Source organism: Oncorhynchus mykiss, chromosome 13 (genome assembly GCF_013265735.2).
Source record: "Oncorhynchus mykiss isolate Arlee chromosome 13, USDA_OmykA_1.1, whole genome shotgun sequence".
In the NCBI taxonomy this organism is placed as follows: Eukaryota; Metazoa; Chordata; class Actinopteri; order Salmoniformes; family Salmonidae; genus Oncorhynchus; species Oncorhynchus mykiss.
This window is the reverse complement of record NC_048577.1, coordinates 35998554-36130698: the sequence shown is the minus strand read 5'-3', so window position 1 is coordinate 36130698 and position 132145 is coordinate 35998554. Positions and strand designations below refer to the sequence as shown.

Genomic DNA, 132145 nt, shown 5'->3' with positions numbered 1-132145 from the left:
GGCTGGCCCTCGTTACATATTTGTCGCCAAACCCACTGGCTCCAGGTCGTCTGTAAGTCTTTGCTAGGTAAAGCCCCGCATTATCTCAGCTCACTGTTCACCATAGCAACACCCACCCGTAGCACGCGCTCCAGTAGGTATATTTCCCTGGTCATCCCCAAAGCCAACACCTCCTTTGGCCGCCTTTCCGTCCAGTTCTCTGCTGCCAGTGACTGGAACTAATTGTAAAAATCACTGAAGCTGGAGAGGTATATCTCCCTCTCTAACTTTAAGCATCAGCTGTCAGAGCAGCTTACCGATCACTGTACCTGTACACAGCTCATCTGTAAATAGCACACCCAACTACCTCATCCCCATATTGTTATAATTTTTTTGTTATTGCTATTTTGCACCCCAGTATCCCTACTTGCACATCATCATCTGCATACCTACAGTTGAAGTCTGAAGTTTACATACACTTTAGCCAAATACATTTAAACTCAATTCTTGACATTTAATCCAAGTAAAAATGTCCTGTTTTAGGTCAGTTAGGATAACCACTTTATTTTAAGAATGTGAAATGTCAGAATAATAGTAGGGAGAATGATTTATTTCAGCTTTTATTTCTTTCATCACATTCCCAGTGGGTCAGAAGTTTACATACACTCAATTTGTATTTGGTAGCATTGCCTTTAAATTGTTTAACTTGGGTCAAATGTTTTGGGAATCCTTCCATAAGCGTCCCACAATAAGGTGGGTGAATTTTGGCCCATTCCGCCTGACAGAGCTGGTGTAACTGAGTCAGGTTTGTAGGCCTCCTTGCTCACACATGCTTTTTCAGTTCTGCCCACAAATTTTCTTTGGGATTGAGGTCAGGGCTTTGTGATAGCCACTCCAATACCTTGACTTTGTTGTCCTTCAGCCATTTTGCCACAACTTTGGAAGTATGCTTGGGGTCATTGTCCATTTGGAAGATCCATTTGCGACCAAGCTTTAACTTCCTGACTGGTGTCTTGAGATGTTGCTTCAATATATAGCCACATAATTCCGTCCTCATGATGCCATCTATTTTGTGAAGTGCACCAGTCCTTCCTGCAGCAAAGTACCCCAACAACATGATGCTGCCACCCCCGTGCTTCACGGTTAGGATGGTGTTCTTCGGCTTGCAAGCGCCCCCCTTTTTCCTCCAAACATAACGATGGCCATTATGGCCAAACAGTTCTATTTTTTGTTTCATCAGACCAGAGGACATTTCTCCAAAAAGTACGATCTTTGTCCCCATGTGCAGTTGCAAACCGTAGTCTGGCTTTTTTATGGTGGTTTTGGAGCAGTGGCTTCTTCCTTGCTTAGCGGCCTTTCAGATTATGTCGATATAGGACTCGTTTTACTGTGGATATAGATACTTTTGTACCTGTTTCCTCCAGCATCTTCACAAGGTCCTTTGCTGTTGTTCTGGGATTGATTTGCAATTTTCGCACCATTGTACGTTCATCTCTAGGAGACAGAACGCGTCTTCTCCTTCCTGAGCGGTATGACGGTTGCGTGGTCACATGGTGTTTATGCTTGTGCACTATTGTTTGTACAGATGAACGTGGCACCTTCAGGCATTTGGAAATTGCTCCCAAGGATGAACCAGACTTGTGGAGGTCTACAATTTTTTTCTGAGGTCTTGCCTGATATCTATTGATTTCCCCATGATGTCAAGCAAAGAGGCACTGAGTTTGAAGGTAGGCCTTGAAATACATCTACGGGTACCCCTCCAATTGACTGAAATTATGTCAATTAGCCTATCAGAAGCTTCTAAAGCCATGACATAATTTTATGACATTTTCCTAGCTGTTTAAAGGCACAGTCAACTTAGTGTATGTAAACTTCTGACCCACTGGAATTGTGATACAGTGAAATAATCTGTCTGTAAACTGTCTGTAAACTGTCTGTCTGTAATCTGTCTGTAAACAAATTACTTGTGTCATGCACAAAGTACATGTCCTAACCGACTTGCCAAAACTATAGTTTGTTAACAAGAAATTTGTGGAGTGGTTGAAAAACGCGTTTTAATGACTCCAACCTAAGTGTATGTAAACTTCCGACTTCAACTGTATCACTCCAGTGTTAATGCTAAATTGTAATTATTCCGCCTCTATGGCCTATTTATTGCCTTACCTCCCCAATCTTACTACATTTGCACACACTGTACATATATTTTTCTATTGTGTTATTGACTGTACATTTGTTTATCTCATGTGTAACTTTGTGTTGTTGTTTTTGTCACACTGCTTTGCTTTATCTTGACCAGGTCGCAGTTGTAAATGAGAACTTGTTCTCAACTGGCCTACCTGGTTAAATAAAGGTGAAATAAATAAAGTAGGTAGACTACAACTATGGGTGATGAAGCGTGTATGGTGTGATGGATCATGTCAGGGTGGGGACCGGGGATTTAGTAGATAGCTAGAGGACAGCGAACAAAGCCACTGGTAATAAGTAATAAGGATCAGTTATCACTGTATCTTGAAGCATCATGTTGGGGAAGTTGAAAGTCTTAACCCACTCAACCCAACCCTGTCTTTATGCATATCAATGGATCACTTCCCTATCCAAAACTCAAATTGCCTCATTTGGAAGCTCTTCGATTGATACGTCCATGTTTTTGGTAACGTTGTTGTTTCAAGTGAGATATAAATGCCACCTGAGGCAGACCCGCTTACAATTCAGTGAGGTCACGTACTGGTTGTTACTTACGTTTTTCTACAGGCTTTTACTGCCTCCCTTTGGTGAGGAGTGGTATTTTAATTATAGGAAAATAAACCCACCCTCAGCCACCAGCAGTAGCCCACTGTACCGCCAGCGTGTGCATCTTTCCGAAAGATTACTGGACCAAGAATATACTGTTTTGGGGGGTTTCAAGGCAGCCTAAATTATTCATAAGTAATATATAATATAATTGTATGATACAGACTACCTTTAACAGTCTGTCAGACATGAGGTACAGAGAGTACCTTGACATGGCTGTGTGAGCTCCCCTCCCCTCCTGTCTATGACTAACTCCACTCTCTGATACAGTCTTATATTTTAACCCAGAGTTAAACGCAATGAGCTGTGCAGTGCTTCTTCTGAGCAGGAGGTGGACACAGAGCATGGTCTCTCTCTGGTTCAGTGGTGGCAATGTACGAAAGTAACTTTTTCCAGTGTTCCATAATTCTATGAAATATGACTTATAATTTAAAAAACAATATGAGTGAAATAGCTTTCATTCCCAAAAATTGTAATTAAGTATGTTAAAAAAAAAGCTTTTCTACCCTTGCTTGGACTGGTCACAACAACAGAATGGTGTGAGAATATCCAGGGCCTTCAGAAAGTATTCACATTCTGGACTTTTTTCCATATTTTGTTTTTGTTACAGCCTGAAATTAATATGGATTACATTTAGATTTTGAATCACTGGCCTACACACAGTACCCCATAATGTTAAAGTGGAATTGTGATTTTAGACATTTTTACACATTAATTCAAAATGAAAATCTGAAATGTCTTGAGTCAATAAGTATTCAACTCTTTTGTTATGGCAAGTCTAAATAATTCCAGGAGTAAAAATATGCTTAACAAGTCACATAATACGTTGAATGGACTAATTCTGTGTACAATAATAGTGTTTAACATGATTTTTTGAATGACTACCTCATCTCTGTAGCCCACACTTACAATTATCTGTAAGGTCCCTAAGTTCGGCAGTGAATTTCAAACACAGATTCAACCACAAAGACAAGAGAGGTTATCCAATGCCTCGAAAAGAAGGGCACCTATTGGTAGATGGGTGAACTTTTATAAAAGCAGACATTGAATATCCCTTTGAGCATGGTGAAGATATTATTTACACTTAAAACCAGTCACTACAAAGCAATGGGACGTTCTTTTGATAAGTACTTTTGGGTGTCAGGGAAAATGTACGGAGTAAGAAGTTTATACTTTTCTTTAGGAATGTAGTGAAGTAAAAGTAAAAGTATAAATAAAAAAGCAAAATATATATAATATAATAAAGCAAATATAAATATTAAAGTACAGATACTTAAAAAAAAAAACTTAATTAGTCATTTCAAATATTTTTTACTTACAGTTGGAGTCGGAAGTTTACATACACTTAGGTTGGAGTCATTAAAACTCATTTTTCAACCACTCCACACATTTCTTGTTAATAAACTATAGTTTTGGCAAGTCAGTTAGGACATCTACTTTGTGCATGACACAAGTAACAATTGTTTACACACACATTTTTTCACTTATATTTACATACACTAAGTTGACTTTACCTTTAAACAGCTTGGAAAAATCCAGAAAATTATGTTATGGCTTTAGAAGCTTCTGATGGGCTAATTGACATCATTTGAGTCAATTGGAGGTGTACCTGTGGATGTATTTCAAGGCCTACCTTCAAACTCAGTGCCTCTTTGCTTGACATCATGGGGAAATCAAAAGAAATCAGCCAAGACCTCAGAAAAAAATAGACCTCCACAAGTCTGGTTCATCCTTGGGAGCAATTTCCAAACGTCTGAAGGTGCCACGTTCAACTGTACAAACAATATATATTAAAGCAACATCTCAAGATGTTAAAGCTTGATCGCAAATGGGTCTTCCAAATGGACAATGACCCCAAGCATACTTCCAAAGTTGTGGCAAAATGACTTAAGGACAACAAAGTCAAGTTATTGGAGTGGCCATCACAAAGCCCTGACCTCAATCCTATATAAAATTTGTGGGCAGAACTGAAAAAGCATGTGCTAGCAAGGAGGCCTACAAACCTGACTCAGTTACACCAGCTCTGTCAGGAGGAATGGGCCAAAATTCACCCAACGTATTGTGGGAAGCGTGTGGAAAGCTACCCAAAACATTTGACCCAAGTTAAACAATTTAAAGGCAATGCTACCAAAACTAATTGAGTGTATGTAAACTGCTGACACATTGGGAAAGCTGGAATAAATCATTCTCTCTACTATTATTCTGACATTTCACATTCTTAAAATAAAGTGGTGATCCTAACTGACCTAAAACAAGCAATTTTTACTAGGATTGAATGTCAGGCTTGAATGTCAGGAATTGTGAAAAAAACTGAGTTTAAATGTATTTGGCTAAAGTGGATGTAAACTTCTGACTTCAACTGTAAGTACTTTACACCACTGCTACAAAGATACTGGCATCCTTCCTAATCCAGTTGCCGGAGAGGAAAGAAACAGCTCACTGACTTTGCCATGAGGCCAATGGTTACTTTAAAGGAGGTACAGAGTTTAATGGCTGTGACAGGAGAAAACTGAGGATTGTTGAAACAACATTGTAGTTACTCCACAATACTGTCCTAAATGACAGGGTGAAAATAATTAAAATTAACTTTATTTCCTGAATACAAAACGTTGTGTTTGGGGTAAATTCAGCACAACACAGCACAGCACAACACAACACAACACAACACTGAGTAACCCTCTTTATGTTTTCTAACATGGTAATGGCTGCATCATGTTTTTCACACCCTGATCTGTTTCACCTGTCTTTTTGCTTGTTTCCACCCCCCTCCAGGTGTCACCCATCTTCCTCATTATCCTCAATGTATTTATACCTATGTTCTCTGTTTGTCTGTTGCCAGTTCGTCTTGTCTTGTTAGGTCTTACCAGGGTATTTTACCGTCTCCCTGCTTTCTCAAGTTCTGTTTCCTAGTTTTCCTGGTTCCTGACCATTCTGCTTGCCCTGACCCCGAGCCTGCTGTACTTGCCTGACTCTGACCCGTTCACGAACCTCTGCCTGTCCTGACCGCGAGCCTGCTGTTCTGTACCTTATTGACTCTGCCCTGGATTACGGACCTCTGCCTGCCTTTGACCTGTCTTTTGCCTGCCCCCTATTTGGGTCAATAAACATCTGTGACTCTAGCTGTCTGCATCTGGGTCTTATCCTGAGTTCTGATAGTACAAACTGGCCATGACTGACCGGGCAGACTCAGACCAGCTCCACAATGCTGTCTCCCTGCAAGGAGCCACCATTGGATGACATGAGGAGTTACTGCAATGTCTTATGGAGGGACTCCAAACTCTGGCAGGACACCATGACCAGGAATTCGATACATTGCTGAAGCAATTCCGCGGACTCCCCACTGGGCAGCGGGTCACACCCGTAATCTCTCAGCCTACCCCAGTGTCCCGAGAACCCCGCTTACCTCCTCTGGAGTGCTACGCTGGAGATTCCGGATAGCGTACATCATAACGCTGATGTCCGGGAGGCCCCTCGCCTGGGCCTCGGGGATATGGGAGCAACAGTCCGCCGTCTGCCTCAGTCTGGAGGACTTTGTGGAGGAAGTTCAGAAGGTGTTTGACTCTCCATTGTTCGGGAGAGAGGATACTCGCAAGCTGCTCCAGCTACATCAAGACTCCCATAGTGTGGCAGACTATGCAGTGGATTTTTGCACTGTGTCGGCTAAGAGTGCATGGAACCCGGAAGCATTGTTCGACATTTTCCTTCACGGATTATCGGAAGTGATCAAAGATGAGCTCGCAGCCTGGGAGCTGCCCATAAACCTTAACTCCCTCATAGCCTTGACCATCTGGATCGATGGGAATCTGTGCCCTGTCACCCTCATTCGCCCTCGATTCCCACCTCGCCTCCGAAGAACCCAGAGACCCCCGAAGTCTACATGTCCGAGTGAACCCGACGTCACCTGAGTTCTCTCGGGAATCACCTAGGGCTGCCGACTCGCCTTCGTCGAAGTCCATGCGCCTGGGCAGGGCTAGATTGACTCCAGCTGAGCGCTTACGCCCACTCCACACACAGCGCTGACTATATTGTGGAGCTACAGGACATTTCGTAGCTGCCTGCCCATTAAAACCCAGGCTCATCAGAAGGGGCGAGTACTCTGGTGGGCCATACAGAGAACTTTTCCTCTCCCCTTACTCACACCCCTTTCCATTACCATCCTGCTGTGGTGGATCCAATCGAAATCTCTCCGGGTACTCATCAACTCTGGGGCCGATGAGAGTTTTTTGGACTCTACCCTGGCGTCCGAGCTGGGCATCCCCATTCAGCCTCTCTCCATTTCCATGAATGTTAGAGCTATGGACGGGCGCTCTATAGGCTGGATCACTCACAATACCACTCCCATCAACCTACAAGTGACAGGGAACCAGAGCGAGGCAATCCAATGTACGCTGATTAAGTCTCCTCAGGTTCCCTTGGTATTGGGAACCCTCCAGCGACACAATCCCATCATAGACTGGACTGCTGCCGTTATGGGCTGGAGCCCGTTCTGCCACCCACATTGTCTGTAATCAGTGCAGCTTGCCCCGGGACATCTTCCTGTGGGCTCGGAATTTGCCCCGGCCTTTCCGCCATTCCCGCGGAGTACCAGGACCTCTGGGAGGTTTTCAGTAAATCCCGGGCCACTTCACCTACCCTATGACTGCGGGATTGACCTTCTCCCAGGCACCACACCACGCCAGGGATGACTGTATTCTCTGTTGGGTCCGTAGACCAAGGCTATGTAGACCTAAATTGAGGGTATATCTGTCCTGCAGGGTATATCCGTCCTTCTGCATCCCCCGCCGGTGCAGGGTTCTTCTTTGTGGAGAGCAAGGACAAAACCCTGTGCCTGTGCATCGACTACCGGGCCTCAATGACATCATGGTGAAGAACCTCTACCACTTATCGCCTTGGCCTTCGAGCCGCTCGAGAAGCCACCATTTCCTCCAAGTTTGACCTGCGGAACACCTACCATCTGGTGCGGATAAGAGAAGGGGACAAGTGGAAGACTGCCTTTAACACGGCCAGCGGCCACTATGAATACCTGGTCATGCCATTTGGACTTACCAACGCTCCAGCTGTGTTCCAGGCCCTGGTTAATGACGTTCTCTGTGACGTGTTTTCGTCTACCTTGATGACATCCTAGTTTTCTCCCACTCAGCCCAAGAACATGTGCTCCATTTCCTACAGGTCCTCCAGTGCCTCCCGGAGAACCAGCATTTTGTGAAAGCGGAGAAATGCGAATTCCATCGCTCCACCATCCCCTTCATTGGTTACATCATCGCTGCAGGGAATGTACAGATGGATCCCGGGAAGGTGAGAGAGGTGGTGGATTGGTCCCAGCCTATGTCCAGAGTGCAGCAGCAAAGCACCACTGCTCCCATATTGGTTCATCCTGACTGTCTCGTCAGTTCACGGTGTAGGCTGATGCTTCGGATGTCAGAGTGGGGGCTGTCCTGTTTCAGCATTCTGCCCTGGACCACAAGTTACATTTCTGCGACTTCTTCTCCCATTGCCTCAATGCCACGGAGAGGAACTACGATGTGGGGAATCGTGAGCTTCTCACCGTGAAGATGGCGTTGGAGGAGTGGAGACACTGGTTGGAGGGGGCGGAACATCCGTTCATTGTGTGGACGGACCACAAGAACCTGGAATATCTCCGCACCGCCAACCGTCTCAATTCAAGGCTAGGTGGGCCCTGCTTTTCACCCGGTTTAACTCCTCCCTCTCATACCGACCAGGATCCAAGAACATCAAGCCGGATGTGCTGTCACGGCGCTATAGCCCCGCGGCTACACCCTCGGACCCCGAGACCATCCTTCCCACTTCATGTCTGGCGATGGCACTCAGCTTGGGAATAGGGGAGCAGGTCTGTGAGGCGCGGCATTCCCAGCCGAACCCCGGGGTAGCCCAGATGACCAGATATTTATACCTGACACGGTCCGCTCCTTGGTCCTGGAGTGGGCCCACTCCTCCAGGCTTGCCTGCCACCCAGGCTCCTGTTGGACCCTGGCCTTTGTGCGACAATGCTTTTGGTGGCCTACCATGATCCCGGACGTCTCCACGTTTGTCATCGCCTGCACGTTTGTGCCCAGGACAAGACTCCTTAGCAAGTTCTGGCTGGTCTTCTTCAACCACTGCCTGTCCCTCACCGTCCTGGTCACACATATCCCTGGACTTCGTCACGGGTCTTCCCCAGTCTGATGGCAACACCGCCATCCTGACAGTATTGGACCGGTTTTCCAAAACCGCACACTTCATTCCTCAGCTACAATCTGCCAAAGAGAAGGCCCAGCTCATGGTGCAGCACGTCTTCTGGATCCATGGACTCCCGGTGGACATGGTCTCCGACCGGGGTCCTCAGTTCTTGTCCTGGTTCTGGAAGGCGTTCTGCACGCTCATTGGGTCGTCGGCCAGTCTGTCCGCTGGTTTCCACCCACAGTCCAATGGTCAGTTGGAGCGAGCCAATCAAGACCTGGAGACGACTCTTCACTGCCTTGTCTCCTCCAACCCCACCACCTGGAGCCAGCAAACTGTGTGGGTTGAATACACCTGCAACACCCTCCCCTGCTTTAATACTGGGCTCTCGCCTTTCGAGTGTTCCCTGGGTTATCAGCACACGCTCTTCCCAGAGCAAGAGGAAGAGGTCGGCATACCCTCGGCCCAGAAGTTTGTTCTCCGCTGTCACCGTACCTGAAAGAGAGCCCGGTCGGCTCTTCTCAAGACCCCCTCCAGGTATCGCCGACAAGCGCACCACCACCGTACCCCGGCTCCCTGGTATCGTGGGTATGAGGGTATGGCTGTCCACTCTTTACCTGCCCCTCCGGGCTGAGTCCCACAAACTTTCCCCCTGCTTTATCGGCCCTTTCCACATCTGCAAGATCATTAGCCTGTCTGCTGCTCGTCTTCTGTTGCCCCGTACCCTCCATATTCATCCACTTTTCATGTGTCTAGGATTAAACCTATATTTCAACACCCTTTGTCTCCTGTTTGCCTTTGATCTGTCTTTTGCCTGCCCCCTGTTTGGGTCATCTGTGACTCTAGATCTTATCCTGAGTTCTGATAATGTTATGAGTATGCTTGTCATCGGCAACAACTAGGCAACACATTTATGTATATATATATTATATATAAAAAGAAACAGAATAGCGCTAAGCACAGGCACAATCCTACAGAAAAACCTGGTTCAGTTTCCTTTCCAACAGACACTGGGAGACAAATTCACTTTTCAACAGGACAATAACCTAAAACACAAGGCCAAAAATAACCTGGAGTTGCTAACCAAGATGACATTGAATGTTTCTGAGTGGCCTAGTTACAGTTTTCACTTAAATCGGCTTGAAAGTCTATGGCAAGACTTAAAAATGTCTGTCTAGCAATGATCAACAGTCAACTTGACAGTTTGAAGAATTGAAAAAAGAATAATGGGCAAAGACTGTACAATCTAGATATGCAAAGCTCTTAGAGATTAACCCAGAAAGACTTACAGCTGTAATCAATGCCAAAGGTTTTTCTAACATGTATTGATTTTGGGGTGTGAATACTTATATAAATGAGATATTTCTGTATATAATTTTCAATACACTTAAAAAAAAAAAAAATCGAAACATATTTTCACTTTTTCATTATGGGGTATTGTGTGTAGATGGATGATGGAAAAAAACATATTTAATCCATGTTGAATTCAGGCTGTAACACCACAAAATGTAGAATAAGTCAAGGGGCCTGAATACTTTCTGAAGGCACTGCAGCCTACCAATCATTATAAATATCCATGACAAGTAAACAGTTTATTTTCCAGCTCAGTCACTGAGCCAATGAGACGTCTCGGCCAAAGCTTATGAGGTCACCTCATAGGAAATGGAAAGCATTTTTGAAGACGTCTGTTTCAGACAAGTTTATGAGGGAGAGGCCTATTGCCCAATGTTTTTCTCTAATTTATGAGTTGACCACAAATGCAAGTAAAGGACGAGTCAACAACATCATTTGGGTGGGCCTTTGAGTTGACAGAATATTCGCTTTAGCCTAAACGACAGAGACAGACATGTCGGTGTTTGGTCGGATGATAGCCCTTCTCATGACTCAGTGCTACATTGGGGTCATTCCATGTCCCTTTTGATTAGCTGAGGTGGTTTGATCAAGCGTGGATCGCTCTATCTGGAAACAGAATGATCATTGATTGATGTATGGTTTTAGAAACATTGAACATTCAACTTAAAAAGATTGTGCGAGATTTTGGCAATTAAGTCCTTTTTTCTACTTACCCCGTGTCATATTATGATTTTTTTTAAATCCGTGAGTTCATCTGACTCTGGGTAAGTAGAAAAATCTTACACTATCCATTTAGTTATCCATACAAAAATAACAAAAAAATGGCACTCACTGTTATGCTTAGTGACCGGTTTTGAAGGACATATCCCACTTCCTGGATAGACATGGATAGATGTCCAATTTCGACTTCAATCTTGAACGACCCGGCAGGTATGGTCTTGGGTTCTTGAGAGCTAGTCAGATGCAGGCAATTCAATTACAGTAGGTTTGGTTGGCCACACCCACTAATTGGCCAACCCTGATCTTAATGAGTGCTTGTTTCCTTTGAAATGGGGTCTATTTAAATAAACTAAGACAAAAAGCTTTGTTTAACCTTTCTGGCGCAGGCGTTCCGCTAGCGACCCACCTCGACAACATCTGGTGAAATTGCAGAGTGCCAAATTCAAAATACAGAAATAGTCATAATAAACATTCATAAAAACTCCAAGTGTTACGCATCGGTTTAAAGATTAACTTTTTGTTAATCCAACCGCTTTGTCAGATTTCAAAAAGGCTTTACAGCAAAAGCATACCATGCGATTATCTAAGGACAGCGCCCCTCATACAAAAGCATGAAAAACATTTTCCAACCAAACAGATGCATCACGAAAGTCAGAAATAGCGATGAAATGAATCGCTTACCTTTGAAGATCTTCATCTTTTTGCAAACCCAAAGGTCTCAGTTACACAACGAATGGTCATTTTGTACGATAAAGTGCTTCTTTATATCCCAAAAATGTCTGTTTATTTGGTGCGTTTGATTCAGAAATACACAGGTTCCAAATCGCCCAACATGCCTACAAAGAATCTAATAAGTTACCTGTAAACTTGGTCCAAACATTTCAAACAAAGTTTCTAATCCAACCTCAGGTACCCTAAAATGTAAATAATCGATTACATTTAAGACGGAATAAACTGTTTCTAATACCGGAGAAAAACAACACGGAGCGTCACTCCACCTGAGTGACACTTAGAAAGAATACGACCACTTCTTCATTAAAAAAAAAATAACATTAAAACATTTCTAAAGATTGTTGACATCCATTGGAAGCCATAGGAACTGCAATCTGGGTCCTAATAATTTGGCTTCCCCATAGAAAAGATTTGGAAAATCCAATGACCTCAACACAAAAAATGTCCTGGATGGATTGTCCTCGGAGTTTCTCCTGCCAAATCAGTTCTGTTATACTCACAGACATTATTTTAACAGATTTAGAAACTTTAGAGTGTTTTCTATCCAATACTGTTTTCTATCCATATTGTTTTCTATCCATATGCATATCCTAGCTTCTGGACCTGAGTAACAGGCAGTTTACTTTGGCACCTCAGTCATCCAAACTTCCGAATACTGCCCCCTATCCCTAAATTTAAAAAAAAAACATGGCATGCTAGCTCCATCCTGGTGGCGCAGTGGAATATTTGCTTGGCTAGAGAACAGAAGATGATACAGGGATCTTATAGGATCTTAATTTGAGCCAGTTTGCTACAGCAGGAAAATAATCCAGCAGCAACAGGAAATGTTAATTATTACGTGGATTATAATTTATGTCTAATCCTCCTGTGTGGCTCAGTTGGTAGAGCATGCAGCTTGCAACGCCAGGGTTGTGGGTTCGATTACAAAAAATGTATGCACTCACTACTGTAAATTGCTCTGGATAAGAACATCTGCTAATGTAAAAAATATATATATGTTTTTCAGTAGGCATGGCTGATTGCAGGTCAGATTCAGATCAATTTTATAGGCCACCCATGAGAGCAAATGTAATTCCTGTTAATTGTGTAAAGTTAACATACTGCAAATAAAACTGTTCCTTAAAATGTTTAGCATTTTACACGTTCTTTGAGAATATTAAGATTATTCATTACATATTATAATAAGGTGGTATGTAGCCTAATAATAGAATTTTCATAGACTGTTATGGAACTCATAAACTTCTGTAAGTCTCATTTAAGATACACAAATGTAAATGTTCAACCTTAACATGTGATAACTATGCAACAGAACAAACTAACAGGAATGGCTAAAAATAACTACAAAACTACGCCTCCAGTCTTCTGATCTGACCCACTGGGTCATATCTCAATAACCCAGCACCAAAAGAAAATAACCTAACTAAGTGACCCAATGCCTAAAAACAGGACGAATCTGAGGGGGCCAGTGCCCTTGAGCCCCCTACGGACATGACTCTTCTACTTCCAGAAGTCTGAACCCTGAGCTCCCTGCCTTATCCAGGCCACATTACAGTTCTGCTTTACAGCATAACACATTCAGTAATCACCTACTTAGTCAAAACATGGCATTGAGGAGTACACCACATCTGTCATTGGCTTCATCAATAAATGCGTTGATGACGTCGTCCCCACAGTGACCATACGTATATACCCCAACCAGAAGCCATGGATTACAGGCAGCGTCCACACTGAGCTAGAGCTGCCGCTTTCAAGGAACGGGACTCTAACCCGGAAGCTTATAAGAAATCCCGCTATGACCGCCGATGAACCATCAAACAGGCAAAGCGTCATTACAGGACTAAGATCGTACTACACCGCTCTGACGCTCGTCGGATGTGGCAGGTCCTGCAAATCATTACAGACAACAAAGGGAAACACAGCCAAGAGCTGATCAGTGACACGAGCCTACCGGACGAGCTAAACTACTTCTATGCTCGCTTCGAGGCAAATAACACCGAAACATGCTTGAGAACACCAGCTATACCAGAAGACTGTGTGATCCCACTCTCCGCAGCCAATGTGAGTAATACCTTTAGATAGGTCAACATTCACAAGGCCACAGGGCCAGACGGATTACCAGGATGCGTAGTGCGGGCATGCGCTGACCAACTAGCAAGTGTCTTCACTGACATTTTCAACCTCTCCCTATCTGAGTCTGTAACACCAACATGTTTAAAGCAGACCACCATAGTGCCTGTGCCCAAGAACACTAAGGAAACCTGTCTAAATAACTGCCGACTTGTAGCACTCATGTTTGTAGCCATTCAATTATTTGAAAGGCTGGTCATGGCTCACATCAACACCATCATCCCAGAAACCCTAGACCCACTCTAATTTGCATACCGCCCCAACAGATCCACAGATGATGCCGTCTCTATTGCACTCCACACTGCCCTTTCCCACCTGGACAAAAGGAACACCTAAGTGAGAATACTATTCATTGACAACAGCTCAGTGTTCAACACCATAGTGCCCTCAAAGCTCATCAACTGAATCCTGGACTTCCTGACGGGCCTCCCCCAGGTGGTAATGGTAGGTAACACATCCGCCATGCCGATCCTCAACACAGGGGCCCCTCAGGGGGACGTGGTCAGGCCCCTCCTCTACTCCCTGTTCACTCCTGACTGCACAGCCAGGCACGACTTCAACACCATCATTCAATTTGCCGATGACACAACAGTAGTAGGCCAGATCACAGACAACAACGAGACAGCCTACAGGGAGGAGGTCAGAGACCTGGCCGTGTGGTGCCAGGACAACAACCTCTCCCTCAACGTGATCAAGACAAAGGAGATAATTGTGGGCTACAGGAAAAAGAGGACCGAGCATGTCCCCATTCTCATCAACAGGGCTGCAGTGGAGCAGGTTGAGAGCTTCAAGTTCCTCGGTGTCCACATCACCAACAAACTAACATGGTCCAAACACAACATGACAGTCATGAAGCGGGAACGACAAAACCTATTCCCCCTCAGGAGACTGAAAAGATTTGGCTTGGGTCCTCAGATCCTCAAAAGGTTCTACAGCTGCACCATCAAGAGCATCCTGACTGATTGCATCACCGCCTGGTATGGCAACTGCTCGGCCTCTGACCGCAAGGCACTACAGAGGGTAGTGCCAACGGCCCAGTACATCACTGGGGCCAAGCTTCCTGCCATCCAGGACCTCTATACCAGGCGGTGTCAGAGGAAGGCCCTAAAAATTGTCAAAGACTCCAGCCACCCTATTCATACTGTTCTCTCTGCTTCCACATGGCAAGCGATACCGGAGCCCCAAGTCTAGGTCCAAGATGCTTCTAAAAAGCTTCTACCCCCAATCCATAAGACTCCTGAACATCTACTAAAAGGGCTACCCAGACTTTTTGCATTGCCCCCTCCCTTCTCCACACCACTGCCACTCTCTGTTGTCATCTATGCATAGTCACTTTAATTAACTCTACCTACTACCTCAACTTACCGGTTCCCCAGCACATTGACTCTGTACCGACACCCTAATGAATATATAATATATAATGAATATATAGTTGTTTTTTACTGCTGCTCTTTAATAACATGTTACATTTCTCTCTGTTGGTTCGGGGCTCGTAAGTAAGCATTTCACTGTAAGGCCTGTTGTATGTGGCGCATGTGACTAATCAAATTTTATTTGATTTGAACTCTCAGGGCACCTAGTTGTTCAGGAGCACAGACAACACTTTTTAACATTTGTTCTGCGACTTTGGGCCTTAGTGGTGCTTTTCAAAGACATTAATAATGCAATGCACACTACTTGACTGAAGCATACTGAAAACAATTCATTCTGATTGATGATTCCATAAACGTCAATTGGCCTCATAGGAGTTTTATCCTCAAGATGTAAGCACAGCATAAGAGAGAGAGAGAGACTGCTGATGGTTGATGGCATCCTCATTGTATTCAAGCTGGTTAAGGGGAGGCTTAAGCCTTCTGCATGATTCGGTTCGGCTGGCACCTAGCCGAACTTGGTGTGCTCGCATACTCCCTTCAAAGACCGCTTGAAAAATGAGAAAAAAGCGGCAATAGTACTGTTTGTCCATCTTGAGACACGGCTGACAAGTCACTTAAAAAAAAAAATCTGAATTCATCTAAGATAACTCAAGAAATCTGTCATTCATTTGGACGGTTTTGCATAGAATATCTTATTTACCACTAAGCAATTTTTTAACGATTAGCCTCTCTTTGAACAACAAACATTTAATTGAAGAATCCCTATTGTTTCCAATCACGGTGAAGGGGCGTAGACTTCGGTTACCGACTTCGGCTACCAACTTCGGCTTGCCTCAAGAAAAATGTCTGCACGAACAGCCAGCAAAACCCTTGCTGAAGACCAAAGCGAACAAAAAATGTCTCAAAATGCTATCATAATACATGCATGATTCGTAACTATTTAGGATGGAAAGCCTGCAAGACGCCTTTATGCCCCCAGAGCATTCACACCTGGCTCAGTGGGGAATCAACAAGCAGTCAATATCAATTTGGTTTAATTTAGTATATGGTCCATTTTCATGTAAAATAAAAATATATATATATTTTTTTTACCTTTATTTAGCTAGGCAAGTCAGTTAAAAACAAATTCTTATTTTCAATGACAGCCTAGGAACAGTGAGTTGACTGCCTGTCCAGGGGCAGAATGACAGCTCAAGGATTTGAACTTGCAACTTTCTGGTTACTAGTCTGATGCTCTAACCACTAGGCTACCCTGCCGCCCCAAAAACAGCATTCTTGCTTTTTATTTGTAATACATTTGCAAAAATGTCTAAAAACCTGTTTTCACTTTGTCATTATGGGGTATTGTGTGTAGATTAATGAGAACAATTTAAAAAAATCAATTTTAGAATGCGTCTGAAACGTAACAAAATTTGGAGAAAGTCAAGGGGTCTGAATACTTTCTGAAGGCACTGTATGAAAACTTCCCGAAGGCACTGTATGAATACTTCCCGAAGGCACTGTATGAATACTTCCCGAAGGCACTGTATGAATACTTCCCGAAGGCACTGTATGAATACTTCCCGAAGGCACTGTATGAATACTTCCCGAAGGCACTGTATGAATACTTCCCGAAGGCACTGTATGAATACTTCCCGAAGGCACTGTATGAATACTTCCCGAAGGCACTGTATGAATACTTCCCGAAGGCGCTGTATGAATACTTCCCGAAGGCACTGTATGAATACTTTCTGAAGGCACTGTATGAATACTTCCCGAAGGCACTGTATGAATACTTTCCAAAGGCACTGTATGAATACTTCCCGAAGGCACTGTATGAATACTTCCCGAAGGCACTGTATGAATACTTCCCGAAGGCACTGTATGAATACTTCCCGAAGGCACTGTATGAATACTTCCCGAAGGCACTGTATGAATACTTCCCGAAGGCACTGTATGAATACTTCCCGAAGGCACTGTATGAATACTTCCCGAAGGCACTGTATGAATACTTCCCGAAGGCACTGTATGAATACTTCCCGAAGGCACTGCATATATACAGTGCTTTCAGAAAGTATTCATACCCTTTGACTTATTCTACAGTTTGTTGTGTTACAGCCTGAATTCAAAATGGATTAAATATATTTTTTTCTCACACATCTACACACAATAATGACCTTTGAATCACCTTTGCGAGCAATTACAGCTGTGAGTATTTCTGGGTAAGTCTCTAAGGGCTTTACACACCTGGATTGTACAATATTTGCACAGTAAACTTTTTTCAATTCTTCAAGCTCTGTCATGTTTTTTTTGTTGATCATTGCTAGACAGACATTTTCAAGTCATGCCTTAGATTTTCAAGCAGATTTACATAAAAACTGTAACTAGGCCACTCAGGAGCATTCAATGTTGTCTTGGTAAGTAACTCCAATGTATTTGGCCTTGTGTACACAACTTACGATTTGGGAACTGGCACCTAGACCAATATCAAAGAAAGAAAATGTATGAATACACTTGTAATGTTTGTTATTTTGACAATTGCAACTGTCAACACGGGGGGGGGGGGGGGGGGGGGGGGGCACAATGTAGCACACAGACGTTTATGTAAATGATTAATGAGATACACAGAATGAAACAGGATGGGAATGGCAATTGGGATGGGCGGTGTTAGCAATGCATTCAGCTAGCAAGTGATTGAGCCAGACAAGACTAACCTAGGGGCAGCAGTCTGGATGTAATCATATCATATCAGGAAAGGGTAACATAGAATATCTAGTCAACACACAATCAATCTTTAGTTTATTTTAAAACAGGTTCAATCAAGCAATCACCTTCTTAACTGTTTTTAGTCTATCTTGTGAGGGATTATGTTTGAGCCTATTATGTCATTGTGCCATTTGAAGCATTTGGGTCGGGCAGGATGCTTCACAGCAGTGCATGTCTTTCCCTGTCAATGTGAAGACAGTTGTAGACACAACATGGACCAATAGCTGCAGCCACATCTTCCAGTTCAGCTTGAGTTAGTGGTGTGGCATCCACCAGCTCACTCATGCAAAGGAAAAAAAACAGCCAATCCTTCACGACTGGAATACCGACATAATCTGCCTGAGGATCCCAACAGGCCCCTCAGGCGCGACGTCCCCTGAAGGCCCATTCTGCTAACCGCAGCCTGCTAGCTATCTATAGCATATTGGACTGTTGGCTGATCCACCGGCCAGTGTCTTGGACCACTATACCCATTTTGCCAGTTGGGACTTGGGCCCCTCTGCTACTTGGAACCCTACTAATTCCACGACTGGTCTATCGACGTCACCGCACGAGGAGGCAAAAACAGGCCCTTGTGGTAGCTTTCTAGCCCCAGCCTGCTAACTGCTAGCTTGCTAGCCCCGGCCTGCTAACTGTCTGAATCCCAGCCAGCCCAACCACTCACTGGACCCATACGATCACTTGGCTACGCATGCCTCTCCCTAATATCAATATGCCTTGTTCATTACTGTCCTGGTTAGTGATTACTGTCTTATTTCACTGTAGAGCCTATAGCCCTGCTCAATATGCCTTATCCAACCATGTTGTTCCACCTCCCACATATGCGATGACATCACCTGGTTTAACTGTCTCTAGAGACTATATCTCTCTCTTCATTACTCAATGCCTAGGTTTACCTCTAATGTACCCTCTTCTTACCATACCTTTGTCTCTACATTATGCCTTGAATCTATGCTATTGTGCCCAGAAACCTGCTCCCTTTACTCTCTGTTCCGAACGTGCTAGACGGCCAGTTCTTATAGCCTTTAGCCGTAGCCTTATCCTATTTCTCCTCTGTTCTTCTGGTGATGTAGAGGTTAATCCACGCCTGCAGTGCCTAGCTCCACTCCTACTCCCCAGGTGCTCTCATTTGTTGACTTCTGTAACCATAAAAGCCTTGGTTTCATGCATGTTAACATCAGAAACCTACTCCCTAAGTTTGCTTTATTCACTGCTTTAGTACATTCTGCCAACCCGGATGTCTTGGCCGTGTCTGAATCCTGGCTTAGGAAAACCACCAAAAACCCTGAAATTGACATCCCTAACTATAACATTTCCCGCCAAGTTAGAACTGCTAAAGGGGGCGGTGTTGCAATCTACTGCAGAGATAGCCTGCAGAGTTCTGTCTTACTATCCAGGTCTGTACCAAAACAATTCGAGCTTCTACTTCTAAAAATTCACCTTTCCAGAAACAAGTCTCTCACCGTTGCCGCTTGCTATAGACCACCCTCTGCCCCCAGCTGTGCCCTGGACACCATATGTGAATTAATTGCCCTCCATCTATCTTCTGAGCTCGTGCTGCTAGGTGACCTAAACTGGTACATGCTTATCACCCGGGCCAAGCTTGATGCCCTCAATCTCGGGCGGCAGCGTAGCCTAGTTGTTAGAGTGTTGGACTAGTAACCGGAAGGTTGCAAGTTCAAAACCCCCGAGCTGACACGGTACAAATCTGTCGTTCTGCCCCTGAACATGCAGTTAACCCACCTAGGCCGTCATTGAAAATAAGAATTTGTTCTTAACTGACTTGCCTAGTTAAATAAAGGTAAAATAAATAAAACATCTCAAACACATTATCAATGAACCTACCAGGTACAACCCAAAATCCATAAACACGGGCACCCTCATAGATATGATCCTAACTAACTAACTCACCCTCCAAATACACCTCTGCTGTTTTCAACAAAGATCTCAGCGATCATTGCCTGCATCTGTAATGGGTCTGCGGTCAAACGACCAACCCTCATCACTGTCAAACACTCCCTAAGACACTTCTGCGACCAGGCCTTTCTAATTGACCTGGCCGGGGTATCCTGGAATGACATTGACCTCCTCCCGTCAGTAGAGGGTGCCTGGTTATTCTTTAAAAGTGCCTTCCTCACCATCTTAAATAAGCATGATCCATTAAAAAAATTAGAACTAGAAATAGATATAGCCCTTGGTTCACTCCAGACCTGTCTGCCCTTGACCAGCACAAAAACATCCTGTGGCTTTCTGCATTAGCATCGAATGGCCCCAATGACATGCAACTTTTTAGGGAAGTTAGGAACCAATATACACAGGCAGTTAGGAAAGCTAAGGCTAGCTTTTTCAAACAGAAATTTGCATCCTGTAGTACAAACTCAAAAAAGTTCTGGGACACTGTAAAGTCCATAGAGAATAAGAGCACCTCCTCCCAGCTACCCACTGCACTGAGGCTAGGAAACATTGTCACTACCGATAAATCCACAATAATTGAGAATTTCAATAAGCATTTTTCTACGGCTGGCCATGCTTTCCACCTAGCTACCCCTACCCCGGTCAACAGCCCAGCGCTCCCCACAGCAACTCGCCCAAACCTCCCCCTTCTCCCTCACCCAAATCCAGATAGCTGATGTTCTGAAAGAGCTGCAAAATCAGGACCCCTACAAATCATCTGGGCTATAGAAACTGGACCCTCTCTTTCTAAAATGATCTGCCGAAATTACCCCTATTACTAGCATGTTCAACCTCTCTTTCGTATCGTCTGAGATTCCCATAGATTGGAAAGCTGCCGTGGTCATCCCCCTCTTCAAAGGGGGAGACACTCTAGACCCAAACTGCTACAGACCTATATCTATTCTACCCTGACTTTCTAAGGTCTTTGAAAGCCAAGCAAACAGATTATCGACCATTTCGAATCTCACCGTACCTTCTCTGCTATGCAATCTGGTTTCAGAGCTGGTCATGGGTGCACCTCAGCCACACTCAAGGTCCTAAACAATATCATAACCACCATCGATAAGAGACATTACTGTGCAGCCGTATTCATCGAGAGGCTTTCGACTCTGTCAATCACAACAACATTCTTATTGGCAGACTCAACAGCCTTGGTTTCTCAAATGATTGCCTCGCTTGGTTCACCAACTTCTCAGATAGAGTTCAGTGTGTCAAATCAGAGGGCCTGTTGTCCGAACCTCTGGCAATCTCTATGGGGGTGCCACAGGGTTCAATTCTCGGGCCGACTCTCTTCTCTGTATACATCAATGATGTCGCTCTCGCTGCTGGTGATATTTTGATCCTCTACGCAGACGACACCATTCTGTATACTTCTGGCCCTTCTTTGGACACTGTGTTAACTAACTTCCAGATGAGCTTCAATGCCATACAACTCTCCTTCCCTGGCCTCCAGCTGCTCTTAAATATAAGTAAAACTAAATGCATGCTCTTCAACCTATTGCTGCCCACACCTGCCCGCTCGTCCAGCATCACTACTCTGGACGGTTCTGACCTAGAATATGTGGACAACTACCAATACCTAGGTTTCTGGTTATACTGTAAACTCTCCTTCAGACTCACATTAAGCATCTCCAATTCAAAATTAAATCTAGAATTAGCTTCCTATTTCGCAACAAAGCATCCTTCACTCATGCTGCCAAACATACCCTCGTAAAACTGACCATCCTTGACCGATCCTTGACTTCAGCAATGTCATTTACAAAATAGCCTTCAACAATCTTCTCAACAAATTGGATGCAGTCTATCACAGTGCCATCCGTTTTGTCACCAAAGCCCCATATACTACCCACCACTGCGACATGTATGATCTCGTTGGCTGGCCTTCGCTTCATACTCGTCACCAAACCCACTGGCTCCAGGTCATCTACAAGTCTCTGCTAGGTAAAGCCCTGACTTATCTCAGCTCACTTGTCACCCACCCGTAGCACGTGCTCCAGCAGGTATATCTCACTGGTCACCCCCAAAGCCAATTCTTCCTTTGGCCGCCTCTCTTTCCAGTTCTCTGCTGCCAATGACTGGAACGAACTGCAAAAATCTCTGAAGATGGAGACTCTTACCTCCCTCACTATCTTTAAGAACCATCTGTCAAAGCAGCTCACAAATCACTGCACCTGTACATAGCTTATCTGTAAATAGCCCATACAATCTTCCTCATACCCATACTGTATTTATTTATTTATCTTGCTCCTTTGCACCCCAATATCTCAACTTGCACATTCATCTTCTGCACATCCTACCATTCCAGTGTTTAATTGCTATATTGTAATTACTGTAATTACTCGGCCACAATGGCCTATTTATTGCCTTACCTCTCTTATCCTACCTCATTTGCACATGCTGTATATTGTTCTACTGTATTATTGATTGTATGTTTGTTTATTCCATGTGTAACTCTGTGTTGTTGTATGTGTCAAACTGCTTTTCTTTATCTTGGCCAGGTCCAAAATGAGAACTTGTTATCAACAAGCCTACCTGGTTAAATAAAGGTGAAATAAAAAAATAAATAAAAAAATTATACTTGCTGACACAGACCTGAAATTAATTGACAGGAAAACACCATCAGATTAGTGTATTTTACGGCTTCACGAGTTGTGAAGCCAGGAAGCTTTGCCTCAGTGGACTCCTGGAGAAGCTACTGAACACTTGGTGAACCTGGCCAGACCAGTGTAAGAGGTGTGTGACTGGCTGCAGGGAAGTCAGGCGCAGGAGAGCAGAACTGGGTAATAGCCAGAGCAGTTTAATTAGCAAAACCAAAGGCATCCAGAACAACACAGTATGGGTGCAAAATATCCCGTCGCGAACCAGCCAATGTACACAAGCACTTACAACAAACAATTTCACACACAGACATGGGGGGAACAGAGGGTTAAATACACAACAAGTAATGAGGGAATGTAAACCAGGTGTGTGGGTAAACAAGACAAAACAAATGGAAAATGAAAGGTGGATCGGCAATGGCTAGAAGACCGCTGACGTCGACTGCCGAACAAGGAGAGGAACCGACTTCAGCGGAAGTCGTGATAACCAGTCAATTTACACATTGTTACATCTGCATCAACAAATCATACAAGCATTGCTAATTGCCTTCAATATGCTATACATATGAATGAATACTCTAAGCATCACATTGAATAAATGTATCATTAATATGTGCATTTTGAAAGAAATATTGAATCAGTAGCCTACGAATTATCAATAAAAAAGCCCCACTCATAGTCAAAACTAAACTAGTTTTGATAGTGTGTGGAACACAAACCTACCAAATACAATACCACCAGGGAATTTATATCATACAAGTGCAGCTAATTGCGTTCTGAGGTCAAGTGTTAAAAATATAAAAAAATCCACCATTTTATAATATAACCGGTTGTGCTACAACTACCAGACTGCAATTCACCTCCCAGTATACAGTGCTCTGCCTAAACCTGTTAGTTACCTGGCTAAAATGAGCAATTACCAAGCCCAGCCGAAGTCTAAATATATATGCCATTCCACATTACTTTTGGGTTATAATCATATTGTAATGCTGACATAAATATAATGCTGAATATTTGTTCATACCATTGTGACCAATCAAATGCATTAACACCCAAAATAACTTGAATTCAGATACTAATCTGGCTGACGACAATAGCTAGCCAACCAAACCCATTTTGATGGTTAGCTAGCATGCTAGCTAGCCCAACTGCTACGTGCAAAATAACAGCTGAGTTTAATCTTAGTGAATGTCTTAACCCTCCTGCTGTGTTCCGGTCAAATTGGACCGATTTACAAGTTTCTCTCTGAAATATTAAGTTAATTTAATCTGATTGTCATAAGGTTCCATGACTTTGTCCACACAGGGCATTTGAACACACAAAATACATTTTGATTTGGGTGTTTTATTTCATTTTTGTACACCTGTGGTGTTCTGGTCAAAATTGACCGGTCATTAGAAATGAATGGGTGAGACTACAATTATTGTATAAAATTGAGTTCAGGCACATGCTCATTCATCAGATGGACACACTGCCTCTCCCAGACCCCCACATGCATGTGTGTTTGAGCACACACACACACACACACACACACACACACACACACACACACACACACACACACACACACACACACCTCACTCCCCTTCTTGGCTTCCAATTGCCAAGCCCAGCCGATATCTAAATATATATGCCATTCCACATTACCTTTTGGTTATAATCTTATTGTAATGCTCAAATGACTATAATGCTGAATATTTGTTCATACCATTGTGACCAATCAAATGCATTACACTCAAAATAATTTGAATGGGAACCTTTTCCCCTGTTGGCATTCTCACAAACAATGGCAACATTGATTCAATAATATATAAAACATTCATCACAGCTTTGGTATATAAAGTTTTTTTGAGGCCTTGCTCACAATTTCTTCTGTGGCAGCACAATGACCAAACGATATACTGTATATCATATCTTTGATCATGACACTGGTGAGGAGGAGTGAGTCCGTGTTAAACTTTGACACAAAGTAGTCTGTGATAAATAGCACAATATGTTAATCTGAGTATAGTCAAAATAATACATATTTTTTTACTCAAAAACGAGTTGTATGAGCTCAGGTCAATGAGGCCTACAGGCCATAAATAGCAAATAGAAGTTCAAAACGTATAATGTTCACAAGAACTTAAGTTGATAAAAATATCTAACACAACATTAGGTGATAATATATGTATTATTATGGATTTATAATCAGCTATAATGGCGGTCATTTTGGACCGGGAACACAGAATTAATTAACATGAAACGAACACAACAGGGGGGTTAAACAACAGTCCAAAACAACATATAAACCTGTTAGAACAAAACATGTATTATTAAATGTACAGGCAAAATGGTCATCAATATGGAATCTGTCCAGTTGAGGAGCATCCAGTTGAGCAGTGTCTCTCCCTGACGGAGACGTCCTCACATCTCGTTAAACATCTACGTCTCTCACAGACAAAAGTACCTTTGGCTCTGCCGTCTGTTCAGCTTGTTTCACTTCCGCATCCAGCTTAACATCCACAGGGTTTCCCACTGCTAAGTGTTGCTCTACTGATCTGGGGTCAGTGCCAGGTAGCACTTTTGCAGATCAATAAATTAACCCACTAGGTCTCTCCAGGACACAGGCTTTATTGACCACCAGTATGGATACAAACCTTTCTAAGCCTGCGACGTCTCAGGGGAAGAATATGGTTTTCCTGATTATTAGGTCTGGCAGGTGAGCCAATTTCATAATGCCAGTCAACATACCCACACGATGGAGGGGTGACAGGATCAAAAGACAGGCAGTTTGTTTTCAAGAGGCGCCTGTACTTTACTGGGAAGTAGCAACAATGAGTCCTGAGCATCCTGTGAGTTCCGGCCAATCACACAGTAGAATGGTCGGCATAAACAGACATTTCCTCTGAACTCCTCGTGTTCCACTACTCTCGCTCTGTTCCACAGGCTAAGACGTTAGTGGTGAACCCAGAAGAGAAATGCAGATGAGATGAAGAAAGGGTATGAAGAAAGAGGATAACAGGCGAATAAATGTGTGTGTGTGTGTGTGTGTGTGTGTGTGACAGAGTAACTAAACTGTGGGATTATTATTTTATATATACACTGCTCAAAAAAATAAAGGGAACACTTAAACAACACAATGTAACTCCAAGTCAATCACACTTCCGTGAAATCAAACAGTCCACTTAGGGAGCAACACTGATTGACAATAAATGTCACATGCTGTTGTGAAAATGGAATAGACAACAGGTGGAAATTATAGGCAATTAGCAAGACACCCCAAATAAAAGAGTGGTTCTGCAGGTGGGGACCACAGACCACTTCTCAGTTCCTATGCTTCCTGGCTGATGTTTTGGTCACTTTTGAATGCTGGCGGTGCTTTCACTCTAGTGGTAGCATGAGACGGAGTCTACAACCCACACAAGTGGCTCAGGTAGTGCAGCTCATCCAGGATGGAACATCAATGCGAGCTGTGGCAAGAAGGTTTGCTGTGTCTGTCAGCGTAGTGTCCAGAGCATGGAGGTGCTACCAGGAGACAGGCCAATACATCAGGAGACGTGGAGGAGGCCGTAGGAGAGCAGCAACCCAGCAGCAGGACCGCTACCTCCGCCTTTGTGAAAGGGGGAGCAGCAGGAGGACTGCCAGAGCCCTGCAAAATGACCTCCAGCAGGCCACAAATGTGAATGTATCTGCTCAAACGGTCAGTAACAGACTCCATGAGGGTGGTATGAGGGCCCGACGTCCACAGGTGGGGGTTGTGCTTACAGCCCAACACCGTGCAGGACGTTTGGCATTTGCCAGAGAACACCAAGATTGGCAAATTCGCCACTGGCACCCTGTGCTCTTCACAGATGAAAGCAGGGTCATACTGAGCACATGTGACAGACGTGACAGTCTGGAGACGCCGTGGAGAACGTTCTGCTGCCTGAAACATCCTCCAGCATGACCGGTTTGGCGGTGGGTCAGTCATGGTGTGGGGTGGCATTTCTTTGGGGGGCCGCACAGCCCTCCATGTGCTCACCAGAGGTATTCTGACTGCCATTAGGTACCGAGATGAGATCCTCAGACCCCTTGTGAGACCATATGCTGGTGCGGTTGGCCCTGGGTTCCTCCTAATGCAAGACAATGCTAGACCTCATGTGGCTGGAGTGTGTCAGCAATTCCTGCAAGAGGAAGGCATTGATGCTATGGACTGGCCCACCCATTCCCCAGACCTGAATCTAATTGAGCACATCTGGGACATCATGTCTCGCTCCATCCACCAACGCCACATTGCACCACAGACTGTCCAGGAGTTGGCGGATGCTTTAGTCCAGGTCTGGGAGGAGATCCCTCAGGAGACCATCCGCCACCTCATCAGGAGCATTCCCAGGCATTGTAGGGAGGTCATACAGGCACGTGGAGGCCACACACACTACTGAGCCTCATTTTGACTTGTTTTAAGGACATTACATCAAAGTTGGATCAGCCTGCAGTGTGGTTTTCCACTTTAATTTTGAGTGTGACTCCAAATTCAGACCTCCATGGGGTGATAAATTTGATTTTCATTGATCATTTTTGTGTGATTTTTGTTGTCAGCACATTCAACTATGTAGAGAAAAAAGTATTTAATAAGAATATTTAATTCATTCAGATCTAGGATGTGTTATTTGAGCAGTGTATATACAGTGGGGTTTCTTCAAACCAAGCTGCTTACCTATTGCAGATTCAGTCTTCCCAGCCTGGTGCAGGTCTACAATTTTGTTTCTGGTGTCCTTTGACAAATCTTTGGTCTTGGCAATAGTGGAGTTTGGAGTGTGACTGTTTGAGGTTGTGGACAGGTGTCTTTTAAACTGATAACAAGGTCAAACAGGTGCCATTAATACAGGTAACGAGTGGAGGACAGAGGAGCCTCTTAAAGAAGAAGTTACAGGTCTGTGAGAGCCAGAAATCTTGCTTGTTTGTAGGTGACCAAATACTTATTTTCCACCATAATTTTCAAAAAATTCATAAAAAATCCTACAATGTGATTTTCTGGATTTTTATTTCTAATTTTGTCTGTCATAGTTGAAGTCTACCTATGATGAAAATTACAGGCCTCTCTCATCTTTTTAAGTGGGAGAACTTGCACAATTGGTGGCTGACTAAATACTTTTTTGCCCCACTGTATATATAGAGATGTATAGATTTTTTTTTTCAGGGGGTAGATCAGTTTTAATATTGCAGATGGATTGTAGCTTCCATCAATGTAATTGTCAGCATCATTTCCAATCGCCCAAATATGTTCGGGGTAAAAATATATATTTATACATGTATATACAGCTGAAGTCGGAAGTTTACATACACTTAGGTTGGAGTCATTAAAACGCGTTTTCAACCACTCCACAAATTTCTTGTTATCAAACTATAGTTTGGGCAAGTCGGTTAGGACATGTACTTTGTGCATGACACAAGTCATTTTTCCAACAATTGTTTACAGACAGATTATTTCACTTACAATTCACTGTATCACAATTCCAGTGGGTCAGAAGTTAACATACACTAAGTTGGCTGTGCCTTTAAACAGCTTGGAAAATTCCATAAAATGATGTCATGGGTTTAGATGCTTCTGAAAAGCTAATTGACATCACTTGAGTCTATTGGAGTTGTACCTGTGGATTTATTTCAAGGCCTACCTTCAAACTCAGTGCCTCTTTGCTTGACCTCATGGGAAAATCAATATAAATCAGCCAAGACCACAGAAAATAAATTGTAGACCTCCACAAGTCTGGTTCATCCTTGGGAGCAATTTCCAAACGCCTGAAGGTACCTTGTTCATCTGTATAAACACCATGGGACCACGCAGCAGTCATACCGCTCAGGAAAGACACGCATTCTGTCTCCTAGAGATGAACGTACTTTGGTGCAAAAAGTGCAAATCAATCTCAGAACAACAGTAAAGGACCCTGTGAAGATGCTGGAGGAAACAGGTACAAAAGTTTCTATATCCACAGTAAAACAAGTCCTATATCGACATATCCTGAAAGGCCGCTCAGCAAGGAAGAAGCCACTGCTCCAAAACCGCCATAAAAAAGCCAAAATACGGTTAGCAACTGTACATGGGGACAAAGATCGTACTTTTTGGAGAATTGTCCTCTGATCTGATGAAACGAAAATAGAACTGTTTGGCCATAATGACCATTGTTATGTTTGGAGGATAAAGGGGGAGGTTTGCAAGCCGGAGAACACCATCCAAACCGTGAAGCATGGGGGTGGCAGCATCATGTTGTGGGGTGCTTTGCTGCAGGAGGGAGTGGTGCACTTCACAAAATAGATGGCATCATGAGGAGGAAATTGATGTGGATATACTGAAGCAACATCTCAAGACTTGTCATGCCCTGACCTTAGTTATCTTTGTTTTCTTTATTATTTGGTTAGGTCAGGGTGTGACAAGGGTGGTTTGTTTAGTTTTTGTATTGTCTAGGGTTTTTTGTATGTCTACGTTTTTATCTAGTCTAGGTGTTTATATGTCTATGCTTGCCTAGATTGGTTCTCAATCAGAGGCAGCTGTTTATCGTTGTCTCTGATTTGGGAACCATATTTAGGTAGCCATATTCCTTTGTTATTTTGTGGGTTGTTATTCTATGTTTAGTTGCCTGTTTGCACTAGTCATATAGCATCATGGTTCTTTTTGTATAGTTTGTTCAGTGTTCGTTCTTTTCATTAAAAGGGTTATGTACGCTTATCACGCTGCGCCTTGGTCTCCTCATTATGACAACTCATTAAGACTTGCCAAAACAATAGTTTGTTAACAAGAAATTTGTGGAGTGGTTGAAAAACGAGTTTCAATGACTCCAACCTAAGTGTATGTAAACTTCCAACTTCAATTGTATGTAACATTCTATTGGTTGCAAGAATTTTGTATAATAATTTAAAGTGAAAAATTATTTTGAATCTGCCGTTTAGCATATCATAATGTGCCATGGAATCGGTAGATGGAAAATCTCTTCCCAACTATTTTGCAATCGAAACGTTAAAAAAAGAAAAAAAAGAAATGCCCGTTTTTCAGGACCCTGTCTTTCAAATATAATTCGTAAAAGTCCAAGTAACTTCAAAGATCTTCATTGTAAAGATTTTAAACACTGTTCAATGAACCATAAACAATTAATGAACATGCGGTCATTAAGACACTAACAGCTTACAGACGGTAGGCAATAAAGGTCACAGTTATGAAAACTTAGGACACTAAAGAGGCCTTCTACTGACTCTGAATGTGCCTTAGGCATGCTGTAAGGAGGCATGAGGACTGCAGATGTGACCAGAGCAAGAAATTGCTATGTCCATACTGTGAGACGCCTAAGACAGCGCTACAGGGAGACAGGACGGACAGCTGATCACCCTCGCAGTGGCACACCACGTGTAAAAACACCTGCACAGGATCGGTACATCCGAACATTACAATTGCTGGGCAGGTACAGGATGGCAACAACAACTGCTCGAGTTACACCAGGAACACACAATCCTTCCATCAGTGCTCAGACTGTCCGCAATAGGCTGAGAGAGGCTGGACTGAGGGCTTGTAGGCCTGTTGTAAGGCAGGTCCTCACCAGACATCCCCGCTCACTACGTTGCCTATGGGCACAAACCCACCATCGCTGGACCAGACAGAACTGGCAAAAAGTGCTCTTCCCTGACGAGTTGCGGTTTTGTCTCACATGGGGTGATGGTCGGATATGCGTTTATCGTCGAAGGAATGAGTGTTACACCGAGGCCTGTACTCTGGAGCGAGATCGATATGGAGGTGGAGAGGCCATCATGGTCTGGGGCGGTGTGTCACAGCATCATTGGACTGAGCTTGTTGTCAACGCAGACAATCTCAACGCTGTGCGTTACAGGGAAGACATTCTCCTCCCTCATGTGTCACACTTCCTGCAGGCTCATCCTCCAGCATGACAATGCCACCAGCCATACTACACGTTTTGTGCGTGATTTCCTGCAAGACAGGAATGTCAGTGTTCTGCCATGACCGGCGAAGAGCCCGGATCTCAATCCCATTAAGCACGTCTGGGACCTGTTGGAGCGGAGGGTGAGGGCTAGGGCCAATCCCCCCAGAAATGTCCGGGAACTTGCAGGTGCTTTGGTGGAAGTGTGGGGTAGCATCTCACAGAAAGAACTGGCAAATCTGGTGCAGTCCACGAGGAGGAGATGCACTGCAGTACTTAATGCAGCTGGTGGCCACACCAGATACTGACTGTTGCTTTTGACCCCCCCTTTGTTCAGTGACAGATTATTCAATTTCTGTTAGCCACATATCTGTGGAACTTGTTCAGTTTGTCTCATTTGTTGAATCGTGTTATGTTCATACAAATATTTACACCTTAAGTTTGCTGAAAATAAACGCAGTTGACAGTGAGAGGACATTTATTTTTTTGCTGAGTTTATATGGCATAGCTGTAAATTTTTTGGTCTTTAAATGAAACTGGTATATATTTTTATTTATCACATTTTTCTTTAACCATTTCTGTTCTTTAATACAGGGCCGACATACAAATTCCTTACTTTTTCCCCCTTCTACTTGCCTCTTCCATTTTTGCGGTAATGCTGCAAAGATTGGTTGGTTGCAATTTTGGGAAGAGCAGACATTTCCATATATTTGTGTTTGCTGCATGTGTGACATAACTCCAACAGTCCTATTTAGGATATCATTTACAAAGATTATACCTTTTTTATGTTTTTATCGAAAAACGTTTTTCTTATCAATCAGTATATTTGAGTTTAACCACAATATTTGTATAATTTGTTCTGTCTTTTCTGGTGGATTAAACTGAAATTACAATCAACTTTCTATGGATTGTTTTATATTTTGGAGATGATTTCGTTTTCAAATAACCGGAAGTGAGAGGTTGTAATCTGAATAAAGGGGAAAAGGCCAATCTTGAACATGGGGTGAGATATTCTTACTAATTTGCTAGTGAAGCAGTTCTAAGTATAACTTTTGACTGGCTGACACCTTTAGTGAGAGGTCTAAAATTTCAATATTGAATTATTTCTGGCCTCTGAATTCGTATTCATTATATAAATAGGACCTTTTAATTTTGTCTGGCTTGTCATTCCATTTTTTGCTCATATAATTAAAAAAAAAACAGGTCGCTAGGTGTAGGCAAGACCATAAGCAAATAGGTCAACTGGGATATGACTAAATAGATAATCAGGGTGATTTTCCCACAAATAGACAGGTGATTTCCTTTCCATGGTTGTAAGATTAACTTTCTATAAAATGTATTGGAGTGAGATTGTTTCTTTATTTCGGTATGTGTATATCAAGTATGTCCACATCCCCGTCAGACCATTTTATTGGTAAACTACACGGTAATGTAAAAGTTGTATTTTTAGTGTTCCAATACATAATAAATACACAGATCATAATTTGATTGTAATCCAGAGAGGTTAGCACAAGTATCTAGATCCTCTATGAGGCTGTGGAGGGATCCAAATTGTGGATTTAAAAGAAAACATGAATCATCAGCGTACAAGGACACCTTTGTTTTTAAACCCTGGATTTCTAACCCCTTAATATTATTGTTGGATCTGATTTTAACATCTAACATCTCAATGGCAATAATAAATAGATATGCCGATAGTGGACAACCTTGTTTTACTCCTCTTGACAGTTTAAAACTTTCTGAGAAGTAAACATTATTTACTATTTTACACCTAGGGTTACTATACATAACTTTAACCCATTTTATAAGAGATTCTCCAAAATGTAACTATTCCAGACATTCATAGATAAACTCCAGTCGTGCTTTATCAAAGGCCTTTTCAAAGTCAGCTATGAATACCAGGCCTGGTTTCCCAGATTTGGCATCATGTTCTATTGTTTCCAGTACTTTTCTTAGGCTCCCGAGTGGCACAGCGGTCTAAGGCACTGCATCTCAGTGATAGAGGTGTCACTACAGACCCTGGTTTGAGCCCTGGGAAAATTTATCATTGTAATCTCCAATCGCATAATTGAATTGAGATGTCATTGTCTGTGCTGTTGACCTGAATTGAGAAAAACACACAATTTGTTAAAGGCCCAGAGGAGTAAAAATCTTGATTTTGCAGTATTATACAGTATATACTGTAGGATGGAGTTTTTGAGGTTTTGTGTTTTTACCACCATAGCCAGGCAGTAAATTAGTTAATAGACTAATAAGAAAGAGAGTTCCAAACCAAAAGCAGCTAGTTTTCAGTTTCCCCCTCTCCACTCAGACCATGCCCAGTCTGTCCGAGCAAAATTCTTGCTTGAGAAATTGCTCTTTGCTAATGTAAAAGGGTGCTGCAAATAGCTTAGCTTCCTTCACTGTCTGACTGCTCCACACTGGGCTCGAACCAGTGATCTCTGCTTTACAATGTCATAGTTGAAGTGTACCTATGCTGAAAATTACAGGCCTCTCTCATCTTTTTAAGTGGGAGAACTTGCACAATTGGTGGCTGACTAAATATTTTTTGCCCCACTGTATATATATAGAAACAAAACATTTATGGACACAGCCGGCAACCCATAGGCCTGTTTTTACATTACTTTTGTGATATTTCTCTGTTGTCATAATCATCTATGTTGAGCATTTGGCTGACCAGTGGGCAACAGCTGGCCCGCCTACCAAGATGGTCTCAAGAGCCCTTTTTTTGGTCTCAAACTTTTTTTGCACAACCTTTCCTTTGAATGTCAATACGCACAAAGTCAAACGCACATCATCAAAGAGAGTGAGACCTGCTTTGACTCTCTGTCAGTCACTCAGTCAAAAAAGGTGGTGCCAGAAATGTTTGAGACCAAAAACAATGGCTCTTGAGGCCGCCACTGCTAAATGTTCAAGCATTTTTCTGCACCCGCAAAAACATCTGCTAAATATGTCTATGTGACCAATAAAATGCATTATGATTTGATTTAAATATGTAAAATTTAACCAAGTTATTTGCTAAAAGTTCTGGTTCTGCTGGTCCGAGTGCTGTGTATGTGTCTGTACGAAATGACAGATCAGCTGATGTGGTGCAGGTAGGTAGGAAGGTCGAGGTAGGAAGAAAACAGAGAAAGAAACACTCAGGCACACTGACACAGCTCATGTAACCTAATACTGACAGTTAGGCCAAATACCATTTTGTTTTTTGACTGTAAATTGTATGGAATATATTTCATACCTAGGCTAATTAGAGAATGGGGATTTGGGGGAACATTTAGACAATAGTCTACTTAGAATATAGACTAACAAGTTGTTAGATTGGACTAACAGGTTGTTAGATTGGTTTGGACACACCTACTCATTCAAGGATTTTTCTTTATTTTTTACTATTTTCTACATTGTAGAATGATAGTGAAGATATCAAAACTATGAAATAACACATATGGAATCACGTATATTTTAGATTTTAGATTTTTCAAAGTAGCCACCCTTTTCCTTGATTACTGCTTTGCATACTCTTGGTTTTCCAACAGTCTTGAAGGAGTTCCCACATATGCTGAGCACTTGTTGCTTTTCCTTCACTCTGCGGTCCAACTCTTCCTAAACCATCTCAATTGGGTTGAGGTCAGGTGATTGTGGAGGCCAGGTCATCTGATGCAGCACTCCATCATTCTCCTTCTTGGTCAAATAGCCCTAACACAGCCTGGAGGTGTGTTAGGTCATTGTCCTGTTGAAAAACAAACGATAGTCCCACTATGCGCAAACCAGATAGGATGGCGTATCGCTGCAGAATGCTGTGGAAGCCATGCTGGTTAAATGTGCCTTGAATTCTAAATAAATCAATGACAGTGTCACCAGCAAAGCACCCCCACACCATCACACCTCCTCCTCCATGCATCAATGTGGGAACCACAAATGCGGAGATTATCCATTCACCTACTCTGCATCTTACAAAAACACAGCAGTTGGAACCCAAAATCTCATATTTGGACTCATCAGACCAAAGGACAGATTCCACCGGTCTAATGTCCATTGCTCATGTTTCTTGGCCCAAGCAAGTATCTTCTTCTTATTACTGTCCTTTGCAGCAATTTGACCATGAAGGCCTGATTCATGCAGTCTCCTCTGAACAGTTGATGTTGAGATGTGTCTGTTACTTGAACTCTGTGAAGCCTTTATTTGGGCTGCAATTTCTGAGGCTGGTAACTCTAATGAACTTATCCTCTGCAGCAGAGGTAACTGTGTCTTCCTTTCCTGTGGCGGTCCTGATGAGAGACAGTTTCTTCATAGCGCTTGATGGTTTTTGCGACTTGAAATTTTCCGTATTGACTGACCTTCATGTCTTTAAGGTAATGATGGACTGTCATTTCTCTTTGATTATTTGAGCGGTTCTTGTCATAATATGGACTTGGTATACAGCTATCTGCTGTATATCACCCCTACCTTGTCACAACACAATTGATTGGCTCAAACGCATTAAGAAGGAAAGAAATTCCACAAATTCACTTCTAACAAGGCCCACCTGTTAATTGAAATGCATTCCAGGTGACTACCTCATTCCTAATCCGGGATCCACAAGAGCAGAGAGACGGTCACGTGATCTTCCACCACCTGGGGCAGGAGTGAGTATTCCATCTTCATCACTTTCTGCTAAACTCTTTTTGGTGTCCATCACACTAGTTGACTGTCCCTCGTGTACTGTGTCTGTGTTCGTGGATTCCGGTGCCCCAGGGAACTTTATTGACCAGACCCTTGCCTCCTCTCTTAACATCATCTCATACCCGATAATCGGCCACTAGGATCCGGAACCATCACACACATCACCTAACCACTCACCCTCACCATGGAGTCCATTCATCAAGAGAACATCCCCTTCTTCATCACCAGTGCACCAGTTCACAATATCATCCTCAGCCTCCCTTGGCCTCAATGCCATAATCTCACCATCTCATGGTCGAAGATGAGAATCACAGACTGGTCACCCAATTGCCGGAGGACCTGCATCCCCATCCCCTGTGGGTGGCTGAGACCCAGGCCATGGAGGATTACATCCAAGAGGCGCTCCAACAAGGTTTCATCCGCACGTCCACTTCTCCTGCATCGGCTGGTTTCTTCTTCATGGCCAAGAAGGATGGAGGGTTACGTTCATGTATTGATTACAGAGGACTCAATGAAATCACCACAAAAATCACCACGTTACCCTCTCCCGTTGGTGCCGGTAGCCATCGTACAGCTCCGCGGGCCCAGTTCTTTACCAAACTGGACCTGCGGAGTGCATACAATCTCATCCACATCCGGCAGGGGGATGAATGGAAGATTGCCTTTGGCACGATGTCTGGCCACTACGAGTACTTGGTGATGCCATTTGGCTTAGCCAATGCTCCACCAGTGTTCCAGGCTTTTGTTAATGAGGTGTTCAGGGACATGCTCGGATGCCAGGTGGTTGTGTATATCGATGACATCCTGGTCTACTCGGCTACCCTGGAGGATCACATCGCTCACGTTCAAGCAGTCCTGGAACGCTTCCTGGCTAGCCACCTGTTCGTCAAGGCTGAGAAGTGCCAATTTCATAGGAAGGCTGTCTCCTTCTTAGGCTACCAAATCAGCCCGCAGGGAGTGAGGATGCATGACAAGAAGGTGGATGCGGTCAGGTCATGGCCAGTCCCAACCACCATAAAGGGATTACAAGGATTTTTGGGGTTTGCCAACTTCTACCTCCATTTCATCAGGAACTTCAGCTTTGTCGCCGCCACTCTCACCTCTCTCCTCAAGGGTGGTCCCCATAGGTGGGTGTGGAGCACAGCAGCCGACGATGCCTTCCGGTTAGTCAAGGGATGCTTCAGCTGCGCCCCAGTGCTCAAACACCCAGATCTCATTATCTACTTTGTGGTAGAGGTGGACGCTTCAGAGGTGGGCGTGGGGCAGTTCTGTCTCAACGACAGGGTAATCCACAGAAATTGTATCCGTGCGTACATTACTCTAACACGAAACCCAAACCGGCTGCGTGCGTGCGCCATCGTGCATAAATGTATGTTGTCCCCCTACACCAAATGTGATCACGACACACAAGTTAAAATATCAAAACAAACTCTGAACCAATGACATTAATTTGGGGACAGGTCGAAAAGCATTAAACATTTATGGCAGTTTAGCTTGCACTTGCTAGCTAATTTGTCCTATTTAGCTAGCTTGCTGTTGCTAGCTATTTTGTCCTGGAATATAAACATTAGGTTGTTATTTTACCTGAAATGCAGAAGGTCCTCTACTCCAACAATTAATCCACACATAAAAACGGTCAACCGAATCATTTCTAGTCATCTCTCCTCCTTCCAGGCTTTTTCATTGTTTAACTTATATGGTGATTGGCATTTAAACTTTCATAGTATTACCACGACAGCCGGCAACAGTTTGTCTTTCACCGACGTGGGTATAACCAATGAGGAGATGGCACGTGGGTACCTGCTTCTATAAACCAATGAGGAGATGGGAGAAGCAAGACTTGCAGCGCGATCTGCATCAGAAATAGGATTGATTCTATTTTAGCCCTTGGCAACGCAGACGCTCGTTGACACGCGCGAGCAGTGTCGGTGCAATAATTGAATAACGTAGATTTCTAAATTTATTTTGCAACGCTCACACACCCGACTCGAGCGGTTTGGTCAGCCTATTAGAAGCTGTCCCCTGCAGAGAGGAATTACGATCTCGGTGATTGAGAGCTCCTGGTGGTGAAGTTGGCATTAGAGGAGTGGATATTTAATTTAAAATTTAATTAAATTTATAATTTAAAATTATGGCCTTCCGTGGCCCCTAATTCCCATCACGGGTATGGAGAGCCTTTATGGAGAAGCTATGTATCACGGTCAGCCTCAGTCCAACGGGTAGGTGGAGAGGATGAACCAAGAGCTGGGGAGGTTCCTGAGGAGTCACTGTCAGGACCGGCACAGAGGGTGGGCTTGATTCCTTCCATGGGCAGAGTACGTCCAGAATTTGCTACGTCACTCCTCCACTGGGTTGACCCCTTCCAGTGTTCTAAGTTTTCAGCCGACCCTGGTTCCGTGTACCCATTGCCAGACCGAAGCTCCTGCCGTTGATGAGTGGTTCAGGCGCGCAGAAGAAGTGTGGAGTGATGCTCACGTGAGACTCCAGCGCACCGTCCACCATCAAAAGGAGCAGGCATCCGCCAAAGCAGTGCGACCCCTGTGTACCACCCTTGGGATCGTGTCTGGCTCTCTACCAGGAACCTCCCACTCCGCCTGCCCTACAAGAAGCTGAGCCTCCGGTTTGTGGGGACGTTCAAAGTTCTCTGGAGGGTCAATGAGGTGGCGTATGGTAGTCACTGGGAAACTGTAACCTACGTATATCTCACCGTCTTTTCATGTCTCCCTTCTCAGGCCAGTGCTTCCTGGTCCCATAGCTGTCCCCCACGACACACATCCACCCCCCTGGACATCGAGTGGGGGTCCGGCCTATGGCATCAGATCTCTACTGGACACCCGACGTCATGGGGGTCGGCTCCAGTACCTGATGGACTGGGAGTGGTATGGCCCAGAGAAGCGGTGTTGGGTTCTGATGGAGGACATTCTGGATCCCAATATCATCCGCGATTTCCACCTTCACCGCCCAGACCGGCCCGCTCCTCATCCTAGGGGCCGTCCTTCTGGTCGGGGGCCGTCCCTCTGTTGTCTCGTTCCATCTTTGTTGTTTTATTAAACGTTGCACCTGCTTCTTGACTCTCAGCGTCTCCATTACAGACTCTAGTGTCGGATTACATTACATAGCCACTGCCACTGAAGGCTGGAAAGTTCCACCTATATCCCCCTTATTTCATTTGCTGAAAGGCCTGTCACTTCTTGGCAGAAAAATACGCGCAACGACACTGTCAAACGAAGCCCATCACTGGAAATCTATCCGCATCCACATAAACTAGTCCCGGCATCGTTCTTTGACGAACACACAAGGTTGAATATTGAATTCAATAGAAGAAAACATAGAGAGAAGGAGACTACCCATTCATTAATGTAGCCATTGGCTCTATTATATAATCAAAACATTAAGGAACTGGCAGTCTCTCTCACTCTCTTTCTCTCTCTGTTCTCTTCTATTGAATTAAATGTAGCCTAATATTTAAACACAAAGCTAAGTGAGTAGGGGGAACCCTTGACATGCTCTAATTTGAAATACGTAGTCAGGCTGTTATAAGGTATTATGATTTTCTCTTTGTTTATTCATTCTCATCTATGATGGGTAACACTTTATTTTAAGGGTCCATAATAAACCATTTATTACCATTACCATTCTCACAAGTGATGGGCATGCCATTGGTAGACATTCCACACAACACAGGATGTTAAAGAAAATATATACTGTATACATGTGCGAATAACTACCTTACTAATATGTACAAAGGGGGAAGTCATGGTTAATAAATGGTGAGAAAGCATTTTGTTAATGCCTTATCAATGATTTATTATGGACATAAAGTGTTACCGAGCACAGAACAGACAGCTCAGCAGCTGCTGCAGCAGTCAAGTGTAGTGGACATTGGGAGAAAAGAGAGAGAGAGAGAGAGAGAGAGAGAGAGAGAGAGAGAGAGAGGGAGACATGTACTGCCAGTTTATTGATGTTTTCTCTCTATATTATATACAGTGCATTCGGAAAGTATTCAGACCCCTTGAATTTTTCCACATTTTGTTACGTTACAGCCTTATTCTGATATAGTTTTTTTTTTTACCTTATCAATCCACACACAATATGCCATAATGACAAAGCAAAAACAGGTTTTTAGAAATGTTTGCAAATGTATTCAAATAAAAAATAACTTAAAATATGACATTTACATAAGTATTGAGACCCTTTACTCAGTACTTTGTTGAAGCACCTTTGGCAATGATTACAGCCTCTTCTTGGGTATGACGCTACAAGCTTGGCACACCTGTATTTGGGGTGTTTCCCCCATTCTTCTCTGCAGATCCTCTCAAGTTCTGTCAGGCTGGACGGATGGGGAGCGTTGCTACACAGCTATTTTCAGGTCTCTCCAGAGATGTTCGTTCGGGTTCAAGTCCAGGCTTTGGCTAGGTCACTCAAGGGCATTCAGAGACAACAGCGTTGTCTTGGCTGTGTGCTTAGGGTCGTTGTGCCATTGGAAGGTGAACGTTCCCCCGCCGTCTGAGGTCCTGAGCACCCTGGAGCAGGTTTTCATCAAGAATCTCTCTGTACTTTGCTCCGTTCATCTTTCCCTGACTAGTTTCCAGTCCCTGCCGCTGAAAAACACCCCCACAGCATGATGCTGCCACAACCATGCTTCACTGTAGGGATGGTGCCAGGTTTCCTCCAGAGTTGACGCTTGGCATTCAGGCCAAAGAGTTCAATCTTGATTTCATCAGACCACATAATCTTGTTTATCATGGTCTGAGAGTCCTTTAAGTGCCAACTCCAAGCGAGTTGTCATGTGCCTTTTACTGAAGAGTGGCTTCTGTCTGGCCACTCTACAATAAAGGCCTGATCAGTGGAGTGCTGCAGAGGTGGTTGTCCTTCTGGAAGGTTATCCCATCCCCACAGAGGAACTCTAGAGCTCTGTCAGAGTGACCATTGGGTTTTTGGTCACCTCCCTGACTAATGCCCTTCTCTTCCGATTGCTCAGTCTTGGTGTTTCTCGGACCTTTGATGCTGCAGAAATGTTTTGGTACCCTTCCCCAGATCTGCGGCTCGACACAATCCTGTCTCGGAGCTCTACGGACAATTCCTTCGACCTCATGGATTGTTTTTTTTCTCTGACATACACTGTCAACTGTGGGACCTCATATAGACAGGTTGTGTGCCTTTCCAAATCATGTCCAATCAATTGAATTTACCACCGGTGGACTCCCATCAAGTTGTAGAAACATCTCAAGGATGATCAACGGAAACAGGATGCACCTGAGCCTCAATTTCGAGTCTCATAGCAAAGGGTCTGAATACTTATGTGAATAAGGTATTTAAAAAAATATATATAGACATTTGCAAACATTTATAAAAACGTGTTTGTGCTTCGTCATTATGGGTTATGGTGTGTAGATAAATTAGGAAAACAATGTACACAAGGAGAAGCAAAGACAGACAGAGTGACAACAGAGGAGAACAAGAAGCACATACACAGACAGACAGTCAGGGGGAGGGGGGGGGGGGAATGCCAGTGCTGAATTTATGTCCCAGCCCGTCCCTGGCTATGCCGAATGTGTATAGGCGGACAGTCAGTTTCTCTATAAAATCCACTTCTCGTTCCTCATCCTCAGTTAATCCGCTCTCCGGGTTTTCTAGCTTGCCTCCTTCTCGTCCAACTCACACACACTGTCAGAGCGCGGAGTTGACAACCTCTGTCCACTTTAGCCGTTGCGAGGCAGCCTGCTCTTTCCTCAGCTGAAGCTCTCATTGACTCGGGTCTGTGTCCTCATGCAAGGCTACTGAAGAAGCTCTGAGAATCAGGTTTTTTCTTCTCTCTTTGCTCCTGAATCCCTCAGATCGGACTCATCAACGCTTCATTACAGCAAAGCTCCTAAAGACAAGAGAATACAAAATAAGTGAACGTTTAATTTCAAGACTTGTCACTGCCTACTAATACTCTTCACGATGTCTGGCGATGATGCACCTGCTCAGCAGCAAAACGCCGAGGAAACGAAGCAAGAGAATGAACCCAGCGACGAGCCGAAAGCTGAGTCTAAGCCGGAGTCACCGCCAGTCAGTTCAACCGAGGCGGCAGCCACACCGGCGGCGACCGAGAAGGTCCCCGAGGAAGAGCAGTTTACCTACCGCTCCCTGGTCCTTTCCGGCTACGGGGGCTATGATAAGGTGAAACTGCAGGTGAAGAAGGGGAAGCCGGCACTCAAGGCCGGAGAAGTCATGGTGCGGGTCAAGGCATGCGGGCTGAACTTTGCCGACCTGCTGGCCCGGCAGGGTCTGTACGACCGCCTGCCGTCCCCGCCTGTCACGCCGGGGATGGAATGCTCCGGGGAAATCGAGGCTGTGGGAGAAGAGGTGACGGATAGAAAAGTAAGCGCGCCGCATCCTCTCCGCTCTCTCCTCTCCATCTCTCTCATTTCACCTGCTTCTGAAGCCACTGTCCTAGAAATGATTTAGCCTACTCATATGATTGCCTAGTAAACCTGACCATTTGACAATTTCCATGACCAATAATGTTGTCGGCTACTTTGTTCCAAAGAAAGCACATTTGGTTAACTCATTTCTTGAGATATTTGGGTTCATATCAGGATGCTGTTTGATTTAGGGCGTGTCAGTCTTTGCTGTTTTGAACTGACAATTCCGTCTCACATGTGTTCATGTTAGTCATCTATTACCAGCATCACCATCATCATCACCACATTCAACATTAAAAGCCCAGGCCAATACATTTGAATATTTATGTTATCTGATTTCAAAATAAGACGGTCTATTTGTCCAAAGTCTCAAAACGACCAGAGAGTTGGAACAATGATAGCTCACAAGAATAATGTAGTCTAATTTCCCTCCTAATGCTTTGGACTTTGGAGGGTTATTGCAAGCCCAGTCACTGGTGCGTAAATGGGGAGCACTGGAGTACTCACTCAATCTTCTGAGTGGAAATTTACAAGTCGAGTAGTGCATTTCTTCTTTTTTTTTTTTATTCCAGCAAAGGACGCAATTGTTTAATTGGCAGTGAGTTCAATGAAACCAGCGCCCCTCGTCTACCGACAATAAAAATGAGTTGCACCGGAGATTGACAGCTCCAAATTGGGAGTCGCGCCAGCGGCTAGACAGCTACCCTGCTGAAAGGCATGTAGCACTCGGTTCTGTGGATTTGGAGAGATTACAATGCTATCTCTACGTTTAGGTGATAGAAACATCAGGGGGGTGGACGACGCCACGCAGTAGTGACACGGTTGCCTTTGTTACGGAGAGCGACAGTGGCTCACGCACTAAGCGAACTGAAAGGGCGAGGCGCAAGACCATGAGAAGACGAAAATTGAAATGATTTCTCGCGATCTTCGTCAACAGACATTTCTTTGGGAAAGTCACAAATCACCAACCATTAAATCTTGTGATTTTTTTTTATCGATTTGAAATTAATATTGATATATTCTGCATACAACGCTCATCTGTTTTTAGGGTATACACGGAGCATACCAAACATTAGGAACACCTACCTAATATTGAGTTGCACCCCCCTTTGCCCTCAGCACAGCCTCAATTCGTGGAGGCATAGATAATGCAAGGTGTGGAATGGGTTCCACAGGGATGCTGGTCCATGTTGACTCCAATGCTTTCCACAGTTATGTCGAGGTGGCTGGATGTACTTTGGGTGGTGGTCCATTCTTGATACACACGGGAAACGTTTGAGCATGAAATACACTGGAGAGTTGCAGTTCTTGACATAAACCAGTGCGCCTGGCACAGACTATCATACCGGTTCATAGGCACTTAAATCTTTTGTCTTGCCCATTCACCCTCTGAATGTCACACATACACAATCCATGTCTCAATTGTCTCAAGGCTTAACAAACCTTCTTCAACCTGTCTCCTCCCCTTTCATCTACACTGATTGAAGTGGATTTAACAGGTGACATCAATGAGGGATCATATAGCTTTCACCTGGATTCCCCTGGTCAGTCTGTGTCATGGAAAGAGCAGGTGTTCTTAATGTTTTGTACAGTCAGTGTGTTTCCATACTAGGAATATGTTGAAAGGACTGTATTATTTTTCTTACCTGCTTATCTATCGTATGGCTTCACATAAATCCATTGTCATATAATCAGCATTACCTGTATGATAATGACATCGCCTATGCATGGATCATGCCAGGCTACCTCTCCTTGTTTGAATAGTGTGATGAGTCATGTTTTACTGCCAGTTACATTACTGCCGGCATGGCAACGCCAAACACATCCGTTCAATGGCGCTCATAGCAACGTATTGTGCCTAACGACCCTTTAAACCTGTTACATTTATCACAATATCACCATTTAGACACACAGTAGCCTAGATATATATTTTTACAACACCAATCGTATGTTCTGATGTTATAACCCTGTTGTCAACCTTTATTGCTCTTAAACAATGGAACCTTTTCTTACAGAACTCATTGACATGAAGGCAAATCAAGTCTAGACTAATTCAAATAAGAACACTCTGCAATTGTTGCATTTGGACCATGTCAACAAGAGCCATTAAAGCACAAAAGACAAGGTGCCAGATCAGTCTAAGTCTGCGTCCCAATGGCACCCTTTTCTCTGTATAATGCCCAGAGGCCCTGGTCAAAAGTAGTGCACTGCATAGAGGATAGGGTGTCATTTGGGACGTGCACTAATAAGATCAGTGCACCTCTGTCTCAGCAGGGAGTGGTCATGTCCCTGAAATCCACTGGACCTGAAGATCCGTAGGGATAAGAAGAGCATATATATACCAGAGTTATTTGCTCTGTGTCAGCCTTCGACAGCACATTGGTCCTACAGCATAATAATGGTCCTACAGCATAATAATGGTCCTACAGCATAATAATGGTCCTACAGCATAATATATGATATGACCCATGTCCTATTATATACTTCCCTGGCCTCACTGCACTTTGCTATTCAAGCAGATTGGATTAGAAGGTCACACACACACACGCACGCACGCACGCGCGCACACACACACACACACACACACACACACACACACACACACACACACACACACACACACACACACACACACACACACACACACACACACACAAACACACACACACACACACACACACACACACACACACACACACACAAACACTCACATACACACACAAACACTCACATACACACTGCATACTACCCCTACCTTCCCCCAACTCCAACTCCCTAAATTAAGAGCCAATCTTCCTAATGGATAGAGAGATCTCTGTGTTTTGGCAGGAGGGAGCTCACAGGGAATGTGCTGACCTTAGTTGCAGTCACTGTTTTTGGGAGGCTTCTGCTCTCTCTCTCTCTCTCTCTCTCTCTCTCTCACACACACACACACACACACACAAACACAGACTCACAGACACATGCACACATACACACACACTGTCACTGAGTCTGCAGTGACACAATGACTGGAAGTAGGTTAATACTACAGTGACATCACCCCGAATAACCGCACGAGCAGTGCAGGGAAAGGGGAAAGAGCAAGTAAGTGACAAAAATAGGGAAATATTCCAAGTTGCACTCTATTACTCATGACTGACAATCCTCAATCAGCACATTTTTTCACTAAACCCTTTCCTTTTTTGAGAGTATAAGCTTTAGCTGAGCTCTGGTAGGACCTGACCCATATGTTCTGAATTATCTCCCTCCGGCCCACATTGTCAGTCTGGTATTTCCTCCGTCCCTCCTACCTCGCTCCGTTCCGTCCCTCTTGTCCTCCTCTTCGCTACAGATGGGAAGCACACTCGTAGCATGCGTTTTGCACCGTCTGTCTTGATAGTCGGCCACAAACAGCAAAGAGAGGAGAGAATCAGACGCCTGGAAACTTGGAGACAAACAAGACATCGTATTTCTACGTTGTCGTTCTTTGTCCCTCTCGGTTCTGTTGAGTTTTTTTAAGGCCCGTTGGGGTGTGTTATATGGCCAATATACTACAACTAAGGGCTGTTCTTCTGCATGAGTGTAGAGTGCCTGGACACAGCTCTTAGCTGTGGTATATTGGCCGTAATCCACAATCCCCCGAGGTGCCTTATTGCTATTATAAACTGGTTACCAGCGTAATTAGAGCGGGTAACCAGCTTTTGTCATAACAAAGCTGGCTTGGCATGTTTTGTCATACCGTGGTACATGGTCTGATATACCACAGCTGTCAGCCAATCAGCATTCAGGGCTCAAACCACCCAGTTTATAACAACTACTACAACCTGGGTGGTTCGAGCCCTGAATGTTGATTGGATGACTGCCGTGGTATATCAGAGCAAAACGTGAATGACAAAACATTTATTTTTACTGCTCTATTTACATTGGTAACCAGTTTATAATAGCAATATGGCACCTTGGGGGTTTGTGGTATATGGCCAATATACCACGACTAAGGGCTGTGTCCAGGCACTCCGCGTTGTGTCGTGCAGAAGGACAGTCCTTAGCTGTGGAATATTGGCCATATACCACACCCCATCGGGCCTTATTGCTTAATTATAACACTGACGAAAGCACACACCCTCAAAGAAAACCGAGAGGGACCAAGAACGACAATGTAGAAATTGTCATGATCGTCGTTAGAATCATCGGACCAAGGTGCAGCGTGGTATGGTTTCCACACGTTTATCTAGTGAAACGCACAGAACAATAAAGACAGAACAAAACGTGAAGTCAATGAAGTGCCAACAGGCAACTAAACATGAACAAGATCCCACAAACACAGGTGGGAAAAATAACAACTTAAATATGATCCCCAATAAGAGACAACGATTACCAGCTGCCTCTAATTGGGAATCGTACAAAACACCAACATCGAAAAAGAAACTAGAACACAACATAGACATAGAAATACTAGATCACCCCCTATTCACGCCCTGACCGACTATACCATAGAGAAACAATGGCTCTCTATGGTCAGGGCGTGACAGAAATAATGTCTGTTTGTCTCCAAGTTTGTGACTGTGAACAGTTCTAGCCTATCAGTAACAAGACTTGCTATTGTAGTACCGTAGTCATGGTAACAGCTGCAGCGGTAGAAAGAGCAGGTAGAATGCACAGATTATAGGTCAAACACAAGGTAGGTTCCATCCGTGAACAGGGCGGGGCCGTGAACCTGACACATAAAATGCTCCTTGGATGACCCTCTCAGCCTCACACGGTTCACACATCAGCAGACGGAAGGGTTTATCATAGTCCAAAACGGTGTTGTAGAATATTGGACCGTTGGCCTTTCAGACTTTGGAAGTTTCAACACGGCTCAAGCCATTTTTCCAACCGTCAACACTTTCAAAAGAATAGAGGAGGCGTGCCGGAGACGCGTTCGCTGGGAATTATGGGCTCAACCGTGGACGGCGGTCTCAGAGCCCCGTAGCTATGTCACAATGGGACGCCTATAATTTGCGCTTAACAATGTTAGACGACAACACTGCTGGCACAACACAGTAGGATGAATACATTGTCCTTTGTCCTTTAGTCTAACCTAGGCCCCATGAGAACATGAAGGTGCCATACGAAGTTCACAGCTACTCCTGCGTTTGAGACTAGAATCCATGATCTAACCAATTGGGGGCAAAAAGTTGATGAGATCGTCAAACCACATAACCTCCAACTTGTGGGCCACATACCCCCAAACCTGAATCACTAGTTGATAAAGGTCATTGGTGTACAGCAGCTGACTACAAGGCTCTTTGAGAAGCTTCCCCCTCATACACTGTGTGGTGACTTCATTAGAGGCTGGAGAGTCAAGGGGGGAGGACATGAGAGAAGCAGGAAGGGGGGGGGGGGGGGGGGGGGGGGGGGGGTCACACAGTAACGAGTGCTGTGATAGACAAGTCACAAGGAGGACTTTGGCCAAGAGTGTGTTTGAGTGGGACTCTGTTCTGTGTGTCTGTTGTTCTTCTGTTTGCGTGTGTGCATGTGTGTGTGTGTGTGCGTGTGTGTGTGTGCGCGCGTGTGTGTGTGCACATGTGTGTGTGTGTGTGTGTGACGGCCACTCACATGCCTTACATGGGCACACAATACTTGCCGATGTAGTTGAATGTGAGGGTTGAGTCATCAGTGTGTTTTCTGCTAGGCTCCAACGCCTATTGATCCTACCTGCCATGCTGGAGCTCCAATTAACAGACTGAGGGCAATGAGTTTCACCACAGACACGGGGAGATGGAGATGGGGAGAAGGATGGGCAGAGGGAAAGGAAGAGAGATAAAAAGATGTAAAGATGTAGACTGATAGAAAAGGACCGAAAGAGAGAAAGAGGAAGGTCTCAAAACGCATCAGCTTGAGACGGGGATATAAAGAGAGGGAGAGTGAATGAGAGGGAAGAGGGAGATCTCTCTAATTGGAGTGGATAGACAGACAGCGAGGCGCATCGCTCCCTCCAGACCATTAGAGAGGCCCGGGTGGGCGGGAGGATGGTGGGGAGGCTGCGGCGGGAGGAGTGGGTTTGTTCCTAGGAGGAGAGAGCTTGTCTTGTGCTCAACCATGGAGAAGAATCTGGCAGGGCCGCTGATGAGTGGAGAGTGGCCAGGGGAGAAGATGGGATCCATTGTCCTGTCTCACTGATGAGGAAGAGGGGAAATGGGCAACGCCTCGCACAGGGCCCATGGAGGGAGGAGGAGAGAGGGAGGGAGATAGAGGAAGGGAGACAGGAGGAGGGAAGGAGATGGAAAAAAAGAGGGGGAGAGAGTGAGACAGAGAGAGTGAGACAGAGGGCGATGGAGAGAGAGAGAGACAATTAGAAGAGATACTGAAGGAGTGAGAAGGACAGACAGCGAGGAAGAGTGACAGATTGAGGGAAAGGGAGAGGAGTGGAGCGAGAGAAGGAAGGAGTCAGATGGATGCAGTGGTGGGGTGGAGGAGGGAGGAGTAAGAAAACAGGAAGAATGTTAGAATGCGGTGGTGGGCTCTGTTTCCTGTGTCCCTGGTGTTTCCCTCCCTGATTGGCCAGTCCTTCGGCAGGGGGGGAAGTTTACAATGGGGCTCTTCCTCCTGGACAGGCAGGAGAGGGTCGGAGGATCCTGCTGCTCTGATAAGCCCGAATGGGACATGTCGCCCAAAATGACAAGCAGGGGAGAGGAGGGGAGGGGGGTTGGGGTGATAAGGAGGGAGGAGATAATTGTCAGAGAGAGAGGAGTAGCAGTGGGGGCTAATGCCATATCATGTTATGTTGTTGACTGTTATCACAGTGTGTGGTCAGAGTGAATGTGCTAACCTATATAACAAACAACTAATGACAAAATAACTAACCTGACCGCCACAGTCATTCGCATTGTGAACTTTTGATTTGTAAAATTCCCCCCAACACCAAACCACAAAACAGCTGATCCCTTGCTTTCCATCAACATATCCACTTGTAACTTGTGAACTAAATGACATGTCTACAGTAGATACACATTAGTTAGGGTTGCAAAATCCCACTAACTTTACCCACATTTCCAGGTTTCCCCCAAATCCTGTTTGGGTGCAGGATTTCCTGCCTATTCCCTCCTGATTCTGCGAATCTTCCAACCAGGATTCCTGGGAACCTTGGGAATTGTCAGAAATGTACTAGGATTTTGCAACCTTATAGTAAGCCATGACTCTTTCCCGTCCATGCAGGTGGGTGACAAGGTGCTGGTGCTCAACCGCTGTGGGCTGTGGCAGGAGGTGGCCGTGGTGCCCGCTACCCACACGTTCCTCATCCCAGAGGGCATGACTTTTGAGGAGGCCGCCGCCCTCCCCGTCAACTACATCACCGCCTACATGATGCTGTTTGACTTTGGCAACCTGAGGCCCAACCAGAGCATCCTCATTCACTCTGCTGCAGGTAGGAACCAATCACCATAGACACCGTGTAGGTAGGAACCAATGACCATAGACACTGTGTAGGTAGGAACTAAATGCTATCACTGTTATAGGGACAGAACACAAAACAAGGCACAAACCCCATACAATTGAATCATAAGAGACCCATAGAATTAGAGTAAGTACTATTGTAATTTTAATCCAGTGACACACTAATTTGTTATTATAAACTGGGTGGTTTGAGCCCTGAATTCTGATTGGCTGAAAGCCATGGTATATCAGACAAAATGTTTAGTTTTACTGCTCTAATTACATTGGTAACCAGTTTATTATAGCAATAAGGCTCCTTGGGTGTTTGTGATATATGGCCAACATACCACAGCTAAGGGCTGTGTCCAGGCACTACGCCTTGCGTCGTGCGTAAGAACAGCCCTTAGCCGTGGTATGTTGGCCATATACCACACCTCCTTGGGCCTTATGCTTAAATATACACCAGCAGGCCAGCAGAGGGGTCTCTGCCATTCTAAGGAACAAACATGCATACAATGTGAATATGAATACATTCATTGACAAAACACAGTGATAAGTCTTGAATGGTGTATAGTGCTGAACCCATAGTCCAGTCCAGGTCAAGAATGGTGTGTACTATGAACACAAGGAAATGCATCAGTCGGATTGCCAATGTGTATTGTTCCATTGCTCCTGTCTATGATTGTATATTATAACTATGTGAATTATGAGAAGTAGTAGTATTGTAGCTACTATGTAAGAGTACTGTAAATACTACTTAAGATCCAACCCTGTGTGTGTCAGTACTGAGTAGAGCAGAGAAGTGGTGAGAGTTGGGGTTGGAAGAGCACCTGTCACCTGGCTTTTGGGGGTCAGAGTGCACCGTGTGGGGGTGGAGGAATGGGGGGGACGGGGGAGTGAGGGGGTGTAAGCACCTGGGTATGGGTGTGTTGAGGTTTTGAGTGTTTTTGAGCGTAAGAGAATGAGTGTCTCAGTTGTGTGTCAAGGACAAGGCCAGCTGGTCACCATGGAAGGCAGTTATTTTTTTCATTCTTCCTGTTTGTACAGTACATGCATGCGTGCAGCGTGCATCTGTGTATGTAATGTACGGGAATCAGAGAGGTATCATCTGCTGTTTTGGTTAAGGACTAGTGCATTTTTTGGAGGTAAGGGAGTGCAAAAAAATATATTTAAATGACATAATAATTCCCTCAATCAATGTTTGTACCGACAGACGTAGCCTATGGGAACTCATTGTGGAATAGGCCTAGGCATAAAATGCATCCTCCAATTGCAACTTCTGCCTACTGTATGCCCACACATATTGTCTCAAGAAAATGTTCTATTTGTAATACTCTCAAACACCAAGTTAGGCATACCTCATTTCAAAATAGGAATGATGAGGATAATTCTTCAGGTTTTACCGGGGGAAACATCCAAACTGCATCTGCATCAGTAAAATGCTTTGATCCAACTTTACAAAACAAGCATCACTGTGAGAAGTGATAATATCATATTTGTAATAACAACAAGTGATGACCAGGACTATCAGGCATAGGCGTCATATCTTGATGAGTGCTATTTTAAGTGATTGGAGAGCCCTTCCTGGTGCTGAAAGGACAGCGCCAGAATCGCGCAACGTTGTTAAAGAAGTTGAACCAACTTGTGTTGCTGAAGGACAGCTCTGTCATTCGGCCAGTTCAGGAACAAACAACAATCATTTCCCGTATAACCGAATAGGCCTACGACTATGTGGGATAGCTATTTGTAGACTATAGCCTAATCTAAATATAATTACATATAGCGTACTATCATTGCACTGTTTGCGAAGAGAGCTTTCGTTGCGAGTAGGCATTTCATTGTATTGTGTAGCTTACACTACGCTGTATCATAAATCAACTTTGATTTGATTAGCTTGAACACATGGTTACAGTATACCATATTACAGAATAAAAGTCAACAGAGGTGAACTATCAATTCATGGAATTTATTTGCACAGATTAAACATGCTATCAAATCAATTGACCAAGTAGTGAACAGAAATCATTACTACGTAGAAATTCAGGAAATGTGTCTAAAAACAGCCATAAAATCAAGCTTTTGGTGTAGTGTATTCGTGCATCTCAATAAACTATAACCTATATGCATTATTACCTCCTACTTGGCCCTATTCACATTTACTGTAAAAGTGTATGTTTTCCATCTATTGGTTACACAGACTTTTGGCCTCCCATCCCATTCCCATCCTAACCACCTCATCGCTGGCTTCGTATTCATGTTACCTGATGAAATTGCTGTACAATATGATCTTGTTGCCATCTGATGCACATGCAGATGTCATAAATCAGCACTGCAGAGCTCTCCCTGTACTATGCAGTGCCTTGATTGTATTACTGTTGATGATATCTGGAAATGTGCATGTACACCCTGGCCAATCCTACTGTTGCTAGCCACAATTCTGACGTGTGCTCTGATATCTGCTTCACTGATTTCTCCTCTCGTAAAAGCCTGGGTTTTCTGCACGTTACCACTAGAAGCTTATTACCTAAAATTAATCAATGGAAAGTGTGGGTTCACAGCTCCAATCCAGATGTGTTGGTCATTACTGAGACGTGGTTAAGAAAGAGTGTTTTGAACACTGATGTTAACCTTTCTGGTTATAACCTTTTTCGGCAAGACCTTTCAAAGGTGGGGGAGCGGCAATCCTTACCAAGGATCACATTCAGTGTTCGGGTTGTCTCCACCAAGTCTGTCCCCAAACAATTTGATTAGCTGGTTTTAAGCATTAAACTTTCAAATAGCTCTTTGTTGACTGTTGATGGGTGCTATTGTCCTCCATCAGCACCGGCATGTACCCTACCTGCCCTAAGCTCCCTCCTGGCCCCTTACACTAAATCTGAATTTGTCCTGCTAGGTGACCTAAATGATTCTTGGACCTTCTTTTTGATATTTTCAGTGGTATAACAAACACGCATAAAGAAAATGAGAATTAAAACCAGGTCCAGCCCCTTGTTCAACCTTGACTCCACCTCAAGAATTCCATTTGCAAAAGGCTCTGCATACGCATACTCAGGCTGACTGGCTCTTGTTCAGGCAAATGAGAAATAAGTGCACTCAGGCTACCCGGAAGGCCAAAGTTAGTTACTTTAAGGAGCAGTTCTCTCTCTGTTGGTGTAACCCCAAGAAGTTCTGGAAAACGGTTAAAGACCTGGAAAATAAACCCTCCTCCTCACAGCTACCCATGTCCCTTAAAGTTGATGATGTGGTTGTTACTGACAAGAAGCACATGGCTGAGCTCTTTAATCACCACTTCATTAAGTCATGATTCCTATTTGACTCAGCCATGCCCCCTTGCCCGTCCAACATTTCCTCATCTCCCACCCCTTCTAATGTGACTATCCCTGATGCATCTCCCTCTTTCTCCCCTGCCCCGCAACAAAGTTTGTCTCTGCAGGCAGTCACGAGGTGACTGTCACGAGGTGACTCGAGGTGACTCGTGACACGAGGTCCGAGGTGCTAAAGGGGCTCCTGAAACGTGACCCCCCAAAAACATCTGGGTCAGACCCTTTCTTCTTTAAGGTTGCTGCCCCTGTCATCGCCAAGCCTTTCTCCAACTTTTTTTTAACCTGTCTCTCCTTTCTGGGGAGGTTCCTGTTGCTTGGAAGGCAGCCACAGTTTGTCCTTTATTTCAAGGGGCAGATCAAGCTGATCCTAGCTGTTATAGGCCTATTTATATTTTGCCCTGTTTATCAAAAGTGTTGGAAAAACTTGTCAATAAGCAACTGACTGGCTTTCTTGATGTCTATAGCATTCTCTCTGGTATGCAATCTGGTTTCCACTCAGGTTATGGATGTGTCACTGCAACCTTAAATGTCCTCAATGATGTCACCATTGCCCTTGATTCTAAGCAATGTTGTGCTGCTAATTTTATTGACTTGGCCAAAGCTTTTGACATGGTGGACCATTCCATTCTTGTTGGCCGGCGAAGGAGTATTGGTGTCTCTGAGGGGACTTTAGCCTGGTTTGTAACAACCTCTCTCAAAGAGTGCAGTGTATAAAGTCAGAAAATCTGCTGTCTCCGCCACTGCCTGTCACCAAGGGAGTACCCCAAGGCTCGATCCTAGGCCCCACACTCTTCTCAATTTACATCAACAACATAGCTCAGGCAGTAGGAAGCTCTCTCATCCATTTATATGCAGATGATACAGTCTTTCTTCGTGTCCAACAAGCTTTCTCTATCCTTAAGCTTGTTCTAAACACCTCCAAAACAAAGGTCATGTGGTTTGGTAAGAAGAATGCCCTCTCCCCACAGGTGTGATTACTACTTCTGAGGGTTCAGAGCTTGAGGTAGTATACCTCATACAAGTATTTGGGATTATGGCTAGACGGTACACTGTCCTTCTCTCAGCACATATCAAAGCTGCAGGCTTTGCTAAAGTTAAATCTAGACTTAGTTTTCTCTATCGTAATCGCTCCTCTTTCAACCCAGTTGCCAAACTAAACCTGATTCACATGACCATCCTACCCATGCTAGATTATGGAGACATAATTTCTAGATCGGCAGGTAAGGGTGCTATCGAGCGGCGAGATGTTCTTTACCATTCGGCCATCAGATTTTCCACCAATGCTCCTTATAGGACACATCACTGCACTCTATACTCCTCTGTATACTGGTCATCTTTGTATACCTGTCGCAAGACCCACTGGTTGATGCTTATTTATAAAACCCTCTTAGGCCTCACTCCCCCCTATCTGAGATATCTACTGCAGCCCTCAGCCACCACATACAACACCCGTTCTGCCAGTCACATTCTGTTAAAGGTCCCAAAAGCACACACATCCCTGGGTCGCTCGTCTTTTCAGTTCACTGCAGCTAGCGACTGGAACGAGCTGCAACAAACACTCAAACTGGACAGTTTTATCTTAATCTCTTCATTCAAAGACTCAATAATGGACACTTTTACTGACAGTTGTGGGTGTTTTGCGTGATGTATTGTTGTCTCTACCGTCTTGCCCTTTGTGCTGTTGTCTGTGCCCAATCATGTTTGTACCATGTTATGTTGCTACCATGTTGTTGTCATGTGTTGCTGCCTTGCTATGTTGTTGTGTTACGTCTCTTTTTATGTAGTGTTGTGTTGTCTCTCTTGTCATGATGTGTGTTTTGTCCTATATTTATATTTTTTATATTTGTATTTTTTAATCCCAGCCCCCGTCCCCGCAGGAGGCCTTTTGCCTTTTGGGAGGCCGTTATTGTAAATAAGAATTTGTTCTTAACTGACTTGCCTACATAAATAAAGGGAAAAAAAAGGGAGGGGGCGTGCGACACTGTGTTCCCCTTGGTCTGGTAGTGTAGTGTTGTCCCAAATGGCACCCTAATCCCTATATAAATCAAATCAAATTGTATTAGTCACATGCGCCGAATACAACAGGTGTCTATAAATTATGTCTCCGTAATCTAGCATGGGTAGGATGGCCACGTGAATCAGGGTTAGTTATAACATTACAGTGAAACGCTTACTTACTAGCCCCTAACTAACAATGCAGTTTTTTAAAAATACGGATAAGAATAAGAAAGAAAGGTAACAAGTAATTAAAGAGCAGCAGTAACATAATAGTAGGGCACTACCCTTGATCAGAGCCTATATAGGGAATTCTATTCCATTTTGGACACAGTCTACGCAGGTCTGGACCTCTGGTTTCTCATGGCTCCCAGCCAGCTTAGAACAAAGGATTACCGACTCCATAACAGAAACATTTGCCTAACAGCCTCTTTGCCTGAAGCATAATTCTTCTTAGCGCTTTCTTTCTTTTTGAAATCCCTCATGATATTACACACACCCACTCAGGGTCACGAAGCAATCTATAGATGTATATGTTTGTCACTGCTTGTAGAGGCAATTTAGTTGAAAATGCAGTTATTGTGTTTGTACCAGTAGAGGCAGTCGGTACACTAGCTGCAGCAGCGGAGGCACTTTAGATGCACTTCTTTTGAGCACACACATTTCGGCCCTATTCCCACTACGAGAGACGGAGGAGAGTCTGAGTGGTGAGATGTCTACTTTTCAATTCCCATCACATCCTTGCCTCACCTTTTGTTGTGGCTGGCAACGCGACATTCTTGCTCCCCAGCTCAACTTGACCGTAAATATCGCAGTAGCCACTAGCCAGGAAGCAAAAAGTATTGAACAATCCAACAACTTATCTTCTAAAACATATTACAATATTGAATAATGCAACCTAACCATATTACACTCTTGAATAATTCAACAGTCCACAAGCATGTGCAGACAATGAAAGGATTTATTTTGTTGTCCGTATGGAACACAAGGGATATGAACAGGGTCTCCCATGTCTTAGACCTTTAGACCAAGAGGAAATTCCCTCTTGGATCGAGGGCAGACATTGGTTTGGAAGTTTGCAGGCGGGGCTACCTCATCACGAGACCATGACATTTACCCACCTTTGACCACCTCCCCTATGAGAGACCACCCCACGTTGGGCGCCATGGTGACACGCGGGATATAAACCTGGGTCCGGTATCCAAAAAGAATCTCAGAAAATATCCTAGGAATCCAGATGAAACTGTTTTTAAGTTAAAAATATGTATAACTCCCAGCACAGAGTGTTTTAGGATGATGTTAAGACACAGCTCAGACAAACTCTGAGCCAGGAGTAAAATCAACTCAAAAAAGCTTATCTCAGCTGGTAATCACGACAGTTTGAAGAACCAAAAAAGGAAAGATAGTGATGACGCTCATTGACATTGTTGCAAATGATGGGGAAAACGTAGTGATGGCGCCCGAGGGTAGGCCTGCCGTCTTATCGGCTCTCAACCAATCATGCTATTTTTTTATTTTTTTTGCGTTGTTCGTAACATAATTTGTACATAATGTTGCTGCTACCATCTCTTAATAACTTTTGGACATCAGAACTGGGATTACTCACCACAAGTCGGACGAGGAGTTCTTCTTCAATGAGTCGGCCGTAAGGGATATACTGCAAATACCCGACCAGGCCCCGATCCCCGTGATTTGCTGGAGAAGGAAACTGAGATTTCGAGGCTAAAGATCCGGGTGCCTTGCGAGGATCAGGCAACGACTGGCTAATCTGCCCTTGCCTTCCATTCTACTAGCTAACTTTCAATCACTTGAAAATAAATAAAAAACTGTATATTACAGTATATATTACAGAAATGCAGCCATGTTGACAAAATCTATCTTATGTTTCACAGAGTCGTGGCTGAACGACAACATTAATAACATACAGCTGGCGGGTTATACACCCTATCGGCAAGATAGAACAGCAGCCTCTGGTAAGACACAGGGTGGGGGCCTGGCACTGAAACCGTACTCAATGAGCTGTATTCCGCCATAAGCGAAAAGGAAAACGCTCACCCAGAGGCGGCGCTCCTGGTGGCCGGTGACTTTAATGCAGGGAAACTAAAATCAGTTTTACCTCATTTCTATCAGCATCTTAAATGTGCAAAATAAATTCTAGACCACCTTTACTCCACACACAGGGACGTGTACAAAGCTCTCCCTCACCCTCCATTTGGCAAATCTGACCATAACTCTATCCTCCTGATTCCCGCTTACAAGCAAAAATTAAAGCAGGAAGCACCAGTGACCCGGTCTATAAAAAAGTGGTCATATGAAGCAGATGCTAAATTACAGGACTGTTTTGCTAGCACAGACTTGAATATGTTCTGGGATTCTTCCGATGGCATTGAGGGGTACACCACATCAGTCACTGGCTTTATCAATAAGTGCATCAAGGATGTCGTCCCTACAGTGACTGTACGTACATACCCCAACCAGAAGCCATGGCTTACAGGCAACATTTTCACCGAGCTAAAGGGCAGAGCTGCTGCTTTCAAGGAGTGGGACTCTAACCCAGAAGCTTATAAGAAATCACGCTATGCCCTCCAACAAACCATCAAACAGGCAAAGCATCAATACAGGACTAAGATTGAATCGTACTACATCGTACTACACATCTAGTCAAATGGCAACACATTGAACATAACATTAACATATCAATACTGAATGTTTACCTCTCCCATATGAATAGAAGAGACAGTAACGTTATCATACAGTGTCATTCATATTATAATATAGGCTACACAGCTTGCTATTTGCATTGCCCCCTCCCCTCTCCACACCACTGCCACTCTCTGTTGTCATCTATGCATAGTCCCTTTAATTAACTCTACCTACATGTACATACAACCTCAACTAACCGGTGACCCCGCACATTGACTCTGTACCGGCACCCCCCTGTATATATTGTTATTTTTTACTGCTGCTCTTTAAATTTGATTTGATTAGACAAAGCCTGCAGTCCAAACACGTTCATTTTACCCACTCAGCCCTTGCGCTAGCCACTTTCCCTCTGGGGAATTCCTGTCGAAACCAGATGCAGTTTGATTGCCATCTTAAGTTGAGGTCCAATTGCCCCCTAGGCCCTTGATTTAGCTTGAGGGAGTGAGTGGAGAACTTTGATCACTTGTGGGATTGATATGACCCACAATTCAATGCAAACTGTATTCATGTTTCAAACTCTGGTGGCCGCGAAATGTAAAATTTTGTCAACATGGCTGCATTTTCGGCATGTGAGACAAAATTATGACACTAGCTTGCTAAACAATTTCTATAGATAACATCGATTTTTGCATTGGCAAATGGGAATGACGCTCAAATGTCTTAGTCTCGTAGTGAGGAGCCTATAAAATGTAGCTAGCTTCATAAACATAGTTTTGGGAATTCAGAAATGGATTGGAATAAATGACCAAGCTATAAAATTAGCTAGCCAGCTCTGGCTAACTGTAGCTAGCTACCTGACAGGTGTGCTAGCTAGCTATGTTAGCTTTCTAGGTACGTTAATAGCTTTAGGTTGGTTGTTTTTAAACTCAACTTCAAGATACCCTCTCCGATCATCACTCCCCCTCACATGGGAAAGGTACATTTAAGGTACACTCGTATGTGACGATGTAAAAAGTTATTCAAGGGCTGAGGGTATAGAGCCGGTGGCTGTCTACTTTGCTTTTGGACTGCAACCCAAGAGAAAATTCCCTCTTGCGCTGAGGTCAGACACTGGTTTTGAAGTTCGCAGGCAGGGCTACTTCATCACATGACCATGACCGACTCATGTCCCCTACATGTACACATTGAAGTGCTGACAATATTCAGCTAACTCAAGTAACATTAACCTATCAATACTGAATGTTTACCCCTCCCATATGAATATAAGAGACAGTGACGTTATCATACAGTGTCATTCATATTATAATATAGGCTACACAGCTTGCTAGGTAACGTTAGCTAGCATCCTCACATAAACATGCTGGCTGTAGCTATATGCTGACTGTTAGATGAACCATAGCTAGATAGGAGCTCTTAGGCTTACACTTGCTACCATTTAAAGTAACCTTAGAACAAACCAGGCGTCATTTTATCATTATCATGGAAGCCATTATATGAGGGAAAAGATCATTGAGACCGAAGCGATGATAATTCTCTGGGGAGTAGCTTCTTGCCTGGACCTCAGTGCAGTCAAGCAAAATAAATAAATACACTGTTGAGATATAAAGCTACGGCGACAATTTCAGAATGTAACAGGCTGCTACTACAATTTCAGGTACAAATTCAAAAAATAAGTAAATAAAATAAGAAGAAATTACTGTGTTTCAGCTGTTTCAAAAACATTGCTATGCTATTCAAATGTCTATTGTAGGAGTGTTGTCTTAATGAGACAATTCTGTTTACACTGCCCTGCGTAGAGTGGGGCAACCTGTGTTGTCTCTCTTGTCGTGATGTGTGTTTTGTCCTATATTTTCTTTTAATTTCTTTTTCTTTTTAATCCCAGCCCCCATCCCTGCAGGAGGCCATTTGCCTTTTGGTAGGCCGTCATTGTAAATAAGAATTTGTTCTTAACTGACTTAAACTGACCTTAACTGACCTTTAAATAAAGGTGAAATAAGTCAAACAAATAAAAATAAACTGTCAAGCAAGTGTCGTTTGCTACCTCCGGTTGACAAGTTCACAAGTTTACATTGCAGTATATATGTAGCCGACATAATCAAGTAAGTGTGAAGACCTTCTTAGTCCACATCCACCCGTGTTTTGCCCCTAGCTAACACCTCTGGTTGGTTGGGTCATGTGGCCTCCTCCCCTCACATGGCGGTGGAAGGTATAGGGTAATGATGTTGCTGCAGCCCGAGAGTCTGTCAGAGCATGTTTCTGATTTTAGACTCTAGATTAGTGTCAGATATCAAACAGTGTGTGTGTGTGTGTGTGTGTGTGTGTGTGTGTGTGTGTGCCTGTTTGTGTGTACAACCACAACCGCACTAATGGTACAGTACGTGCATGCTTTTCTATTAGGGTCGTTGTGTGTCAGTGGATGTCTGTCTTGCTCTTGCACCGGCGAGATTAAAAACACAACCACCTATTTGAACCATGTCTTTAACCTACAGTTTTACAAGACGCATGTCTTTAATAGTGAAAACAGACAGCTTTTTAACAGGATTCAGTGACTCCGTTTGTACAGCTATGGTATATTAAAACCGTGGGTGGTACACACAAGGAGCCATTTCTCATATCCAGTCTCAGGGCATGGCCAGACAGATATTATTTAATTGTCTGTCATAAATTTTACTGGCAATAAATCAATATATAGATCAACAGCCGGCTTCTTATCGTGGCGACCACAGAGTCATTGTTTGATGAGCAAATCTTCTGCTTCCGCTGTCATCAGTCTCTTCATCAATGTTACTTGGTTTCTTCCCTCTTATCGGCCTGTGGTGCCGTAGAGCCATGCTGGTGAATGAGAGACTTCTAGAGCTCTATGTGGCTCTATGGGGGTGCTGCTTGGCGCTGTCAACAGGCTGCTAACTTGTTGGCTCCCACTGTGAGGACCCAGGCAGAGAGGTGTCTAGCTCATTGCCTGCAGCAGCACCACCCCCCACCCACCTCATGACAAGGAAAGATACTGTATGTCCTCTCCTCTCCAACATAATTGCCACTGTCAGTGTTTTAGCTCTCTGGAGATTACATAGGCCAACTCTGTCCTTGTACCCGAGAGAAGAGACTTCAGCTAAGACACTGGCGTGTCAGTGTCATGGCTGTGTGTGAACCGTGAACGTTGACTGACCCCAGCTGCCTCTCTCTCTCGTGGGCCTGTGGGCCGGCCGTTCCCGTCCCCTCTCCCCGAACAATGGCATGTTGTTCTCCTACCATCCCGCCCTCTCTGTCCGCTGGGCTCGCACATCTGCATCCTCCCGTCCTCCACCTCCCCTCCTCCCCCCTCCACATGACTCCCACCGGGGAGGCTCCTCATGACCATGGCGTATCAGTGCTCGATACCTCGTCATCGGGGAGAGTGCATACATTTCCCCCTTTGTTTTCTCCAGAGGGACAGGGCAAGGGAAGGAGTGCAGTGACATTTGGATATGTTTGGGGGGGGTCCACTGTGCCTGGCCAAGAGCCTTTTCCTGCAACCTCTCCCTGAACTGAACCCTGTGTTTATGGATTAGGTCTGACCAGCAGCCCTGCATGCCACCACGCCCACTAACACACACACGCACATTAACACACACGTGCGCATGCACACACACACATACACATACACACACGTACATACACACTTGACTGGGCCTTGGCCTGATTGGTCTGACTAACATTACCCTGTATCCACATTAAAGAGAGGAGAGGAGAGGAGAGGAGAGGAGAGGAGAGGAGAGGAGACGAGACGAGACGAGACGAGACGAGACGAGAGGAGAGGAGAGGAGAGGAGAGGAGAGGAGAGGAGAGGAGAGGAGAGGAGAGGAGAGGAGAGGAGAGGAAGACGATAATGGAAGAGAAGAGAAAGAGGTGTCAGAGTATAGAGCAAAGTACAGAGTTGTTGATGTTACCTGCTCACTCTACACTCTTAGAAAAGGGGTTCCAAAAGGGTTATTCAGCTGTCCCTATAGGAGAACCCTTTTTGGTTCCAGGTAGAACCCTCTGTGGAAAGGTTTCCACATGGAACCCAAAGGGGCTCTACCTGGTACTAAAAATGGTTCTTCAAAGGGTTATCCTATGGGGACAGCCAAAACGTTTGAGGTTCTAGATAGCACCTTTTTCTCTAAGAATGTAAGATGTCGCTCAATATGAGATACAGACAGAATATCACTTTGTTAGTTTGTCCTACAATTTCAGACAAATCATGTCTCTATTTCAGCATATCCTTTCGCAGTCTACAATGACTCCCCACTGTCTGACTACCCCGGTGCTGTAAGGCTTACCCTAGTTCAGTGAATGCTAATAAGAGCTGTGTTGGAGAGGAGAGGAGAGGAGTCCTGGTTGTGTTTGTTTTCTGGGCCTAGCTGGCTGGCATCATACCCAGACGCAGATCAGCTGCACTGATAGCACAGGAAAACCAGGGCATGCAACCTCCCCTCCGCAGCCTCCCCTCCACTCCAACCTCCAACCCACCCTCCAATCAGAATACACTCTCACTCACAACCGTTGCCTTCTGACCCCATTCAACTTAAGCCCCTCCACCCACACACACACACACACACACAGGTGTGTATGTCTGTACATTTGAGTTGGTATTTATTTTTCTACGTTGTGAGTTTGTGTTAGGAAGAATGTGTTCGTTGGGGCATGGTTATCAGTGGGTTTCATGAGAACATGTCTGTTTGTGTTTGTGTGTACAATGTGTATGTGTTTGTTACTTTCTCTGTGTGCGTTGGCATTGTGTGAATTCTCACTCAGGAAATCGCAGGTTCTGCCTTCTCGCACATGATGTGTGTTGTGAATTCACTCACCCGGTCACTAGAAAAGTGCATCCTATAGGTGGTACAGAGTGGAACCTACCCTACGAGAAAGCATACTAAAACACTCAGCGAGTTCACAGCTCCACAGAGCAAGGGGACAACACTATGGTACGTAGAACGGGGTCATCTCTCCTTGTAGCAGACACAGACACACACCCACTCCCGTGCTATGCTCACACACACACACACGTGAGCCTCGTGTAGGATTTGCACAATAACAGAGAAAGAAACGTTGCTCAATCATGTCCGACTTGTTGATCTCTTGTTCACCGCCCCTTTGCTAACGATAGGATTCTTGGGTTTATGGTTTTATTCCATTCTTTGTGAGCCACAGGCACGACAGGCTAATGATAGGGTGTGGGAGAGGGTACGCTTGGAGAGGGGAGGCAAAGAGAATGACTCGGGGGCAGACAGCATGGAACCCTGACGTGACATGAGTGGCCCCACATCTCTCCGGGATTAGCATTAGCACGCGTGCTCACTAGTGTTAGCATTGCTAGCACCATAGGGCCCACACCTATAACCACAACCTAGCTTTTTTAGGTTCGAAGTGACAGTAAGCACGGTCTGAGGTGCGTTAGCTTCTCCATTTGAGTTATGCTAAGGAACTAGCTCTATATGAGGAAGTGGCCGAGCAAGCTTACCTCTTAAGCACCGTTCAGACAGATGTGGTCAGTGTGTGGATGACTGTGAGAAAGTGCCTGTGTGCACTTACTGTACTATGGTATGAGTAGTAGGAGGTTTGAGTGTTCTCCTTTCCTTTGTGAAATCTCAACAACATTTAGTGGCCCCACCCTCTCCTCACGTTGAACTCTGGGTGTGGACACACACATCATACTGGACTAAATAGTAAAGTGAATTCCACAGTGTTTTGGACAAAATTCCTATTCACTCAAGAAGAGCGTGTTATTGAGACCCAGAGTGTATTTGGTGCCAAAAGAGGTGTGTGTGTGTGTGTGTGTGTGTGTGTATGTGTGTATGTGTGTATGTGTGTGTGTGTGTGTGTGTGTGTGTGTGTGTGTGTGTGTGTGTGTGTGTGTATGTGTGTGTGTGTGTGTGTGTGTGTGTGTGCTGTTCCTCCCTACACACCCTGGTCAGTAGACAAGGGACAGAGAGAGAAGACAGCGCTTTTGACGGCCCCGTAATTTTCTCAGTGAAACCAATTCAATTGAATCCCAAGCAGAACGAATGGAATTAGGCGCGGGAATTTGCTCAAGTTGCCATCTTCGCACAGACAATGATTTAGTGTTCAGGCAATGGGTTCGTGTTCACGGGACGACCTCACGTCACATTGCCAGGAGAATGAAGGGAAGAAAAAAAAAGGAAGACAAGGAATGGAAAGAGAGACAGATTGCCCTGGTCCACATATACAGCAGATGAGAGAGAGAGATGGAAAGGGGGCACTGACAGGGGAGAGAGGGAGGAGGTTTGCGAGAATCTAGTGAGAAATACCGAGAGAACAATGTGAACCAAAACAATGGGTTACCGATGGGTTAACTGTTTAATCTGAGCACATATTTGTGAAGATTAGCAGATATGAACAGACTTTTCATCCAGACTGTTTCTGTCTGCAGTCTCTCTCCTACCTCAGCTTATCTCTCTCTCTGTGTTGGGGGGGGGGGGGGGGCTCTTGGCAGTGCTGGCCTGGGTCTTGTGATGGGGGATCAGTCACAAGACGGGCAGACAGGCCCTGGATCTGTGGTTCTCAGGGGGTTCCAGCCAGACACGGGTGCCCCCTCCTCCCTTTCTAACACAGGTGGAAGAGTGGGACAGAGTGGTCGGGAGATATAGGCAGGCGCCAACTCGAAATATCAAAACTATGTCCTACCCCGACAGCCTAAACACTTCGTATTGACTACACACATTACTGGTTTGCAATATCAAAGTATATTTGGGAGCAGAAGTCAATGCTGCGAGGAAGCATATAAAAAGGCTCTCCTTTTTTGGCATCCTTCAGGTTAAGCAATTTCTCATCTCCCCACCTCCACACCCGCATACACACTCGTCTACTCTCAGCTGGCTCTAGGTAAGTCGTTATGTGGTTATTGGGTGGGTGTTACTGGCTGATCTGTCACATATTACCCCTGGATGAGCTTCTGATTGCCTCCAAATGCCTCCTGTTTTGCCTGGAGGAAAAACAGCCAATGAATCAAAATGGCTCCTTTGCTCAGTCGTCGCCGCCAATTTGGCCTGGGTTTCCCTGGCAACGCAAACTTGGTTTCTCTCTGAGGACAGAACGACAGGGGGAGATAGTTCTAGCTGTTTGGAGGCAGGCTGACTCACTGACATTGCCATCCAACAGCAACACCGTTGCTCTTGTTATTTCATCAAGTTCTTGCCTGCGTTCCAAATGATACCCTCTTCCCTACACAGTGCACTACTTTTGACCAAAGCCATATTGGCCCTGGTCAAAGTTAGTGCACCACGTAGGTGTCATTCGGGACGCCGACCTTCCCTCTTTTTCCTTGCCAGGCTTGAACACAGTGAGAAATGTCTATTGAGTTCCCATAGGCTCAAGGTCTCCTCAGAGCAGAGCCAGGAGGGAATTGGTCCCGTTCTTGATTCTTTTCTTTGTAAGAGTCAAAGGGGAGAGGAGGTCTGCCTGTAAGACTTAGCAACCAGCGACTACAATAGATTGAAATATAACCTCTCCTTGGTTACTTTTGTCTCTGTCTACTCAAGCTTATGGTGTGTGAGTGAGTGTGACCAAGGCAGTGGACCACAACTCCATCTCAACATGTTGCTGATGATAACCACAGTCAACCACGGCAGTTTAAATATGCTTGAGACGGGCGTCTGTTTGAATGTAAATGTCTGTGTTGTGAACGCTCTGTTTGCGTTGCTCTATTGGCTCTGGCCTCAGATAAGACGCGGCCTTTACTTGGTCAGGCATGAGTGACCTTTATGGGTCATGTTCAGTTCACATGCTCCATCCAGTCAGCCTCCCTCTGTCCTTTCTGTTCTGCCCCACAGTAACCTATTGAGACCAGGCTTAAGACACACACAGTGACACACACACACACACACACACACATACAGTATGTTCAGAAACAGCGAATCATACACACACCAATACTACATCATTCAGCCATGCTGATGTAAGTTACACCTACAGAAAGCAATGCTCTCACACAGCTGCCACTTTGTCTACAAAGGTCATCACAGACAATACATTGTTCGTCGTTTCAAAGATGTATTCCCATATGAGAAGGTTTTGCTTCAACTGGCACAGTTACGAAACAATGTATTCTTGTTTTCTTGACCCCATGTCACACATTGCTCCCATAGCCAAAACAAATACCCCAAATTACCCTAGATTCTTAGTCAGGTCATCTTGCATGGAGCTAAAGTCAACCAGTGTCATTTCACGTACAATGGCCACTTTCTGTAGTTGTGGATGTTTGTGTGTCTCTACGTCTTTGTGTGGGTGTTCCTTTCTGCCCAGGGCGGCGGTTAGGAGGTGATGTGATGTGTGTTTAATGCTCTCCTTACTTACTCCTGAGCCACACACACACACAGCCAGCCTCTTATTGACTGACCTGGCCTGTCACAGTAAACAAAACAAATCACATTTCCCTGCAATAGAATGGATGTACATAATGGCATTTATGGGTGCCTCAAGACATATTTATATCAGCTGAGTTGAATTGAGTTGGAGGTGTCTCCCTGAGTGAGTATCTCTTGAGGTAATGGCTAGTGAAGCTTGGATATAAGTTATTTGGTATTATACTTCCTCCCCATAGTTACTCTGCTTAGAGAAACAACTAGGTAGAAAACTACGGGATACATACACAAGTCTTAACCACCCTATCCTCGCTCTGCTTTATTGGCATGAATGGGTGGTCGCCACGGTCGCCAAAGCAATGTATTTATTAGTATTACACACTGTATTACACACAATGTATATACTAGTATTACACACAATGTATATATTAGTATTACACACTGTATTACACACAATGTATATATTAGTATTACACGCTGCATTACACACAATGTATATACTAGTATTACACACTGTATTACACACAATGTATATATTAGTATTACACACTGTATTACACACAATGTATATACTAGTATTACACACTGTATTACACACAATGTATATACTAGTATTACACACTGTATTACACACAATGTATATACTAGTATTACACACTGTATTACACACAATGTATATACTAGTATTACACACTGTATTACACACAATGTATATATTAGTATTACACTGCATTACACACAATGTATATATTAATATTACACACTGTATTACACACTGTATTACACACAATGTATATACTAGTATTACACACTGTATTACACACAATGTATATACTAGTATTACACACTGTATTACACACAATGTATATATTAGTATTACACTGCATTACACACAATGTATATATTAATATTACACACTGTATTACACACTGTATTACACACAATGTATATACTAGTATTAACACTGTATTACACAAAATGTATATATTAGTATTACACACTGTATTACACACTGTATTACACACAATGTATATATATTAGTATTACACACTGTATTACACACTGTATTACACACAATGTATATATTAGTATTACACATTGTATTACACACAATGTATATATTAGTATTACACACTGTATTACACACAATGTATATATTAGTATTACACACTGTATTACACACAATGTATATATTAGTATTACACACTGTATTACACACAATGTATATATTAGTATTACACACTGTATTACACACAATGTATATATTAGTATTACACACTGTATTACACACAATGTATATATTAGTATTACACACTGTACTACACACAATGTATATATTAGTATTACACACTGTATTACACACTGTATTACACACAATGTATATGTTAGTATTACACACTGTATTACACACTGTATTACACACAATGTATATGTTAGTATTACACACTGTATTACACACAATGTATATATTAGTATTACACACTGTATTACACACTGTTTTACACACAATGTATATATTAATATTACACACTGTATTACACACAATGTATATACTAGTATTACACACTGTATTACACACAATGTATATATTAGTATTACACACTGTATTACACACAATGTATATATTAGTATTACACACTGTATTACACACAATGTATATATTAGTATTACACACTGTATTACACACAATGTATATATTAGTATTACACACTATTATACACAATGTATATATTAGTATTACACACTGTATTACACACAATGTATATATCAGTATTACACACTGTATTACACACAATGTATATATTAGTATTACACACTGTACTACACACAATGTATATATTAGTATTACACACTGTATTACACACAATGTATATATTAGTATTACACACTGTATTACACACAATGTATATATTAGTATTACACACTGTATTACACACAATGTATATATTAGTATTACACACTGTATTACACACAATGTATATATTAGTATTACACACTGTATTACACACAATGTATATATTAGTATTACACACTATTATACACAATGTATATATTAGTATTACACACTGTATTACACACAATGTATATATCAGTATTACACACTGTATTACACACAATGTATATATTAGTATTACACACTGTATTACACACAATGTATATATTAGTATTACACACTGTATTACACTGTAAATGAACAATATGTTTGAGTAACAATAATAATATATCAACAAATAGCAACAATTAAGAAATGTAATCTATTGGGTTTATGGGTTTATGTGTATGACATGTTGGGAGCTTTTGTCTCTGTTATACTATAACAGGGAAGGACGTATAACCTACAGCAACATCTATCATCTCTACGTTTTCTCTTAACAACCTCTCTCTCTCTCTAGGTGGGGTGGGCATCGCGGCCACCCAGCTGTGCCAGACAGTGAAGGATGTGACCGTGTTCGGGACGGCGTCGGCCAGTAAGCACGAGACCATCAGCCAGGGCGGAGTCACGCACTGCATTGACTACCGTACACGGGACTACGTGGAGGAGGTCCGCAAGATCAGCCCCAAAGGTGAGAGGTCAGGGGTCATCTGACCTATCTTACAGCACTGAGATGGGCTGCGTTTCAAATGGAACCCCAATGCCTACAGTGAGGGGGGAAAGTATTTGATCCCCTGCTGATTTTGTACGTTTGCCCACTGACAAAGAAATTATCAGTCTATAATTTTAATGGTAGGTTTATTTGAACAGTGAGAGACAGAATAACAACAAAAAAATCTAGAAAAAACTGTCAAAAATGTTATAAATTGATTTGCATTTTAATGAGGGAAATAAGTATAAGTATTTGACCCACTCTCAATCAGAAAGATTTCTGGCTCCCAGGTGTCTTTTATGCAGGTAACGAGCTGAGATTAGGAGCACACTCTTAAAAGGAGTGCTCCTAATCTCAGTTTGTTACCTGTATAAAAGACACCTGTCCACAGAAGCAATCAATCAATCAGATTCCAAACTCTCCACCTTGGCCAAGACCAAAGAGCTCTCCAAGGATGTCAGGGACAAGATTGTAGACCTACACAAGGCTGGAATGGACTACAAGACTATCGCCAAGCAGCTTGGTGAGAGGGCGACAACAGTTGGTATGATTATTTGCAAATGGAAGAAACACAAAAGAATTGTCAGTCTCCCTCGGCCTGGGGCTCCATGCAAGATCTCACCTCGTGGAGTTGCAATGATCATGAATACGGTGAGGAATCAACACAGAACTACACAGGAGGATCTTGTCAATGATCTCAAGGCAGCTGGGACCATAGTCACCAAGAAAACAATTGGTAACACACTACGCCGTGAAGCACTGAAATCCTGCAGCGCCCGCAAGGTACCCCTGCTCAAGAAAGCACATATACATGCCCGTCTGAAGTTTGCCAATGAACATCTGAATGATTCAGAGGACAACTGGGTTAAAGTGTTGTGGTCAGATGAGACCAAAATGGAGCTCTTTGGCATCAACTAGACTTGCTGTGTTTGGAGGAGGAGGAATGCTGCCTATGACCCCAAGAACACCATCCCCACTGTCAAACATGGAGGTGGAAACATTATGCTTTGGGGGTGTTTTTCTGCTAAGGGGACAGGACAACTTCACCGCATCAAAGGGACGATGGACGGGTCCATGTACCGTCAAATCTTGGGTGAGAACCTCCTTCCCTCAGCCAGGGCATTGAAAATGGGTCGTGGAGGGTATTCCAGCATGACAATGACCCAAAACACACGGTCAAGGCAACAAAGGAGTGGCTCAAGAAGAAGCACATTAAGGTCCTGGAGTGGCCTAGCCAGTCTCCAGACCTTAATCCCATAGAAAATCTGTGGAGGGAGCTGAAGGTTCGAGTTGCCAAACGTCAGCCTCAAAACCTTAATGACTTGGAGAAGATCTGCAAAGAGGAGTGGGACAAAATCCCTCCTGAGATGTGTGCAAACCTGGTGGCCGTCTACAAGAAACGTCTGACTTCTGATTGCCAACAAGGGTTTTTCCACCAAGTACTAAGTCATGTTTTGCAGAGGGGCCAAATACTTATTTCCCTCATTAAAATGCAAATCAATCTATAACAATTTTGACATGCGTTTTTCTGGATTTTTTTGTTGTTATTCTGTCTCTCACTGTATAAAATAAACCTACCATTAAAATTATAGACTGATAATTTCTTTGTCAGTGGGCAAACGTACAAAATCAGCAGGGGATCAAATACTTTTTTCCCTCACTGTATATAGTGCACCTTATGGGCCCTAGTCGAAAGTAGTTCACTACATAGGGAATAGGGCGCCATTTGGGACACAAGCATGGTGTGACCCATAATTTCCACAATATGATCCATGAGATACGTATACTGAGATGGCTAATGGGCCCTGGGTCATGCAACCGTTGGTCCTAAGGAATACTCTGTAGTTGCAATGTTGTGTTCGTAAAATTGTGTTTGTCTTCCATTTGCAGATAACAAACTGCTAGATGTTTCCATTTCGCTGTGTCACGACTCTCAGCCCTGATAGCTGGGGTGCATTTGAGACGGTCGGAGGTGTAATAGGCACTAGACAGAAACGTGTTTTTCCACTCAGACAAAGTATTTGAGAAGTCTGTGACTCAGTGTGGATCACATCCCCCAACGTATCCCCAAGGCCAGGGCACATAAGATTCATACCACTTTCTGCCTTAGGAGACATTCAATTCATCGCTCATCACCGAAACAGAACGTCCTCCAATTCCTCACTCTTTACTCACTTACCTCTGGTTACATAGAAGCAGGGTGGAGGATTTTATACCAGAAGCTCACTTGGTAGTACCCCTCCCAGCAGCAGCAGCGAGACAGAGACAGAGACAGAGACAGAGACAGAGCGAGAGAGAGAGAGAGAGAGAGAGAGAGAGAGAGAGAGAGAGAGAGAGAGAGACAGAGACAGCGAGAGAGAGAGAGAGACAGAGACAGAGACAGAGAGAGACAGAGACAGAGACAGAGAGAGAGAGAGAGAGAGAGAGAGAGAGAGAGACAGAGACAGCGAGAGAGAGAGAGAGAGAGAGAGAGAGAGAGACAGAGAGAGAGAGAGAGAGAGAGAGAGAGGTGTGTGACTGACATTTTGGACAGAAGAACATGTCAAATTAGTGGCAGGGATCCATGAGAAGTCTGTCAGTCTGTGTGACTGTGGCTCAGTTAGGGCAGGGTCCTCCTGAAAGCCTTGTAAATCAATGGGCCTATCAGCTAATGGACCGAGGAGAGGAGAGGAGAGGAGAGGAGAGGAGAGGAGAGGAGAGGAGAGGAGGACTAACCCACTTTAAGGAGACCCACATTCACTGAAAAAAAACATAATTGGGAAAGATCGAGGCAGCATGAGCAAATATATATAATACGTTGCTTTAGTTGGTTATTTATTCTCTCCAAGAAATCACTACCTGGGAATGGAAGTCCAACAGTCTAGGATGGGATGATGTTTATTCCTTGTCTTATCAGTGACATTAAAATGAGTAGAATTCCAGCGTTCTCTCCCCCTCCCGACATTTGGCATATGTATGAACTGCTCTGCAAAAACATAGCAACGCCTGCCCTCCTCCCTCTACACCACCGGCATTCTAATACGATACCAACCAAGCAACATTGAGCTGTACTGACTACCTCTCGCTGTCTTTCCCCCTCTCCTCTCCTCTCCTCTCCTCTCCTCTCCTCTCCTCTCCTCTCCTCTCCTCTCCTCTCCTCTCCTCTCCTCTCCTCTCCTCCAGGGCTGGATATTGTGCTGGATCCTCTGGGAGGCTCAGACACCCACAAGGCGTACAACCTGCTGAAGCCCATGGGCAAGCTCATCACCTACGGTGAGACAGGAAGGACAAAAGACCTCAATTATACTTTGCTTTATTTCCACACATATCAATACCAGTGGTTTAGAACACAAATAGCACAGTGTGCACAAAATACACACAAAGGGTTGTCCATGTCCTCAGTGTGTGTGTGTGTGTGTGTGTGTGTGTGTGTGTGTGTGTGTGTGTGTGTGTGTGTGTGTGTGTGTGTGTGTGTGTGTGTGTGTGTGTGTGTGTGTGTGTGTGTGTGTGTGTGTGTGTGTGTGTTGTCTGTGGGAAGGCCTCTGTAGTCTCGCTCTGTGATGATGCCAGTTTGCAGCAGGCATGGCATGCATGGGACAGTGGGCTGGGGAGGCATGCCTGGAGAACAGGGCCTTGCCTTCTGCATGTTGCAAAGACGACTAACCAACTACCCAGCATGGTGGTCCCACCCTGATCCATTCACCCACTCAAACCCTTCTCTACCCCCCACCCCAACACTCCCCCTCCCTCCTTGCTGCTCCTCTACCAGTTTATCAGAAGTATGCATGGCGGGACAATGGGCGTTCTATCCACACGGAACCTGGAATGTCTGAATGTAGCAGACTGAAAACCTCTCCAGCTCCCCCTCCTCTCTCTAAGCACGCTTTTGTGTCCCATCCACGGGAGAGAGGGAGATCGTGAAAGAGAGAGGATGAGACAGAGCGAGAAAGAGAGAGAGAGGAGGGCAGAGAGGGTTATGAGAACAGAGATTGAGAGAGAAAAGGGGATGTGTGGAAAGTGAGGCTGGGAGGGAGGAAAGCGAGAGGGAACTGGAAAGAGACTGAGAGCATAAAGGAAGAGAGGCAGAACGGGGGAAAGAAAAGAGGAAGAGAGGAGGGAGTGGGTGGGTGGGTGGGTGAGTGGGTGGGTGAGGATTGTAGGCTATGTGGTACCTGCCAGGACCTCAGCCTGGCTATAGAACTGTCCATCGGGAAAATGGCACTGAAAATGGGACATACTGAAAAGATCATGTTTAAAGAGAGATAAAAGAGGGGGACCCGGTGAAAACAAAGTTGAGGGCAGAGAGGGTAAGGCCAGAGCAAGGGAGGTAGAGGGAGAAAGAGGGAGTTGGGGTAGATAATGAGACTGAAGTGGACTGGGGAACAATGGCTGATCAGTCAATCAATTACACACAGACCCAAACTGACCCTACACTGAGAATAAAACCGACACAAGGACCCCTGCCCCATTCACACACACACACACACACACACACACACATACACACCCGTTTTAATGCATTTTAACACACTTTAACACCCGTTTTAACGCCCTTTAACACCCGTTTTAACACCCTTTAACACCCGTTTTAACACCCTTTAACACCCGTTTTAACGCCCTTTAACACCAGTTTTAACGCCCTTTAACACCCGTTTTAACACCCTTTAACACCCGTTTTAACGCCCTTTAACACCCATTTTAACACCCTTTAACACCCGTTTTAACATCCTTTAACACCCGTTTTAACGCCCTTTAACACCTGTTTTAACACCCTTTAACACCCGTTTTAACGCCCTTTAACACCTGTTTTAACACCCTTTAACACCCGTTTTAACACCCTTTCACACCCGTTTTAACGCCCTTTAACGCCCGTTTTAACACCCTTTAACACCCGTTTTAACACCCTTTAACACCCGTTTTAACGCCCTTTAACGCCCGTTTTAACACCCTTTAACACCCGTTTTAACATCCTTTAACACCCGTTTTAACACCCTTTAACACCCGTTTAACGCCCTTTAACACCTGTTTTAACACCCTTTAACACCCGTTTTAACGCCCTTTAACACCCGTTTTAACACCCTTTAACACCCGTTTTAACACCCTTTAACCCTTTGTGCTCTCTCCCCTTGCAGGTGCAGCTAACATGCTAGCAGGCCAGAAGAAGAACCTTCTGGCGGTGGCTAAGACCTGGTACCACCAGTTCTCCATCCACACGCTCAGCCTGATCCAGAACAACAAGTCAGTGTGTGGCTTCCACCTGGGCTACCTGGACGGAGAGGTGGAGGTCATCCTGCAGGCCATGACCACCATCCTGGACCTCTATAGGCAGGGCAAGATCAAACCACGCATCGACTCCACCTATCACCTCGAACAGGTGGGTGTGTGTGGGTTTGTGTTCTTGCGTGTTTGTGTGTGTGTATGGTTGGGCGTGGCTCTATGAGACCGGATGAGATTAGGCACATGTGTCTGTGAATAAAAGTCTCTCCCTCCATCAGATGTCCCTTTGAGTGAAAGACAGAATCAGATTGACAGAAAGAGGGATAGAGGGAGGGTGAGAGAAGGGGAGAGAGGGGGAAGAAAGAGGGGGCTGATATGTTAGGGCCAGTCAATGGTTAAGGCCTGTGAAACTGTCCAGAGAGAAGTGTTTCTCTCTTTCTCTCTGTCTCTCTCTCTCTCTCTCTCTCTCTCGGTCTCTCTCTCGCTCTCTCGGTCTCTCTCGCTCTTTCGGTCTCTCTCTCTCTCTCGGTCTCTCTCTCTGTCTCGGTCTCTCTCTCTCTCTCTCTCGTTCTCTCTCTCTCGGTCTCTCTCTCTGTCTGTCTCTCTCTCTGTCTCTGTACTCTCTGTTCTCTCTCTTACTCCGCCTCACACCCTCCCTTTCTCTCTGTGTATCTTTTTCTCATTTTCTCTCCTGTTGCCATGGTAACCCCCGTTGGTCTGCCAGGGCTTCTGTCTTAGGGAGGGGCCCCGGGTATGACAGCGAGAGACCGAATGGGATGAAGGAGTATAGGATGGAAGAGGGTAGATGAGAGAAGGACAGAGAAATGAGGTGGATAGAGTTCAAGGAAAGATGATTGCAACAGGAAGTGGCATGTAGTAATAGCTGTTACAATTCCTCTTGGTGTAAATTATATTACATATCATCAGCATAAAACAGCTCTTAAACTTGAATTAATAAGATGGTCAATCGATTCAGGTGACCTGGGGGACCCAGACACCACACCCTAACTCCATCTATCACCCCCCCCCCCCCAACCCCTCCTCTCTGACCTATCCTGTCCCGCTCCATGTCTGCACTATTAATCAACGAACATGTTAACACAGCATGTGTAAGAGCCTGGTGCCTCATATTGAGCAACTCCGTCAGGGCTTTGTACTGTATTAGTTACATGCGCCGAATACAACAGGTGTAGTAGACCTTACAGTGAAATGCTGAATACAACAGGTGTAGTAGACCTTACAGTGAAATGCCGAATACAACAGGTGTAGTAGACCTTACAGTGAAATGCTGAATACAACAGGTGTAGTAGACCTTACAGTGAAATGCTGAATACAACAGGTGTAGTAGACCTTACAGTGAAATGCCGAATACAACAGGTGTAGTAGACCTTACAGTGAAATGCTGAATACAACAGGTGTAGTAGACCTTACAGTGAAATGCCGAATACAACAGGTGTAGTAGACCTTACAGTGAAATGCTGAATACAACAGGTGTAGTAGACCTTACAGTGAAATGCTGAATACAACAGGTGTAGTAGACCTTACAGTGAAATGCCGAATACAACAGGTGTAGTAGACCTTACAGTGAAATGCTGAATACAACAGGTGTAGTAGACCTTACAGTGAAATGCTGAATACAACAGGTGTAGTAGACCTTACAGTGAAATGTCGAATACAACAGGTGTAGTAGACCTTACAGTGAAATGCCGAATACAACAGGTGTAGTAGACCTTACAGTGAAATGCTGAATACAACAGGTGTAGTAGACCTTACAGTGAAATGCTGAATACAACAGGTGTAGTAGACCTTACAGTGAAATGCTGAATACAACAGGTGTAGTAGACCTTACAGTGAAATGCTGAATACAACAGGTGTAGTAGACCTTACAGTGAAATGCTTACTTACGAGCCCCTAACCGACAGTGCAGTTTCAAAAAATATGGATGAGAATAAGAGATAAAAGTAACAAGTCATTAAAGAGGAGCGGTGAAAAAAATAACAATATATAGAGGGTGGTGCCGGTACATCAGCTCTGATGTCTAGAGGGTCTTACCATTCTCAGACAGACAGTGCTTCTAGTTGTGATTATTAGTGCATACACTGCAGGGAGGTAGGGAGCCACTCGCTGTGAGAACACTCAGAGTTAGACGGCAGAGGCAGACTTTCAGAGAGAGAGAGAGAGAGAGAGAGGAGCAGTGAGTGACTGAAGGCTGGATGCTTGAGGACGTACAACAATTGCAGTGCTGCTTCAGTAATTGGGCTGGTTGTGGTTTCACTCACACAAGCTACACTTACAAATCCCTGGCGTCCCCGCCCCTGATCACCACACCTCCGTCGTCTCAGTCCTCTCCTCCTCCTCTACCACCTCTTCCTCCTCCCCTTCATAGGTTTTTCACTAAAGGGATGCTCCAGAGCTTTTGTATAATATCAGCCAGTCTCACGGTCGTTGGTTGAAATAATGGACCAAGGCGCAGTGTTGCATAGAGTTCCCTGTTTATTGGATGAAACTCATGTTTATTGGAGAAAACCGTGAAGCGCAAAACGAAACGTGAAACTAACATAGTGCTCGCAGGCAACTAGACATAGACAAGATCCCACAAAAACCCAATGGGAAAAGGCTGCCTAAATATGAACCCCAATCGGAGCCAACGATAGACAGCTGCCTCTGATTGGGAACCATACCAGGCCAACATAGAAATGAAAAAACGAGACTACCCACCCTAGTCACACCCTGACCTAACCAGAAAAGAGAATAAAAAGGATCTCTAAGGTCAGGGCGTGACAGCCAGTAGTTTTGAAAGTAGTGTCAAAATAGGCCCCCGGAAATGGTGCACAATGGTGTACTACCATTTGTATGTTACGTCCTGAAAAAGAAAAAATATATATTTTAAAATATATATATATATATATAGAGAGAGAGAGCATTTTTGGGCAATTCGTATGATATGTTACTAATTCCAATTCGTACAATATGTTACACCTCTGTAAGTGCTTAAGATCCCGGACTGTCCATCTGAATATCACCTGAATATCACCTCTCCCTCCTTAACTCCGACATGACTCCCCCTCTTCCATGCCTGTGTGTGTGTGTGTGTGTGTGTGTGTGTGTGTGTGTGTGTGTGTGTGTGTGTGTGTGTGTGTGTGTGTGTGTGTGTGTGTGTGTGTGTGTGTCTCAGGGCCAAGCTTTGACAAGGCTTTGGGTTGCTAGGAGATGGCCCTCTGTTGCCGTGGCATTGGTCGTTCGGTGGTCTGCCTGCCTGCCTGTGCGGGCTGGCGTGGGTGGGGGGTAGAAGGGAGGGGTGGAGAGCAGAGGAGGCTGGTAGGATGATCTATAAGAGGATGGCCTCATTGTAATGGCTGGAATGGATTAAATGAAACGGTATCAAACACATCAAAACCATGTTGAACTCCGTTCCATGAATTCCATTCCAGCCATTACACAGAGCCCGTCCTCCTATTGCTCCTCCCACCAGCCTCCTCTGATGGAGAGACAGACGCAGACATTAGGCAGAGACGAGCGGGTCGGTATAGGTTGGGGCTGGCCTGCCTAGGATCCGCCCCTTTGCCACTATGATTGACAAGTAGGCAGGACAGGAAGAAACCTATGGGTCAATCAACCCTGGCTGTGGCACAACCCTGGGGACCGGCCTCTGACGTGACACTGTGACAGGCACCTAGGAACCAGTCAGTCGATGATGGTAATGTGACATGATCAATACATTGTCCAGCTCTCAATGAGACCCCTACGTGTTATATACATAGACAGTGTTAAACTGAAGTACTTCCAAATGAAAATAGTTGTTGAATTTAGCAATGCATTGGAATTTTTAAATACAGAATACTGATTCATAATTCCACCCAGTTTTTCTTCGTTCTTGCTCTCGGTCTACACGATTCTCCATCTAAAGCTTTTGCTCTTGCTTTCTGTCCGTCAAGCACTGACTCAGGCTCACGTTTACGCCACCTCTCCCTCTCCATCTTTCTCCCCCTCTCTCAGTTATTAATACATCCTCCCACTAAAGTTAGTACAAACCTCACTCTCCCATGTTCTGTAGTTTATGTTTTAAGGAGTGATAGACTGGGCAATTTATGCTTGCGGTGCCTGGCATCATCTCCTTCTAAGGGTTTGGGGAGCAATTTAGTGTGTGTGTGTGTGGGGGGGGGGGGGGGGGGGGCAAACCAGCAGACCTGGACACATGATGATAGATGGATATCTACTCTCCCTCCTCCTCTCCCACTGTCCATCGTTTGTTCGTTCATGTCTCTCTCTCTGCGTCTGCTTCTCTATCCAGGTGGGCGATGCCATGCGGAGAATGCAGGAGAGGAACAACATCGGCAAGGTGATCCTCATCACTGAGCCTATGCCAGAGGAGGAGAAGAAAGAGGAGCCGAAGAAAGAGGAGAAGAAGGAGGACAAGAAAAAGGAGGACAAGAAGAAAGACGACAAGAAGAAGGATGACTCCAAGAAGGAGGACAAGAAAGAAGAGAAGAAGAAGGAAGAGCCGAAGAAGGAGGAGAAAAACGAGGAGAAAAGCGAGGTGAAGAAAGAGGAGAAGAAGGAGGAGCCCAAGAAAGAGGAGAAGTGAGAGTGAGGGATTGATGGATGGATAGTCAGGCAGGCAGACCATCGGGGAGCTCTTGTCCTGGGAGCAGGGGTTTGGTTTGGGAGGGGGTGACAGGGCAGGGGAAATGTGGTGGGGGAGGGAAAGGGAGGTGTGGTGTGTGTGGGTTGGACTTGGGAGAGCGGGGGATGGGGGTGGGCTTTATAGACTCATTGCACAGCAGTCAATCTGTCATCCCTACCATCATCTCTCAGACCCCTCCCCAGTCCACTCTGACAGCGAATACTCAGGCCTGGGCCTATACCCACCCCTCCTCCCCTCTCTCTCCTCCCCCACTCAAGCAAGGGTCACTTTATTTCTGAATCCCCAGTGCATCTTAATGACAGCCGGGCTCACAAAACAGTTCCCGCCCTCACCTCGCCACCATGGGAAAATCCTATGACTCATGTCATAACAGTCTGAAGGTGTTGCCTGTTGAGACCCCAGAGAGAGTCAGAGAGAGAGAGACACACACAGAGGGACGGTGTGGGTATAATGCCCAGGCCTGGGGCGCATCACTGTTGCCTTGACAACGATAATTCGACCCATTCCAACTCACACAGTGCCCCTCCTCCCTCCATGTCGACTCCCACTATGCTAGATTGCCCTGCGCTGACTTCCACCTGCCACCTCTCCTTCCTCTCCCTCTACTGAGTTCCCCCTACCCTCCCCCTCTCCCTATGGTATAAACCCACAGACAGACCGACAGACAGAACCACACCCACCCACCATCTCACATACGGTCCAGTGTTGTGTTATGTCACTGTGCATGAGTCAGTCAGTGCTTGCTTGTCTGTGATTGGCTATCAGCTCCCCTGGAGATGTTTGCATGGCTGTGTGATGCTTGACTCCAAAGCCAGTGGTTTACAGAACTCCCCTGTCAATCATCACGACCCATTCTTTATTTAAGTATATAAAGAAAGGTTAGTGGCACATCCCTTAAATGCCATGGCACTTCTAGTATCACAAAGCTCCACCTCACAGCTGAGCCCACACTACATGTCCCATAATCCTAGAGGTGACACACTAGAGACCAGACGATAGCGTGTGACAGGACAAAGCTCCAGACAGTGAATTAATGAGCCATTTGGTCCAGTATTCGATAGGGAGGGAGAAATCAGGGCTTAGTCTTGGTGCTCTGTAGTCACTGATGTTTCTAATGAACCAACTGTTGGCAAGCAGCGCACAGTGCCAATTAGGAGAGAAAATTGTTTCTCTTCAAACAAGGGGCACAAACACACACACACACACACACACAGGACGATGTGTTCAAAGAGGCAGTGTTGTGTAGAGACACTAAAACATTTGAATGGAGTAAGATAGAGTGAATGCCGCCCAGTTCCTTGATATCAGACCCTGTTGCTCCCCTGACATTCCACTCCTTTCACAGTGACCGCTCGCTCGCCTGTCCTTCGCCCTGATCTGGAACAGGGGAGTTTAGAAGGGTAAAAGAAAAAAAAAAACTCCTTCTGGTGTGCATTCTCACCCATCCCTCCCCCTTCTCCTTTCTCTCCATCTCTCTCTCTCTGTGGTCGGCATAGCAACAGGCAACAGGCTGGTCAGAGATGGCGCTGTGGTCTATTTCTCAGTCTATCTGAGTGAGTGAGTGAGTAGTAAAGTGTCTAATGAAACCCCCGGCTTTAGTACTGAAGCTGTAGTACAGAGCAGTAAAATCAGGCTAACATCCTAGTTACTACACTCTACACTACTACACTCAGCATATTATGAGGACATTCAAATCCCATATAGTCTGTGTGGGGGTGGCACACCTAGGGTCGCAATCAATAGTTGGCCTCTCCCATACGAATGCCCCTTGTGGACATAATGTAGAACAGCAAGACTGGTTTTCAGAAGTTGATTATAGGGGACTCATTTGTATCTATAAAGCAGGGTTTTGTTTTCAACCTCCTCCAAATTATATTGAATTCATCTGATACTCATTCTTACGTCAGAGATGAATTGTCTATAATAAACCATGGACGGAAGCTAAACCCGTTATGAGCAGGAGCCCTGCAGTACGGACTTCAAAAACACCCCACTACTATCCCATTTGGAAACATGTGAGAATCCATGCTCTTCACACACTTGCCTGTCTGCCTGCCTGTCTGTCTGTGAAGCGTCTCAGATGGTGACTATAGTGACTTTGCAAAGAAGCTGTTGTGCTATAATGAGTGGCCTCCCTCATGTCGTGTTGTCAGTCATTGTGTGTGAAGATGTGCGTGTCCTCAGGTCGTTTGTCAGGTTACAAAAAAAAGACTCCCACCTGCCCCTCCTCAACCCCATTACAACCTCCCCTTCCTTACACTCTTTATCTGCTTCACAGCTGTCTAGCTCTCTTTCTCTCTCTCCTCCCCTTCTCTGATGAGGCCAATGTTAAGAGGACAGTTGGTATAGGTATTTTGCACTCTGCTCGCTGATCTTAATGTACTTCCAGGCATGGCAGTCCCGCTCCAGTCCCGCTGGCTCTGAGTCCGCTCCGCTCTTTCCCCACTCAAAGAGACCATACTGTATCTGCTGAAACTCACGGGAAGTACAGTGGAAGTGACATTTTTGCATGCACGCGAAACACAAGCACACATCTCCTCCTCTACCCTCTGCCAGCTTCTCCTGGGTGGCAGCTCAAATGAAACCATTCATTCATCCAGGGCTGTGAAAGTGACGACCCGGTGTAGCGGGGACAGCAGTGGGCCTGGGACGGAGTGTGAGTGCCATGCCGGTGTGGGGAGTGACTGTGTTCTGTCAGGCTCTGGTTAGTGTTATTTTCTGATCTGCTGGGCTCTGTCTGTGAACCTGTGGACAGTGTTTCTGTTTTCTGAATGCCATGTGAGAATCTCATGCTTCAGTAAAAGGATGTTTTACTTAATGTTTTTTTTTTTTTTTTTTGACCTGTGTTTTTTTTGTTTTGTTTTCCAAGGGGTTTAAAGTTCAAAGTTCATACTCTTTACGGTGGGACCTGCCTAACTACATTCCTTTTCAATGTGATGAGCCTTTCTGTTGGGCCTGACCATTTGTGCCAAACTGTATGTACTCCTCTGTCAATGCCTTGACTACAACGGTGCATTCAATGAAAAGGAGAAGAAAACAAAAATGTTTCTGGGTACTTTTCCTATGACCTTGTAGAAAAACAAAAACAATCTGTGTATGATTTCTGTCCCAAATGCTTATGGGTGCTGATAGAATTTTGCTACAGTTTACAAAAGGTTTTAGTCGTTTCTGATTGGTTGGGGTCTTGCTCTCATGCCTCGATCCTAACACACACATACACACACAGACACACAGACACACTACCTTGTTGAGAGGCACCTCCCTCCATAGCCAAACTCCTCACAGTCCTCGCTGATCTCAGATCAGTGAAATGTGTCAACAGAGTATTATCAGGCCTCAAGACATCTACTACAACAAAGTTGACGCCCACATCAGTCGACAGGCCTATGCGTTTATAACCACACCATATAATCTCCATAACAGGGGTGAGTGCATGGACAAGGTGCATGGACGATTAGGCTGCACGGCAAAGCACACAAACTACAATCTTCCTAGAATTGCAACCAACAACAAAAAAACACCAACAAAAAAAGATAAATTAAACAGCCATTCAAAAATATACATGACCAGGTGAATCGTTGAATCATGGACCATTTCTTTCATCCACCTCTCTCTAGTTTAGCTTTGTGAAACGCCACCATATGCGGGTTTCCTGTTTCTCTTAGCCTGATTCCAAATGGTTTGTATGGGATAAGAGAGAGGGGGAGGTAGCAGATGTGTAGGGGGATGTCATAGCGAGGCCATATTTCACAGCTGCACAGACAGAAACCCAGCTCTAGGTCTGTCCCAGGCGCAACATATCCGCCCGAAAGCCGATCCCAGTTCACATACAGCCTGTTGGTCTCAGACATTCCATTATCCTCTATTGCACCTCGAGAGCTCTTTGGTTCAAGTCAATTATTAGTTAGCCAAAGCCCCGCCCTCTCCCCTCTCCACGAGCACACTCATCATACCATACACACACATCACATTAACATCTGGAATTCAATTGCATGCATCCAATGGCATGTGGTGCAGAGATTATATGTCATTTGATTCAATGTTTTTCTTCCTGTTTGATAGAACCAAAAGGTCTCTTAGATGAACTCAGCTGCAGCACACGGGTGGGTGGGTGGGTGGGTGTAGTGAGTGGCTAGGGCGTGGGGTGTAACTGGGTGTCCGAGAGGACAGGATGAATCTGATGTTGGCTGTGCCTGAGCCCTAACCCACTCCTCCCAATCCCTAGCGCCCGATTGCTTTTCCAGCTTGGTGAATCTACGCTGTGTGTCAGCTTGAATCGCTTTCCCAGCCAGACGCACATTCTTATGCAAGAGCTCTAAAACCAGAGACGATCCTTCAAGAAACTAGGGCGTTTCATGCATTGGAAAACCTCCCAGCTCCCAGCTATATTGTTCCAGATAACGGGTTCCCTTTGATTGGCAGTCTTAATGTCACTGTTTCACATGGTCTCTCAAACAGCTTCCCTTACTCTTGATTTGAGTACATCTGTTGTTCATTCTTGTCTCTCTCACACACACTATATTGTCCTCCTTTCCAGTCTTGTGTCAATCGCAGTGCTTGGTGGAGTGTATTCCTAGTTAGAAAGATAATCCCAGTCTGGAGATTATTACCACATCCAGAGGCGTACAGCCCCCACCCGTCCACCCCACACACACACCCCTTTCCCTAAAAGAAAACCACCCAACGTCTTCTGGCCGTCTCTGGCTCCTCATTAGCAATCACTATAAACTGTCGCCATGTGCCAACTACCAACATATTCCACGACTCTATAGAAACGCTGTGAGTGTCTGGTGCATTTGGCTTGTTACGATATGTATGGTCCACTAGGATCTGTGTGTAGGTGACCAGGGAAACAAAGGCATGTGTGTATAGTTCATTATTCCTTCCACTGTATAGTTTAGTAGTGGCTCTGTGCAGAGGGAGTGCCTTTCCACCCCCATCATCACGGTGCCAACAGCAGCCAAATCACTGCACCTATACCTGCTCCCGCCCCCGCCCCCTCACCTCTCCTCACTGCACCCATACCCCCTCCTCTTCCCCTATCTGACACTGTCAAGTCAGCCTCATAACCAGATGTACATGAACCCGTCTAGGGGAAAGCTTCAGAAAAACAGGTCCATTGTCACTTTCCCGTCCCGACAGCTGTTTCCACACACGGTTTACTGTGAGACAGCCATTCCGCCTACACGTTGATTTGTTTGCTAGGTTTTCGTTCCTTCTCTCCTTCGGTCTGTGGTGTTGTTTCCCACTCTTCTACTAAGTTGTCTCCACTTTTTTTTTTTTTTTTTTAAACCCTTTTGAATTGATGCTGCTTCTGTGCTTGACTGGGTTTCACTGCGTACGTGGGTGCTCTAGAGCTTGTAACGCTTCAATGTGTAATGTTACCATATGCCTTACATGTTTTCCAGGACTAATAAAAAAGCAGAACGGGAAGGAGAAAAAAAAAAAGACTTGACCCCGGAGCTGTGGCTTTGTTACTGTGTTATTAGGATGTTACTGCGAGGAAACAATGTGGAACCGCAATGACTTGATATTCTATGGCTCAGGTATTTGAGTGTGTGTACATAACGAACGGGGATGCTATCAGCGGCGGGAGTACAGAAAAGATACGGACGCTAGGTGGTTACAGTAAGATAAAGACGGAATGCTCGCTGTTAGAAATCTCCAGAGAGTCAAAACACAGTACAGGTCAAATGAACAATAGCTGCCAGGACTTTGTATTGGTCCAATGACAAATAGTAGCTCAAACACTTTTGTGTCACTATCATCCGTAAAATATCTGTGGAAATCAATTGGTCCCGATTAAGCATGAACAACAGTACAACTACAAAACTCTTAAGAACCGAAAGGACTTCTCTCGTTGGCTTATTACTATACAGACTCACACAAGCGTTCAACATTTCTTGGGAGTCTCGGGACACCGTGCAAGATACAGACAGATTCAATTCTTACAACATCGGAGAGAAACAAACACCTTGATAAAAAACATAGATAAGACTATCCTTGTCAGGTTTTGTTTTGGTCTTGAGACTTGGCAGAGGCCTCCTCAATCCCATGAGTCCTCAGTACTTCAGACAGTCGACTCAGATAGGTGGAGTCTGGATAACCATTCCTGTGTGGACACAAAATTACATTATAGCGTATATCTCAAATGGCACCCTAATCCTACATAGTGCACTGCTTTTTGACCAGAGCGCTATAGGGCTTTCCTTACATAGGTTACATCCTAAATGGCACCATACTCCCAAAAGTAGTGGCCTATTAAAAGGGAATAGGGTGGCATTTGGGACACACCCTAGGTAATAAAATGACCAGCACATAACATTGACCCCTGACTTTCTGCTCTTTACTGTTACTATTTCAGTCGAGAGTCACTAATGGGTACTGTGACTCCAGTACTCACCCAGACTTGCCCCCATGCAGGCTGGTCTTGTGGGGGATGCTGTCCCAGCTGACCCTGGCCCCTGGCTCCCTGCCCGTCACAGTGAAGGTGAGGCCTAGCCTGAAGGCTTTCTCCAGCCGCGGTAGGAGTTTCCTGGTCCTCTCACATAGGGGAAGGTAGGCCTCAAATACTCCCCCCCGAAACGCAGAGCCAGGCGTGGGGTGGCCCCTCTACAACAAGAGAGGGACATGTGGCAGATAATGGGGTGTGTTCCAGATTGTAAACGCCACAAGACAGTTTTAGGAGTTAAACATGACAGAACTTAGAAATGCAAAGCAAGCAATTACTGACAAGGACTACTTAAGACTTAACATGTTAATATAAGCTGATTTAATAATGCCAAGAGTGCATTTGGACAGTTGACATGACACGTTTAAAATGTCAACTGTAATTGGCCCATCAGATAGCCTGGTAGAGAAGTCTTGCCCTTACCCCCTGAATGCCATCTGGGATGCAGTAGGTGATCTTAACGACAGCGTCTCTGCCATGGCCTGGCAGGCTGAAGGGCATCTCAGAGTAGCTCATGTTACCCTGGACGCCCTGTGGAACTGCCACCTCAGCCTTGGGGCAAACCCTGCATTGGACGTGAACTTTGAGAAGGCACTGTGGGCACAGGGTCACCCCACACCCTGTCCTCTTCACTGACGCCCCACTCTCCCCACACACACAGATCTGTGTCCGTGCCCCAGACAGACTAGACCTTCCCGGGCCGTGACGTGTCAGAGCTGAACCTGACCTCTCCTGGTTCTCTGCTCCACTAGACTGTCTGTTGTTGTCCTTCTGGGTCACTCTGGACCTCAGGTTGCTTTCTTTTGGGGGCGCGGCCATGTCTTGATTGGTACCGCCACCATTCACTGCTCCCGGCCTTCCTCCGTTGCCTATCGCTGAATGGCTGAGAAATGTGTCAGTCTTGCTCCCGTCTGCCTCCATGGTCCCGCCCCTCTCCACTTTCTCCTTTATGACAGGGTCTTTCCTCGCTGGTGATTGGCTAACAACTGTGTTTTTGTGTTCTGATTCGCTGTTCCTCGTCCTCTTGGAAGAATCACTCCTCTGGATGTTTTTCTTCTCCCTGTTGGCACCGGGACCCTCCCCTCCCCCTCTCTGAGTCTCAGACATCCGCTGAGGGCTATTGGTCTGAAACTGTGTGGAGTTCTGGACCCCATTCACCTGAAATGGACTGGACTGATTCAAAGTGGTGGTAGAGGGGACCGAGAAGTCCTCTTGTCCCCCCCCCTGGCCTGTCTCTCCAGGGAACACCTCCCTCAGTGCTGCCCCCACTTGAGAGCACAGCTGCTTGGGGCCGATCAGAAACACGCTATCTCTCATTGTCTGGATAGAGACCTTCTTGAACCGTTGCCTCACCTCAGCACAGCACACCTCTAAAGTCTCATCTGCTGGGTCAGACACGCCTAACTCAGCCAGAGGCAACTCCTGCAAACAGAAGTCTGTCTTCACCATGGCAACCAGCCTCTGCATCTCCAACTGACAGGTGCTCACCACAGATGACTCCACCCCCATAAGGATGACAGTGATGTCACTGCTTTTGTCTGATTGGCTCTCCCTCATCTGCAGGTCAGAGGTCATGTCCTGTATACGGGTGGTGTAGGCCTCCTTCATGTAATTCCATATCACCATGGAGATGGTTAGCTCTGCACTGTAGGCATTTCTCCTTTCCAAGCTATTGGACCGCCTGGCTCTGGTTGTGGCTTTCTCAGCCTCACTCTGTCCTGGGTCCTGGACCTTGGACCTGGCCCGACCCGAGAAACTACTGGCCCGCTTTAGGGTGGATCCTGACCTGGAGGTTGAGATGGTGGTGGGGATGGTGCTGCCCCCTGACAAGGTGTTCAGAGTTGAGGTGAATGGGGCTGTCTCACCCTGCTGCCCAACGTGTGTTGGTATTGAGCTCAGGAAGAGTCCATTCTCCATAGAGGGGGTGAACAGGGGTTCACCTCTCCTGAACAGTATATCCTCTCCACTACTCTGTGTACCTGGCCCAACACCTGACCCTGCTCTGTCTGAGCCAAACAGGTCATGGCCTAACATGGGTCCAAGGCCCGGTCGTATACTTGGAGATGTGTCCCCTACCGTCACTGTGTCCCTAGGTCTGGTCCCTAGCCCAGCCGGCCCTAATGCCTTGAAGCGGGGGGCAAACTTATACCCTCGGGCCCCCTCCGTCCTCCTCTCCGTCTCATATTGCTTCAGCAGCTTATCTACCCTGGCGTCCAGGGATGTTCCTGCTGTGGAGGAGAGAGTGGATGTGAGTCTCTCCTCTTCCCCTGGCTTGGAGGAACCAGATGTGGATGAGGGAGATGGTAACAAGCTGGCTACATCCTTCACCGCTTCCTCTCTCTCCCCCAGAAAGAGGACCTGTTTGGCTTCGGACACATCGCTGCTGTTGCCAACTAAGTAGATGTTCCGGTCATCCTCACTGAACAGCAACTTGGGCAGCCTGACCCGCAGGCCCTCCATGGCCCTGGACAGGCCTCCCTTGGGCGAGAGGACGCTCTTGGGCAGCTGGGCTCGCCGGAGCCTGGCCTCGTTCTCCTGGTAGAGCCGGCTCAGGTCCCCACGAGCCCCCCTCAGACGCTCCAGCTCCTGCCCAATGTCCCCCACCCCGGGGACTCTCTGTAGGAACAGGGTGGTCACCCCCTCTGCAGTCACGTCCACCACCTCTACCCCATGCTGGGTGAGGATCTCCTGGTACTCCTCTCCACACTGCTTCTGCAGGTAGTGGAACAAGTCTGCATCCATGATCAGGGAGAGGTCCTCTTCCACCATGGGGGGTTCCTCAGACAGACACAGACCCACAGCACCCCCCTCTGCCTGGGCTGTCCCCTCCCACTCACAGCCCTGACCTCCAGACATAAAGTCCCTATGTGGACCTGAGCCTAGATCACTCTGCTCATCACCTCTCCTGTGATGGTCTGTCGCCTCCTGGGTATGAGTCCTCTTCGCTTGGCCCCTAGTGCCTCTAGTAAGGACTCCCAGAACATCATTGGCCACAGGTGGGGTTGTATCTGTGGAGGCCAGGACCGCAGGGAGCCCCAGTATTTGGGCCAGTGCAGCCTGAACTTGGGAGTAGAGGCCCTGCAAGGTGCAGAGCTGCTCTGGGTTGTTATAGTGGATCTGAACATCATGACTCCTGTCAAGGCTGGTCAATGCTGCCTTTCCTCCAGGTAGCTGGCTGTAATCCACAGTAACAGACATGCTCAAGATGACCTGAACGGGAGAGGGGGCGAAAGAGGGAGAGCATGTAAGTCTAAACAAAATGTGTCGCCTTTAAAAAAAAAAAAATTACAAATACCGTGTCAACAACATACCTTATTTGGGTCCAGGTCTTTGTGAGGTTCACTCAAGGTGAGTTCATACTTCTTCCCGTCCACCATCAGAATGTGTCGGCCATGTTGAAGCACGCTCCGTGCCACTGTGCGGGGTCACCAGAGTACAAGAGCTAGATCAATCTCAGTCAGAGAAACACCCTTACTAAGCACTCCTGCCCCTGGCCTCTCCTTGAAATGTATGCCAGCACCCGAGCCCACAGTTAATCAATGGTGACAGGCCACGAAGCATAATACCTTGCATTTCACAGTTAATTTGCAAATGGATGCAAAATGACGTTTAAAAAGAGTGGCTATGGTCAACGAGCCAGATGGAAATCTACTGAGAAGGAACTTAGCAGTAGCGACGATGTACGGTAGTTACTTTATGCCTCTACGTTATGGTGAAATAGTCCATTTACCACCATCAAGTCTCCAGTCTCCTGATCTCTTCTCATTCACATTCCATCCCCTACGCACCCCACCAGCCCTCCCCTCCCGGGAGCCTCAGACACATTATATGCACACACACACACACACACACACACCTACTGACCTCCAATGTCCTCAAAGGTGATGAGGGCAGAGACGGGTGTTGCCTTGACAATGGTGACAGATGATATTTCCCCTCCTCCATTCCTGGTCCTCAGGAAGTAGATGTACAGCTTGTCTGTCAGCCGGTCCTCCTTTATATCAGTGGGCAGGCCACTCACCCTTACTGTCCTGCACTGCTCCGCCATCTGCTGGGCAAAACCGGGTTACTGACATACAGGAGGAATACATAGGAGGGTATAGCAAGCCAAGTCTCCCTTCAACCAAAACCACTGATCGTGAATTGTCAATACATTTGTCATTGCCATGTAATAGGCCAACATAACACTTTTTTTTGGTGGGGGTTATCCGGGTATTTAATTAAATGACACCCTATACTGGGCGTTGCCACGAAACTTCATCAACATAATCAACAGAAACGTTGTTTTATTAAACTGCTCTGTCAACGGAGGTCATTGCTATGGAAACAGCTTGAGATACCGTTGATGCTGATAGTATACTGTGAAGAGAGATGTGCGAACTGTTCACATGGCAAGCGCACTGACTGCTTGAGGTTAAAGTAGGGTCCACAATGAGCAATAGGCACAGTATTGCTCTTTGTAGGCACAGTATGCTTCAAAACACTTTCATCCACTGTTTCAGAAATACATTCCCTTCCGCGCTCTATAAAAGAGACCATCACTTTTACCATCAGATCACAACATCTGTGAAAATCAAAGGAATGGGTAAGTGTGACCACGGGGACTGGGAAAATGAAACTTCAAGGAAGTGCACAAATCCAACGACACAATCTAAAATGACCTCAAAGTAGAGCTCTTCGAGGCATTGCTTTTTTTCCACAACGATATCAACGCAAATATCCTTACCTTAACTTTTTTAGAAGCCTCTCATAGCTCTCCTCTCGCACCAAAGACGTGGACGTACTTCACTTACATGTTGTTCAAAACATGGATGGAAAGTGAAACCATGAAGTAGGAACTGGGGAGTTAAGATTGTTGTTGTTCTTCATTGCAAACAACAGGGGGCGAACATAAGGCCAGGTTCACATGTCCAAAAATGAATCAATGCATTGGTCAATTGAAAACCTAGATTAGAATTGTCCAGTAATGATATACATTTGTCTTTCAACAAACCGTGTGTGTGTGTGTGTGTGTGTGTGTGTGTGCGTGCGTGCGTGCGTGTGTGTGTGTGTGTGGACATGGACGTGTTTAACTATACTTGTGAGGACCAGAAGTCTCGACAAGAATAATAAATGAACAAACATTTGACCAACTGGGGACATTTTGTTGTTCCCCACAAGGTCAAATGCTATTTCTAAGGGGTTTAGGGTTAAGGTTAGAATTAGTGTTAGGGTGAGAATTAGGTTAAGGGTTGGGGTTAGGATCTAGAGTTACGGTTAAGGTTAGGTTTTCAGGTTAAGGTTAGGGTTAGGGTTAGGACGGCGCACAATTGGCCCAGCCTCGTCCGGGTTAGGGGAGGGTTTGGCCGGGGTAAGCCATCATTGTAAATTTGTTCTTAATTTGTTCTTAGCTGACTTGCCTAGTTAAATAAAGGTTAAATAAAAAATAAAAAGGGTACAGGTTAGGGTTAGAATTTTGAATAAGACTGAATTATGTGTCCCCACAAGGTTAGTTGTACAAATCAAATCAAATTGTATTTGCGCCGAATACAACCTTACCGTGAAATGCTTACTTACAAGCCCTTAACCAACAATGCAGTTCAAGAGATAGAGTTTACTGTCAATTCTATGCATAGTCGAGCATCTTTTCGTGACAAAATATTGCGCTTAAAACGGGAACGTTTTTCATCCAAAAATGAAATACTTCCCCCAGAGGTTCAAGAGGTTAAGGACAACAAAGTCAAGGTATTGGAGTGGCCATCACAAAGCCCTGACTTCAATCCTATAGAAATGTTGTGGGCAGAACTGAAAACGTGTGTGTGAACAAGGAGGCCTACAAACCTGACTCAGTTACACCAGCTCTGTCAGGAGGAATGGGCCAAAATTTCCCCAATTTATTGTGGGAAGATTGTGGAAGGCTACCCGAAACATTTGACCCAAGTTAAAGAATTTAAAGGCAATGCTACCAAATACTAATTGAGTGTATGTAAACTTCTGACCCACTGGGAATGTAATGAAAGAAATAAAAGCTGAAATAAATCATTCTCTCTACTAATATTCTGACATTTCACATTCTTAAAATAAAGTGTTGATCCTAACTGACCTAAGACAGGGAATGTCTACTAGGATTACACGTCAGGAATTGTGAAAAACTGAGTTTAAATGTATTTGGCGAAGGTGTATGTGAAACTTCTGAAACTTCAACTGTAGGTCCTGGAGGTCAGGAAGCTTGGCCCCAGGGATGTACTGGGCTGTACATACCACGCTCTGTAGCGCCCAGATGCGGCTGCGATGCAACCGGTCAGGATGACTTTTTGAGGATCTGGGGACCCATGCCAAATGTTTTCAGTCTCCTGAGGGGGGAAAGGTGTTGTCATGCCCTCTTCACAAGACTATGTTTGTGTGTGTGTGTGTGTGTGTGTGTGTGTGTGTGAAACCAGCCACTGAACGCTCTGAAATGGTACACAGTTTTTCAATTTTATTTTCATAATATGTCTCACTAACTGAAGAAGAAACAGTCAAACATATGGCATTATTATGGCCTAGGCATTATTCTCGCCAATGAGATTATTAATTCAACCAAAGACAGTACAGTTCGAAGATGAAACTGCTGAAACTGCTTCTCCAATAGAAATCCCCGATCACACTTGTCGTCGATGTCATGGCGACAATGGCCTACAAGCTCCTGCGCAGAAACACGTCATCGCGTCTAAAGGGTTGTTTAGTGCTGAACTGCAGTTGTGTATTCCGTCAAATCAAAGGCACTCCTTCGATATAAAGTTGTTTTTGACGAACATAAAAACGTGTTAGTTTGTCAGTTTCACGAGGTTGGAGTAATACGAGTTTGGCTCAAATATAGATTGTGCCTTTAGATTTTGGGAAAACTAACGCAGAATTTTTCACTTCTCAAAACCCAAACCCTGGCCCGGGTATGGTCTGTTTCGCAATCGTTCCTGGATGTCTTGCAATGTTGCACCTTATGGTTAGGGTTTAAAAACTCTGTGATTCAACCATTCTCAAATGACAAAAAATATATAATTATCATTATAAACTGGGTGGTTCGAGCCCTGAATGCTGATTGGCTGACGTATACCATGGGTATGACAAAACATGCATTTTTACTGCTCTAATTACGTTGGTAACTAGTTCATAATAGCAACAAGGCACCTCGGCAGTTTGTGGTATATGGCCAACACAATGCGGCTAAGGACTGTATCCAGGCATACCGCGTTGCCACTAAGAACATCCCATAGCGGTGGTATATTGGCTATATACACCACACCCCCTCGTGCCTTATTGCTTAATTATATCATAATATTACTATTATCATAGTTGGTGAACTTCAGCAACCAGAATGCTCAGCGATATTCTCACTAGCCAATGAATTGCATCGATAAACAAGTCCCGGAGCACTACTTATCCAATCCGAGAGGAGTTTGTTACAAGTTGATGCCCATGCTGTGTAGAAGAAGAAAAAAAAACATCATGCGTTTTAACGTCGGCTCGGGTGGAGGTCATAGACAGAACTGACAAAACAGTAGGTGAGTGCTAATTTAATTCGTTCTGACCTTATACATGTATAAATATATAATTAACAAAGCTCCCTTAATAGTCAGATATTGGTATTGTAATGCTGTGTGACTGGTTGTGTGGGTAATTATTCAGTAAGCCGGGAAGGTGCATTGAGTAACATGGACACGAGCGACCAATTTGTAAGTTCATGTTGCTGCGTGAGCATGTAGCTACAGATCGTCATGATTAGTGTTTGTTACCCTGATCTAGATCTATCGCTAGGCATGACATGTCCAGGTGCGACATTGTGTGACAAATGGTTCAATTCACATAGCTAGTTAAATGTTAGTCGTTTTTGATGCAAAGTATGCTTGCTTGGCTAGCTAGTGTGGCTAATGGCTAATTTGCATCATTGACAGACCAAGGCCATCAAGTCAGAAGGGACTAATTTAGAGCTCTGGAAAAACGAACACTTATTTGGATAGCTTTAGGAGCTACTTACCTACATGTAGATGTATTATACCACCACATGCTCAAATATATCATTAAGATCTAGAACTCTATCTGGTGAGCTCCAATAGAACTTATCGTAAATGTATCGTTTCTTTTTTTCCCCCAGGGCTACAGACATGGCGAAACTATTTGAATCCATCGGGAAGTTGGGGCTGGCCCTCGCCGTTGGTGGAGGTGTTGTGAACTCGGCCCTCTTCAATGGTGAGACAGGGAGCTCTTTAAATGGATCATTTGATGTGTAACCTTTATTTAACTAGGCAAGTCAGTTACGAACAAATTCTTATCTGTGGGTTAACTGCCGTGTTCAGGGGCAGTACGACAGATTTTTAGCCTGTCAGCTCTGGGTTTTGATCCAGCAGCCTTTTGGTTACTGGCCCAACTAGGCTACCTGCCGCCCGAAAGGGATCTTGATATCATGGTAACACTTGGATGCAATACTAAAAATTACAAAGTTGTGAGTTTCATAACACTACCAACCTGAATTGTCCTAATATTTCTTCACGTGTTTCAGTTGACGCAGGTCATCGGGCAGTTATATTTGACAGGTTCCGGGGAGTGCAAGATGCTGTAGTTGGTGAGGGAACCCACTTCCTCATTCCCTGGGTACAGAAGCCTATCATCTTTGACTGCCGTTCACGTCCGCGCAACGTGCCTGTCATCACAGGCAGCAAAGGTAACTAACATGAGTCACGAGGACCGGCACAATCGCTTTCACACTTAGTCTTTCTCTGGCATAGTAAAAGCTTTTACCTACCTATCCTTCTGTCGTTTCACTTCAAGCTCTATCCAATAATGTTTTCCTTTTTAAGTCAACTGTCCTCTCGCAGTTTTTTTTGTAATGTTTTAAACCCCCCACCCCCAGATCTGCAGAATGTGAACATCACACTGCGTATCCTCTTCCGGCCGGTGACTAGCCAGCTCCCACGCATCTTCACCAGCATCGGAGAAGACTACGACGAGAGGGTACTGCCATCCATCACCACAGAGGTCCTCAAGTCCGTGGTGGTGAGTGTTAGACTAATGCCACATTTCCTTTATGGTTTTACCCTGGAGTTTTGGGTAAAAAGACTCCCTCTTAAGCCGACTCCACCTCTAAAAAAAATAAAAATAAAAACGGCTGAGTGGCATTGGGTTGCAGTGAAGTCTACACTATCCTGTTATTTCTTTGTGTGTTTATATGGGTGTGTTTGTGTGTACCTCACAGGCCCGGTTTGATGCCGGTGAGCTCATCACCCAGAGAGAGCTGGTGTCCCGGCAGGTCAGTGACGACCTGACAGAAAGAGCCAACACCTTCGGCCTCATCCTGGATGACGTCTCACTGGTGAGCTGTTTTAAAGGGATAGAACACTCAAAATGACTAATTCCTATGATTTACAATGTTGAATAACACTACCTTGTGAGAACAATATTTTTCTGCCCAAATGTTTCATTTCACTGTTTTAATGAGTAAGGAAGTAAGTGTTTTACTCAGTGGGTCTGGTCATCACTTGTACATGTTCTGTGGTTTTTAATTGAAGACATCATGTTCCTTCTTCCTCAGACACACTTGACGTTCGGTAAGGAGTTCACAGAGGCTGTTGAGATGAAGCAGGTGGCTCAGCAGGAGGCTGAGAGGGCCAGGTTTGTCGTGGAGAAGGTAAAAAGGAGAAAGGGTTTGTTTGAGACATTGACAGAGATTTATTCTGTAAGGTGATAAGAATGATAAACATGTATTTAATACACTAAGCTGGAAGTGACCCTAAACAACCAAGGGATTCTGACGTTGCACACCTTCATAAAGGATGAATAGAAGTAAAGTGTTCTCTACTTCCCCAGGCCGAGCAACAGAAACAGGCAGCCATCATCTCAGCAGAGGGTGACTCCCAGGCCGCCCTGCTCATTGCTAACTCTCTGCAGGAGGCTGGAGATGGCCTGGTAGAGCTGCGTAAGCTGGAGGCTGCCGAGGACATCGCCTTCCAGCTATCCCGCTCCCGCAACGTCACCTACCTGCCTGCCGGCCAGGGCACACTCCTGCAGCTGCCCCAGTGAGACCCACACACCCTGACCTAACCGCCCCTCCCTGTGACCAGCAAATGCATGGGCCGTGGAGGGGATGTGGGGGCGAGGGGAATGGGCTTCCACCTTTACACACTCTCCTCCCACTAACTATGGACTGGTGAAATAATTTCAGCTTCGGAGTGTGGTAAAGTTCTGATGTTTGGTCAGTGTGTGGGGGAGGAGGGAGCCTGGGGCTTGATCTATGGTAAACTACATATAGTAAGTTCTGTCAAAAAAGCTAAATTGGTGATGCAGTAAATTATCTTGGATTTGTCTAGCAAATTCAGCGCAGTGACAGAGGGGCCTGTGATATGACGACGTTGTAATTGTTAATTTAGGGAAAGAGCTGTTTGGAATATCATGAGAGAGATGGAACATTTTAGCCCTATTGTAACCACCACAGCAATCACAATACTGGGGATTTATTGATCTGAGAGGACACGCTATTTAATCAACTGGATTTACATTCATCTCAGCCAATCAAACATCCAAAGCACCCTTGTTTTCCCACTCATAACTTTAAATGACCTACAAACAAATGATCTGAACTAGTCTATCAGAGCCATATATTGTAAATATGACTCTGAATTTACCCATCCCTTTGACTGTCTATTGTGTAGAGATGGCCTGTCAAATGTCCCCTCACAAGCTAGCTTTCCTAAAATCCTCCCAGTTTGATTGCCATGGCATCCCAGTGCTGCACTCCCCTCTACTTGATTGGATTCTCTACCGAATCATCTTTGGTTTACCAGCACGCTGTCCACACCACCTCATCCATGGTCCTCAGTGACATGGCCCTCCTAGCCCAGTGGTATGAAACGTGCCTGTAAGATGGTCAAGGGTTGCATCCTTCCCTCGTTCTTTTAAAGTATGTAGTGTCTTTATTTTGGAGGGAGGATATGCAAAGCCACCGCATTCCACTCAATGTCTCAACTTAACAATAAAATTCTTATTTCTATAGCAAAGTGACAGTTCTTTTGTGTGTACCAAGTCTGTGAAACGTGACACGGTTGTTGTAGCTACAAGAGGGCCCTGTAAATGTATTGTGAGTTTTGCATCCAATTTCTGAATACCTGTACTTGAGTGCATAAATATAAAATGTAGACCAGATTTAACTTCTGTCTGCCATTGTGTAAATTCTGTATAGAGGTTGAAAGGACTCCCTAAGCATCTGTTTTTGAGGTATACATTGAGGCATACATTGAGGCAGAGAACAAACATTGTTAGGCTACCATTGCATAAATACATACAATAGTTTATACACTGACAACTAAAGTAGTGGTAGCCAGTTTTAGGTTTATATTTCTGTTACATATCAGATGTTTTTGTTATTGCCTTTCACCTCCTAGCCTAACAACCTGATATAGGTTGTAGACATTTTAGCACAGACATTTGCATAATGGGAGTTTTTTTAAACAGTACATCATTCTGTCTCGTTTACACGATGTAAGTATGATTTCCTGTTTGTTTTACAGTCATAGTTGTGGGCACTACAGTAAATATTAAAATATAATTACCTTATTCGTATGTCCGTAAATGGCATACTTCAAATGACAATTACACATTTCAGTACCTAGGTCAGAGGAGAAAGTTGCTAAACATACAGTTGCACATTATTACACATTTCATTTTAGAAGGGTGGTTACAGACGAACAACGGAGCAGTCTTAATCTACTGTGTTTGGTTAGTACATCCATCCTTACAGGCTTCTATGTCCAGGAAATGGGCAATGTAAAAAATGTATCAGGTGAAAGAAATAGTGTATCCAACAGAAATCTCCGACATCTGGGCATTGCCATTTAGATGTACATTTCATGCAGTACGCCTTTTCCAGTAACTGATTCCGTGTCTAATCCAGCTCTGGTTTTCTTATAAATTCCCGGCTAAAGATGGGGACAGACACGAGTGCGCGCATTGTGCCCTGTCTGGTTTGGAGGGGAGACGAACAAATTGTGGCGCGCCTACCCAACCCAGACAGCGGCCTGCCTGTCAGTGCCTGGGGATGAGTGAGGTCGGTAACGTAAGTGCGCGCGAGACCTTGTCTGGGCCACGTAGCGATGGATCTACAGTAGCACTGCTAACATATCAGTGTCATACATTCTAAAAATGCATTAGTACAAACACATTTGCAATTGAGCATGCAATAGGATTATCAAACAGTGGTGAACTGCAACAGTAGCTGGCTCTTTTTGTGCGTCTGCAGCACTCCAGAATCCCTTGCAACTGATTGCACGAAATGAGAAAGAGGGCGCTCTCACCGAAGGTAAGGTAACATTTCTCTACAAGTTATTGTATATTTTTTCATGTATTTACAAACATGACATTTGTCTACAATGCAAAACGAATGAAGGATTTTCTTGTCTTGGTTATTATCAAGCTAGACTGCTGACAATAAACCGTCATGGAGTATGTAACGAGCTGTGCGCTATCATGCTAGGGTTTTCATCGGGAATAGGATTTTCTTTTAAAGATTCTTGTAGCTATGATTGTTAAACAATTGTATTAACAAATAATGACATGTTTAACCTTGTATAATATTTGATACTGCAAGATTGTATACTGGTGTAAAATATCGGTTTAGCCGATTTATATCTGGGAGGTTTTGGGTTAAAAAAAGTGAAAGTCGTCTGTGATTAGCTAGAATTTGCTAGCTAACGTTAGCCGTGTGCCATGGTAATTCACATTTGCTTTAGCTAGTATTATTTCTGGTGAAACGGACAGTGCGTGGTGAGCTTGTTTAGCTAGGTAGATACATTCAAATTGTTTCTGTCTTTGTTAGTATGTATTTTTCCAACCAATGTAAAATAAAAGCATCTATTTAGATAGCTAGCCGAACGGCCTTCCGTCCGACGGTCTTGACCAACCAACGTTTCCTTTTTGTTTAACCCTTTCTTTGCACTCGTTTTTTAAAGTTGGTTGTTACCGACAAAAACGGCATTCAATCGTGTAACAGTTGTTAATATGCGTTGTTTTGGAGTTTGTAGGATTCAACTAATATAGCCATGCGTATTTTATCAATTGTTAGTATTTTGAAAATAAATCGCGGGTTGGTAAAGTTAGCGCCAAATTGACGTGGCTAGCAAGTTAACCTAGCTAGCCAGCTGGCGAAATAGCTAGCTAGGCCAGATTGATTACAAACGAAGCAGAGTTAGCGTTCGTGCTAGATCGTCTGTTATGTTTGAGAAAGGGGGCAAAGGATTGCTTTGCAGTGTGTCCGCCGTGATTTAGGCCCAGCTGCAGCCTTGCCAATTCTTCCGAAACAAAATGTCAACTTTTATTGAGCACAATATGTCGGTTGTGCAGACGCTTTTATGAGGTGTCATTTGCCATGCACACGTTCGCTGTGTTGAATATAGCCTCATTTCTAAAACAACATTTAGCTTCCAGTTCCTTCATAACACATTGTCAGACCCAACTTCATAGATAAATGTGTTTGTCAATAGTAGCTAAATGGCAAGCTCTCACGAATGACTGTGACATGTATTTTAAGGGCTTTCAGTATGTGTTTGTTAGTGTTTTTACTTTAAGGTTGACAGACTTCTCACCTGTCAAAACTGAGACTCACAATGGACCATCTCATTAGCCTACGTTGTTGCGTTTCATCGTCCGATCCTTCCCCCTCTTTCTTTCCTGTGTTGTCACAGAGAGGGTAGTGGTGGAAAAAGTACAACAATCTCATACTTGAGTAAAAGTAAAATTCCTTAATAGAAAATGACTCAAGTAAATGTGGAAGTCAACCAGTGAAATACTACTTGAGTAAAAGTATTTGCTTTGAAATATACTTAACTATCAAAGTAAATGTAATTGCTAAAATGTACTTTTATGTAAAAGTGTAAATCATTTCAAATTCCTTATATTAAGCGAACCAGGTGGCATCATTTTCTTGTTTATTTTAATTTACTGATAGCCAGGGGCACACTCCAACATTCAGACATCATTTACAAACGAAGCATGTGTTTAGTGAGTCCGCCAGATCAGAGGCAGTACGTATGATAAGTGTGTGAATTTTGATAATTTTCCTGCCCTGCTAAGCATTCAAAAGTACTTTTGGGTATCGGGGTAAATGTATGGGGTAAACAGTATATAGTTTTCTTCGGGGATGTAGTGAATTACAGAAACCACAAAAAACGACTTAAGTAAAAATACTTGAAATAACTACTTAAGTACTTTACACCACTGAGAGAGGGAAAGAGCAACAAATAAATGTAGGCCATGCATTTGGTTAGAGTTTAGGAAAGAGTGGAGGTTCAAAGCATGATCGCCTACCACTGCTGCCCTTCTATCTATACATGTAGAAAGCTTAGGCACAAATACTTACAGGGGCATGGGGCTCCCCTCCTGTGCGCAACACAGTGAGCTGGTTAAGGTCTTATGAGTTTGGAGTCAGGAATGTGAACCCTCACACATTTGCCTCAAAGGGAAAGCTCATTAAAGTCTACAGGCAGAGGGAGGGTGGAATTCAATGATGCAGAATAATGCATTGAAACAAAACCTCTGGGAAGGATTCACCTGACACACTTTGATGCATACCCTCGACATAGCACTATCTACATGCAATTTACCAACATAAAGTTGCGATTACCATCTGCACAGGATTTGAGCCCATCTTGCAGATACTTTAGATCATTTTTTTTAAAAACAACTAATTGACCAATGTCAGTTCAAATATTTGAATTCCATTTTGTTCTGTTTTTTTTCCTGTGAGCTCATTGCAGACATTGCACAGTTTCTCTAGAGACAAATCAGATCAAGCCCGAACTGTGCGATGTAGTATGGAGTTGTAGTTTCCAACGGGCCAATATTCTACAAAGTGAGGGATAGAGAGCAGTTGCTTTGCAAGGTATCTTTAACTGAAAATACATGATCTAAGTGATTGACAGTTGGTATGCAGCAGTCATAACAGTATGCCGTATTTACTTTGAAGAACTACTGAAATAGTGATTTTTGTAAAACTGCGTAGGCAGCAGCTCTATAGAGATGAGATGATTTAGGATGAAATAATAGTCATCAATTAAAACAAATGTAATATACACAACATAAATATTTGATTAAAGTACTGTGAATAAATGATGGTTAATAAGTGATAAGCAGTAATGGGTAGTCACTACCTCACTGCAACTTGTATTAATTGTTTTATTCTGTGTTACAGCATTCAACTCACATAATACACAGTGCATTTAATGTATAAAGAAATAATTTAAATCGAAAACTGTTTATTTTTAATAAGCAAGCTGAAACAGGACCAACCTCAAAAAGCATGAATCGCTCAGCACTACCAAACTGGAAAAAGCGGAGTCATAAACGACCGAATTTACACTGAATTTAACCTCGACATCTGACAAGGTAATCGTACAATTACCACTGATATTGTGAAGTCTGCTCTCTTCCTGTTCACCACATCAAAGGGCCGTGCTCTCTCATTGTGAGTGAAACTCTGTGACTCATCTAAGTAAGGATTTTACTAAATACGAGTTGCGTAACCTCAGCTGTCCTGTGTGTGGTTGTGGAACGTTTGCACACGCTCTCTGTTTGATCATGTTAATGACCGGAACAGCACTAAGTTTGTGCAAAGTTGTCATAAGTTCTGGTCCAGTAATTTCTTTGCAAATCTTCACTGAGCAGAACGAACCCTCAGTCTTCGGTGTAAGGCACATGTTAAACTCATTCCAAGGAGGGCCGAGTGTCTGCGGGTTTTAAACTCCACCCTTGTACTTGATTGAATTAAGGTCACTGATTAGTAAGGAACTCCCCACACCTGGTTATGCAGGTCTTAATTGAAAGGGGAAAACCAAAAACCTGCAGATGCTCGGCCCTCCGAATGAGTTTGAAACCCTTGGTGTAAAGGTAGGCCTACATCTGCCTGTGCTACGCATCAGGAAAAGCTGTGACTCATTTGACACTCACTCCACTCAGAGGGATCATCAATGCACAGGCCTCTGTCTTCTTGACCCTGCTACATTCCTGTGCATACGCAGCTGTTAAGAGAGTACAGGGCCTATTGCATTGGTTCTGGCAGATCTAACATCATACCTGCATACGGGGCAGGAGAGTATCTGAGGGAGTTTTTAATGCTCCAGTAGGTGAGACGAGGTGCTCTATGCCGCGCAGTGCTCTCCACTCCCTCCTCTTGTGGTTGTAATGCACCTAGAGCGGTCCAATTCTCAGAAAGTAAACATGCACCGGAAGAAAGGTGGTGGGTGGGGGTGTATTGTTTTGCTTTTGTCTAAATGCCTATGCATGTCTGTCCTCTGATTCTATTTATTTTACATAAAATAAAAAATTGTCCACACACAGCAGTAGGCATTCTGTTTGAGTGCATGCATGTGTAGGCATGTGTGTATTTGAGTCGGTCTGTTCCAGAATTGTACTTCTCGCAACGTTAGTGTAGTGGATAGAGGCGGAGGTGGACCCAGAAAATTTGGGGCTGTGTGTGGAGCTCGGCCTCAGACACTCCAGCGGCCTACAATTTGTTATTAGAGGTCCTCTTTGGCTTGATCACAATCACTCTCCACATCATCGGAACAGACTGCTTTTAGACTAGGGCTGGGAATTGCCAGGGATCTCAAGATACGATATTGTCACAATACTTAGGTACTGATATGTATTGGGATTCTCACGATTAAATATGCATTCCGATTCGGTACTGCAATTTTTTTTCTTTTTTTTTCCCAATTTGATATTCCAAACATGTTGCTCACTATGTCTTCTGCAAAGAGACGAGAGAGCAAGAGAAAATTAGTTTTGATCAGTCATGGAAATAAAAGAACTGAAAACATGTTCGCTCACTGTTTAAAAAGATGGGGGAACAAACTATAGGATGAAAAATGCCAGTTTTTTGACACAGGTTTCTAGGAGTGTGTATTAGAGGACGACCAATTATGATTTTAAAGCCGATACTGATCCCGATTATATACAGTGCCTTGCGAAAGTATTCGGCCCCCTTGAACTTTGCGACCTTTTGCCATATTTCAGGCTTCAAACATAAAGATATAAAACTGTATTTTTTTGTGAAGAATCAACAACAAGTGGGACACAACCATGAAGTGGAACGACATTTATTGGATATTTCAAACTTTTTTAACAAATCAAAAACTGAAAAATTGGGCGTGCAAAATTATTCAGCCCCTTTACTTTCAGTGCAGCAAACTCTCTCCAGAAGTTCAGTGAGGATCTCTGAATGATCCAATGTTGACCTAAATGACTAATGATGATAAATACAATCCACCTGTGTGTAATCAAGTCTCCGTATAAATGCACCTGCACTGTGATAGTCTCAGAGGTCCGTTAAAAGCGCAGAGAGCATCATGAAGAACAAGGAACACACCAGGCAGGTCCGAGATACTGTTGTGAAGAAGTTTAAAGCTGGATTTGGATACAAAAAGATTTCCCAAGCTTTAAACATCCCAAGGAGCACTTTGCAAGTGATAATATTGAAATGGAAGGAGTATCAGACCACTGCAAATCTACCAAGACCTGGCCGTCCCTCTAAACTTTCAGCTCATACAAGGAGAAGACTGATCAGAGATGCAGCCAAGAGGCCCATGATCACTCTGGATGAACTGCAGAGATCTACAGCTGAGGTGGGAGACTCCGTCCATAGGACAACAATCAGTCATATATTGCACAAATCTGGCCTTTATGGAAGAGTGGCAAGAAGAAAGCCATTTCTTAAAGATATCCATAAAAAGTGTTGTTTAAAGTTTGCCACAAGCCACCTGGGAGACACACCAAACATGTGGAAGAAGGTGCTCTGGTCAGATGAAACCAAAATTGAACTTTTTGGCAACAATGCAAAACGTTATGTTTGGCGTAAAAGCAACACAGCTCATCACCCTGAACACTGTCAAACATGGTGGTGGCAGCATCATGGTTTGGGCCTGCTTTTCTTCAGCAGGGACAGGGAAGATGGTTAAAATTGATGGGAAGATGGATGGAGCCAAATACAGGACCATTCTGGAAGAAAACCTGATGGAGTCTGCAAAAGACCTGAGACTGGGACGGAGATTTGTCTTCCAACAAGACAATGATCCAAAACATAAAGCAAAATCTACAATGGAATGGTTCAATAATAAACATATCCAGGTGTTAGAATGGCCAAGTCAAAGTCCAGACCTGAATCCAATCGAGAATCTGTGGAAAGAACTGAAAACTGCTGTTCACAAATGCTCTCCATCCAACCTCACTGAGCTTGAGCTGTTTTGCAAGGAGGAATGGGAAAACATTTCAGTCTCTCGATGTGCAAAACTGATAGAGACATACCCCAAGCGACTTACAGCTGTAATCGCAGCAAAAGGTGGCGCTACAAAGTATTAATTAACTTAAGGGGGCTGAATAATTTTGCACGCCCAATTTTTCAGTTTTTGATTTGTTAAAAAAGTTTGAAATATCCAATAAATGTCGTTCCACTTCATGATTGTGTCCCACTTGTTGTTGATTCTTCACAAAAAAATACAGTTTTATATCTTTATGTTTGAAGCCTGAAATGTGGCAAAAGGTCGCAAAGTTCAAGGGGGCTGAATACTTTCGCAAGGCACTGTATTATTATCGGCCGATTTTTAAATTAGTTTTTTTATTTGTATTAATGACAATTACAACAATACTGAATGAACACTTATTTTAACTTAATATAATACATGAATAAAATCAATTTAGCCTCAAGTAAATAATGAAACATGTTCAATTTGGTTTAAATAATGCCAAAACAAAGTGTTGGAGAAGAAAGTAAAAGTGCAATATGTGCTATGTAGCAGGGTAGCCTAGTGGTTAGAGTGTTGGACTAGTAACCAGAAGGTTGCAAGTTCAAACCCCCGAGCTGACAAGGTGTTCTGCCCCTGGACAGGCAGTTAACCCTAGGCCGTCATTAAAAATAAGAATTTGTTCTTAATAAAGGTAAAATATGTAAGAAAGCTAACGTTTCAGTTCCTTGCTCAGAACATGAGAACATATGAAAGCTGGTGGTTCCTTTTAACATGAGTCTTCAATATTCCCAGGTAAGAAGTTTTAGGTTGTAGTTATTTTAGGAATTATAGGACTATTTCCCTCTATACCATTTGTATTTCATTAACCTTTGACTATTGGATGTTCTTATAGGCACTTTAGTATTGCCAGTGTAACAGTATAGCTTTCGCCCCTCTCCTCGCTCCTCCCTGGGCTCGAACCAGCAACACAACGACAATTAGCGCGCGCTAACTAGCTAGCCATTTCACTTCGGTTACACCAGCCTCATCTCGGGAGTTGATAAGCTTGAAGTCATAAACAACGCAATGCTTGAAGCACAACGAAGAGCTGCTGTGAAAATGCACGAAAGTGCTGTTTGAATGAATGTTTACTTCTACCTACCACCGCTCAGTCCGATACTTTGGTACTTGTATGCTCAGATTATATGCAACGCAGGACACACTAGATAATATCTAGTAATAGTATAATATCAAGTAACCATGTGTAGTTAACTAGTGATTCTGATTGATTGTTTTTTATAAGATAAGTTTAATGCTAGCTAGCAACTTACCTTGTCTTACTGCATTCGCGTAACAGGCAGACAGACTCCTTGTGGAGTGCAACGAGAGAGAGGCAGGTCGTTATTGCGTTGGTCTAGTTAACTGTACGGTTGCAAGATTGGATCCCCCGAGCTGACAAGGTGAAAATCTGTTGTTCTGCCCCTGAACAAGGCAGTTAACCCACTGTTCCTGGGCCGTCATTGAAAATAAGAATGTGTTCTTAACTGACTTGCCTAGTTAAATAAAGTTATAAAAAAAAAAAAAAAATTAAATCGGTGTCCAAAAATACCGATTTCCGATTGTTATGAAAACTTGAAATCGGCCCTAATTAATCGGTCGACCTCTAGAGTGTGTGTGTGTGTGTGTGTGTGTGTACACACACACACATCTTTCAAATCATTACTTGGAGTCAAAGTATCAGTAATATAGTGATATGTAACTGTACATTTTCCCCCATCACTATTGTAGACTGTCTGTAGCAGAATAGTTATGAAGTCATTGCTTGAAAGGTATAAAAGGCGTCTTCTCTAATATCACTATCTGTCTTGATTATTGCATTGATTTGAAAGCAGCTGTGGAATCTCCCTGTATTTAGTTTTGAGTTGGGGGGGGGGGGGGGGGTGATAAGACTTGAGGTGGGTTGTGACGGTTAGCCTATATTGGTCCGTTGAGCAGAGGATGTTTGTTGTTTATGAGAGAGGAAATGTTTTTTTCTAGTGGCCCTCGAAGTCGTTGCAAGTCAAGAAACCAACTCCAGTGCTGAGTCAGCGACCATGCCCAAGGTCATTTGGGGTCAAACGTACATGTGGAAATAACAAAAAGCTTAAATTTGTAGCCATGTCCGACTTCCTAGTGTCATCTCCTCGAGCACTGTGCCTCGAGGGTCACTGCCATGACGGTGTTATAGGCGCAGGCAGTAAATGACCCCTCAAACGCCAAGTAACAAGAATAATGCAAGCGCTTCGTTTACATTTCCAAACACTCTCCTATACGCAAAATATATTTGTTCTTTGATCACATGCGCTGTGCAGGCTCGCTCAATCACTCACTCACACAGAGAAGCTGATGTACAGTTTCCTGTGGTTGAGCTCGTTTACAGCTCCCATACTGTGGTTATTTTGTGCTCTGTAACTGCCACAATAGGTGGGTGTGTGTGGGGGTGAGTGACATTTATAGGCGTTAAGGTACGAGTGCAAATCAAACATGCATTGAAGTAGCACACACCTTTAATCAGAGTTTAAGGAGCCAATTGAAATGAGCAAATTGCTTACTTTTTCAATAAGTTTGAGAGAGACTGTCCTACATAATTTCCAATTATCATTGCTCCGTCATTAATCGTTATTGTAAAAGAGACTGTGCTCTCAATGACTTACCAGGCAAAGTAAATAAAGCAAAATTGTGTATTTCATACCAGTGTAGGAATATTGTTATACATGGCAGGGTATTAACTGCTATTGAAATGTGAAAGCTGAGATTTAAGTATTGCGGAACTGGTGATTTGAAAGCCGAGATGGAAGATGGGGTTTTCTGATTAAATGTGACCATATCGTTTTTTTTTTGATTAATGATTATAATGGCATATATCAATCAAGTCTGGTTAACAAGATGGTGAGATTTATGAAAGATGATTTAACCTGAAAGCATAAATAGATTGTGATGAGCAGGAGGAGTGTGTTTGGGGTTAAGTCCTCTCTCACGAAGCTCTGATGCGTGTGGTTTGGATGTTCACACATGCCAGTGAAACGGTTGCGGTGAAGCATGGCTCAGTCTCGGTTCACAACGCCTACCCCAGGTTGTAGTTTCACATCAGACACACTCACTCTGAGGCAGCACCACACGCTTGTCACACAATTCAGCCTAATCTCTCGTTCTCTGTTTCTCTTGCTCTCACAGGCGGCAGATTGCAGATGGCTCCCGAAACGAGGCACAGAAGTTCCGACTGCGGCTCAAAGTCCGGCGTGAAGCTCCCCCTCAAGACGGAAGCTTAAAGGCTGAAGCCCCGACGGACAATATAACATTGACAGCCTCGAGCGAGAGACTAACCTGAGAGGCTTCATCAGCGGAGAGACCAAAACCTCAGAGGTTGAAGAGCAGACACCCCAGCTTCCAGAGAAGCTTTGAGAGTCGAGCTCAACAGAAGCCTATGGAACAAAGCTGTAGCAGAATGTCAGTCGCGGTCTGTCCTCAGTCTTAAGCATGGATGCCCTGTTTGAATCTGGGTGACGCTTTCTTCCCTTCCTCCTTCCTGTCTCCTCAGTGGCGGGAGGGGTGGGGGATTGCTTTCGTTCCCCCTGCCCCTCCTTACAACATAGCGAGGGTACTCTCACAGTTTAAGAATACCAACACTGGTAACAAACCTCTGGCTGTGCTTCAACTAGCACTACTACAGTCTCCCCCTCCCTCACACATGAAATCCTGCCAGAGCCTGAAGGGAGAGGTGTCCAGCCCAGGTGGGATGTCACAGGAGGGGCGCAGAACGCAGCAGGTGGCCCAGTCCTACTACCACTCCTCCGCCCCAGACCTGGACCTAGCGGGCAAGCTGTACAAGCGGGAAGGCGGGGGCAAGCCTTACTCTGTGCTAGTGGACAACAAGATGGCAGCCAAGACCCCCATTGGTGACCAGACCCCCAGTCAGTTGTCCCCACAGCTGACTGGGGGTCTGCTGTCCTCCCAGCAGCAGTACTACAGAGAGGGGACAGTAGGGCAGGAGGGGGGTGCGCAGGGATCCCAGGCAGGCAATGGGGGCACCTCCGAGGACTCTGAGGAAGAAGAGGAGGAGGAGGAGTCCTTCAAGCGGGAGCAGATCATCGTGGAGGTCAACTTGAACAATCAGACACTTAACGTATCAAAGGGGGACAAGTCCGCCCCCCAAACTGATGCCTCAGAGAGACACTGCAGCGAAGAAGAGGAGGAGGAGGAGGAGGAGGAAGAAGAAGAAGAAGAGGAGGAAGATCTGGAGGAGGAAGAAGAGGAGGAGGAGGAAGAAGAGGAGGAAGAAATAGAGAGCCGCAGAACGAGAGCCAAGCGGGTCCGGCGTGGGGTGGCCCCCTCTACCAGTCAGCCCCGGAAGAAGACCCAGTGCACTGCTCTAGGCGCCACCGGCATGACCACCAGGGGCCGACGGAAGAAGACCACCCAGCCGCCCAAGAGGACGCGCCGGACTGCCAGGGAGGGCAAGGGGACCCCCTCCTCAGCTGGCTCTGCCACGGGGGATAAAGAGGATGGGGAGGAGCGGGAGACGCTGGCGTGTGAAAAGTGCCCCCGTGTCTTCAACACCCGCTGGTACCTGGAGAAGCACATGAACGTCACACACAGACGTATGCAAATCTGTGACAAGTGTGGCAAGAAGTTTGTCCTGGAGAGTGAGCTGGCCTTACACCAGCAGACTGACTGTGAAAAGAACATCCAGGTAAGGAGGAGAGCTGGTGCATGTCTCAAATGACCCCCTATTCCCTATACAGTGTACTACTTTTGACCAGAGCCATGTGGGGGCCCTGGTCAAAAGTAGTGCACTATGTAGGGAAAAGGGGGCCATTTGGGACGCTGCCCTGGCCTCTGCTTTTTAATTAGATGTACAATGTGTTTTTGACCTGAGCAATCAAAATGAGTCCATTGATTAGGTACTTTGGTTGGGTACAGTTACGTACCAGGTACAGTGAAATTAAAATCTCAGTTTGTCATCAAGGCCAGATTTCTGGGATTTGAAGGATGTAAGAAACGATTTGTCCAGCAGAGGGAATCGGAGCGATAGGAACCAGCCTAGACAGATACTGTTACAGCAGTGTGGGAAATACCATCTGCAGCCTCCAGACACGGGGATTGTCTCAGCTGCTTCCTCCTGTTCTTGGATTCTGTCAGGGTGTATCGGGGTAATCAATGTCACAAAACAACAACAGTCATCACCCGTTTCTTAATGCATTATCTGTGTGTGGTGTTCTGCTGCTCAGTGCGTCTCCTGCAACAAGTCTTTCAAGAAGCTGTGGTCGCTGCACGAGCACATCAAGATCGTGCACGGCTACGCAGAGAAGAAGTTTGCCTGTGAGATCTGTGACAAGAAGTTCTACACGATGGCTCATGTCCGCAAGCACATGGTTGGTAGGTGGACTCCAGTTTGTCTATTCCTGCTCTTCCTGGTAACTCCCAAATGTCCCTAATAGGATATGCAGTGCCTTGCAAAAGTATTCATACCCCTTGGATTTCTTCACATTTTGTTGTTACAAAGTGGGATTAAAATGGATTTAATTTAAATTTGTCAACAACTTGCTCAAAATACTCTGTCAAAGTTGAATAAAATGTGTACATTTTTATTTTTTTTAATGTATAAGTTAAAAAATATTGTTGTTGCCTAAGTATTCAGCTCCCTGAGTCGATACATGTTAGAAACACCTTTGGCAGCGATTACAGCTGTGAGTCTTTTTGGCTAAGTCTCTAAGAGCTTTACACACCTTTTATTGTGCAATATTAGCCCATTATTCTTCTCATAATTCTTCAAGCTCTGTCAAGATGTTGCAGATCATGGCCAGACAGCCATTTCTAAAGTCTTGCCGTAGATTTTCCAAGTAGATTTAAGTCAACTGTCCCATGGCCACTCAGGAAAATTCACTGTCTTCTTCGTAATCAACTCCAGTGTATATTTGGCCTTGTGTTGTAGGTTATTGTCCTGCTGAAATTTGAATTCCTCTCCCAGTGTCTGGTGTAAAGCGGACTGAATAAAGTTTTCCTCTAAGAGTTTGTGCTTAACTCCATCCCGTTTCTTTTTATCTCGAAAACCTCCCCAGTATTTGCCGATGGCAAGCATACCCATACCATGATGCAGCCACCACCATGCTTGTAAATAAAGAGGCAGTTACTCAGTGATGTGTTGAATTTTCTCCCAAACATAAAGCTTTGCATTTAGGCCATAAAGTGTATTGATTTGCAGGATTTCTTTACTGTCCTGTAGCATACGAGATGCATGTTTTGGAATATTTGTGTTCTTCTCTTCATTCTGTCATTTGAGTCATTGTTGTGGCGCCACTACAATGTTGTTGAGCCATCTTCAGTTTTCTCCCATCATTGCCATTGAACTCTGTAATGGTTTCAATATCAGCAGGGTAACATCCCTGAGTTTCATTCCTGTCCTGCTGCTCAGTTCAGAATGGATGACTGTATCTTTGATGTGTTTGGGTGGTGTAAATACATCCCCCACAGCATAATTATTAACTTGACCATGCTTGAAGAGATATTCAATGTCTGATTTGTTATTGTTACCCATCTACCAATCACTGCCCTTCTTTATGAGGCGTTTGAAAAGCTCCCTGGTCTTTGTAGTTGAATCTGTGCTTGAAATTCAGTACTTGACTGAGGGACCTTACATATGTGGTATGTATGGGGGACAGAGGAAGGGTTAGTCATTTAAAAATCATATCAACCCCTATTATTTTACACAGAGTGAGTCCATGTAACTTATGTGATTTGTTAAGCCACAGTTTACCCCTGAACTCATTTAGGCTTGTCTAAACAAAGGGGCTGAATACTTAGGCAATAACTATATTTCAGTTATCTACATGGAATTATTCTTCCACTTTGACATAAGAGTATGTTGAGTAGATTTTTGACAATTGAAATCCATTTTACTCCCACTTTGTAACATTCAAATGTGAGGAAATGCAAGGGGTTGGCATACTTTTGCAGGGCTCTGTACATCCATCTCAATTGGAAGGAATTCACTCGCTTGCCTGTCTTGCTCTTTCGTGGAGCTACATTCAGAACGCTCTCTTTTATTGAGAGAGAATGAATACTCTTCACTTTTGAGCATCATGAAACTTAACGCCCCAATATATGTCCCCTGTCCCTCTGGTAGTTGTCCTCCTTTAACCTGTTCATTTCTCTCTGCAGCTCACACTAAGGACATGCCGTTCACCTGTGAGACCTGTGGCAAGTCGTTCAAGCGCAGCATGTCCCTGAAGGTTCACTCGCTGCAGCACTCTGGGGAGAAGCCCTTCCGCTGTGAGGTGAGCTGTTTAGACTTGCAGTCGCACTGTCCTTCCCACACTCAAACACAGACTGAAACAGAAGATTTATTTCACTTTATAGAGTATTGGAAGAGACGGAGACACACTGTCAAAAACAAAAATAAAATAAATCCAAAACTGAGGCTTGAAAGCATAATAAAGATGTTTATTAAAATCATCATGGTTCCCTTCAATATCATAAATGAAAGGTGACAACAACACAAATGTTTCGGCCTCGGGCCATCAGTCGAAATGGTCGGCACGCACGTCTGGCTTCTGTTTCAAGAATAGTTGTATGTCACATGATCAAGCAAGAAAACACATCAGAACGTCTATGTATCAGTACCTAGTACAATAGAATGCATGATCTAGATTATATACAAAAGCGAACAGAGAAATGTCATCAAATATTGCTTTTACATATACCATGTGATAATTTGCTCAGAATATACTGTATAACACAGGATTGTAATAGAGTAGGGTGCTAGAGAGACCACTAGATGGGGGTAGGAAACACCGATAAGTGGCAATATACCAGTTACAGAAACCCTTCAATAACAAATCTTCATTCATGCATGATGGATGGAGATCTTTTAAATAGAACATCCACCTGCATTCGGTCTGGAGAAGATTAAGTTCCAAGATTACTTTATAGAGTGTATACACTTTTTTTTTCTCATGAATATTTGCGTTATAAGGACAGTGTTTAACAGAGAATGAATAGAATTCATGTCAATGTATTCATATTTGTTTTAGAATGCTTAAATATTGACTTCTAGCTGGTGAGGTTTGACTTGCTAACTCAGACAGACTGGGCAGGATTTAGACAACTATGGGGTTGTTTGAACAGAAGAATATGGCCTCTTGTACTGTGACTGCTCCAAAATAGTGATTACTATTGAACCAAGGCACACTTGACTACATATAAACTATCCCTAAATGTTTACGGTCACACAGTTGTAGCAACGGCTAGCTGGTGTAAGCAACCAGGTCTAGATGCAACATGTCCAGGTCAAACATTAGCAGACCATGAATACACATGGTGTACAGAATAACTGGAATAAAAATACAGACGGGTGAAGTTGGATTATTTTGGACCGTTTACGTTTTTTTTAAAGACCCAGTGCAGTCAACTCTGTTTTTTCTGGGTTTTGTGTAATATTGTTGTACGACAGCTGATGAAACTAACACTGTAAAAGTGAAAACATTTGTTAGGTGTTAATTCCTAATAGTTGCTGGTTGAAAAAAATAAAACTATCTACATAGGACCTTCCAATCAGTGGAGCCCTATACTACGAATCAGGTTTGAGCAGTTAGCTCTCTAACTCTGAGTTCAACTCGGGCTAACCAGTACAACGAGGCTCACCAAGGTACATTTCTATGGCAAGGAATCCTTCATAACTACCTGCCCCGGGTCAAGTAACTCCATTTATACTGAATGTCTGAGCTGCGAGTTGAGGACCAATAAATTCAGATTCCTTCCCTCTCGCATCATCCCCTTCATGTGAGGAAGACGACTGAATATTCAATTGTAATGTTAAAATTCCTATCACGTTCCACATTTTAGTAATGACGGAATGCACTTTTTGTATGACTTTAATACAATTATTTTATTGCTAGGAGTGGGAGGTGCTTATGCTTTGAAAAGCACAGCAAAGCCGGCATTAACGATAAGTAATCAAATAAAAACAGCACTTTTAAAAGTCTGTTTCGGACCATAGCCTGCTAAATTTGCAGTACAACATTTCTTTCAATTTGATTTTGGCACAAATTAAAATGTGGTACCGACTTGCCCATGGATTGATGTTTCAGCATGGTCTCAATGAAGAGTTCGGCATTTACTAGCCATGTGTGACATTTACACGCAGTTATAAGCCTGCCAGAGTTAGTGGCAGGTGGACGAGCAATATCCACCATCGTAGTATGGATTAAGCCTGAGCTTGAATGTGAAGCTAACTGAAGCTGGCTAGCCTTAGAAAACCCTGAGTAGATCTAGCTTCCTTCGTAGTATACCCCTCAAGTTTTGCATGGATGGAGTTTTGGTTTTCCTGGTGATAGACCAATAAGAGTTCCAACGTTCGCTAATATACAAGATGGCGCCGAGGAACATGTCTGACGTTTTACATTCTCCCAACCAATTGTGTTATTTTGTTCTTTGATTTGTGTTTTGTGTAACTTCTTTTTTAATGTCGCTGCTACCGTTTCTTATGACTGAAAATAACTTCTGGACATCAGAACAGCGATTACTCAACGCGGAAGAAACATTTTCCTTTGGCGGGTCCTTCGAGGTGGATGTCCTGCTTTCACTGGAACAGGCCTTTTGCGTGAAGAAAGGATGCAGCAGATCGGTCAGCCTTCTGAGAATCCGTAGGCAAGCGAGTGGGCTCCCACTGCCATCCATTCTTCTTGCTAGCGTGCAATCATTGGAGGGTGGAATTGATGATCTCTGATTGGGATTGTCCTACCAACAGGACGTTAGGGACTGTGGCATCTTGTGTTTCGCCGAGACGTGGCTGAACGATGATACGGACAATATAGAGCTAGTGGGATTTTCCATGCACCTGCAGAACAGAGGCTACCTCTGGTAAGACGAGGGGTGGGGGTGTGTGTCTATTTGTCAATAACAGCTGGTGCGCGATGTCTAATATTAAAGAAGTCTCAAGGTATTGCTCGCCGGAGGTAGAGTACCTTATGATAAGCTGTAGACCACACTATCTACCAAGAGAGTTCTCATCTATATTATTCGTAGCCGTTTATTTACCACCACAGAACGAGGCTGGCATTAAGACCGCTCTCAACCAACTCTATAACGCCATGGGCAAGGGAGAGGGTGCTCACCCAGAAGCGGCACTCCTGGTGGCCGGGGACTTTGATACGGGAACTTACATCCTAGACCGCCTTTACTCCACACACAGAGATGCATACAAAGCTCTCCCCTACCCTCCATTTGTCAAATCTGACAATAATTCTATCCTCCTGATTCCTGCTTACAAGCAGAAACTAGAGCAGGAAGTTCCAGTGACTCGCTCAATACGGAAGTGGTCAGATGACGCGGATGCTACACTACAGGACTGTTTTTCTGGCGCAGACTGGGGTGTGTTCCGAGATTCATCCAATGGCATTGAGGAGTACACCACTTCAGTCATCGGCTTCATCAATAAGTGCATCGATGACGTAATCCCCACAGTGACTACGTACATGTCCCAACCAGAAGCCATGGATTGCAGGCAATCTGGATCTGGATGCTTACAGGTCCCGCTGTGCCCTCGGACGAGCAATTCGGCAAGCAAAGCGTCAATACAGGATTAACTTTGAATCCTACTACACCAGCTCTGATGCTCGTCAGATGTGGCAGGGCTTGACAACTATTACGGACTACAAAGGGAAACGCAGGCGCGAGCTGCTCAGTGGCGTGAGCCTGCCAGATGAGCCTAATGCCTTTTATGCTCACTTTGAGGCAATTAACCCAGAAGCATGCACAAGAGCATCAGCTGTTCTGAATGACTGTGTGATAACGCTCTCGGTAGCCGATGTGATCAAAACCTTTGTGCAGGACAGCATTCACGAAGTTGCTGGGCCAAACAGATTACCAGGATGTGTATTCAAAGCATGCGCGGACCAAGTGTCACTGACATTTTCAACCTCTCCCTGACTGTGTCTGTAATACCTACATGTTTCAAGCAGACCACCATAGTCCCTGTACCCAAGGAGGCGAAGGTGACCTGCCTAAATAATTACCGCCCCGTGGCAAGTCAGTAGTCATGAAGTGCTTTGAAAGGCTGGTCATGGCTCACATCAACAGCATCCTCCCTGACTCCAATTCGCATACCGCCCCAACAGATCCACAGATGTCTCAATCGCACTCCATACTGCCCTTTCTCACCTAGACAAAATGAACACCTATGTGAGAATGCTGTTCGTTGACTGCAGCTCAACGTTCAGCACCTGGGTGCCCACGAAGCTCATCACTAAGCTAAGGACTCTGGGACTGAACAACTCTCTCTGCAACTGGATGCTAGATTTCCTTATGGGCCACCCCCAATTGGCAAAAGTAGGCAAGTCTGCCACTCTGATCCTCAACACTGTGGCCCCTCAGGGGTGTGTACTTAGTCCCCTCCTGTATTCCCTGTTCACCCACGACTGCTTGGCCAAATACGACTCCAACACCATCATTAAGTTTGCTGACGACACAACTGTGGTGGGCCTGATAACCACCGGCGATGATTAGACGGCCTATAGGGAGGAGAACTGGCAGTGTGGTTTCATGATAACAATCTCTTCCTCAATGTGAGCAAGACAAAGGAGCTGATCGTGGACTACAGGAAAAGGCGGGCCGAACAGGCCCCCATTAACATTGATGGGGCTGTAGTGGAGCGGGTCGAGAGTTTCAAGTTCCTTGGTGTCCACGTCACCAACGATCTATCATGGTCCAAGCACACCAAGACAGTCGTGAAGAGGGCATGACAAAACCTTTTCCCCTTTTGGAGACTAAATATTTTGCATGGGTCCCCAGATCCTCAAAAAGTTCTGCAGCTGCACCATCGAGAGCATCCTGACCAGTTACATGGTACATGGTTGCCTGGTATGGCAACTGCTCGGCATCTGACCATAAGGCGCTACAGAGGGTACAGCCCAGTACATCACTGGGGTCAAGCTTTCTGCCACTCAGGACCTATACAATGGGCGGTGTCAGGAAAACCCATAAAATTGTCAGAGACTCCAGTCACCGAAGTTATAGACTCTTTTCTAAGTCTAGGACCAAAAGGCTCCTCAACAGCTTTTACCCCCAAGCCATAAGACTGCTGAACAATTTAATAAATCGTATTGTGTTACTTTTTATTATTACATTCTTATTTTAGTCTACTTGGTAAATATTTTCTTAACTCTTCTTGAACTGCACTTTTGGTTAAGGGCTTGTAAGTAAGCATTTTACCTTAAAGTCTACACTTGTTGTATTTGGCGCATGTGACAAATAAAGTTTGATTTGATTAAGTGATAATGCCCGAGAAGCCTGTGTTTGGAGGATATATTGGCACGGGTGTTGTTCGTCGAGGGCTGGCAAAACAGTTCCAATTAGAGGTCGACCGATTAATCGGCTTGGCCGATTTAACATTTTCATGACAATCGGTAATCAGCATTTTTGGACATCGATTATGGCCGATTACATTGCATTCCACGAGGAAACTGCGTGGCAGGCTGACCACGTTACGTGCGTGCAGCAAGGAGCAAAGGTATGTTGCTAGCTAGCATTAAACTTATCTTATAAAAAAGCAATCAATCTTCACATAACCTAGTGACTAACTACACATGGTTGATGATATTACTAGGTTAACTAGCTTGTCCTGTGTTGCATATAATCAATGCGGTGCCTGTTACTTTATCATTGAATCTACTTCTACTTCGCCTACTTCGCCAAATGGGGGATGATTTAACAAAAGCACATTCGTCATTTCTTAAAATCAATACACAGAAGTATATATTTTTTTTAACCTGCATATTTAGTTAAAAGAAATTCATGTTAGCAGGCAATATTAACTAGAGAAATTGCCACTTGCATTCATTGCAAGCAGTATATGCAACAGTTTGGGCCTCCTGGCTCGTTGCGAACTAATTTGCCAGAATTTTACATAATTATGACATAACATTGAAGGTTATGCAATGTAACAGCAATATTTAGTCTTAGGGTTTCCTCCCGTCTAATAAAATACAGAACGGTTCCATATTTCACTGAAAGAATAAACGTTTTGTTTCGAAATGATAGTCCCCGGATTTGACCATATTAATGACCAACGACTCGTATTTCTGTGTTTAATATATTATAATTAAGTCTATGATTTGATAGAGCAGTCTGACTGAGCGGTGGTAGGCAGCAGCAGGCTCGTAAGCATTCATTCAAACTCTACTACGTTAGCCAGTGGCTCTTAGCAATGCTTGAATCACAGCACTGTTTATGACTTCAAGCATATCATCTCCTGAGATTAGGTTGGCAATACTAAAGTGCCTATTAGAATATCAATAGTCAAAGGTATATGAAATACAGATGACATGTCATAATAACTACAACCTAAAACTTTTTAACTGGGAATATTGAACCACCATCATATGTTCTGAGCAAGGAACTTAAATGTTAGCTTTTTTTACATGGCACATATTGCACTTTTACTTTCTTCTCCAACACTGTTTTTGCATTATTTAAACCAAATTGAGCATGTTTCATTATTTGAGACTAAATAGATATTATTTATGTATTATATTAAGTTAAAATAAGTGTTCATTGTTAATTCAGTATTGTTGTAATTGTCATTATTACAAATATCTATCTACGCACGCACGCGGGGGCAAAGATCGTACTTTTTGGGGAAATTTCCTCTGGTCTGATGAAACAGAAATAGAACTGTTTGGCCATAATGACCATCGTTATGTTTGGAGGGAAAAGGGGAGGCTTGCAAGCTGAAGAACACCATCCCAACCGTGAAGCACGGGGGCGGCAGCATCATGTTGTGGGGGTGCGGATGAGGATGGAAAATGATGTGGATATATTGAAGCAACATCTCAAGACATCAGTCAGGAAGTTAAAGCTTGGTCACAAATGGTTTTCCAAATGGACAATGACCCCAAGCATACTTCCAAAGTTGTGGCAAAATGGCTTAAGGACAACAAAGTCAATGTATTGGAGTGGCCATCACAAAGCCCTGACCTCAATCCTATAGAAAATTTGTGGCAGGACTGAAAAAGCATGTGTGAGCAAGGAGGCCTACAAACCGGACTCAGTTACACCAGCTCTGTCAGGAGGAATGGAGCCAAAATTCACCCAACTTATTGTGGGAAGGCTACTCGAAACGTTTGACCCAAGTTAAACCATTTAAAGGCAATGCTACCAAATACTAATTGAGTGTATGTAAACTTCTGACCCACTGGGAATGTGGCTGAAATAAATAATACTCTACTATTATTCTGACATTTCACATGGAATTTTACTAGGATTGAATGTCAGGAATTGTGAAACCTGAGTTTAAATATATTTGGCTAAGGTGTATGTAAACTTCTGACTTCAACTGTGTGGTATGTATGTATAATTTCTGAATCGGCCAATTTAATCGGTATCGGCTTTTTTGGTCCTCCAATAATCTGTATCGGCGTTGAAAAATCATAATCGGTCGAACTCTAGTTCCAATATATCCTCCAAACACCGGCTTCGAAGGCATCACTTTTATACAACGGGTTACCAACATATTCAAATTATGATTTGCTTGCTACCCAAGCCGGCTGGTCGTTCGTTCTATCAGTTGGGTTGCCAGAGACTCGGCCCAATCGTTCAGTCTTTTTGTTTTGTGTCTATGGACGCTACCCAGTCGTTCATTCTAAATGTTACATTGCCATACTGGCAGGCAACCTTCTTATCCCTTGCTTACTAGCTAGCAAACTATGGCTAACTTACAGTCACGTCAAACAGTGCAGCCAGAATAACAACAGTAGCTGCATTTGTTTTAAGCTGTTTTCTAGTGACAATTATTTGGACACATCTATAACAATGAGCCAATGAGGCGCAATTTCACCTGGAACATTTGCTCTCTCGTCAGGAAACTATTGTTCAGAGAATCTAGTCAACAACACCGCTAACACAATCACTTCAAACTGAAGCTGGAAAGACTGCAAACTTTCTGCACTTGATCTTTTTACCTTTTCTCAATTTAAATTTCTTTGTATATATATCCTTAAAATGATACCAACCGATTCATGATTTCGACTGGCTGAGAAACGCTGTTTGCCTGTCTTGTCCCGACTCCTGACACAAATTCACTTTTAACAAGGCACACCTGTTAATTGAAATGCATTCCAGGTGACTACTTCATGAAGCTGGTTGAGAGAATGCCAAGAGTGTGCAAAGCTGTCATCAAGGCAAAGGGTGGCTACTTTGAAGAATATAAAATATGTTTGACACTTTTGGTTACTACATGATTCCATATGTGTTATATTTCATAGTTTTGATGTCTTCACTATTATTCTACAATGTAGAAATTAGTCAAAGTAAATAAATGAAACCCCTTGAATTTAGTAGGTGTTCTAAAACTTTTGACCGGAAGTGTACGCCTGTGTCGGGTCTAAACTGCCACTACAAATAATCACTTACGTGTATTAAGAGCAAAGTCATTTTCAGGTTGAATATTGCGCCTTAAAAAGCCACGGTATTGCTTACAAAAAGGAGCCTTTTGCGGCTTCGTTGTAACGTTTTGGAATGTTCATTCAAATTGTTCAACCGAAATTGTTACTAAATAACATGTTCGGGGGAAACAAAACCCTTGTTGAACTCACCTCAGGTGTTCGTCTGCAAACCCAGCATTCTGGTTTATAGGACATTCTGTAGGAAGCAGGTACCACCTCAACCTGGGTGGGCCTCTGTGTGGCCAACCACAAAGGGAGGAGGGTTGTCTGGGAACGTGTGGTTGGTTGGCTTGGTGGGGCTGTGGGGGCTCCATGTGGTTAAATAAAGCAACTCCACTAACGTGTCATTACATTGTTATTAAAGAGCACTGCAGACCCAGTACTGCGTAGTGGGCTCCTTCTTCCACTGCATCTGTGTTAGGTATATATTATGTTTGTTTATGTGTATATTATTATATAGTAGCCCTTATGAATTTCCATTCCAGGCATGATTGTGTATGTGCTATGTAGTCTAAATGGCTACGTCTCAAACGGCACCCTATTTCCATATATAGTGCACTACTATCCCCTATGGGTCCTGGTCAAAAAGCAGTGCACTTACAAGGGAATAGGGTGCTGTTTGGGACACCCTAAATGTCTCTCTCTCTCTCTCTCTCTCTCTCTCTCTCTCTCTCTCTCTCTCCTCCCTATAGAACTGTGCCGAGAGGTTCCAGTATAAGTACCAGCTACGCTCCCACATGAGCATCCACATCGGACACAAGCAGTTCATGTGTCAGTGGTGTGGCAAGGACTTCAACATGAAGCAGTACTTTGACGAGCACATGAAAACACACACCGGTGAGACAGAGAACACACACAGCTGTTTACACTCACACACTCACTGAGGAATTTGTTTGACACAAACGTGCAATTACAAAGCACACCCTCAAGGACCTATTCCTATAAAAGCCTTTTGAACTTTTTCCTGTCATCAAAATGTTTTGATGCCAAACATTGACACTAGTCTTCCAATAATGTTAGAAGCCAGACCTCTTCAGTCTTCAACATTTGGAAATGCTCCCTGACCAAAGCCATCCCATTTACTGGAGAGTCTGCATGGCCTTCAGTCTTGATCCCCTAGTCAGCCAGTGAGTCAACCGTAGATGCTCTATAAAAGGAAATGAACGGGGCGTCCCAGGACGAGCGGTACCGAGACCTCGCCCAGTCTACATAATGAGAGGGTGGCAAAGCATCAGTGGTGCCTCTCCTCCATGTCTACTTCTAATGACTACCCTGACGCATTCTATATTACATCTTACATTTTCTCCTCTGCCGCAGGCCTGTTCTTTTTCAGTCTTTTTTTTAATGTCATTTCTCCCTCCCTAGTGTGGGTGGATTCCCTGCACTCTGCCCTGGTGGTTATTTTTGTATGGTGTAATTATTTGACCCTCTCTCCCGGCCGCCGCTGACCAATTTGGCCTCCTGTGGTCGGAGACACACCCAGTGATGCCTTGTAATACACACTCTTCTTCTTCGTCCTTCTTTCTTTCTTCTTCCCCCAAGGTTTATCCTTTCCTCTGGAACTTACCTACTTCACAGAAGTTGCAGAACATTAACAAAATGGCTCCAGTATAATTTGTCACGATTAAATTATCCACTGTCATACTGTAAATGCCTCTCAGAAAACATGCAGCTCAGATTAAAGCCGAGAGTTGCTTTGAGTGTGCTGTGAATGAGTGTACGGGGGTGGTAACGGGCACAGTGAATGAAAGGGTAATGAGAGCAGCTCTCGAATGGACAGCCGTTGTTCATTTTCACATCTCATCCCAAAGTGTGAACTGGCATCGCTGAGTGGGTGGTTAGACAGCATTGACCCCAAATACTCTCCTACAGGGACCTTAACTTTGCAATCAGACAACTTCTTCATGAAGTTCAGAGCGCTTTAATCAGCACAGGACTTAAGTGTTGCCAGGTTGTGTATTATTCTTCTCATGCATGAGGTTCTGTGATGTGTGAAGGTTCAACTAATTGGGGTGATTTAGTCCCTGACTCTCCTTTTGCCTCTCTCTCGCTCTCTCCTTTCTCGCCATCCCTGTCCCCTGCAGGAGAGAAGCCGTTCATCTGTGAGATCTGTGGGAAGAGCTTCACCAGTCGGCCCAACATGAAGCGCCACCGCCGCACCCACACAGGAGAGAAGCCCTACCCCTGCGAGTTGTGCAGCCAGCGCTTCCGCTTCTCCAACATGCTCAAGGCCCACAAGGAGAAGTGCTTCCGGGTCACCAGCCCTGTGACTCTGCAGGCCAGCAGCCTCCCCCTGCCTCTCCACCTCTCTGCCCCCTCCTCCTCTGGCCCCGGCCCGGGCCTCGCTCCCTCAGCTGCCACCACCTCCGCCCCTCTGGGCCTCAGCCCGGCAGGAGGGGCTCTTCCCCCACGCGCCCCCGTGGGACACGCCACCTTCTCCCACCTGCACATGACCCCCTCTCACCATCTCCCTCACCACCACACGTCGCAACAGCAGCAGCACCACCCTGGCACGCCTCTGCAAGCACCCCCTCTCCCCCACCACCACCTGCCTGTGCCCCCTGTCTCTCCTCCCCCCGCCCTCTTCAAGAGCGAGCCCCTCACCCACTGTGGGCAGGAGGACAGCAGCTACCTGCGTTACATGGCACCGCAAGACAAAGGGCCTGGGGCCCCCCAGCATCACTGAACCCTATGTGGGCCCTGGGCTCCAGGCCTGCCTGCCACACCTCAATTACCCCCACTCCAACTCTCCCTGGCCCCTGGTGTAGAACGGCCGCTCGAATACTGATATGAACATGACACTCACAGCTCAGTACACACCAGTGTGTGTGGGAGAGCGTGAGGGAAACAGACAGGTACACTTTCAGTCTACACTTTAGATAAGTGAGTGACCCACTTAGCTAGAGACCCAAGTCAACTGACACAGATTTTTACAACCTCTGCTCATATCTTTTCTTGTGAAAATATTCTTCGAAAATCCTGTGTTCTTAGACAACCTGCCTCCCATGGTAGAAGGCTGTGTGTGTGTACCGGTATGTGAGTTATCCCTTGTTTGTGTCCATTTTATCCTCTCCACTGACAGCTGCTAATGTCATTATTCTACTAGTGGTTCCTTATCCAGGTAGCGGGTCAGAACAGATCCATTTCATCAACTTAGTCCTTCGCGTCGACTGACTTTAACAACGGTTGCACAATTCGGGGGAGTTGTAAGTCCTGGTCCTAAGGCTGACCCGTAGGATCATGGGGTCACCAAGGTCTTGTTGAATGTTTACCATCCTGGTGCCGACTGGGTCTCCCACTGTCTCTCCCTAAGGAATTCCACACTGGCTCTACCAGCAGTAGGCCAGGAATCACTGCCACAGGTTACAGTGGGGAGGTTAGAAAACGCCTGTTAGTGCTACTACTAGTCTGTTGCAACAGAGATTCTGGTTAATTGGTGCTTTCATTGCAGTACTAGACATATTTCTTATACGCAGGCTAGATCTCGTAACATCTGGAGTGTAATGTAACAGTGTGTGGGATTGGTTGTGTTGTTGTGATGCAGTTCTGGGATTTGTCTTCTTGACTGACATATACAGTCTTAGAGCTGACAAGGTCAGACGTTCCCAACAGAACAAACGTGATGAACCTGAACGTGCTGTCATGTATACACACACACACACACACACACACACTTCAAAATGCAGTACGTCATCACTGGTCTCACTTCACACAAAATGCTTGTCAAGAGATTATTGTATTTTTTTGTCTTCTGTAATCAAAACAGTTCAAATACCGCCACTGTGACGGGTTATCACATACGACCCAACCTGGACCTCGCATGTCTCTTCTGTCTCTCTTTCTCCGTCTCTCGCTCCTCTGTCTCTTCCCCCGCTGCTGCTGCTGAGATAATACGGGTCACCCTGTAAAAGGTCATTAAAACACAAGGTTCTGACCTTTTCAGCACAACTCTTAACTGAAAAATCTGTATTTTTTTCCAACCAGCCTATCTTCCACAGCTTGGTGTGGAGCAGGACACGTTTTGTTGTTGTAATGTAACGGTTTGTTCTCCTTAGTGTTACATATTACATAAGGTTACGCAAACATTGAGGCCCTATCTCACACGTTGGCAAATAATGATGAATCAAAACATGTTGAATGTTGCCTAGATGTAGTGATACGGGCTAACGGTTTAGCAATCAAATGTGTTATTTTCTAGTAATATTTTCTGGAAATATGCTACATTCAGTTTCAGACTGAAGAATTGTTCTCATCTCGCTCGGAACATCCTGTTGAGTGATCGGTTGGGGGATTATGTCTAACATGCGTTTCAATTTCTGGTGTTAGATACATTTACTCAAGTTGTACATTTACTCAAAGAAATCACGTTTGCATATGTAACCTTTTTATTGTGTGAATGTTCCCGCTGTCCCATTGTATGATATTCTGACAGTCCGGTTGTTGTTCGTATTGATGAATGACCGAGAGAGATTCTGTCTTGTCAGATTGTTGGTAGTGGGTTGTAGGAGGTTGATTTTGTACACACACAAGAATATGTCTGACATGTTTCTGTGGATTAACACATAATGGGTATAGCATAGTGGTGGTTCAGGCTGAGTACTGGATCAGGTTACTGTTTGTATATTGGGAGAAACTGAAGAGGAACAGTAGCATCCATTAGCAAGTCCCTGTACCATCTTGAGTTGCGGGTATTTGGCCCATTGGATTTGGTTTAACAGATGCCCACCCTCTAGAGAGCTACAACCATTCTGCCATTACTGTGGGTCTGTTAGTTGGGCCTCAGAATCAGCTTAACCATGAGTTACTTACTGTTTTTCATGGCGTTTCAGTATGAGGCTTTTTTTCTTTCTTTTTTTTTAACGTTCGTTTTAAAAAGCTTTTCTATTTGTGTGTATCCTCTGCACTTTACTGCTGCGTGAGCGAGTCGCAGTGAAGGGAGGGACTGACAATGCATTGTGTGAGTGAAGTGATGTGTTGGTTCATGGAGGAGGGAGGCGGTTGGTTTGGTGAGGGGCTGTTTGAGTAAGGAAAAGGAGGAGAATCAATCTGGAGGTGGATAGCGTGGAAGGGACCATGGCATAAGGAAATGTTTTGTTTAGTTCATATATTTTTTTATTTTTTATTCCTGTAAGTCAATAGACTGGCTCTAATATGGACTCCCAAAGAGTGATCGAGTAGTGTTGTTCCTCCTGCTTTGGCGATTTTTACACTAGCCCCTCCCTGCTTCATCTGATCTGAAATACATTGAGGTGTTTGTCTGCCTCATCCAGAGGTTCCTCTTTGTTGTGTAACATTTTCTCTTCCGATTTACTGTATGATTCTCCTCCTTTCATATTTGTTATATAGAATGCACTTTTGACTAAAATCCTGGCTAGTTAAGAAAAATAACAATGTATATTCTTTAAAGATGTAAAAAGAAAAAAAAAATCAATATACTTTTTCCCCTCAAGTATTTTTAACCACTTAATGTAGCATTGCATATTTTATTATTGTGAGTATCTGGTACAAAATTGTGCAGCTTTATACTGTCCTGGGTTGTTTTTTTGGTGGGGGTGGGGGGTTGTTTTGTATGTTTGTTTTTGGAGATTGAGGAGAAGTTGTAATGTTGGGCCTTTTTTTAATAATGTACATTTAACAGACTCTGCTAACTTTCAGAAGTAAAAAACGAGTAGCCATAATTATCACACGTGTGTGCTGTCGTGTGTTCTTCTTTGTCAGATCCTATGTGGTATTGGTAGCTTCGTGTGCATTTGAAAACTAATCTTTGCATTAACCTTTCTAGCGCAGGCGTTCTGCTAGCGGAACCCCTCGTCAACATTTTGCTGAAGGCAGCATGCAAAATTCAAAAATATTTTTTTGAAATATGTAACTTTCACACATTAAACAAGTCCAATACAGCAAATGAAAGATAAACTTGTTTTTAATCTTCCCATCGTGTCCGATTTCAAAAAGGTTTTACAGCGAAAGCACAACATATGTTAGGTCAGAGCCCAGTCACAAAAACAGAATTTTTTTCCAGCCAAAGATAGGAGTCACAAAAAGCAGAAATATAGATAAAATGAATCACTAACCTTTGATGATCTTCATCAGATGACACTCATAGGATATCATGTTACACCATACATGTATGTTTTGTTTGATAATGTGCATATTTATATCCAAAAATCTCAGTCTCAAACATCTGGAACTTTATGGAAAAAGCATAATCTGAGTACGGCGCTCAAAGCCCAATCCAGCAAAAGAAATATCCGCCATGTTGGAGTCAACAGAAGTTAGAAATAACATTATAAATATTCACTTACCTTTGATTATCTTCATCAGAATGCACTCCCAGGAATCCCAGTTTGACAATAAATGACTGATTTGTTCCATAAAGTCCATAATTTATGTCCAAATAGCCACTTGTTGTTATCGTGTTCAGCCCAGTAATCCATCTTCATGAGGCGTGAGCACTACGTCCAGACAACAACTCAAAAAGTTCCGTTACAGGACGTAGAAACATGTCAAACAATGTATGGAATCAATTTTTAGGATGTTTTTAACATAACTTCAATAATGTTCCAACCGGAGAATTCCATTGTCTGTAGAAAAGCACTGGAACGAGAGCTAACTCTGTCGGGACCGCGCATCACGAGCCTGAGACACTCTGCCAGACCAATGACTCATTGAGCTCCCATTCCCCCCTCCTTTATAGCAGAAGCCTGAAACAAGTTTCTAAAGACTGTTGACATCTAGTGGAAACCTTAGGAAGTGCAACTTGACCCCATAGACACAGTGTATTCGGTAGGCCAAGCTTTGAAAAACTACAAATCTCAAATCCAACCCGGAAGTGGGAAATCTTTCTCAGGTTTTCGCCTGCCATATGAGTTCTGTTATACTCACAGACATCATTCAAACAGTTTTAGAAACTTCAGAGTGTTTTATATCCAATGCTACTACTAATATGCATATATTAGCATCTGTGACCGAGTAGGAGGCAGTTTACTCTGGGCACGCATTTCATCCAAAAGTGAAAAGGCTGCCCCCTATCCCAAACGGGTTTAATGGTATCCTGTTCTCACAGCTAATGGAATAAAATGTCAGTCTCAGCTAGGGCTGCACAATTATTCGAGTTATTATCGAAATTGCAATATTGACATGTGCAATATGTATATCGCAAGAGGTTGCAATTTATTATTAAGTGCCATGAATGTAACGTTCAAATGCAATGAGGGTCCCCTGGGAAACTGACCGACGCTGGTTCCTACCCTGTCACAACAACTTCTATTGTACCTTGTTTGTACTTTAGTTGTCATGCCAAACTACACCAAGCATAGAATAGCATAGAATCGGAATATTACTTTGGTAAACCAACAGTTTACCAAAGTGTTTTGATCTAAATTGCAAGTTATATCATCATCGCAATATTTGGTAAATATTGTGCAGCCCTAGTCTCAGCCCTACATCACATTGTTTTTTGCAACGGTGACCACAGGAGTCTTGTATACAGACAGGTCGTAACTGAGGAAATGCATCATGATCACTAAGAATGTGACAAAAAAAATGTGTTCACCTTAATTTTAATCTAAATTCAGACCCCCCCCCCCCCCACACACACACACATTGAGTGGATTGTTTAACCAGACATTTTGAGTCCGACTGTACAGTATTTTGTTTTTAAATATTATCAATCAGTCCTGGACTAAACAAATCCGTCTCCAAGGCGGAAAGCTGTGGTTGAAGTTGTGCACCATGTAGAGAACCAAAAGTGGGTTTGCCGCCAAACCAGTTGAGAACATTTACAACTGCGACCTGGCTAAGATAAAGCAAAGCAAAGCAAAAACAACAACACAGAGTTACACATAAACAAATGTACAGTCAATAACCCAATAGCTAAATCTATGTACAGTGTGTGCAAATGTAGAAAATTAGGGAGGTAAGGCAATAAATAGGCCATAGAGGTGAAATAATTACAATTTAGCATTAATAGATGTGCAGATAATGATGTGCAAGTAGAGATACTGGGGTGCAAGAGGTTAAGTAATAATATGGGGATGAGGTAGTTGGGTGTGCTATTTACATATTGGCTGTGTACAGGTACAGTGATCAGTAAGCTGCTCTGACAGCTGATGCTTAAAGTTAGAGAGGGAGATATGTCTCCAGCTTCAGTGATTTTTGCCATTTGTTCAAGTCATTGGCAGCAGAGAACTGGAAGGAAAGGCGACCAAAGCAAGTGTTGGCTTTGGGGATGACCAGTGAAATATACCTGCTGGAGCGCATGCTACGGGTGGGTGTTGCTATGGTGACCAGTGAGCTGAGACCAGGCGGGGCTTTACCTAGCAAAGAGGGACCTGGAGCCAGAGGGTTTGGCAACGAATATGTAGTGAGGGCCAGCCAACGAGAGCATACAGGTTGCAGTGGTGGCTAGTATATGGGGCTTTGGTGACAAAACGGATGACACTGTGATAGACTATATCCAGTTTGCTGAGTAGAATGTTGGAGGCTATTTTGTAAATGACATCGCCGAAGTCGAGGATCAGTAGGATAGTAAGTTTTACGAGGGTATGTTTGGCAGCATGAGTGAAGGAGGCTTTGTTGCAAAATAGGAAACTGATTTATAGATTTCATTTTGGATTGGAGATGCTTAATTTGAGTGGATGGAGAGTTTACAGTCTAACCAAACACCTAGGTCCACATATTCTATGTCAGAACTGTCTAGAGTAGTGACGCTAGTCGGGCAGGAGGGTGCTGGCAGCAATCGGTTGAAGAGCATGCACTTAGTTTTACTAGCATTTAAAAGCAGTTGGAGGCCATGTAAAAAGTGGTGTATGGCGTTGAAGCTCGTCTGGAGGTTTGTTTAGCACAGTGTCCAAAGAAGGGCACCCATGACCAGCTCGGAAACCAGATTGCTTAGTGGAGAAGGTACGGTGGGATTCGAAATGGTCGGTGATCTGTTTGTTAACTTAGCTTTCAAAGATTTTAGGAAGGCAGGGCAGGATAGATATAGGTCTATAACAGTTTGGGTCTGCTTGCAAAAGCTGAAACAGGGCTGTTTCCCAGAGTTAATCCTAGGTGACTGTATTATTCATTACTACATTGATTTAATCAATAGGGTTTGTGTTCTTATTGCTTAGTCATGTTCTTTGATACAGGCTCCAGGCGTCTACAGCTCTGATTCTGGTTGTTCCTGTTACATAGGGTGCTGCAACTCACTGACCTCCTTCACTCCTTTTGCAAGCTGGCTCATTCGGTATATTTTGTTCCCTTTTTTCTATTTTCTTCTGTTTGCAACCACAGAGATGGAACAGTCAGTTTTGTGTTTGTCTGGTGATGTTTTAGGTTCATTTGACAAGCTGGACTCTGTTGATCTCTGCGAGTGTTTTGTCTGCAGTGTGAGTGGATGTGATTGTATCAACAGAAGGAAGCTGATACTGATCAAATGACTGAAATCACTGCATTACCAATCAGTCTTTCCTTTATTTCTCACGAATTGAATTGTGTGGCAATTCCTTGTCTGTGGAAACAGTGGGTAGTTACAACCTGGGTCTGTGGTAAGTGTGTAGTAATGGCCTTGTGTTCCAATCCAAATACTGTAGGTCAAGTCTTCTGCACCCCTGACCTTTTTAGAGGACCTGACTAACTCCATTGTTACCTGGCCTCAGCATTAGAAGCCGTAATGGCACAAAGTCTGGGGGGATTTTCCTCAAGGAACCGTTCTAGGGATGAATAAATGAAAGGCTAGCACAAACGCAGCTTGACGGGTTTCCAAAAAATTTGCTTTAATTTGAAGCGCCACAAGACCACCGCTAATAAGCTTTGTAAGCGAGCACTGCGAGAACACTTAGAGCAGTCTTTGTGCATAACTAGACAATATTATGCACCCGTTTTGTATTATTTTTTATTAATAGAACTGGGTTTGTCTGGCAGGAAGGAAGCGGGAGTGAAAGTTGACATTGTCATGGAGGACGCCACATAAATCATATGAAAACATGTGATCTTGGATACAATCAAGCTATTTTAAGTAGCTTTCAATGGGAACAGTAAGTCTTCTAACAGCAGTGTGTTTGGCTGCAAGGTTTGTGTGTATGTATATGAAATGTATGTTAGCCTTCAGGAAAGAGGAAGTGAAGATCATAAAGTGCATGTGCCAAGAGGTGGGTGCACGCTACATCAACCAGGTTAAAGGACACCCCACCCATTAGTCCCAAGAGTGTGTCTAGCTGTCTGTTTCGCTTTTTTTTTTTTGTCTTCATGAGTGTCTTGTGTGTTCAAGTGCTTGCAGATGTTTACTTGTAAATCCTGTAGCCAGAGCAGACTATTAGACCAAAACCTAACAGAGCTTATTTTCAAAAACTTGATGAGAGATAGTGTATTAATGAAACTGAAATATCGCATCTCAGTTCCTTGTTGACATCACAGGGTTAGATGAGAGGATGTGAGTCAGTGTTTGTGTTCCATGCGTTCATGATATGCAGGTTAAAATTAAAATACCAATATATTTGACAGGTCAAAACACAAATGAAGCATTGATGGACATTTAGATAGCTTGCTGTTGCTAGCTAATTTTGTCATGGGAGATTAGTTGCTTATGGTCTTCTTTTTTTTTTGCCCATTTTGAGTCCTACAAAAACAAATGGGTTTTCTACTCTGACAATTAATCAATCCACCCATAGATGGGAAACCTAGTTAGATTTGAGTAAGATTTCTCTCATTGAAGCTTTCTTTTCCTTCTCTGGATTTTAAATGGTGTTTGGCAACCAACTTTAAGTTTTGTTACTTCCAACTGGACTGGAATGTGGACCTCGTTCCTCTTTCAATCACCCACGTGGGTGAAGTGGCGCGTTAAGCGTCTAAAATAGAGCCAAGTTCTTTTTTAGCGCCTGGCTACACAGGACGCACGTGAGCAGTTGGGATGAAATGATTGAATAACATGTATATGTACATTTATTTTGCACGCAACGCGGCTGGTTTAGTCACGTCTTAAAATGTTCAATAAGACTTTTAACACTACTAACTTGTTTGGGGTAAACTTGTCGTTTTTTAACTCCAAGCACAGATAGGACACATGGAAATTAATTTCCGTAGGCTTTAATCATGCAAACACTTAAAAATATATATATATATATTATGACAAGGCATGTGTGAGATTCAGTTATAATCTAATGTTCTCCATCCATGGAATTAGTCCACTGCACCACCAGGTTGGAGCTAGCATGCCATATTTTTTTTTACATATACAAAGCAACATTCCCAGAAAGTTGTGGGAAGGTTGTATACAAAATAACCATTGGACAACCGACAGCAGTGGAAAGTGTGAGCGACTGACTCACCACAGCACTGATGCTGTATGTGAATATGTGAGTGGGTGGTCAGGTTCATTCTCTTGCACGGTGAGTGGGAGAACGCCAGGTGATAACACAGCACCAGATAAGTCTGGACTCCCATCTGCGTTATGAAGTAGACACCTCCCAACTGCTAGGCATTATTTGCTCGTGGAGGAGAAGCAGGGAGGCTGTGTGTCTGAGGGAGGGGTTGGGGGAGGGTAGCCTGCTGGGTCGAATTGGCTGAGAGGTGCAAATGTCTTGCTTTCAACTTTTTCTAAACCATTCAGTTTATTTTACCATAAATTTGAACATCGTGTTCTTGGTGTCACCCTTTGGTCAATTAGGGATGTGTGATTTGCGCACACAGCAAAAAGGCTGTAAATGATCTCACATAACAGGCTTATCATGTGTACATACCACCTAAGCAGTTTTGTTATGCATACATTGAGAGAGCACAACAAACGGAATCTCTCCATGTTCTCCCTGGAGGCTGTGCTGAGTGATATTCAAACCAGAATCAACCAACCTGTCTACTGCTTCTATGGGTTCACTTACACAGGATCTTGGAGGTGGGCGACAAAATGGGCCGGTGTTGCGTCGCCTATGACGTCATAACCGTAGCAAGCTCAGTGGTTTTGACAGCCAATAAAACGAGCTGAAAGCACTCTATTCCCCGACAATCAAACTCGTACATAACACAAGTAATGGTCAAGTTCAAGACTGGACAAAGTACAGCATGTCGGTGACCAATTCAAGAACATAGGCGACTTTAGAGATACCGCGAGGGATAAGAGTGCCGTCGGGTATAACTGGTTGTGGACATACATTCTTACTGGTACATTTTTGCTATGGTTCCTTCGCTCTGCAAATAAGATGAATTATTTAGTCAACTAACCTTCAGGACGTTGTCCAGTGAGTAAATACAGCGCGTTCACTCGTGGATTAGGAAACATTTGCATGAAGGCTAATTTATCTATTAGATGTTCATCAGTCTACTCCGTTTTTGGAACAAATTGTTATAGCATAAGTAATTGATATTCCTGTGAAATGGCATAATATAATGCGGTACTGTACTATCTATATTCGTTGCATACATTGTATGTAGCCTAATATTGTATGATGATGGTTACATTATTAGCCTACAGTAAGTGCTGCAGAGCGCGCTGCATTTTCTGGCGTTGTAGATAATGACAACATTGAACGGTGTCTGTCTCTTGGGGGTTATTTACAGGCGTTTCCTGTACCTGAATTATCCTCCTCACTTTACAGATCCAATGCATTGGTTGATAGTGTTCTGGGAACCATCTGTTGACAGCACGGAACATTGAAGGTCAGTACAGTATGTTCCGTTCTTTTCACTTTAACTGACTTCTTGCAGCTTCTAACAGATCAGCATCGAATGACTTGTAGGCTGACGTTGTTTAAAATGTCTTGATTTAAGATATCAGTTTATTTTGTATGCTGTTGACTCATCATGTGTGTTACTTGCTCTTATTACATTTCCCAATGCAATGTTCCGCAGCTGCACAGGTACAGAACATCGCCGCAAATCACTTATGTGATAATGTGACTTTAGATTAGATCAAATGGTAAAAAATCTGTGTTGTAGTACTAGTCCAGGACAGAACGCGACTCGGATGAAAATCTCTCTTTGTTGCATGATTTAACATACTAGCTACAACAGCAAATGTTAGAGAGCTAAATTATCTAGATATCCTAACAATGTAACAGCATCTAGTATATTAAAACAATTATTGGATGGCAGTTTAGCACTGCAAGTACTGACTCGTGACTATAAAGGACTCGGACTTAATGTGATTTCAGGGGTAGAAATATGTTTGATGTTTTAGTACACATGTTGGGTGGCTACCAAGCAGAAATGCAACCCATGCTGATATTGGCACAATGATTCTTTCTCATTCCACCTCTAATCTTTCTAATTCAGGTCCATTGAAAAAAACGTTTCTCTAAATGTTTGTATTTTGTCTTTTCTTCTTCAATCTGTACTTTTTTACTCTGCTTCCATCCTCTCCTCCTCCCTGGCCTATAATACACTAATTCTTCCCAGAACCCCTACCCTGTGTGTTTTCCAACCTGCCTCGTCGTGAACGAGAGACCGAAAGGTGCAAAAGAGAAGGATTTTGGTGCCACTCATCTCAGTAAGAGGTTGGGTCAAAGCCAATCATGAACTGCTTTGGATCTCCCCCAGGCGAGGACGTTCCCCCCCCACGTTCCAGACGCTCCGCAAATAACATGGCCGCCAACTCAGCGACACCCCCCTCTGACAGGCGCTTCCTCATCTTCTTCGACTTTGACGAGACCATTGTGAATGAGAGCAGTGATGATGTGGTGGTGCAGGCGGCACCAGGGCAGAACCTCCCCGCCTGGCTGAAGGACACATACCGGCCGGGCCACTACAACGAGTACATGCAGCGCGTGCTGGCCTACATGGCAGAGAAGGGCGTGACCGAGAGCGCCATCCGCTCCGTCATCGAGAAGATCCCCGCCTCTCCCGGCATGCTGGCCTTGTTCCAGTTCCTCCGCCACCGCCCCCCGCAGGACTTTGAGGTGGTTCTGGTGTCTGATGCCAACACCTTCTTCATCGAGTCCTGGCTCCGCCGCGTTGGGGCCCGCCAGCTCTTCGTCAAGATCTTCACCAACCCTGCCACCTTCGACAAGGATGGCCGGCTGGTGCTGCGCCCCTTCCACTCCCACAGCTGCCTGCGCTGCCCGGAGAACATGTGCAAGCAGGTGATCTTGAGGGACTATGTGATGCGGCGTACACAGGAGCGTGGGCGTCCGTTCCAGAGGGTATTCTATGTGGGCGATGGGGCCAACGACTTCTGCCCGTCTCTGATCCTGGGGCCCCGGGACACGGCGTTTGCCCGGCGGGACTACCCCATGCACCGGCTGATCACTGAGATCCACGAGGCCAGGCCAGGGGAGTTCAAGGCTGTTACTGTGCCCTGGGCCAGTGGGGATGATGTGGTGGAGCGACTCAGGAGGCACGCAGAGGAGAAATGATTAAGCTAGGGGGTGGGTGGGGGGGGGCTGCTCACACACATACACAAATACTCA

The 132145-nt window shown here is 44.3% G+C and overlaps 5 protein-coding genes across 11 annotated transcripts in view; 4 read left to right on the top strand and 1 right to left on the bottom strand.

The window, feature by feature from the left end:
- Positions 1-40713: 40713 nt before the first annotated feature.
- LOC110486226 (synaptic vesicle membrane protein VAT-1 homolog) lies at positions 40714-80662 on the top strand. Its single transcript, XM_036940931.1, has 6 exons — positions 40714-41454; positions 48678-48885; positions 67587-67757; positions 70941-71030; positions 72890-73131; positions 77266-80662. Exons 1-6 carry the CDS (start codon positions 41035-41037, stop codon positions 77557-77559), a joined length of 1425 nt encoding a protein of 474 aa, XP_036796826.1. The 5' UTR covers positions 40714-41034; the 3' UTR covers positions 77560-80662.
- Positions 80663-82890: 2228 nt separating this feature from the next.
- On the bottom strand, positions 82891-88928 carry LOC110486225. Its single transcript, XM_021557668.2, has 6 exons — positions 88797-88928; positions 87935-88118; positions 87382-87485; positions 84494-87280; positions 84023-84231; positions 82891-83731 (listed from the first exon to the last, which is right to left on the bottom strand). Exons 2-6 carry the CDS (start codon positions 88116-88118, stop codon positions 83626-83628), a joined length of 3390 nt encoding a protein of 1129 aa, XP_021413343.2. The 5' UTR covers positions 88797-88928; the 3' UTR covers positions 82891-83625.
- Positions 88929-91441: 2513 nt separating this feature from the next.
- LOC110486224 (prohibitin) lies at positions 91442-95085 on the top strand. Of its 2 annotated transcripts, none has more exons than XM_021557666.2 (7): positions 91442-91590; positions 92181-92275; positions 92586-92747; positions 92937-93079; positions 93279-93395; positions 93615-93710; positions 93890-95085. In XM_021557666.2, the coding sequence occupies exons 2-7, from the start codon at positions 92191-92193 to the stop codon at positions 94100-94102; spliced, it is 816 nt and encodes a 271-aa protein (XP_021413341.1). In that variant the 5' UTR covers positions 91442-91590; positions 92181-92190; the 3' UTR covers positions 94103-95085. The 2 variants fall into 2 exon arrangements, with proteins under 2 accessions (XP_021413341.1, XP_021413342.1); XM_021557667.2 differs by having other exon boundaries at positions 91453-91586.
- Positions 95086-96047: 962 nt separating this feature from the next.
- On the top strand, positions 96048-123661 carry LOC110486223 (zinc finger protein 652). 2 transcript variants are annotated; one of them, XM_021557665.2, is made up of 6 exons: positions 96048-96379; positions 105502-107017; positions 107556-107703; positions 109486-109601; positions 118457-118601; positions 119849-123661. In XM_021557665.2, exons 2-6 carry the CDS (start codon positions 105809-105811, stop codon positions 120448-120450), a joined length of 2220 nt encoding a protein of 739 aa, XP_021413340.2. In that variant the 5' UTR covers positions 96048-96379; positions 105502-105808; the 3' UTR covers positions 120451-123661. The 2 variants fall into 2 exon arrangements, with proteins under 2 accessions (XP_021413340.2, XP_021413339.2); XM_021557664.2 differs by having other exon boundaries at positions 96049-96374.
- Positions 123662-129706: 6045 nt separating this feature from the next.
- LOC110485158 (probable phosphatase phospho1) overlaps positions 129707-132145 on the top strand; it is a 5736-nt gene continuing 3297 nt past the window's right edge. For 2 of the 5 annotated variants that reach the window (XR_005035527.1, XM_036940927.1), the window contains exons 1-3: positions 129707-129902; positions 130337-130397; positions 131136-132145. The exon at positions 131136-132145 is cut by the window's right edge. Coding sequence is in view for 4 of the 5 variants with exons in the window: in XM_036940927.1 (XP_036796822.1) it covers positions 131252-132091 (840 nt within the window). In the remaining variant the exon portion in view is untranslated. Of the gene's footprint in view, positions 129980-130336; positions 130398-131135 lie in introns of all 5 variants that reach the window. The other 3 variants (XM_036940929.1, XM_036940930.1, XM_021556224.2) reach the window with 3 other exon arrangements.

Bases quoted from the DNA above. Each gene is read 5' to 3' on its own strand.
- LOC110486226 (XM_036940931.1), top strand. From the start codon at position 41,035: ATGTCTGGCGATGATGCACCTGCTCAGCAGCAAAACGCCGAGGAAACG. The intron at 41,455-48,677 runs GTAAGCGCGCCG...CCGTCCATGCAG, and splicing joins AAGAGGTGACGGATAGAAAA to GTGGGTGACAAGGTGCTGGT. The intron at 71,031-72,889 runs GTGAGACAGGAA...CTCCCCTTGCAG, and splicing joins GGGCAAGCTCATCACCTACG to GTGCAGCTAACATGCTAGCA.
- LOC110486225 (XM_021557668.2), bottom strand. From the start codon at position 88,118: ATGGCGGAGCAGTGCAGGACAGTAAGGGTGAGTGGCCTGCCCACTGAT. The intron at 87,486-87,934 runs GTCAGTAGGTGT...GACCCCGCACAG, and splicing joins CACCTTTGAGGACATTGGAG to TGGCACGGAGCGTGCTTCAA. The intron at 83,732-84,022 runs GTGAGTACTGGA...GTGTCCACACAG, and splicing joins CTGCATGGGGGCAAGTCTGG to GAATGGTTATCCAGACTCCA.
- LOC110486224 (XM_021557666.2), top strand. From the start codon at position 92,191: ATGGCGAAACTATTTGAATCCATCGGGAAGTTGGGGCTGGCCCTCGCC. The intron at 93,080-93,278 runs GTGAGTGTTAGA...TGTACCTCACAG, and splicing joins AGGTCCTCAAGTCCGTGGTG to GCCCGGTTTGATGCCGGTGA. The intron at 93,396-93,614 runs GTGAGCTGTTTT...CTTCTTCCTCAG, and splicing joins TCCTGGATGACGTCTCACTG to ACACACTTGACGTTCGGTAA.
- LOC110486223 (XM_021557665.2), top strand. From the start codon at position 105,809: ATGCCCTGTTTGAATCTGGGTGACGCTTTCTTCCCTTCCTCCTTCCTG. The intron at 107,704-109,485 runs GTAGGTGGACTC...TTCTCTCTGCAG, and splicing joins TGTCCGCAAGCACATGGTTG to CTCACACTAAGGACATGCCG. The intron at 118,602-119,848 runs GTGAGACAGAGA...TGTCCCCTGCAG, and splicing joins GCACATGAAAACACACACCG to GAGAGAAGCCGTTCATCTGT.